Source organism: Gossypium raimondii, chromosome 13 (assembly GCF_025698545.1).
Source record: "Gossypium raimondii isolate GPD5lz chromosome 13, ASM2569854v1, whole genome shotgun sequence".
Classification (NCBI taxonomy): Eukaryota; Viridiplantae; Streptophyta; class Magnoliopsida; order Malvales; family Malvaceae; genus Gossypium; species Gossypium raimondii.
Genome location: NC_068577.1, coordinates 35,111,030 through 35,255,208, shown reverse-complemented (window position 1 = coordinate 35,255,208; position 144,179 = coordinate 35,111,030). Strand labels below are relative to the sequence as shown.

The 144,179-nt window shown below is 33.0% G+C and overlaps 4 protein-coding genes, 1 long non-coding RNA gene, 1 other non-coding gene and 1 pseudogene across 18 annotated transcripts; 3 read left to right on the top strand and 4 right to left on the bottom strand.

Annotated features, from left to right (window-relative positions):
- Positions 1-25,371: 25,371 nt before the first annotated feature.
- LOC128036089 (uncharacterized) lies at positions 25,372-31,536 on the bottom strand. The gene is made up of 5 exons (XR_008192955.1): positions 31,457-31,536; positions 27,014-27,078; positions 26,811-26,877; positions 26,579-26,710; positions 25,372-25,807 (listed from the first exon to the last, which is right to left on the bottom strand). It is a non-coding gene; the product is annotated as an uncharacterized LOC128036089 (long non-coding RNA).
- Positions 31,537-43,577: 12,041 nt separating this feature from the next.
- Positions 43,578-44,526, bottom strand: LOC105784043 (transcription factor bHLH149). Its single transcript, XM_012609810.2, has one exon. The coding sequence runs from the start codon at positions 44,327-44,329 to the stop codon at positions 43,730-43,732; it is 600 nt and encodes a 199-aa protein (XP_012465264.1). The 5' UTR covers positions 44,330-44,526; the 3' UTR covers positions 43,578-43,729.
- A 4,750-nt stretch (positions 44,527-49,276) lies between these two features.
- On the bottom strand, positions 49,277-67,640 carry LOC105782599 (protein SUPPRESSOR OF QUENCHING 1, chloroplastic). 3 transcript variants are annotated; one of them, XM_052626157.1, is made up of 29 exons: positions 67,508-67,640; positions 67,037-67,424; positions 66,662-66,762; positions 66,477-66,533; positions 66,301-66,395; positions 66,070-66,169; positions 65,759-65,817; positions 65,386-65,501; positions 64,891-65,023; positions 64,442-64,529; positions 64,186-64,264; positions 63,708-63,768; positions 63,492-63,567; positions 62,980-63,090; positions 61,905-62,000; positions 61,366-61,488; positions 60,290-60,487; positions 59,831-59,935; positions 59,620-59,684; positions 53,515-53,608; positions 53,131-53,288; positions 52,892-52,941; positions 52,661-52,782; positions 52,401-52,508; positions 51,583-51,675; positions 51,422-51,458; positions 50,622-50,869; positions 50,321-50,470; positions 49,277-49,686 (listed from the first exon to the last, which is right to left on the bottom strand). In XM_052626157.1, exons 2-29 carry the CDS (start codon positions 67,380-67,382, stop codon positions 49,525-49,527), a joined length of 3,231 nt encoding a protein of 1,076 aa, XP_052482117.1. In that variant the 5' UTR covers positions 67,383-67,424; positions 67,508-67,640; the 3' UTR covers positions 49,277-49,524. The 3 variants fall into 3 exon arrangements, 2 of the variants coding, with proteins under 2 accessions (XP_052482117.1, XP_052482118.1); XM_052626158.1 differs by lacking the exon at positions 49,277-49,686 and having other exon boundaries at positions 50,559-50,869; positions 67,037-67,631; XR_001129853.2 differs by lacking the exons at positions 49,277-49,686; positions 50,321-50,470 and having other exon boundaries at positions 50,676-50,869; positions 51,549-51,675; positions 67,037-67,631.
- A 5,400-nt stretch (positions 67,641-73,040) lies between these two features.
- On the bottom strand, positions 73,041-77,278 carry LOC105783820 (uncharacterized). 11 transcript variants are annotated; one of them, XM_052626931.1, is made up of 7 exons: positions 77,113-77,257; positions 76,896-76,980; positions 76,622-76,723; positions 75,914-76,016; positions 74,220-74,283; positions 73,983-74,028; positions 73,041-73,259 (listed from the first exon to the last, which is right to left on the bottom strand). In XM_052626931.1, exons 4-7 carry the CDS (start codon positions 75,986-75,988, stop codon positions 73,142-73,144), a joined length of 303 nt encoding a protein of 100 aa, XP_052482891.1. In that variant the 5' UTR covers positions 75,989-76,016; positions 76,622-76,723; positions 76,896-76,980; positions 77,113-77,257; the 3' UTR covers positions 73,041-73,141. The 11 variants fall into 11 exon arrangements, 5 of the variants coding, with proteins under 5 accessions (XP_052482891.1, XP_052482893.1, XP_052482890.1 ...); XM_052626933.1 differs by adding an exon at positions 75,226-75,302 and having other exon boundaries at positions 76,896-77,244; XR_008192983.1 differs by lacking the exon at positions 73,983-74,028 and adding an exon at positions 75,226-75,302 and having other exon boundaries at positions 74,029-74,283; positions 76,896-77,278.
- A 6,549-nt stretch (positions 77,279-83,827) lies between these two features.
- LOC105781552 (uncharacterized) lies at positions 83,828-84,504 on the top strand. The gene is made up of 2 exons (XM_012606082.1): positions 83,828-83,860; positions 83,944-84,504. Exons 1-2 carry the CDS (start codon positions 83,828-83,830, stop codon positions 84,502-84,504), a joined length of 594 nt encoding a protein of 197 aa, XP_012461536.1.
- Positions 84,505-122,095: 37,591 nt separating this feature from the next.
- LOC105781551 (putative pectinesterase 52) lies at positions 122,096-123,548 on the top strand (annotated as a pseudogene).
- Positions 123,549-140,452: 16,904 nt separating this feature from the next.
- LOC128036489 (small nucleolar RNA R71) lies at positions 140,453-140,559 on the top strand. Its single transcript, XR_008193284.1, has one exon. It is a non-coding gene; the product is annotated as a small nucleolar RNA R71 (small nucleolar RNA).
- Positions 140,560-144,179: the final 3,620 nt, after the last annotated feature.

Here is a 144,179-nt window from a genome sequence, read left to right as displayed (position 1 = left end):
CATGAGGGTTTTCGCATACGTACCAACTTACATTCAAAACTTTTTTTATTCACCAAAATAGATTTGCACAAATTCACAGATTTTACACAAGGCAAATCAAGAGAATAACAACTCACGCTTCCTTTCTTAGTTCGTGGCAATCCTAGAATAAAATCCATGGATAAGTCTACCCATGGTGAAATAGGAATCGGCAAAGGAGTGTAAAGGCCATGAGGCATTACCTTAGATTTTGCTTGTTTACATTTGATGCACTTAGAACATACCTTTTCGACATCCTTCTTCATATGTAGCCAATGGAAGTGTTCTATCCCACGTAAAGGTGGTAAACCTTTAGGGGACTCACTAAAAACATCCACATAATCCTGCAAAAGACATTGAAACACACTAGGCAAATATCCATTACTGTTAGATAGAGATAAATAGTTTTGCCTAAACCTCACAAGGATACAAGGCTGTTTATTGAGTAGGGCTCTCCGCACATCTTTTTTTGTTGCAATCAATTTTTTCTCTCTAGTTTTGCCACTTGCGGATTCACTCACCTTTGGGCCATTTAAATTTTGACTTTTTTCACTACTAGCCTCTTTTCTCTCTGTCTTTTTTATTTTTCCTTTCTCCCTCACCCCCTCACAAAATTTCATCATTTTTAATTGATCTTTATATACATCATTGGGATTTAAAGGAGCAAGAGTGAATTTTCGGCCTTTAAACACAAGAGAGTATCTATTGAGCTTGCCTTGGTGTGTAACATCACGATCAAATTGCCAAGGCCGTCCAAGGAGCAAGTGTGCCACATGCATTGGGACCACATCACACCATACCTCATCCTCGTAATTCCCGAGCTTAAAAGTGATCAAGGACTGTTTTGTAACCTTAACTTCTGAGCATTCATTAAGCCACTGAAGGTGATACGGCTTAGGGTGCTCGATACAAGGTAACTTTAAGGAATCCACCAAATAACTGCTAACTACATTTGAACAACTCCCACTATCAATCATAAGTGAACATAAGTTACCTTTTATAAAACACCTAGAATGGAAAATATTGGTCCTTTGGTTATCACAATCGTCTCCCACTTGGATGTTAAGGGTGCGGCGGAGCATCTTATTATTATTATTTTTTTTGGACTACCTGCAAAACAAACACTCAACACTCAAAAAGAAAAATTAGCAAACCTCACCGTTAATCACTCAAAAAGAAAAATTCAAATTCTCAATGAGGTAGAATTCAATCTTGTGAGTTCTTTATCGGAGTTTATATCAACCAATTAGAGAGTGTGAACCAAACTACCAAAGAATCCTAATTTGCACTAGGATGCCAAAAACTGACGAGACACCAATTGATTTGTGTTGCACCAAGGAAGGATTGTGCACACGTTTAAATCCTACTAACACAAGAAACAAGAAGGTGTTAGATATTGTAAAGGAAGAATAAAAAGCAAACAAATGAAAACCTACAGCTAAGAATCAATAAAAATTGTTGAAAACAGAAAACCCGAAAAACTACGGAGTAACTTGACAACTTCGTTCGAGGTGTTCCCGATCTCAAAAAATCACGAAATTAAATCTGGAATGTCTTCAAATATTTAATTTTTGATCTGGAAAATTTGGGCACCAAATTCAACCCGCTGAATATTTTTTTAATTTTTTATTGGATTTCGTCTTTTTTCAATTTTTTGACATTTTCGACTTATTTTTTTGCGGGAAATATTTTTTTATATTCAATAACAGTGCCACAAATATGTATGTAAAATTTCAGATCAATCAGAAAATGTTTACCCCTCAAATGAATTTTTTTTCGAAAATTTTTCTGGGTAAAACTGCTGTTTGTAATTTAAAAAATAGAGATCAGTTTAGAAATCAACCAAGAACACCTAAAACGCCCAAAATCTGATACCAAATGATACGGGGGTTGCGTGTGGACCAAGATCGAGTCGTCAAGTCACGGGAAACTCCTACGAAAACCCTAAACGAGTAGATCTAAAAATCAAAACAAAGAATAAGATTAAAACGAATCAGATCTGAAATTAAAAATCCTCAAATGAGCAAAGAATCAAATTGAGAATAGAAATAAGTGTTAATAAGGGTTCTTGAAACCCTAAAAGAGATTGCGATTCTGCCCAATTGAACACCCAGATAGTTTTCCCCAAATTTCGGCAATCTAATTTCTCCCAAAAAGAGTATGGATGAATCAGCAAGAACCCTAGAAATTGGGGATTTTTGGGTTAATTCATTAAGATAGAAAAAGGCTGAAAACACAATAAGAACAGAAAATAAATTAGATAAAGATTCAGCACAAGCAGAAATAAAGAAAGAATTGACAGCAAGAAATTAAAAGATAAGTCCTAAGAAGCCTTAAAATCCCGAAAGATCTCACAACTCCCTTCAAACGGCTCTAATCTCCCCTCCAGAGAATATCAATGGCAAGAAGAAGGCTGAAGAAGGCTCCCACAATCAAAATATTGTTAAAACAACATCTAAAGAAAACTCAAGAGAGAATTCTTGGGGAAAAACTCAAAGAGAATTCTGCACTTAAACAAATCTGATATTTTTGATATATTTGAGAAGTTATTTACAAGGTGGCCAGCCATGCCTTTAAATAGGCCTTATAACTAGTCCTAATCTAATTAGAAAACTAAAATAAAAAAACTACTAATTATTTTAATATAGAAATTCGGCCAAGGGTCTTTTATTTGGGACTCTTGGACTGAATATTTACATAAAAATTTAAATTAAGTAAAAAATAAATAAATAAATAAATAAAAATAAAACTTTACAAATTGGGCAACTTTGACAATTTGGCCTAATTTTCAACTAAGTATGGTTTGACTTCTTGGTTGGGCTTGGAATCCTCTTATTGGGCCTTGCCTTCAAGAACTTGGGTTGGGCCTCTGTGACTCGTATCAGGGATGTTATATTTAGTGGTATAAAATCTTAGATTTAGTTGGTTCTAGGACAAAATCAAGCATGAGAGTAACATATAAGCGCGCATGCCAATTACGAGTTAAAGGTGATGCGATCCCAAGTAGTTTATGGTAAACCTTTTGAAGGTGAATGATGTTCAATACACAATGGTAACCTTGAGATACAGTAAAAGACATCTTTGTGCTAGCAAGCTTATGACTAACTTTTGTAGAATAATGAAAGGAGCTTATGAAATTTGCTATGTGTGATCAATTTGGAAATGTGGATGAGATTTATGGTAAGTAGAGGCTTCACTAATAATTTCTTTTATATTTATCTCTAAACTAGAATATGAATTAGAGTATGAAAAAAGTTTAAGAATTGTGAATAATGATGAATTAATACTAAGACTTTGGTATTTGGAGTGAATTATCGAAAACTCAAACATGTATATAAACTATTTGAAACAAGTGAAGTAACCCTTGAAATTTTCAAGACTTGCAAATGGAAAGGACATTCTTGATAAGTTTATGTAGCTAACTCTTAAGACCTTGTGACTTATGTTGAATAAATTTAATAATTGGTTTTTTGTACACGCATTTTGGTTATGGCTGTGAGAATAGATTTTGAGTTTGGAAAGTGTTGTAAATTGTTGCATATGTGTAATGGTTTGTGAACTTTTAAAAGTTATGGTTAGAATAAAATTCAAACTCCTAACATATATGTGGAACTGTTCACGAATGCCAAAATATGTGAAAAGAACAATATAGGATATTACTTTAAGGTTGAGTTAACCTCAAGGTTATGGATGTTTATAAATACATGAACTCAGATCTCTAATGGTTACCTTGAGGCTCTACTGGTGCTACAGAGTCCTAAAGGGTAGGATCAGGAGACATCGCTTCAGTTTAAAACCAAATATGGATCTCAAAATTCATCTAAATATTCATTGAGCTTGATGTCTTCGGGTGGTCAACCCGATTCTTAGGAAGGATCTTGAAGATTGTAATGAGGAATGTGTAAGCAACCAAAGATAGTAACCATGATATGCTTTCTAAATATCATAGACCTAAAGATAAATACGAAATATTAATGAAAGGTTTGGCTCTGCATAAGGATTCAGGAATGCGAATTAGCATTAGAAATTAACAGGTACACAAACACTTAATTTGGATTTAAATTTGTAAAATTTGATTTGTATTTCATGCTATTTATATGTTTTTAATCAAGCTCTATTTCATGTTTTATTTTTATTGTGTTTATGGCTTGTATCATATGTTTAAATGAGGTTTGAAATTGGTTTATAAAGCTTTGAAACATATAGAAATGATATGGACATGTTTAGGCATGACTATGAAGTGTTTTTGGGATGTTCAATAGGTGACACCGCGACCTCGGTGCGACCACATTATGACCTCACATTTCTCATGTTGGGACATTGCCAACCAACAAGTGTCGTCGTGACCTCAAGCCTTGTTTCAACCCTATACATCGCATTGTCCCTTTGCACTATTTTTGCACATTTTGACTCCCCAAGGCTCATTTTTTTTTACCTCAAACACATCCAATCACCTACAAAATGATTCTATATGATTTTAAATTGTTTCTAGAGCCCTAAAATTATTTTGATTAAATTTCTATGATTTTTTTAAAAAAATTTAAAGCTCAAAATTTTAATTAACTTTGAGATTTCATTCCGTCTAAAGTGCTCAATTACCAATTCTCACTTGTACTATATGTCGAGACGGGTGAGGAAGTGTTATAGTAATTATACTCGTATATTTGGGTTAGGGAATATGTATTGTAATAGTATAAGAAAAAAAGATCAAATGACAATGGATTTTTATATAAAAATGTGAAAACTCAAAATATTAAAATACTTAAATGACCAATATACCTTTTGATAAATTAATTTTCTTGTAGAAATAAAAAATAAAAAAATCAAATGACCAATGTACGCTTTATTATATAATTTTAAAATGTAATATTGACAAATATAATAAAATGCTTACATCACCAATATACCATTAAAACTTATTTGAGTTTAAAAATTGTCAAAGGTGAACTTGTATTTCCTATTTTATTATAATTATTAGAATGTATTTGTAAAATATATATTGCCTTCTTTTTTTTTGGAAAAGACAAAACCTAAAAAGATTACATAAAAATAAAACTAAATCTCCAAGGGGGAACTTCAAATACTTGAAGACCTTCTCTTCTCTCTTCAATTAGTTTGACTACTCCATCATATGTCAAATGAACCAATGTCCTATCTTAGATAAAACTTGGTGAATTCTTCTGATCAAAGATGACTCACAATCATTACCAGCTTGGACTTGAATTGCTAAGACTGCCTCCATGCTATTAGTATTTGAATTGTCTTTATTAGAATATATATTATCTTTCTTATGACATATTGTAATATTCAATATAAAAAATGTGAAATAAATTTGGCCAATAATATTCAACTTAAATTTGTCAATAATATTTGTAACACCTTAAAATTGGGGTTAGAAGAATTAAGATTTGTGGGGTGAATCAATGGTTTCGGATAGAATTTTATGCTTTTCTTTGCATCTTAGAGACAAAGAATGAGCTTGCTGGTTCAATGGTAAGGCTTTAGCTTACTCAAAGGACCCGTGTTTGAATCATGTTTGTGAGCAAAGTAGAAATTATTTTATTTTTGGCTTTAACTCTGAAGAATTTGATGGGTTATGATTTTATTAAAATTTATTTATGTTATTTTTTATTTTAATAATTTTATTTTAGAAAATCTATTTTCCCAAAAATAATAGTTTTAACAATTTTCCATTTCCTTTTTGTCACGTAAGCCTTTCTCTTTTTCTTTGGCAAGTTTAAATTTTTTTTATTCTTTTGCCATTGCATCTTCTTCTTTCAACATGGTCCGTGTTCTTTGATTCTTCTTATTCGTTCGTTTACGTTCTTGCTTGTCAAGGTTTTGAAGCGGGTAAGTATGGTCTTTGGGTTCCTTTTTGGATCATTTTTTCTTTTTCCTTCGTTCTTTTCTTTTGTACGATTGATTCCTTTATAAGATTAGTATGTTTGTGTAAACAAGATTTAGATTGGTTTGTGGAACTGCTTTGGTTGACTTTTGGTGCTTGGAATCACGTTTTAAGGTGTGTATTCTGAACTATCTGAATTAGGGGTAAGATTGTAGTTGAATTTGGGGTTTTACATCAGTTTTAAGAGTGGTTTTTTACCACACGATCGTGTGTCATACATGGGCGGACCACACGACTGTGTGCCACTAGAAATTTGGTTATTTTGGTGTCACATGGTCTGGGGTGGGTCACATGGGCTGGCCACACGGCCGTGTGACCCCTCTTAGGAAAATTGACAGTGACTTATACAGTTGGTGCACACGGGCTTATGTCTTGGCCACATGGCTGTGCCTCCTTTTCATCTAAATTTGACAGTGAGCTACACAACCTGCTCACACGGGCAAGACCCTCCGTCACACGGTCTAAACCCCTCAACACGGCCTGCCCACATAGCCATGTGGCCCTATTTTTATAGCTTTTACACCTTTTTGCAAGTAGTTTCGTTTTGATCCCCGAGTGATCCCTAACTTGTTTAAGCCTCTATAAAAGTGGTTAGGACACTAATTCTGTTTATGGAAGGTTTATTTAGGGGCATGTTACCACTCAAATGGGAATAAGTATATGCATTTAAAAGATCTAATTTATTGTTCACATGAGTGCACGTTGTTGTGTTATATTGAATCTGAAGTATGTAAATGTTTGGATGTGATAATTGGAAATTGTGTATTTTGTTGTTCTGTTATTTTGTATCAGACTATGAGTATGTCCTATTTTGTATATCTGTATTGATTGTGTTATCTACATTTGCATCTGAGTTTGGGATTTGAATAAGAAGTGAAGGAAGTTTGATTTGGCAGTTTAACTGTGCTATTCGATTTGGCAGTAAAATTGTAATAATTCAAGTGGCAAATAACCACTTAACAGTGTGATTTAGTTGGATGGGTCCACCATAACCCTAAATTGATGTGTAAAGGATAAAAAGGTCTAGTAAACCCTATTTGGTGTGATTAGACGGACGGAGATGGTGTGTAGTGGTTGGATAGGTAGCATCATTACATTCGTTTTGGCATTCAAGAGTGTATTGCATATACGTCTGATTTTGTTTTTTGCATACTGATTCGTTTATTCAATGTGTACGGATATTGTGAATGATTTAAGATTTCTGTTCTGTTTGAACGGTTGTTAACACCACTTATTTAACATTTGTCATGGAATCATATTGAGCTTTCGTAACTCACTCCCTTAGTTTTCTTTCTTTTAACTAAATTGAGTGGATAGGTCTCGAATTCAGCAAATCGGAGGATCTCAAATTTTTCCATTTTGGTTTGACTTAACTAAGTTTCTATAGTATTTTTATTTGGTTTAGTTGGTTTTGTAAACAAGTTTAAGTAAACTGAAGTATGGGATTTTCGATTTAAGTTAACTTAGTTGTTTTCGTGCTTTGAAATTTGATTTAAAGTATGTTGGTTACTTGGAAAATTTGACAGTTTTCAGTATTTGTTTAAAATTTCAACTGACTATAAATGGGTCGTACTCTTACGTTGTATTACTTCAAAATTAAGATTACTAAGTCCATTTTGGTTTCAAAGCTAGCACATAAGTATTTTTATCTGATTATAAGATAATTGAATGACATTCTATTTTGAGCTATCTCGACAGCCAATGTGGCCTCCAGAATCTAGTCGAAACTTTTAGACCAAATTTTGAGTTGTTATATTTAGTGGTATCAGAGCTAGGTTTGCAAAAGCTTAGCTTGTGCTTTAACGTGTCTGCCTGCATGAATTTGAAAAGGGGTATTATGACCAAAGCATACCGCAGTGTTTTGAAACTATTTTCTTTGAACAAAATGTCTGAGACTCCGATGCTGACCCGTGTGAAACTCTGAGACTATAAGATTTAAATGTTTATCATTGATTCTTTTTCCTATTTTGAAATGATAAACACGTTAAGATTATAGGCGATGACTGTCATGTAATCTGGTGATGAGCAAAAATGTGAGGATCAGCCTAGTGGGACTTTACATGAGTCCTATACTTCTCCGGGATGTGTATCTGCTCATGAGACGGAGGTCACTATAACTACGCCGACTACTGGTGGCGGTAACTTGAGGGTTGGTGTGCATATGCTAATCGAGTCAGTGTTGGGAGTTTTGGACAAAGTCTTCGAGACTATGTTGGAGAGGAACAAGGAAGTGGAGAAGGGAAAGTATGTGGAGTGTAAAGGTAAAGGAAAAGGAAAGGGTAAGGTTCATAATAAGAGAGGTCATAGTTCTCCTAGTTTGGAGCCACGATCTATGAAGCGAGTTAGGTCTCAACAAAACTTTGGGAAAGATAGCGCAGGAGGTTCTAGTAGTGGCACGGATGTGCCTGTATGTGGGTATTGTAAGAAGCGCCATCTGGGAAAATGTAGGAAAAAGGCTGAGGCGTGTTTTAGATATGGGTCCACGGTGCATCGGATTAAATATTGCCCTTGCCGACCACCTGGTCAGAAGCAAGCCTTGAAGAAAACTCGAACTTGGGTATCTGGAACCAGCGACGAGTCAGGTATTATTGCAGGTTATTTTTATTGGAGTTTTGCTTCGTTTGGTCATGGTTTGGTTTTTGTTTGATTGGTTGAAACAATGCGTATGTGAATTGGTGTGCTTTTGCGATTAAGTGTGTAGCTTATGTGTGTGAGGTTCTGGGTTCAAATCCACTTCTTTAAGAAGCAAATTATTTTGGTCCAGTGGTTAAGAGTTGTGCTTATGTGTGAAGGTGAATTCGATCTGTAAGACTGTTCATTGTATTAATTTAAGATTAAGTATTGTTTGCTAGTGCATTTTAGATTAGAGTGCGCAGCGAAAGTGTGGTAGCAAATTGTGCGAGTTAGTGATTGTCGAGTTAGTAGGAAATTTCGGGAATGAATTTTTTTTAAGGAGGGGGGAGTTGTAACACCCTGAAATTGGGGTTAGAAGAATTAAGGTTTATGGGGTGAATCAGTGGTTTCAGATAAACTTTTACGTTTTTATTTACGTCTTAGGGACAAAGAATGAGCTTATTGGTTCGGTGATAAGGTTTCAGCTTACTCAAATGACCAGTGTTCAAATCATGTTTGTGAGCAAAGTAGAAATTATATTATTTTTGGCTTTAACTCGAAAGAATCTGATGGGTTATGATTTTATTAAATTTTATTTATGTTGTTTTTTATTTTTAATAATTTTGGTTTAGAAAAACTATTTTCCCAAAAAATAATAGTTTTCACTTTTTTCCCTTTCCTTTTTGTCACATAAGCCTTTCTCTTTTTCTCTGCCAAGTTTAAATTTTTTAATTTTTTGCCAATGCATCTTCTTTCTTTCAACATATTTCGTGTGATTTATTTTTCTTATTTGTCTGTTTACGTTCTTGCTAGTTAAGGTTTTGAAGCGGGTAAGTATGGTCTTTGTGTTCATTTTTGGATCATTTTTCTTTTTCCTTTGTTCTTTTCTTTGGTACAGTTGATTCCCTTATAAGATTAGTGTTTTTGTGTTAACAAGTTTCAGATTGGTTTGTGGAAGTGCTTCAAACCACTTCAGATTAGGGGTGAGATTGTAGTCGAATTTTGGGTTTTATAATAGTTTTTAGGGTGAATTTTGGGCTACACGGGCGGTCCACATGGCCATGTGACCCCTGTTAGGAAAATTGACAATGAGTTATACGGTTGGTGCACACGGGCATTTGCCTTAGCCACATGGTCGTGTCTCCTCTACATCTAAATTTGACAGTAAGCTACACGGCCTACTCACATGGGTGTGACCTTCAGTCACATGGAAGTGTCCTCAGTCACACGGGCGTGTGCCTTGTCACACAGCCTGGACCCCTCCACACGGCTTGCCTATACAGCCGTGTGGCCCTATTTTTGTAGCTTTTGCACCTTTTTTCAAATCATTCTGTTTTGATCCTCGAGTGATCCCTAACTTGTTTAAGCATCTATAAAAGTGGTTAGGACACTAATTCTATTTGTGGAAGGTTTATTTAGGGGCGTGTCAACCCTCGAACGGGAATAAGTATATGTATTTATAAGATCTAATTTATTGTTCGCATAAGTGTGTGTTTTTGTGTTATACTGAATTTGAAGTATGTAAATGTCTAGACGTGATAATTGGAAATTTTTTATGTTGTTCTTATGTTATTTTGTATTCGACTACGAGTATGTTTGATTTTGTATACCCGTATTGATTCTGTTATCTGGAAATGGTTGCAACTAATTCTAAATATCTATGTTGATTCTGTTATCTGCATTTGCATTTGAGTTTTGGGTATGAATATGAAGTGAAGGAAGTTTGATTTGACAGTTTAACTAAGCAATTCGATTTGGCGGTAAAACCACAATAATTCGAGAGTTTAATGACCACATAAAAGTGTCATTTGGCATTCAAGAGTGTATTGCATATATGTCAATTGTGTTATTTGCGTACTGATTCATTTATTCAATGTGTATTGATATCATGAATGATTCAAGATTTATGTTGTGTATGGACGGTTGTTGACACCGCATATTTACATTTGTCTTAGAATCACACTAAGCTTTCATAGTTCACTCCCTTATTTTTCTTTCTTTCAAGTAAACCGAGTGGATAAGTCTCGGACTTAGCGAATCGGAGGATCTAAGGGTTTTCCTTTCTGGTTTTACTCAAATAAGTTTCTATAGAATTTTGATCTGGTTTAGTTGGTTTTGTAAATAAGTTTAAGTAAACTGTGGTATGGAATTTTCGGTTTAAGTTAACTTAGTTGTTCACGTGCTTTGACATTTGATTTAAAGTATGTTGGTTACTTGGAAAATTTGACAGTTTTCAATGTTAGTTTGAAATTTCAACTGACTATAAATGGGTCATACTTTTACGTCGTATTACTTTAAAACTAAGATTACTAAATCCATTTTGGTTTCAAAGCTAGTACATAGTTATTTTTATCTGCTTATAAGATAACTGAATGACATTCTGTTTTGAGCTATCTCGATGGCCAATGTGGCCTCCAGATTCTAGTCGAAACTTTTAGATCGAATTTTGGGGAGTTACAATGTTTACCTTACATATACAAAAAAAAAATACAATTATAAAGAAGTTGAGAATTAAATCACCTACTTTACATATTTTTTTAAAAGTTAATAATAAATACATTACTTTATATATTTTATAATAAGACAAAAGAAAATGCTCATTATCAAAGATATTATATGATACTATAGAAATAGAGACCAAAGAATTATTTGCTACTAATGAAATAGAAGCCAAAAACTAATATTCAATTATATGTTGAATAATTAAGTATGAATTTAGGCCAAAAAAATTAAAATAACTTAAGCATTATAAAATAAATACAATTCAACTTAATCTTTATGTTAAAGTCTTTGTATACAAAAATTACATGTCGGTTTTGCCAAAGTCAAAATGAACTCATCAATCATGAAACAGATCATCAAACAAGAAAAAAATATTGCAAGTGAAAAGGAATGGTTTTATAGCTTCTACGAGAACACTTGGGACTACTTAATGGTTGCACAAGTTGGGAGGAACAAGGATTCCATCACTTTAGAATTATTTTTGGGTTGAACCTATTTCAAAATATTGTGCATAAGATGAACACTAAAATTGATAAATAGTAACCAATAATTAATCCTGAAAATGAGATTACAAAACAAAAAAATGATATAACACATGAAATCGGTACCCCAAAGAAACATATCTAAACTCCATATTCAAAAAATTAATGAGACACAACTAAAATAACACATATTAAAAAAACAAAATCAATATGAATTGTGATTGTATAAAAATGATAAAAATCGGAGAATGACAAAAAAGAAATTAATTTTTCTATAGGAGAATGACAAATCAAATTTTTCCACTTGAAAATTTTCAAATTCAACTAAAAATGATAAAAATCTGGAGGAAAAATCTGATTTGTCATTTTTCTATTGGAAAGGGATAAAGTTGATGTTGAATCGCAGTTTCATAGAATCCTTTCTCGCCACCTCACGTAGTCACATGCAACAAAAAAATACAATTACCACATCAAAACCTTCAATAACCCACCTCCCCATGAGAAGATTAGCTTATAATTGTCTTTTCAATCAGCAATGAAAATCACACAAGTTCCAGAACAATGTACATTGATCAATGATTCAAAAAATTAGTATTACATAATGTATATGAATTACATGATAATTAATAACATCATTAAAACAAACAAACTTAAAAGAAAAAACTCACAGTTTAGTGCTTCCTCAACCGAAAATGTAACGACCCAAAAAATCGTGGGCACCAGAAAAGTGTGTTATCAGGCATTCGTCTTAGTAAATTGAGTTCGAAAATAATTATTAGAAATATTTACGAGAATAGTTCTGTGTTTAATTAGGTTTTAGATAGGTGAATTTAGCTTAATTAAGAGTAATTAGCAAAAAGGAATAAAATACAATAGAAGTGAAAGTTTAATTATAGATTACGAGAAAAGCTAAAGGGACTAAAAAGGCAATTATGCCATTCTTTATAGTTGAGGCGGTATACGTATAAAAAATATCAAAGATTTTATGATTAAAATATATATAAATATGTTTACTTAATAAATAAGATTATATTGTATTATATTATATTATATTATATTATATTATATTATATTATATTATATTATATTATATTATATTATATTATATTATATTATATTATATTATATTATAGGTAAAGAAACATAAGAAACATAATGAAATTGATACGAAACAGAGAAGAAATAGGGAGAAAGAAAGAAAGAAAAGAAAAGAAGAAATTTAGGGTTTTCAAGGTTCAATTTCAAATTGGTAAGTCAAATTAAGTCATTTTCTTGTAATTTTTGAGTTTTATGAAACTAGAACAAAATATTATTAAGTATGTGCTGAAATTTTGGAAGATATTAGATTTTAGACATTAAATTTTATTAAATAAAAGTGTGAATTGGGGATTGAATTAATATAATTTCTAATTAGAAGTGGGGATAGAATAAATTGTGAAGTAAGCTATAAGTTTTATGCTTTAGAGACTAAATTGAGGAAAATTCGAAATTATGAAAATATAATAAAAATTAGATAGTTAAATGTGAGTTTGAAAAGAAATTGAGTAGCAAAAGGGTATGAATTGAGAAATAAAAATATATAGGTTTACTTAGGATTCAAATTGGAATTAAAGTAAAAGTTAGATAAAAATTTCAGCAATTAAATTGTGTTGTGCTAATGATTGTGAAATTATTTTAATTGTTTGTAGCTAATATCGAGCCTGAAGCATCGGCCTAAAAAGGAAAAGAAAAGATCGTCGAGGATTAAATCCGAAGAGAATTCTAGTTTGTATCACTATAATTCAAACTTTCTCATTATTATGTGTTTAATTTACTAATTATGTGTGGTAAGTATTTTAAGGTAAGTGTTTAGTAAAATGATAAATTATGATTGAGTATTGAAATTGAGACTGATACTAAACTGAATTATGGAATACTGAATATTGTTTTCAGTATTTAATTAAATTGTGAAGTTACTGAATATTGTTATGTGTATTGCATTGAACTGTGAAATTACTGAAGTAATGAATTACTGCAATATTGTGAAACTAATTGAAATAAGGAATTATAATTGATACTGAACTAAGATGAAAATTGTATTGAAAAGTGAATTAAATACCTTATTAACTAATCAGGCTAGCTGGATATAGTTGCCATGCCATAGGATATGGAAGAGTATGGGTTTTTGTCGGCTTTATTGATCAGGCATTTATATGCCAACTACTGTTACTGTTATTGATTCGACACTTTGTGTGTCGAATCGTTATCAATTATCGTTATAGATTCAACACTTTTGTGTTGAATCTCATATCTTATTACTACTCATTCGATTCTTGATCGGTACTATATACCGTTTTAGGCACAATGTGCCGTACTGGTGTGTTTGGGTTGGAATCCGTGTATCCGCTGAGTCCAAGTCAATTTAATAGGGGCAAATGAAATAAATTTACTAATAAAACTAAATTTGAATGATATGACATATGTGAAAGGTGAGAATTGAAATAAAGAAATAAGAATGGTATATATATAATCAAATGATAATATAAAAGATTGAATTGTTCATTAGGTGATGATAATTGTAATGTAAAAGTATGTGTTTGTGATTTAATGTATTTAAATATAAATTGAATTATTGTGATACCACTGAGTATATGCATACTCAGCGTACGGTTGTTTCCATGCGCAGGTTGTAGAGGTCAAGTACTAAACCAACATCCAAAGCAAGACCCGACTTCAGCAAACTTTTGGTGATGTATATTTTCTTTTGGTAATGTGGCATGTACATAGGATGTATATAAAGGTTATTATGTTTTGAATATAAATGGTTTAAAATGTTAGTAGTACAAGTCTAAGAATTATAAATAAAAAAGTTTATTCGTTTCAATTTAATTAGTACATTGATAAATTTAAATTGATATTATCTTGAATTGGTTGAATTGGTTATGTTTGGAAATGGATACGATTTTAATTGAAGAGGATTTTATGTGAAAATAAGCAGAGGTGCTGTCGAAAAAAAAATCGGAGTACTTGAACGAGTCTCATTTCACTTTTAATACATGTTTTGGGCTTCGAGATTTCATTATAAAGACATAGTTATTCAATTATACTATGAATGTCATTTTATTTATGAATTATTTGTAAGTTGTCTGATATGTTACGTAATGCCTCGTAACCCTATTCTGGCAACGGTTCAGGGTTAGGGGTGTTACAATTATTGGTATCAAAGCTAAGGTTTAACCGATTCTCAGACTAAATCAAGCTCGTAAATGAGTTTAGAAATACATGCCACATTAAAGTCGAAACTAAGTCAGGGTTTTGGATGCTAATATATTTATTTGATTTTGTTTTATAGATAAAATGTCAGATGAAAGAATGTATGAAGTTGAACAGGAAATGTATACTGGAAGTCGAGACTTTGAAGAAACTGAATCTGCTACACCTAGTGTGAATCCGTTAGATAATCAACCTCCTAACGTAACAAGAGAAAGAGATGACTCACAATTGTTAAGAACTATAGCCGATGCATTACAGCGTGTAGCGGGATCTGTACCTACTACTACATCAGTACCAACTGTCAGACGGGCCCCGATTAAAGAGCTACAGAAATATGGTGCCACGGAGTTTTTGGGATTAAAAGGAATTGATTCGTCCACTGCAAAAAATTGGATGCAATAATAAAAAGAGTTTTACAACAATTACATTGCACTCTTTGAGAGAATCTGATATGTGCTGTATCACTGTTACAAGGAGAAGCGTATCTCTGGTGGGAATCTGTGGTTAGGCATTTGCCGGATGATCAGGTAACCTAGGACTTGTTTCAAAAAAAATTTAAGAAGAAATATATTGGGGAAATGTACATTGAAGAGAAAAAGCAAGATTTTTTAGTGCTGAAACAGGGTAATATGTCAGTACTGGATTATAAGCGAGAGTTCTTTAGACTGAGCAGGTATGCTTCAGAATATGTTCCAACCGAGGCTGATAGTTGTAAACGATTTCTACGGGGACTGCGAGATGAAATCAAGATTCAATTGGTAAGTATCAGCCTTACTGAACTTGTTGATCTGGTTGAGCGAGCAAAAATGATAGAACAAGTATTGGGCCTAGATAAAAAGTCAGAAATGGGTAAATCAGCTGGGAAACGCATGGGAATTACCAGTTCTAGTCCATTACCAAATAGATCCAGAGAATCAAGAAGTGGTTAGAGATCAAGCTTTCGGTCTGATAGGGGTGACAGAAGTAGAGGAAAACAGATTACTGTTTCCACCAGTAGTGTAAAAGCTCTGCCCCGGGAAAGTGAAAATCTTGAATGCGATTATTATGGGAAAAGACATTTTGGTGAATGCTGGAAGAAAATTGAAGGATGTTTCAGCTGTGGCTCTACTAAACACTCTGTTAAAGATTGTACGAAAACTCAGAGTAGTACACTTGCCACATCTCAGAGATCGGTATCGACTGTCAGAGGTAGAGGAACGTCCAGAGGAGGTTCTGCTTTGAGGAGAGGAGGAGCTGGTAGAGGCAGTGATATAGCTACACAACAATCTGAAGCCAGAGCTCCAGCTAGAGCTTATGTATTCAGAACCCGAGAAGAAGGCAATGCTCACAATATGGTGACAGGTATATTTTTACTGTATTCTGAGCCTGTTTATACTTTGATTGATCCTAGATCTTCACACTCATATATTAATTCAAAATTAGTAGAGTCGGGGAAATTAAAAACAGAAATGTCTAAAGTCTTAATAGAAGTATTAAGTCCATTGGGGCAAACAATATTAGTTAATCAGGTGTGCTCGAAATGCCTGCTAATAATTTATGATAAAACTTTTCCAGTGGATTTATTAATAATGCCTTTTGGGGATTTTGATATTATACTGGGTATGGACTGGTTAGCAGAACATGGGGTAATTTTGGATTGTTATAAAAAGAAATTCAGTGTTCAGACTGAAGATGGTGATAGTGTTGAGGTAAATGGAATTCGTACAAGTGGGATAGCTCGAATCATATCACCAATTAAAGTTAATAAGTTGCTTCATCAGGGTTGTACAGCATATCTGGCATATGTTATTAATTCTGATTCAGTCAGAAGTCGGTGTAGTCAAATTAGGACTGTATGTGAATTTCCAGATGTATTCCCTGAAGAACTGCCAGGAATACCACCTAACAAAGAGGTTGAATTTGCTATAGAAGTGTATCCGGGTACAGCACCAATCTCTATACCTCCGTACCGAATGTCACCCACTAAAGTGAAAGAGTTGAAGGTGCAGTTACAGGATTTACTAGATTGTGGGTTTATTAGACCGAGTATTTCACCTTGGGGAGCTCTGGTATTGTTTGTTAAGAAGAAAGACGGGTTAATACGGCTATGTATTGATTATCGACAGTTGAACAAGGTAACAATCAAGAATAAATATACATTACCTCAGATTGACGATTTATTTGACCATCTGAAAGGAGCTTCAGTATTTTTGAAGATTGACTTAAGGTCTGGGTATTATCAGTTAAAAGTAAAGGAAAATGATATACCGAAGACAGCTTTCCGTACGAGGTATGGTCATTATGAATTCTTGGTAATGCCATTTGGATTAACTAATGCTCCAACTACTTTTATGGATCTCATGAATCGTATCTTCCAGTCGTATTTAGATCGATTCGTGGTAGTCTTCATTGATGATATACTGGTCTATTCAAAGACAAAGGCAAAACATGAACAACATCTTAGAATAGTGCTTTACGGGAGAAACAGTTGTATGGAAAGCTCAGTAAATGTGAATTTTGGTTATCAGAGGTTGTATTTTTGGGACATGTGCTATCGGCGGATGGAATCAGAGTTGATCCGAAGAATATTGAAGCAATTATTTGTGGAAAGCACAGAAGAATGTATCATAGGTACGTTGTTTCCTTGGTTTGGCTGGGTATTATAGAAGATTTCTAAATGGATTTTCGAAGATAGCTTTGTCGATGACTAAGTTACTACAGAAAAATGTTCCTTTTATCTGGGATGATCAGTGCCAGAGAAGTTTTGAAACATTGAAGTAAATGTTAACCGAGGCACTAGTTCTGACATTACCAAAATCGGGTAAGGATTTTGTAGTGTACAGTGATGCTTCTTTAAATGGTCTGGACTGTGTTCTGATGTAGGACGAGAAGGTAATAGCCTATGCATCTCGACAATTGAAACCACATGAGCGTAACTATCCGACTCATGATTTGGAGCTAGCAACTATAATTTTTGCATTAAATATTTGGAGGCATTATCTTTATGGTGAAAAATGTTATATATACCGATCATAAAAGTCTCAAATACCTTCTGTCCCAAAAGACTATGATCGTTCATAGATTATCATCTGGGAAAGGCAAATGTGGTAGCTGATGCACTAAGTAGAAAAGCTGCAATAGAATTAAGAGCAATGTTTGCACGGCTCAGTATCAGTGATAATGGAAGTCTTTTGGCCGAGTTGAGAGTAAAGCCGGTAATGTTTGATCAAATCAGATTAGCACAGTTGAAAGATGATAGGTTGTTGAAAAAGAGAAAGATGGTACAGAATGGCCCAGTAGAAAATTTTAGTGTTGATGATCATGATTGTTTGAGAAAATTTTAGTGTTGATGATCATGATTGTTTGAGATTTTGAAATCAAATTTGTATTCCAACTACTTCTAAGCTTAAAGAGTTGATTCTTTGAGAAGCACACGATAGCCCTTTCGCATTGGACCCTGGTGGAATGAAAATGTATCAGAATTTACGAGAACTATATTGGTGAGCAGGAATGAAAAGGAATATAGTCGAATATGATGGTAAATGTTTGACATGTCAATGGATAAAAGTAGAACATCAGGTACCGATAGGTCTACTTCAACCTATTAGTATTCTGGAATGGAAATGGGATCGTATCACAATAGATTTTGTTACAGGATTACCGTTGTCAACAAGTAAGAAGAATGCCATTTGGGTGATAGTTGATAGACTTACCAAGTCAGCACACTTCATAGCAGTCAGAACCAATTGTTCATTGCAGAAATTAGCTGAAGTATATATCCAGGAGATTGTGAGATTGCATGGTATTCTGATATCGATATTCTCAGATCAGGATCCTTGGTTCACATCGAGATTTTAGAGGCAATTACATGAATCATTGGGTACACGGTTTAATTTTAGTACTGCATTTCATCCGCAAATCGACGAGCAGTTAGAGCGGGTAATTCAAATACTAGAAGATATGCTTCGGGCTTGTATTATCAAATTTGAATCAGGTTGGGAACGTTATTTTCCATTAGCTAAATTTGTTTACAATAATAGTTTTCAATCAAGTATTCAAATGGCCCCGTATGAAGCATTATATGGTCAAAAATGTAGACCGCCAGTATGTTGTACAGAATTAAAAGAAAGAAAAGTGATTGGGCCGAAATTGATTCAAGAGACAGAGGAAACAGTTAAAAAGATTAAAGATAGACTAAAAGCCGCCTTCGACAGACAGAAATCTTACGCGGATTTGAAACAACGAGACATTGAATATTTCGTTGGTGATAAAGTATTCCTTAAAGTATCATCTTGGAAGAAAGTTTTAAGATATGGCCAAAAGGGTAAATTAAGTCCACGTTTTATTGGGTCATATGAGATTGTGGAGAGAGTTGGACCAGTTGCTTATCGATTGGCTTTACCTCCGGAATTACAAAATATTCATGATGTTTTTCATGTTTCCATGTTACGAAAATATCGATCAGATCCATCTCATATTATTTCTACTGAAAACATTGAGATTAGACCGGATTTGTCATATGAAGAAGAACCAGTTCAAATACTAGCTCGAGAAGTGAAAGAATTAAGAAGCAAATGGGTCCCACTGGTAAAAGTACTGTGGAGAAGCCATAGTGTGGAAGAAGCCATATGGGAACTGGAGGAAACTATGAGATCACAGTATCCTCACTTATTTTCAAGTAAAATTTCGAGGACGAATTTTTTTTAAAGGGGGAGAAATGTAAAGACCCAAAAATCTGTGGGCACCAGAAAAGTGTGTTATCGTGTCTCTGTCTTAGTAAATTGAGTTCGAAAATAATTATTAGACATATTTACAAGAATAGTTGTGTGTTTAATTAGGTTTTAGATAGGTGAATTTAGCTTAATTAAGAGTAATTAGCAAAAAGGATTAAATTACAATAGAAGTGAAAGTTTAATTATAGATTAAATAAAAGCTAAAGGGACTAAAAAGGAAATTATGCCATTCTTTACAGTTGAGGCGGTATACGTATAAAAAATCAAAGATTTTTATGATTAAAATATATATAAATATGTTTACTTAATAAATAAGATTATATTATATTATATTATACTATATTATATTATATAAATAGGTAAAGAAACATAAGAAATAGAATGAAATTGAAACGAAACAGAGAAGAAACAGGGAGAAAGAAAGAAAGAAAAAAAGGAAGAAATTTAGGGTTTTAAGGTTCAATTTCAAATCGGTAAGTCAAATTAAGTGCTTTTCTTGTAATTTTGAGTTTTATGAAACTATAATAAAATATTATTAAGTATGTGCTGAAATTTTGGGAGATATTAGATTTTAGACATTAAATTTTATTGAATAAAAGTGTGAATTGGGGATTGAATTAATATAATTTCTAATTAGAAGTGGGAGATAGAATAAATTGTGAAGTAAGCTATAAGTTTTATGCTTTAGAGACTAAATTGAGGAAAATTCGAAATTATGAAAATATGATAAAAATTAGATAGTTAAATGTGAATTTGAAAAGAAATTGAGTAGCAAAAGGGTATGAATTGAGAAAGAAAAATATATAGGTTTACTTAGGATTCAAATTGGAATTAAAGTAAAAGTTAGATAAAAAATTCAGCAATTAAATTGTGTTGTGCTAATGATTTTGAAATTATTTTAATTGTTTGTAGCTAATATCAAGCCTGAAGCATCGACCCAAAAAGGAAAAGAAAAGATCGTCGAGGATTAAATCCGAAGAGAATTCTGGTTTGTATCACTATAATTCAAACTTTATCATTATTATGTGTTTAATTTACTAATTATGTGTGGTAAGTATTTTAAGGTAAGTGTTTAGTAAAATGATAAATTATGATTGGGTATTCAAATCGAGACTGGTACTGAACCGAATTATGGAATATTGAATATTCTTTTGAGTACTGAATTGAATTGTGAAGTTACTGAATATTGTTATGTGTATTGCATTGAACTGTGAAATTACTGAAGTAATGAATTACTGCAATACTGTGAAATTGATTGAAATAAGGAATTATAATTGATACTGAACTAAGATGGAAATTGTATTGAAAAGTGAATTAAATACCCTATTCACTAGTCGGGCTAGTCGGATATAGTTGGCATGCCATAGGATATGGAAGAGTATGGGTTTTTGCCTGCTTACTGATCAGGCATTTAGATGCTGACTACTGTTACTATTACCGATTCGACACTTTGTGTATCGAATACTGTTACCGTTACTATGACAGATTCAGCACTTTGTGTGTTGAATTCTGTTACTGTTACTGTTATTGTTACTGCTACCGTTACTGATTACTGATCAGGTACTATGTACCATTTTAGGCACAATGTGCCGCACCGGTGTGTTTGGGTTGGAATCTGTGTATCCGCTGAGTCCAAGTCATGTTAATAGGGGCAAATGAAATAAATTTACTGATAAAAGTAAATTTGAATGATATGACAGTTGTGAAATGTGAGAATTGAAATAAAGAAATAAGAATGGTATATATATAATCAAATGATAATATAAAGGATTGAATTGTTCATTAAGTGATGATAATTGTAATGTGAAAGTATGTGTTTGTGATTTAATGTATTTAAATATAAATTGAATTATAGTGATACCACAGAGTATATGCATACTCAAGGTACGGTTGTTTCCGTGCGCAGGTTGTAGAAATCAAGTACTGAACCAGCATCCAAAGCCAGACCCGACTTCAGCAAACTTTTGGTGATGTATATTTTCTTTTGGTAATATGGCATGTACATAGGATGTATATAAATGTTATTATGTTTTAAATATAAATGGTTAAAAATGTTAGTAGTACAAGTCTAAGAATTATAATCAAAGAAGTTTATTCGTTTCAATTTAATTAGTACATTGATAAATTTAAATTGATTATTGAATTGGTTGAATTGGTTATGTTTGGAAATATATACTGTTTTAATTGCAGGGGGGTTTATGTGAAAATAAGCAGAGGTGCTGTTGAAAAAAAAATTCCGGAGTACCTTAACAAGCCTCATTTCACTTTTAATACATGTTTTGGGCTTCGAGAGTTCATTATAAGGACTTAGATTTTCAATTATACTATGAATGTCATTTTATTTATGAATTATTTGTAAGTTGTCTGATATGTTCGGTAATGCCTCGTAACCCTGTTCTGGCGACGGTTCAGGGTTAGGGGGTGTTACAAAAACATTCTTAAAATATTATTGTAAAAATTAACATTGAAATAATTTTGATGATTCAAGCCGATGAAACTCACCATAATCTTGTGTTTTTTTACCCAGAAATATTTTTGCAAATACTTTGAATTTAATTTCCAAAATTACTTGTGTAGAAAGAAATAGTTAACTAAAAATAATAAAAAAATATTGTTAATGCGAACTACTAGTGCAAAGACAATTTGCTTAGGCTGCTTATTTCTTTTTCAACTTTTCTTCTTTGTAATACAAGGAACTCAATAGCAGCTATTACAGATGAAAACTATGAAAGTAAACCCACACTACGGATAGTTTTTTTTAAAAAAAAAAAAGCTATTACAGATGATATTGAATAGCTCATTTAGAGCCCTAACCTCTAATTGGCTATTCAAGATTTGCAGGCAATACTCATGTGGAATGGTCCATTTGGTGATGAAATTTGAACCAAACAACTGCAATGTTTACAATAGAATAAAGCTTGATTTGGTTGAACCAAACATATTGTAACTTCTTAATAATAATGGTACCGATTACCCAAGACAAATTGATTATATAAAGTCTTATATAGAGCTGGTCATATAGGTATCAATGACCAGGACTTTGTATATCCTATTCATTTTTTCTATAACTAAGTTCTTCAAAATGTCATTATCAACTTTATACTTGTTGTAATTCGTTATCAATATTAGGGATGTAAACAACGGTCGGGTAGCGAAATAGCGGTCGCTATATAGCGGTAGCGGTGCTGTCCAAAACGCTATTGCTGAAAATAGCAGTGTGAAGCGAAATCACACCAATAGCAGTGGATCGCGGTCCCAATTCAACGGATAACGGCAATAACGGGCCGATATTCCCGTCATTGTTCCATTACAGTAAAATTAAAAAAATTCAACTACTTTAAAAAAAATCAACCGAAATATAATGAGACAAAAGGGAATATATTCTTCACCTGCAAAATCAGATAATTTTCAAAAAAAAAGAAAAAGAAGTCCAAAATCAATAGAAAAAAGCAATCCAAAAGCAATAGTAAAATATGAAATTCCCATATTTCACTGTCCTAACTCCAAACCGAACAAAATCACAACACAATCTCAAAATTCTCTAAAATAAAATCTCACTTGCACTTTCAGAAATTCATAATTTTCAAGTAAGTACCTGAATTTTTTTTGTCTTGATTCTTTCTTCTTTTTGTTGTAACATGCAAATATTGTTGTAACATGGAGTGTGCCCAAGAAGCAATTGATAAAGATAAGAGTGAAGGAAGGGTATTAGTGTCTTGAATCTGCAAAGATGTTCTTTGGGTTAGGGATGAAAAATCATTATGGAGAAGGGGAAAGGTTTTGGAGGAATCTAGATTACTGCTTCCCACTTTCTATATCCAACAACCAACTTCTAAAAGTCCCTCCAACCATCCTACAACTAAAATACATACTTCAATAACAATCTGGCTGTATGCAGCTTTTTCCTCACTATATAGTATATTCATTCAAAAGAATACAATTTATCTAACCCTAAATTAATTTTAGCAAAAAATTATAACGAATATTACCACTGAAGCTTTGCATTTAAAAAACCTATAAAATGCACATAGCGATTTCTTTAGCCCCAATCACAAATATTACGATTTATACAGTAGCTTAGTCTGCCTTTAAGGTTTCTTTTCTCTAATAAAAAATTTCAGCTATATTTAAAAAAAGGGAAGGGGGTTGAGGCTTAGGGCTTAGGGCTTAGGGCTTGGGGGATTTTGGGAACTTTTTATTTTTATTTTTTGGGTTTTGGGTGATCGGGTAATAATGGGTTATTGTGTGTTGTTCTTTAAAAAATAAATAAATTATGGATTATGCAATAATTTTAATATTTTAATGTTAGTGATGTTTAATTTTTTTTTGTATTATATTGTTGATAATATAAGTAATATGAGTTTCTTATATTTCTAAATATAATTTTATGTTTCTTGTATATAAATAAAAATAAAGCTCCCGACTAAAGGATTATAGGGTGCACCAAGTAATGATATAGGTTGGCACTTTAGAACTCCAGAGCCAAATACGAAAGGAAATGTCATATGTAAACTTTGTGGTAAAGTTGTGAAAGGAGGAATAACACGATTTAAAGAGCACATTGCTCATAAAACCGGCAATGTTCCTCATATGTGGTACTTTATTATTATTTTTAAATGTTATTGTAAATTTATCAATAAAGATCATATAAAATTGAGAATAATATGAAGTAAGAATTATTTTTATTTTATTAACAGCTGTCATTAGAGAAGGTATGATGAATATATTGAAAGAAAGCAACACAAAGAAAATAGACAAAAAAAGGAGAATAGGTGAATTCTTATCCCAATTAAAAGGAGAGGAGGATGAACACGAGTAATTCATTGATGAGGTTTCTGCTATAAGACGAGCAACTCGAGAAAGTATCCAATCACAACACGAGTGGTATAGAAGGGAAGAATTCAGACGCGGTACTAGTGGTTGGAGTAACATTTATGAAGAAAGGTGATCTTCTCATGGATCAGCTAGAAAATATCATTGAGAAAGAACAAGTAAATACATCCCAAGTGAGTCTGAGTTTACCTTAAGGGGAGCTATACCTCAATTGGCTAGAAGCAAAAGTTTAAAGCAACCAAAGATCAGTGACTCGCTTTTAAAGACTTTACGCAGGAAGATAGGTGAAGTGGTATCTAAATTTTTAATATATGTACGACTTCGATTTCAATTAGCAAGCTCTCCATGGTTGTATAACTTAATTCAATTGTCAATAGAAGTTGGACAAGGTGCAAAGCTCCCAACACCTTATCAGGTTTCAGATGTGCATTTGGAGTCAGAGTATCAACGAGTTCGTGATTGGGTAAATGGACTAAAAACTCACTAAAAAGAATTGGGTGCAACTCTAATGTGTAATGGTTGGACCAACAATTTGAATCAGATGCACATCATTAATCTTCTTGTTTATTGCAGTAAAGGAACCAATTTTTTGAAATCGGTGGATGTCTCAAGTGTTCGTAGTAGAGATGTTGAATTCTACTACAATTTGTTAGATTCAGTTGTAGAAGAAATTGGAGAAAGTTACATTGTCCAAATAGTGACTGATTATGAGGCAGCAATGTAAGCCGTTGGAAAAAAATTAGTGTTGAAAAGAAAGCATCTATATTGGACCTCATGTGCAGCTCATTGTTTAGATTTATGCCTTGAAGATATTGGGAAAAAGCCCAGTGTAGCAAAAGTATTAAATGAGGCAACGAAAGTTCCTTGCTTTATATACAATCACATTTGGATTGTTTATTTGATGAAGAAGTATAAACAAGGGAAGAAAATACTTCGACCCGCTCTTACTCTATTTGCAACTTATTTCATTCAACTTGAAGAGATAACAAGGCAAAAGCAAGGTCTGAGAGAAATGTTGAAACACCCAAAACCTGGCCTGGACGTTATGGTCGAATCTGAAGATGTCACATGATAGTGTGTTTGAAAACTGATGCTCATGTTAAAATAACCGTAACTTTGCTTAAAACATTTTTCGTTTAGATCTCGTCGTTGTCTTTTATTAATCCTAAATAGGGATTTTCTATTTAGTCGTTAGTTTGCAAAATATTGCACGTTGCGGTAGCTTTTTAAAACAGTTTGCATATTTGTGCATATTTTGTTAAAACCTTTGATTGGTTTTAAAAACTTGATTATCCCTACTACTAACAGTTGTAAGTCCAAAAAAAATAAAAACCCCAATTTAAAAGTAAAAATCCAAAGAGGCCATTACTACAGTAAAACACCCCCAAAATAAAAGCAAAATTATTATTAGGTACTAAGTTGAATAAAATAGGTTGTGTGGCCACCGCTGAGTCCTCCGTCACACCGAACCACCTATGTCTGGGGATTACCTGTACAGATTAAATAGAAGGGGTGAGTTTACGTAAACTCAGTGTGTAATTCCCCATGCAAACAAACTGACAATAACGGATAATCTCAGTTTGGGCTAAGCCCATTTCAATATCAATAAGGATTAGGGCCTTGGCCCATCATAGTACAGTAACAATGACAGTTATGCAGTTATAAAATCCTACCCAACCAGCCTCTACACTCTATCTCCGTCCAACCCTATACTCCATGTGGGGATATAATCAACCCACCCAACTCTACACTGTAAGTAGTACCGAATGCGGCATTAGACAGTAGTTGTAGCTAAGCTGCCAGTAAGTTAAGCTAAAAGTCTTTCAGTACACTTCCTCTAATCAATATCAATCACCAACCCAATGCAATGCATCATATAATCATGTCATGGTATCATGCATAATTAGAATAGTATATACATCATGCTCAACATACAGGCATTCATATCTATCTCATATGGCATACAACAATCTTTCAATCATTTCAGTCAATTAGGGGGTCTAGGTAACCCTACTGTCCCTATAGTAGGTTCACAGTCGACTTGGGCGACCCGTGCAACCTTAGCAGTCAAATAGTAAAAATGGGCCCACAGGCCCATATTGCATGCCAAACGTGTGGGCCCACACAACCAAAAATGGCCTTGGCCATGTGGATCACACAGCCTGGCCCAATAATCCCACACAGCCCAACTCGATCCGGCCCATGAATCGCTCACGGCCAGCCTCGTCGATCACACACCCATGTTCGATCACACGACCTACCACTTGGGTGACAGCATCCCGATGTGGCATCGACAATCACTTCTTTTCAGCTTTTCACCGGTTTCTGTTTCCAAGTTGTGTTTACACACCTGATTCCGATTCTTTGCAAAAGCACTCCTAAACACCCAAGACCTATCAATTGACCAGTATAACACTGTATTATACACCTCAATCAACAACCAATTAACTGAAATCGAAAATCATACTTCTAACACCTTAACAGAACTCTTACCTTACGAATACCGGAAGTTTCCCTCTATAATTTGGCACCAGCACAGCCCTTCGCTCCAGAATTTTGGCTGTCATCACAATTAACAAAGATTCTCCAATTACCAACTTAAAAATCGAATATTAAAACACCCTTATTAGTCGTAAAATAATAATTTAATCAAGACCCCAATACCGATGGCGGTTCAATAAGCATGATCCACTTACCAACGACAGCTTTGTCCTTAACTCTCCAACCTCAGCAGCAACACAAACCGTTCACTGCCTTTCGCCTGCCATAAGTAACAACAATCTCCTTAGTCACTAACCAAGAATTAATTAACAAAAGGCAAAAACACTACTTACCAAACGCACAAAAGCAAAACAGAGAAAACAAGTTACGACACGTAAAAGAGTTTAGAGAAAGACTAGATTAATAAATAGGCCAAAGCAATAGAAGAAGGAAGTTTTTCAGCAAGCAGTCGACAACAAATAAAAGGAGAAGAAAATAAAAACCAGAAGAGCAAATCAGCAGCAGTGAAGTAGAAAACGAACAGCAGAGAAAATGGATTCAAAATGTCAAAAAAAAGTAGAAAGGCCGAAATTTGGGAAAAGTATGAGAAGCTGAAATTTGAAAAAAAGATAACAAGAAAATAAAAATAAAATCCCATAATCTCCTCCTAAAAACCGGCCACCACTTTTCTCAACAACCGAATTTGAAAACCACTCAAACACTTCAGTGCTTCGGCTAAACCAAAACACTTACACGCACAAGCAGCAAAATAAGTCCTTTATTTGCACAAAGACTCAAACTCCAGACCTCCTGCCCATTTGCACTCCACTTAGTCACCAAACCAGCAAGCCCATTCTAACATATTTCACCAAAATTTATTTATAAGCCTACTGATTAGAGATAGGGGTTTATTCATTTAAAAACAAAAATTTGCCCAAGCTAAGACTTGAACTTGGGACCTCTCAAACACTCTCCAGAGTACTTAACCACTAAAGCAAACATATATTTGTGTCACAAACACACAAAAATAAATATAAGAGATTTTTGGGGCGTTACAAATGTTTAATTCAAAGGTCAATATTTTATAATTAGTTAATATAATTACTTAAATATAACAACCTTTAATGGTTTTATTAGTTCCAAATAATTTAAATTATATTATTTTAAAATTTTTCTTGTGAATATATAGGAATTTAAATGATCAAAATAAGGACAGCAAAAGTCAGGGCCTGCTTTTGAAACCAAAAAAATTGTTTTGGGAAAAGATTTTTGGAAAAAAGCCAACGACCTCATAAAAGTTTACGAGCCCCTAGTAAAAGTATTGAGACTTCTGGATGGTGATGAAAAACCAACAATGGGCTTTATTTATAAGGCTGTTCATAGAGCTAAGTGAGCAATTCAACAAGATTGTTAATATTTCACCGAGTACAAAAAGATTATTGACAATAGATGGAATTTTATGCATTCCGACTTCCATTTAGCTGGTAAGATAAAATGTTTTATATAATTAAGAACTATTTTTATATTTTATTATTTTAAGCTTTAGATTATTATTATTTGATGATATTCTTATAAATTATGCTTAGGTTATTTTCTCAATCCTCAATTTCAATTTGGGGTGGAGCATTCGATAATGTACTAATAGAAACATTAAAAGGTACAAGATCACTAATTAAAAGATTAGAACCTTCTCTTGACACTCAAGTCGAATGATTAATCAAGTTATATTTAAGTTCTATTATTTGTAACTTAGTTACGTAATTTGAAATATAATTTTTTTATTTTTACTCTATCTTTTATTTATGCAATTGTTACTATTTAGAGATAAACATAAGACATCCGATACTCCACAAGCACAAAGAGCTTGGAAGCAAATGAATCTGGGTAAATAGTTAATTAAATTATTTAATTTAATTTATATTATTCAATTATATTGTATATTTTAAAGTTATTTTGAAATTTAAATAATATTATGCAGCTGAGTGGTGGATAATATACGGCACATGTTCCTAAGTTATAAAAATAGGCAATTAAAGTGCTTAGTCAAACAACTTCTTCATCAAATTGCAAACGAAATTGGAGCACATTTAGTTATATTCACACCAAGGCAAGAAATAGGTTGAAGTATAAAAAACTTGAGAAACTAGTATTTACCTATTATAATATGAGGCTTCAAATAAGGCATCAAAAAATAATAAGCATTGATGATATAAATGCTAGTTTTAATTCTATCAACCTTGATCATATATTTGAATATGTTGATCCACTATCAAAATGGCTTCATGAGAAAGAGAATCCATTGTTAGATGGTGAAAATGTTAGTGTGTTGCCTCTGGATACCTCTGATGATGAAATGAATGTTGATCAATCTCAACAACAAAATTTGTCTCATTCAAGTTCTAGTGCATCACCAAGTCAGAGTGGTGATGGACTCGATGATGGTGGTTTAAGTCCAATTGATGACGATGATGGACATAGTAGTGATAGAGGTGAAATTAGGTCTTCTAGTCGGTATGGAGGAGAATATGGGGTCGGTACCACTAGTGGACATTTCCGTGATAGATCAGAATTTGATGGAAATATGTTTCCTGAACCTAGGAGAGATAGAAGTGAACCTAGAGCTCCATCAAAACGAAAAAGCAAGAAGCATACTTTTATAGGCTCTTCATCTAGTAGGAGATCGGGTTCTTATAACCTTGGGTATAGTAATTCATCTACTAGCACTCAAGGTTTTTATCCACCAGAGCAACCTTCATATTTTCAACCTTCACATAGTTATCCACAACCATATGGTTATTATCCACCATTTTCTAATTATGGTGTGCCATACCAGCCTCACATGCATCCTCTACCACCAATGTATCACCCACCTCCACCTCTCATGTATCCTCATCAAATATATCCTCCATATCAATTATATGAAAAGCAAAGTGAAAATGTTACTTTTTTTGGATACATTTTTGGACAAAGGCTAAGAGAATCAAGTCAAGAACGCTCTGAAAGTGAAGGTGAAGGATCTGATCCTCCTCATCATTCTACTAATTGGTGAAAACTAAATCATTCCATTATCACTATTCGTAAGGTATGTTTTTTTAAAGAAAACTTTTAATAATGTTTTTAATTTTAATTATATTAAAATATTTAAAATATATCTTTAGATAAATGAATAGAGTATATTTTATGAAAAGATAATTAAGAATCGAAGCATGTTAAACTATATATGAAAGTAGAATGAGAGTGAGAATAAGTGGTAGGAAATAGGAATAATTAATGAGAATCTATACGTTATCTATTCCTTTTTCCTTTTGCAAAGATAGAATGTTTTGATATCTTCACCATCTTCAAAACTGCAAGAAATATTGAAGACCTCTCTCATGTATGAATTTTCAATTATTTTATCTATAAAACTTTCAAACTTATTAAATATGATGAATGTTTAATATTTCCTATTTTTTACTTTGTTATTAGTTAATATAATATTCTTAGAAAATTCGCAAATAAATATAAGAATAATTAATGGTTATAAAAATTGTGTTCTCATATTAATAAAAGTTCATAATTGTTAGAAAACACTCTAAAAATCATTAAAACTGACTTTTTATAATTATAATTATAATTATTATGTTTTATAATAAGTTGTGCGAATTTTAAAAAAATTCACTACCGCAATACCCGCAGTGGCCGCAATAGTATATGTTATATCCGCAACCACGATAAACGCAATGCGACCGAAAACATGGCTGCAACCGCAATTTGAATCCCTGGTCAATATGCTTCAACATTTAACATATATAATTAGATTGAAGAAACCATGTCTATTTGTAGTGCACCACATTTGATAAATTTGAAAAAATCAAACATATTCAGAACTCAATAGCAGTTGTTTCATTACATACTTGCAGAGGAAAAACAAAATCATCATAAGTAGAATGTTGTAAAACTCATGTGGAACAAACCAATTTTCTCAAAGTTCTTCAAACAAGGCCTCATACTTGGGAAGCTAGTATCCGACACCTTCGTTTATTTTTATGTGCAAAATAGTTTTAAGAATTGAACTTAAATCATCCATTAAGTTTTTTGAAATCTGAAACTCTTGGAATGTTTTTGGAACCAATGTTTGAATGGTGATGTTGGTGGAGAAATATAGAAACCTTAGTCTACATTAAGCAAATCTGAAGAACTCTAATCCAATTACAATCATACATTAGAACCCAAGATGCTTAATAAGTCCAGGAAAGAAACAAGATTGATATGATGTCATCATGAACTTTACCTGCTACAATTTAACACAAAAGTAGTAATTATATTCTTCAACCTTTTCAGCATATCTGTGATAGATATAATATTACACATTCAACTCAAGATTGGTAGGGTAACTACATCTAAATTTCAAAAATTTGATATGCATGTTAATTACCTTATTCAAATAATTAATTAATATGTCTATTTAATCAATTGTAATAAACAAAAGAAAAAGCTAGATCACCAAGACAAGTAATTAGAGGGGCTGAATGGACAAAGAATATGTATTTATCCAAGGGATGATTATCTGATTTGTTTTTGATCTAATCCACACATTGAATTGAAGGTCATATATATAGGATAGCTTAAGCAAAGAAAAATAGATTAAAACATACAAATGAGCCTTGGGTGGTTACCTTGAAAGATTACGAAACAGATGAAGAGAATGGTGATGATCATTGCAAAAACACTAGCATGTGATGAAGATGCCTTATCAACTCTCTTTTTCTCTAATTTCTTTCTTCTATCATTCCTTGTATGCCTTCACCTTGAAAGTTCCGAAATTTCTCTAACCAATTTTATATCAGCTTCACTTAATGATCGGCCACCCCTAGGAGGCCGCGGTGGTTTTGGAGGCTTCTTACTTCCCATGCGTCTCTTTTCCTGATCCCTTAATACCCCTTACCCTCGCATCATTTTCTACGTTAATCATTGTCACACCTCTCCTGAAATAAAAGAAGAATACCTATTTTGGGTAATTGTAGTAAGCTTATTCAGATCCATCCCTGGTTGTGGAAGATTATTATGTGTAAATCATCATTATAACTTGCGGAAGGTGTGGTGTGGTGGGGTCACCACTTTCCAAATCAACATTTCATTCAATTCTCTTAAATTCACGATGGCACACTGCATAATATATTATGTCTTTAATCTTATGCAATTCATTTCCCCTTTATTATACTATTTATCGGTTTCAACCAAATGGTCTCTAGGACTTTGTGGGCCTTTTGGCAGGATCCAAAAATCACTTAGTTTTGTATGTTCATTCCTACCACAAATATTATAGTCTTATATCGGTGAAATACATGGATTTAGTTGTATATTAAATTATTTTATTTTTATAAATGTTACGAATAATATTAAAAACAACTGAAAATCATTTTTATACATTTAGCAATCAAGTATATCTAACTCTATATATAAATGTGAACCTCATATTAATTACTAAAATCAACGTTATAAATATCTTTAAAATTATTAAAACTAACATATTTATTCTATCTAAATATGTAAATTATTATTTTATTTAAAATTAAATCAATTAACATTTAAAAATAGTGTTTACATGACAATAAAATACTTCAAATTAATAAAATTTAAATATGAAAATTTTTATTTTATATAAATAAAATTGATAAATTTTCTTCATTTATGTTAAAAATAAAATAAACTAATTTAATCAAAATATAATTCGTGATAATTAATTACTAATTTTCTTTATTTAACCATTTTTATAATATAGATAATAGAATGTGATGATTTTATCCATTCATTCTTTATTTAAGAAAGTTAATTATATATTATAATTAAGTTAAGTTAATTACATTTAATTAAATCTATTAATCTAAGTATATATATATATGATAAGTTAGTGGGAGAGAGATGAAAATCATCATCTTCCCTTGATGTTGTCGTCCAAGGCTTGAAGAAAAGAAAAAAAAAAGGATCTTCATTTCGGTTTAAAATTTCACAAGGTGATTAAGTTTTTTTTTTTTTTTTTTACAAATTTCTCATTATTTAACCTTAGTTTAACCAGCCCATTTAACACCCCTCACCTGCCCTGATTGTCGAACCCGAGTTATAGGATGTTATAACAGTCAAAGGAACCGTTGCATGCAAAACTAAATTAAAAAATTCAAATAAACAAGCAATTATTACATATATCATGCATCATAAACAAAATTGATTCTAAATCGAGCTTATGAAAGCTCTAAAATTAACCCCGATAATGAATAGGGATCAAATTGCAACATTTTCAAAAGATAAAAGTACTCATGCAAAATAAGGGTCACACGACCGTGTGCCCAGACCGTGTAACTCTCTAAAGTCATGTGGATCAACACTAAAATTTCATTCACAGTCACACGATCGCGTGGCTGGGCCGTGCAACAAACTAAGGCCGTGTGAAATATAGTTTACCAAATTTACAGTACTCACACGGGCGTATGGTCAACCCATGTGACAAATGGGAACAGTGTGATTCTAGAGCTTCTTATTTTCTAGTTGACATACGGCCATGTCACCAGACCGTCTGTGACTTATGGCCATGTGGACAAGTCATGTAGTACAAAATATGTCATTTGATGCCTACTTCATGCCAAACTAATCAATAACCTATTTGAAGTCCCAAACTAATCAAGCAAACCACATTCAAAGTTGGCCATTCACTTGCCACAAACTTAACTCACAAAATGCTATCTACTCACGTATATATATACACCTTGCCAAAACATCCATAATCAATATCATCATTAGGCTAAGTTCATGAGCATTCGAAATATCTTAAATGAAATTCCAAACCTATATACATGCCATATAACTGAGTCTAGAACAATTAAAAGTCTACCGAAATTGTATGAACTACAGAAATAGAAAATGAAACAGAATAAACATTTATATGCTTAGTAAGTTCAAAGAATTTAAACATTAGCTCACCTCATTATATAAATAAACAAACGAATTAGCTAACTATGTATCATTCTTGTTTTCACAGTTCATAAATATAAGGTGAGTATAATACGTAGAATCCAAATAAAAATATCAATTAAATTTATCAACGTATACATCATTTACAACAATTGAATCATTTATAGCCATTTCTATGCACAACACATATATACCATCATTCACATATACTTTTAATTATATCGTTAAGCCCGATGAACTTAATTAACAGATTCAGATACACGGGTAACCACCAAAACACACCTAGTTGCTCATTCGAGCTATATCTCCAAAACACGCCTAAGCACATAAGTGATTAGCCTGTTGGTTACACATCCCTCCAAAACACGCCTAGATCTTCGTAGAGATAATCAGTAACAGTGGTCTCCGTAGAGACAAACTCGGTAATCCGCAACAAATGTTGGATTCCAATAACAATCATTTTATCTGTATATGAGTGCATTCAGTATCATTTCTTTTACATAACTCGTACAACATGTGAATAACCTTTCTAGCATGTCAATTTTATCCTATCCTATCATCCATCTGGCATAATTTACACAACAGTATCATTTATTGCAATTCAGCCTATTCCTCACCTTTTTTTTGCCAATTCGTATACAAATTCAAAATATATTCAATTAACATAAATATACAATTCAATCATAAAATATCAATTATATATATTACATCAAATGAACTTACCTGGAAAAATGGTATTAAATGAGGTGTCGGAGACTAGTCTACAATTTTTCCTTTTCTTTGATTATCTACTAGTTGGTTCAATTCTTGACTTATACGATAATTCATTCCAAATTATCGTTCTAAATACCTTATGATGGTTTATTTAACGCATAAGATATCTTATTAACACCTTTCACAATTTCCTTAAAGTTTTGCAATTTATTAAATTTAGTCCCAAAATTGAAACAACCATAACTTTAACATTTAAGTTTTATTTTCAAACTATTTTAAATTACACCCTTCTATAGCCCTTCAAATTCAATAATTATAGAAATTTCAAGCCAAATCCAATTAGTTTTAATTTATTCCTTAAACTCAAAACTAACAAATATGACTTTACAAATTAGTCATTAGTTCATCTCTAAGCTTATAAAGTAGCATATTAACACCAAAAGCTTAAAAACTTCATCAATGGTAACATTTTAAAACTTTAACAGTTTTACAATTTAATACCCAAGTTAGCTAGATTAAGCTACAACGATCTCAAAAACATAAACTTCACTAAAAACGAACCTCAATTATACCTACATGCAAGAAGAAGAACTTGGTCGAACCTAGGAGCTTAAAAAACAGTGTATTGGTGTTTTTATTTTTGTTTCCCGATGAAAAAGATGAATGGAACAAACATTTGTTTCTTTTTTCCTTTTGTTTTTATGTTTTTAATTCATTTTTAACTTTAAGTGAGGGTATAAAGTACTCATCCAACCCCACACACCAATAAGTGAGCGTACGTCACTTTACAGAATTAGCACAGTCAAGCTGCCAAATACAATATGCGGTAAACTGCCAGATTTAGATGTATGTGGCTAAGCCACCAGATAAGGCAAATAAATTAAACTGTCAACACTTCCTCTACCATATCATAACCCAACCCAATGGAAATAATCATACGGACAGATAAACAGAATACAGAAATAGTCATGCTTTTCAAAATTATCAATACATATATCATACATATAACTCACATACCGAGCATATCAACATGTACCACATTTTGAGTCTTACTTAAACAAAATGGACCTCACAAAATCCCTAATTACGAATTACAGATTAGTTCAGCCCTAAATCAAAATTGTTAGAAAAATAGGCCACACACTCGTGTGACCCACACAGCCCAAATGTCTAACCCGTGTGTCCCACACGGCCTACCTAAATTACCCATGTAATCGTACACACCCTTGTGCACCCACACAGCCTAACACACAGCCGTGTGGTGCACACGGTCTGCCACACGGCTGTGTGACAAACTATATATTCGAATTTACTTGATATTTTTCTAGATTTTCTAGATTTCTCATGGTGGTTTCGAGTTAGAAACACACACCTGAATATTTTCTAATGCGAAACCAATGTTGTAAATACCTGAACCTAAAATCGACATTTAAAACATTCAATTTGTAACAATTTCCTCAAAATTAAATATTTATCACAACCACAATCTCCAACCATTAAACCTAAGCTCACCAATTAACTTCAAATCCAGTATCAATTACTTACCCAAAACGAATCAACAACTTCCACAGAAAACTAATTTGTCGGAAGATCGTTAATTTTAAAATTCCGACCTAAATCTAGAGGATTTCACAATTAATACAACCCCATCACACAAATAAACACCTATTCCATCCTCAAACCTTCCATAACTTAATACAAAACACTTACGCGTATTGATTAAAAGATTAACGACACGACGAAACTTAGAATAGTAGGAGTGGAGGGGATTAACATGGTAAAATTAATAAGAGAAAGATATGGAAAGAAGAAAGGAAAAATTGAAGCAAAAAGAACAACAGAAAAGGAAAAAGAATGTGAAAAAGAAAAGCTTGAGGGGCGGCACGGTAGTCAAAATTTTAGGGAAAAATTTTTAGATAAACGCAACAATAAAATTTTAAAAACAAAATAACTTACCCACTATCACAACTACCTATAAAATCACATCCTTAGTAAGCCAACCCTACCCAAACTCTTCCACCCAAACAACAACAACCAAAAGCAAAAATAGCATCATTTTTTCACACAAAGATTTGAACACAAGACCAAAGGGTAAGCTAACACCTTACTACTGAACCAGTAGGCTCATTCTTAACACAAGTTGAACGAAAATATAATTTAAGTCAAATGTACAAAGATAAGGATAGGAACAAAAATAGCAAAATTTCCAAGAGTGAGATTTGAATCCATGACCTCAAATACAAATCCAAAGCACTTAACCACTAAAGCAATCACTTAACAAAATTTAACAAATCAAAACTCAAATTTTGGGGCACTACACTAGTTATTTTACTAGGGTTGTCATCCCTTATACTTAATATGAGGGGTTTGGAGTCTCTTCTGTAATCGGTCCAATTATATGTGCTTCTTGGACTTTTAACCCAACACTTTATAATTTAATCCAACTCAATACTTATTTTTCTATGTCCTAAAATAAGTATTATTTATTAAATTAATTTAAATAAATTATTTTTCCAATTAAATAATTTTCTCAACACAATTCTAATTCCATTAAAATCAAGGCAACTTTACCACAAAAGAATTTATGAGAAAATATATTTAATTTTTACATTCAACGGATTCACAATAACCAATTAATTTAATTTACTTTTTGAACTTCAATTAATTAAATAAAATTTGAAAACTTCAATTAATTCTCAAGTGATTTCCATACTTAGTAAGAAACCACATTCATTTTCGAATGTAACTCATTTTTCTAACTTTGTCATTTCTATTCATTTATGTTTATTTGATTCAACATGCAATTCATTTTTTGTTTCAACGAGCTAGTGGAGGGACCTATTGGACATGTGTAATTAGGGCTCAAATGATTTATAATTAAGTTTCAGCTTTTCACCTATTAATTATAAACTCATTTAGTCATGAAGTCATTCCACTATAATATCATGACTAAGCTCTCCATAATAACATACCATTTCGAAAGCTACTTAATCAGTACTCATCCAATGACCTTGTCATAGATGTGTTACCCTCATAAGATATCCTTAATCTCTTTGGGATAAATTCGTTCTTCCAATATGATCCTATTTTATATCATGGTAACCATTACATTTTCCTTCATGAAACGTCAATTACTATCAAATAATAATTAAGTCATTCATCATAAAGACAAACAACTCGTGGCCACATTTTACTTTTCATCTATGATGTAATGCCAATGAGAAGATATCATTTACCCATTTATTGGGCTATGAACTCCACTGTTGTGAATGATGCTACATACTCAACGCACCAGCTTTCAATTCTTTATCTATTTGAACTCAATCTTTTACTTACATCAAAGTATACGAGTCAAGCATGCATAGTCCATCATCCACTCAATATTAATGTATGTTATACTATGAATATCACAAGTGAATAAATCCATAAACGGGTTTAGGATCTATTCAACTTGGTCCAATTCGATGTATTGTTAGTCCATTCAGTCACATCTATGTCTCTAACTTCTAGAAGTCATCCGCTTCGATACTTAAGACAAAACATCTCCCAATTGGAGTTGATAGATGGCATATTAGTATTTTAATCGATTTGCTCATTTTTTATTAGACTAAGGACATGTTTAGGTTTGTCTACTTGTATAAGTTGTCTTTCTGTATTACAATCCGATCACGTAATACCACTTAATATTAATTAAACATTAGACAACCAATGAGCTAATATTTGCTTCTTTTTTATTTTCATGCAAAAACCACGTGAGGACATTATACAAAGGATATTAATGTAATTCATGAATAATTTTATTAACCAATCTGTTAGAAAAAAATTACAAGTGTATATAGATGAAAATACTACTCTTAGGGCGCCAAATCCAACACTTTCATGTAATACCAATGAGAGGATATACTTACCCATGTCTTAGGCTATGAACTTCACTATTGTGAATGATGCTACATACTGCAAAAGTCGCATACCCAACGCACCAACTTTCGATTCCTTATCTATTTGAACTCAAGCTTTTACTTATATCAAAGTATACGAGTCACACATACATAATCCATCATCTACTCAGGTTAAGATATGTCACACTATGAGCGTCACAAGTGAATAAATCCATAAATGGATTCAGGATATATTATACTTGGGTCATGTCCGATGTATTGTCGATCTAGTCAGTCACATCTATGTATCTATCTTCTAGAAGTCATCCGGTCTGATGCCCAAGACAAAGCATCTTCCCAATTGGACTTTGATCTTTCAATCAGTTTACTCATTTCTAATTAGACTAATGACATGTTTAGGTTCATCTACTAATATAAATTGTATTTTCGTATTATGATCTGACCATGTAATACCGCTTAGTATTAGTTAAACATTAGATAACCAATGAGCTAATATTTGCTTCCATTTTGCTTTGCATGCAAAAACTATTGAGTACAATATACAAAGTGTATTAATGCAATTCATGAATGATTTTATTAAACCAATTTATTTGAAAAATTACAAGTATACAAACGAATATACTATACTTAGGGCACCAAATCCAATGATATTACAATTATTTCTTTTAGATGACCAATTGAATAGTTTACCTTAGGCAGATTGTTTATTATCAACTTTTTTTCAGTAACATACTTTAATCACGAATTATAAAAAGTAACTCCATCATCATGCATATCTTGTTAATTTTGAATTTGTCTCATTTTAATTTGTTCTAAAAAGCATATATACACGTAATTAAGTTCATGGTGTATTGATATAAGAAATTATTAAAATGAAGTGTTGATTCACATTAAATAATCTTAAATTTAATGTCTTGATATAAATTTTTTTCTTATTAAAAAAAAAGCATAAAGACACGAAATGCGGGTTGATTTATAGAGAAGAACTTCACTTTGAATCCATAGTTTGGGATTAATTTAAGCATAGGAATGTAGCTACATGTATCCATCATGCTTTAGGCACTTACTTTCTGATTGCTAGAGCTAAATGGAGAGAGACCAAAATGAAAGGGTTTACTTGTATGGTAACATTCAGTCATAAATCAAATTAAAATTTGGAAGGATGATGATATGTATTCCACCATCCATACATGTATATATATCCCAAGTTGTTCTTTACTTAATCAACTAATCTATTCATTGTCTGAATTAAATATTTCTTTGGTGAAATATGTTTATGGTACAAAATATACAATTCACTAACCCACTATTAAAGGATAATATGTTGGGCCAACGTAGTCATGAATTCAAAAGGACTCTTGGTCCAACCCTAGCCCAAAATGTGCATTTTGCAAAGGTTTACCCTACCTCCACCTGCCAGAATAGAGACGGCTCTTATCGTAAAGGGGCAGTGAATGCGTGAAGAAGGGGTTTGCAAAAGTTGAAGGGTCGTAATCCAAGACACCAAGGATCCACGTGTGGGAAATGTCGCTAAGATGTTGAGAGGGTCAACCTTCTTTTGTTTTTTGTCACTAGATAAGGAGTCATTCATAATTAAGGACATTGTGTGCCTATGAATGAGGCCACGACTGCACCACCATCACTACCACACCACACCACCGTCCTTTTTTTAACTCCACATGTGGCCAAAACTGCCAATCAACCCTCCTGTTTGTTTGACATACATTTTGTCCTCTTCCTCCTCCGCCCTTACCCCTATCTCTGTGTCCCCTCTTTGTTGGGGCCTCCCCCTCTATATCCTTATGGCGGTTGGCCCTTTTGACAACTCAAAAGCGATTCCTTGTTTCCTCCTTTACTGCTTTCCATTAATTCAAAATCAACTAAATAATCTCATTTGCGGGATGCAAAGGGTGTTAATCCAACCGCAATGTGACGATTTAATTTATGAGAAATAGTAATGACTTTGTGTTGTGTTGCTGGAGAATAATGCAAAAGGGCGAAGAAGAATATACGGTGGTTGATCCAATGAAAGAGGTGACACATGGCGTGATCATATAATAAGATAGGGAAATGTGGCAATGCCACGCTGGAAGGCATACGTGTCACAACTTACATCAAGAGAAAACAACAAGTCGAGATAATGAAATTTCCTTGCCCACCACCGCCACCACCTGCTCACCTGACCTTCTTCTGCCCTTTGTTTCTTTCTTTGTTTCTTTTGCAGCACCTCTTTTCTTTCATTCATTCATCTATCCATCCATATCTTCTATATTTATTATTCGCCATCTCCTATTAACAACGTTTTCAGGTCAATGTCTTCTTCATTTTTAGTAAAATTTATGACAAACAAACCTAGCTTTTATTAGTATTAATATATATATTTTTTTAAAAATTAAATTGATGTTGTTTAAGTAAAAGATTCAGGTTTAATTATGATCATCAAAATGAATAATAATTTTTATAGGGTCGATCAGGGGTTTGGCCCAAAAATAATATAATTGCTGGATAATTCTTTTAAATATTTTAACATTATAAGTTCATATGGTGGCACAATTACATTTTAACTTAAAATTTTATATAATTCAATTATGATGGTTGTAGTAAAAAAATTTCTGACATCAACCTTGTTTAGGTTATGATTTCAACATGAAACATTAATTCCAATTTAGTGTTGGAATTCAATAGGGGTAGAGGCCAGGCCATTGATGGGGTGGAGGTGTTAAAAGGCAAAATACAATGAGATGATTTAAATTTTATATATATAGTAGGGTAGGCAAATAAATAGTGGCATTAAGTAGGTGACCAAGATGAAGTAAAGAAAAGAGTTGGAAGAAAAATGGTCATAAATTCTTCTAACATCCACTGTTTTAAGAAACACAAGAATTCACAACAATAAATCAACAACAGCTTGAATTGAAGCAACCCCCAAAAAAAAAAAAACAGATGAAGCCAACATGATCTCCTTGGAGAAACTGAAAACAAGTGTAATGGAGAAAACAAGTAACAAGTTTAGGTTGGGGGGGGGTATTTATCCCAAAATGTAGTGAATAGAAATTCACCTGAATAAAGGTGACGTTGGAGAAAGTCCCATCTTTTCCTTGCAGTACAAGGCGAAAGAAGGGACGAGACGACAAGACAGCATTTTTGTTTTGCAAAAGACTGGTAGTTTGCAGTCCATATATATATGGTAATGTAAATTACACATGCGTGCGTTGCCTGACTCTCATTTACCCCCCCCCCCCGCCCCTTCTCTCTCTATATATATTTGTTTTAAATCTAAGCAAAATTTAATTCAAACATAAGTGGATATGATTCAACGTGTGTTAGTCTTGCTATTGGCGTGGTTTAAACATGAAATATAAATACTGCTTTGAATTTGTTTTTATGTATGGTAGTTGATAAAGTCTCTCAAAGGGTTTTTTGTTGGGGGTTAAAAATGTAGAAAAGATGAGAATGATTGAAGTGAGTGGCGCCGATTACTTGAGGTAATTGTATAAGACACATGTTAGTTGGAGAAGAAAAAGTAGAATGGGGGCATGTTTTTTGTTTGGTTGCGTTCACATTGTTTTTGTTTAACGAAGGCACATGGTTGCATGTGAAAATAGGGTGAATTAGGCAATGCATGAGCCTATGAATCCAAAATAATAATATTAATTGTTGGAGAAAAAGAAATATAGAAAAACACACCCCACAAAAGAACAAGCGCATGTGGTCCTTGATTGCTAATATATATATAAAATTTGCAAAATGGGGCATGCCCAAAACTTCTATTGACCAGCAAGCATCCCACATGTCCCAATCCCAAAATCAGACAGCTTGGCTTTCATGTTACCACACGTGTTAGCCCTTAAATGTGAAAAAGAGATTCCTCCTTTGAGTCATCATCCCTTCCTCCATTGGTGGGGTATATATCACCCCTCCATCCCATCGCAACCTTATTTCTTTCACTCCATTTTCGCTATTTCTTTTGAAAATGTCAATTTTATATAAAAAATTATTTTATTTCTTCCTTTAATTTTTCTTTTTTAATTTTTAATTTTTCTTTTTTATTAAATCATCTTAAAATTAATAGAAAAATTAATATTCTTTTAATTTTGCTGACTAATCATACACGTATATTACCATGTGAACGAAAATTGACATGTCAACATTTAATTATTTTTTAAAATTTTAAAAACTATACAAACTACTTTTAAAAATAAGAAATCATTAAAATTATTAAAATATATATTAAAATTTTTAAAATTAAATATTAACGTGTCATCTAAGTGCCAAGCCACATATATGTCACACAGAAAAACTAACAAACATTAAATTTTTGAGGTGATATAATAAATAAAATAAAATTATTTTTTTATTAAACTAAAAGAGCCAAAATAAACCTTTCGAAATTCCTTCTCAAAAAAAAAAGTGACCGGTGAATAGAGGAAAAATTTACGTTTCAAAAAAGATTTAATTAAATTCAATTTGGAATTTAATGGGTGCATTATAGTAAAGAATCATAGGAAATAAAGATCCTATATCATAAATGGGCATGTGAATTTTGAAGGGGTTAAAGAGAGGGGGCACATGCAAGCCATTTGAAGGGTGGGTGCACTTCAAAATGTAATAGGGCCATGGAGGCACATGTGCTGCGACTGCCAAGGGCTACTTAATCAAGGGCACATGTTGTGAGCCTGAATTTGCTCATAAAAACCCCCCATTACGCCTATCCTATACAAATTTATTACACTATGATTTTTAAAAAAAAAAAATACATACATTAAAATTCAAAATTTAAGAATCAAATTAGGGTTTCTATAGCTTGCAAATATATCTCACTTAGGTGACACAATCTTTGTCGCAAACTGGAAAATTGGACTGACCCTTTTGCCGACACAACAATGGTGTTTCTTTGGTTCCACTCCAACTAATTAAACCAACAAATGAGTGTGAAAGAAGTGATTAGTTAGGTTACAAGGTTGAAAATGACTTGCATTTTGTTTTCAACTCTTATTGAGTAAATAATCAAAATCACAAATCTTGTACCATGCAGAATTCAAATCTTATTTATTTTGTGGTGTTTTTCAAACTTTCCTAAATTTGTAAATTTTAATTAAGTTGATAAATGCCACTAATAATAAGCTTTTACATTATTATTATTATTCTACCCAAAAAGAAATAGCTGGCATTGGCATGTTCTAATCAATTAATTAAATGATGCTTAACAAACCGAAAATAAATAAATAAATAAAATAAAATAAAATAAACAAAAGTGGAGCTCAAAAAGAAAGAAAAAGTCATGTATACACAATAAAATACAGCAACTTAAAAATCTCACTGATAAACAGTTTCCAAAAAAAATAATAATTATTAATAATAAACACCTTTTCAAGAGTTGACATTAGAGGGAAGGCGATCAGCCGGCGGCTGCGGTCCACCGCCAGTTCCGCCGCAGAGAAACTCGGTAATAGCCGTCATGGCTCGAACTTGCATCTCTAGGGCCGCTATGTAATCGCTAGTTTCTTCTATAAGGTTGGAGAAGGATAGTTTCAGGCAACCGGGGACGAGACGTCCCAAAACCTTCAACTTCCGCTCAACAGCCGTCGTTTTCCTCCTCTCTCTGTAAATATCGGGCTTCCTCAACCTGTTATTAGTAGGGAGCTTGGCTTTCTTATGTTTGGTCACCTTGCGAGCGGTGAGAATGGCTCTGCTCCAACGCGTGGTGCCCCTGGCCAAGCCGGCGAGAACCCTGTCAGCCGTTTCGTGGACTTCCCTGGAGGCGGAGGTACGACGAGAACGACGGAGAGCCTGGAAGAGCTTGGAGGAGTAGATGTGTTGGTCTCGTTGGGTCCGCCATCGCTTAATTCTTTGGGTGCGTTGATTGGAAGGACAAGAGGAAGGGGTTTGAAGGGTTATCCTGGGTTTCTTGGGCTTGAACTGAAGAGAGGCGTCAGGGGCAGGTTCGAGATTGGGTGTGAAGGAAGCCATGGAAAGTTGGGAATAATTGCAGAAAGGAGATGGAGATGGAAGAAAGGGGTTGGAAAGAAAGATATAGGTTATGTTAATGGTTTGGGATATGAGTTGAGAAACAGAGAGAGGGGCTTCCAATCACTTTATAAAAGCCATGCCCTTTCATTTCTCTCATTCACCAACTAATAAAAAAACAACACGCGGGTTCCAGCTTCTGTGCTGCGCTGTCTCTCTTTCTTCTTCTTATTATTATTATTTAATTTCTCTATAATCATACTTTTTTTACTTTTTTAAAATAAACACTCCATGGCAGTGTACTGGATCCTTTTTTTGAGTATATACAGTGAATGTTACAGAAATGTCAATGATTTTCAATACAATTCCATTTATTAAAATTTATTTTCATTACTATATTTTTATATAGAATTTAAATACTTTATCTTAATAATATTTGTTATTTTTATTTTATTTAAGAATATAATTGATTTTATAAAAAAAAGACTAATTTATTATGAAGGGTTACTATTATAAAAAAGGTTGATTGTGGTTGAAAAATTTTAATGCCCACGGAGTTGTAAAATTTAAATTTGAAAATGTGTTATATCATGTCAAGTAAGTTACTGATTTGGTGGTACATAAATTTTGTTCACTTGATATCTTGATTTAAAGTTAGAATTTAAACAATTCAATCCTTTCCTTTTATAAAAAGAATACTATTATAACATAAAGAATAATTTATATAAATTTATACTTGAAATAAGAATGATAATTAAGAAAATTATTTTTAGAATAAGTAAAAAATATTTTCCAAGTTGAAAACAAATCATATGAGTAATTAAAATTACCATGTGAAATTAATTTTATTGCTAACTTATGTAGTAAGATATGTTAAAAATAATACCCTTACCAAATAAAAGTATTACTACTTGAATTCAAATATAAATACAATTATATTATTTAAAATTTGAAAATAGAAGGAATAAACGAATTCAAATATTTGAATCTCTTATTAAAAGAAGTAACGTGAATGTTATTATCCGTAAAACTAAAGTGAATTTGGATCATGAATATCCAATAATTAATATCTACACCCATTTCAAATCCGATATGTATGTAGTATTTTGAATATTCAAATCCACAATACTTTTGGGACGGTGATCTGTGATATGCATGGACCTTTGTTGGGGGTCTCGAGACAGCTACCAACAGCAGGAAGTGCAACGGTTGCTGAAGCATTGGCCATACGCGAGGCTCTATCTTGGCTCAAAACGTCTAGTTTCGACAAAGTTCTCGTGAAGTATGATTGCGTCAAGGTGATTTATGCTTTGAATTCGAATAAGTTGCGTAGCTCTAATGTGGTTGGCTTCTGTCACATTTTCAACATCTTTATTTTTATTGGATTCATGGGAGTGGTCATTATTTAGCAGGGGCAACTTTATTCCAAGCAAACATTATTTTTGATATTATACCATCCTTTTTGAATTTTTACACTTTTTGCTGATGTAAATAGTATCCATAAGAAGGTGGAGTGTTAAGCATGAGTGTATGAAAAAAAGCCTATTAACTCGAGTTTAGTGATGTCATTTCTCTCCATTTTAATTATTTTTATTATATCAATTAATATCATTATTCTTTTCCTTAAAAAATATTCGTAAATATCTAAATCCACCCTACCCATTATTTTCATTCCCAACATTTCTAATCAAAAATCAAATAAAATAACTTTTCTTTACCTAAAATGTGATGAAAATAAAAGTAGAGTGATGGAACATCAACTCACTGATTATATATTGTCCAAAGAAACAAGAGTCAAAACTGAATTGGAATGCTAAAGTATGAGTTAGTTGGTCAACATCATGAATTCAATAAATTAAATTATCATGGGATTGAAAATGCAATGTAAATAGGAATACCTCCATCTACCCAATTATTTGCTTGTGATTTTATGACTATGCCTCAACATTTTTCTTTACCTTCCCTCTAAACTCTACCTACTTCCGCCAAAATATATTTACTTTTCAACAACAAATTTCTTAAGCTTTTTCTTATTTTTTTTAAATTATAAATTTCAATACAATTTCATACATCACTACTGACATAATTATTAATACAATTTTCTATATTAATTTATAGAAGACACGGATTTCTCTTATTAGACATCAAAAGAAAAATAAAAGCTTGGTGTTGAATAAGATAAAAGAATGATCAACATCTTAACCTTTAGCATATTTTATTGTAATTAGAATTTAGCAATGATTTTAAGTTAGGGCTAGAAAGTAACAAAAGAAAAAGAAGAAAAAGAATGAATAGCAACAAGAGGCTAAATCAGAAAAAGAAGGATAGGTTTTTTAAATTAGCAATAGCCATTATCTTTAAGATAGCATGTTATTTCAATCATCTTAACTTAATTCCTAAGATAAATAATTAATGAGTAATTTGGTGAAGCAAAAATGAAATATAAAATATTTGTTGGGCAGCTCAAAGCTCAACACAAATTAATTTTAGGAACAAATGTAGTATTCTAAATTGAAATGGAAGAGAATAAGGGTGAGTTTGGATGGACGGTGCGTTTATTTGCAGTTAGTGTAAAAACAACGGTGGCCGTAAGATTAGATACTGTAGCGATACTGTAGAGTGAGACAAAAAGTAAGCTAAACGCACCGCGCCCAATCGCCCCATCCAAACCCACCCTAAGTATGATACATAACCTTAGGTGTTGCCTTGCTCCCTCTTTCCTTATCTTTTTCATATACATGCTCCCCCTATTCTTTCTCATTTTCTAATAAAATCAACATTTTATTGAAAAAAAAAAAAGGAATTTAACCATGTTTTTTCTAAATTTCTTTTAAAATTTATCACAAATCCTGTATTTTTTTGAAATATGGGAATTTAGTCCATATACTTTTATTTCATGAAATTTAGTCCATTTACTTTTCAAATTTTAACATTTAGGTTTAACTGTTAACACTACTATTTTTTTTGCTAAATTCAAGTTAATTACAAAGCTATTTTTTAATCACATGACTACCAAGTGAGTAATTTTTTATTTTAAAATGGCATAGCAACAAATTTAATAAAAAATTTAACAAGATTAACAATTGGGCTGAATTTTGAAATCGAAAATTAGAGGAACTAAATTTCATGAAAAGAAATATAGAGACTATATTCCTAATTTTCGAAAAGTACAAGTACTTATAGCATATTTTAATCTTTTTTTGTTACCCAACTATTTAATTATCTTTTTTGCTTACCAGTTAGCTAATGTTAAAACAAGCATTCAAAATGTAAGACAGTTGGGTAACATTTTATAACTTTTTATAGTTGAGAAACAAAAAAAACATAATTGAGTTACTGTTAATGTAATTTATCCAAAATAAATAAAAATATTAAATTTGGTTTATTTTGGCAAATATAATTAAGAAAAAGGGAAGGAAGAAACGTGCAAGTGAAATGGGTTTTGGTTTTTTTGTGGGGCTAAATGCAATTTGTTTTTATTCTCAGCAATGATTAGTGGGTGATGCAAGAATAAAATTATAAAAGAAAAAAAAGATGGAGAAAAAGAGAAGGCATGTGGTTGTTTTCATGCCACTTTATTATTTTATTGATGAGAAAAACAAAATTCAAAATTGATGAATATTATTTTATTTTGGGGGCTTTGCTTGGCTCACATTTCATTTGCTTCCGGCCACATCTGCTCACAACGCAGTCTATAATCCCTTACCCCTTCCTCTTCCATTTAAAGCTTTTGTCTAATTCTATTTTAAATTATGGGATCAAATAAAAAGACTGCAATATTCTTGTGAGGTAAATTATTGAACTTGTTTCCCATATAGCTACCTTATGATCAGGTTTCTAATGCATGCCCACTTTATTTCACAGCAAAGTATGTTATAAGTTAAAAAGTGACAAAAACTTTTGGGTTGTTGCTGGCTGCTGTAATAATATTATTTATATTCAACCATTCTTTTTGGATAATTTTGATTTTTATTATATAGTAATAAAAAGATAAACAAAAGAATGAATAGTTTCTGTATTTAATCTTTTAAGAGGTGTTTTGTGCTTCATAAGATTTAAATGATGGAGAAAAATGGAAGAATAAGTTAATAGTTGGTTTGGTTGGATGAGAGAGGAGTGCAGCAGAAATTATATTATTGGTTGGAAAACAGAGAAAAAATCTTCAAGAGAATCAGGAGAGGACCATCACCATTATACCACTTGCCAGACGCCCTGCCTCCTCCTGTGAGACAACCCCCTCATTCAAAAGGAAAAAAACTGAGTTTTATATTTTTACTTCCATTTAAAATCGAACAAGGGTGAAATCTTTAATCTCAGAGATGATGTTAATAAAAATGGATTTATTATTCTTACATCTTGATGTAATCATAATTAAAGAAAATAAAAAAATAAAGGTTATGGCTGTTGCTAGTAATGAAACATATTTGATTGACCATTTCTTATCCATTTTCTTTTTGTTTTCCTTTAGGCCACATTTCAGTGTCGTCCAGCAATTAACAAGAATATTTTAATTAGAGAAATAAATTAAAAACCCGTGATATGATAATAAGACAAGAGGCAACAGTGACAAGGTTAGGTTTTGTACCATTGCTCCTTCATCCTTATCTCTAACATGGGTTTTGGATTTATTAAATAACACACCCATTTTTATATTTGTTCTACCTCCCTCCTCCTCTTGTTTTGGGTTTGATTAATTTGCTGTTTATAATAAGATAAATAAGAATGCAGCTTAAATTAGTCAAGACAAAAAGGTAGGTACGGTAATTTACATTTGCATAATTAGAGCTTTTAATTTAATAGGATTATATGGTGGCATTCAACCAATCCCAAAATCATAAATCACACCGCCATGATTTGACCAATTTAATACAAGTTTGCACTGCACAACTTTCTCCCTGCCTTGCTCACCAATCCATCCTTTATATATATTTTTGAAAAACACAATCATGGTAATAGCAACATTTTTTAATATTAGAAAAATGAAATCATAAGAAGGCAACTCTGCTGCCACCTCAAAAGGGAGCATAACATAAATTAATAGTATGCTCATATCATCAGGGAGATGATATTGTTTGTTCTCTTGTACAACGCCATGTATTGCTAATTATCCATGCATCAAGTACAAGTATATTGGTACGAATACAACAAAAAGAAAAACAAAGGAAGAATTTACATATACACATATTTATAGGAGCATCTTAGGGGGCAATTAACTGTAAGCTGTTTGTTGATGCTTTGGGCTTCACATCATACACAAGTTTGATATCTGCAGGCTTAGCTTGTTGATCTTCCTCTTGGAAGGGTACCTCAAATAACAGTGATTGGTACAAGCACACTTCATCTTCTTTGCAATAGTACACCTGCAAGGTCAAGTACCAAAGAATATATTTGATTTTCATAGTTTTTCCATGATTTAATCTTTAATGTAATCTACAAAATCCTGGCAGACATGGAATAGCTAATAACCATTTAGACATCAACAACACATATATAACTATCCTGCCTGCCTGTTCTTTTGGTTCGACCGGCTATGCTCTTTGGCATCAAAAGAATGTGTGGGGAAAGAAGGGGTAGGGAAAGAGAAAGAAGATATAAATTTCCATTTTTCCTACAGTTATTGAGCTTGATTTTCATAGGCTACCTAATAAAAGCTTCCAACTACGATAGCTGAGTTCGGCCATGAGTAACCCCTTTTGCTTAAAGGCTTTGCACTAAGCTTTGATGTCAATTGCTTTCATTGTGAGGATCAATAAACTTATAAGAATGCCCTACCCTACTGCATTGATACGCAAAAAATAATTGAAAAGCCCCGCAAACCCACTGGCTATGTGCTGCCGCTATATGATATGCTAGCAGTCACAAGCAGTTATTGAACATGCTTCTGGTGGTGCCTAAGTCTAAGCATTCAAAGGCACACGAGTTGTACTGATAAACAAACACGGGTCTACATATCCTAAAACTGTAAAAATTCTATGCTTTCATCATGTGGAGTACCTTGCAATTAATCATCCCTGTAAAAGCCGAAGAAGTGGATCTTCTGAAATGAAGTTTAGCGGATCCCTCTGGACTAAGCTTTCCATCCAAGGGATCAATAGACACAGCATTTTCAGGTTCTATATCAACAGTGAACTTACTCTGTGCTTCCTGCAATTAGTATTAGGTGTCAAAAACATCTAGGAATATTCTTAGATGACAACAGGACTATTTTAACATGACAAAGATAGGGTTAGACCCGTCGGTGAGTCATGTGTGCATCACTTTGGTGTGATTATGGGGGAAGGACAGATGAAGAAACCTTGGAGAAATGATACTCTTCAGGTAAAGAGATCTTAAGATACAAGTTCCCCTCACTGGATGAACCGCCATTAACAACTATGGTCTGTGTGTCAGCTGATGATCGCTTCCTAAGGCGTCTCAAAGATTTGGATTTTGGTGTAGGAGGCTGAACTCCTTTCAGTTCTAAAGTAAGGATTTCAGCATTTTCCTTGTTCAAATCTAGATATCTGATCAGACTGTTGTTTGTATCAGCAATAATTAGTCTTCCTACAAATCAATTGAGAAACACATTCAATACATGATTAACTTAAAAGTAGAAGATAATAATGGTTATATGATGAAATGTTATCTATTCCAATAAGAATACACGTTTTTAGCTAGAACAAAAATTATGTCAAGCAATCGGCAAACTTGTCAGGCAAGTTCCTCTCCTTTTGCTGTAGAATCTTGGTTCAACTAATTGTACTGCATTAATATATCTAACAAATATGCTATAAAATAATTTTTTATTCTTCTTGTAATAATTCATCTAGTTCTAACACTTTGTTCTAGTATTAAAGGGGATTGCTTCAAGCAATCAGGAAATGAGCACTTGACACTGAATTCCAGGACTAAATCATGCTGTGGGATCACCATATACAAAGTTCTTTAATAACTCACTCCATGGGATGTACAGCTCAACCCTAGAACTAAATAAACATTATGGAGGTTACCTCTGTAAAGAAAGACATCTTTCAGAATTCCTGTGTGTGTAATGAAGTTTCATGTAAATGGTAATAAGGTTAAAAAGATAAGTTATATGAAGGAAAAGAGTATAACCATTTTCTGCTTCAATGATCCCTGATGGTTCAGAAAGCTGCAAAGACCATAATAAATCTGTTAAAATGATGCTATTTCCGATTAAAAGTGTGTAGAAAATTTCAAACATAACTTGCGACTGCATAACCTCTTCAATACGGTTACTTGTTAGCAGTTCTAACCTGAGCAGCAAGGGCCTTTCCATCCTTGAAACCAGCTTTGCCTGTCCCTGCCAGTGTTGTAACTCTTTTACTAGCTGGATCTAGCTTCTTGATCTGAAATTTCAAAACCATATGAAAGATAAACCGCAATTAATTTAGCCTGAAACAATTCCAGCCAGTTATCAAGTCAAAAATTTAAACGAAGTGGTAATTTGAACGTTGAGATGCAGTGCATACTGAAGTTTGTTTCTAAAAGTAAATGTACTCGTTACATTTGAACCACACCAAATGTTTCTTTCAGGGTTTAAAGTTCTATGCAAAGAGAAACCAAGTCCTCGATATTTAGCAGTTACAAATCCATAGCTTCTTAAATTTAGAAAGCCAGGGTTGAATAATATAATGAGCTTCACCATCTAATCAACAAGGTTCTTAATTCTAGAATACTGCACATGTTCCATACATACTGAGAGTATGTATTTGAGGAATAAAAAGGACCTTAATAATTAATCCACAAGGAAAAGGAGCTTTGGTTGCAGGAAAGCTTTGCATGTATTACTCAAACAAGTGAAGCACCACTCCTCTCACTAATCTTTAAATTGTACAAGTATGCAGAGCATTTTTGTAGCCTTTAAAAGGAATGTGAAGTTTTAAATGCTTCTTTCAAAAAAGGAAGAACAAAGTTTTAAATGCTAAATTGATTAGCCTAAGTTGACACTTGATTTCAACAGTGGTTCTTTAACTCTAGAAAAATGACCTATAATCATTATTTATATGTTGTAAATAACAAGGAGTTCAATCTTGATCTTACCATACATGTAAGAGTAAATGCAGGGATGTACCTTGTGGTTATAACTGTCTGCTATATAAATCTGACCATCCTTTGCACATAAGACACCCAAGGGATGCTGAAGAAGTACATCAGACCCTACACCATCATGGTCTCCAAACTGCAAAGGGCAGTATGCATTGCAATGACTATCGGCATAACATAATGCCTCGCCAAAATTTTACTAACTATAAACCTTAAATCTAATTTACTTTTTCATGTACTGCTTATCTGCTCTGTGTAATCTTTTAACAAAATTTTAAACTACAATACCCTGAACAAATTTTCAGAGAAAACTGGGTCACCACCAGCTAGCAGTCTTGATCCTCCTGTTTTCAGATCAAGAGCTCGAATGGAGCTACTCTCACTATCAGCAACATATGCCTCCATCAGATCTGAAAAGAAACATTTAAGTAAATGTTCCTTGAAATGATAAAAGAGCATCTAAAACATTTTAAGAAGGTTAAAGAAAAATGAAAATTATCAAGGTATTCCAAATATTACCAGGAGACACTGATATTCCAGAAGGTTGTGCAAAAGATGTGTTTGTAGAGCTACCTCAATGACAAGAAAATAAACATGTTAATGACAAATACATGCAGGTATCTGATATGTACATTTGTATAATATGAATGAAATGACATTATATGCTAGGCAATTTGAGAAAGTAGATAAACACAGTAAGACGGAAAACATGAAAAATTAAGTAGCAGCTGCTTCAAGTATCAGTATTTTGGCCTTACCTTGATCCATTTAAGTTTCTTTCATATCCATTACCACTAAATGCCCTAGTAAACCCATCTTGTATGCTATGCTCCCAAATTTGGTGCTGGCCAGCCATTGCAATGTAGACCTTCTCATTGACAGGGTCAAAGCAGACATCCCAGGGAGAGTTAAGGAGCTGAAAGGAGATGGGTTCAAGTCTTTACTTGAAAGGAAAGAGAAAGTTGAGGAGATTTAACATGCGGTTAAATATTTATACATGCATCATGGAGAAGATTAGCATTATGTAAATAATATGATAAGAAAACATTTCACTTATCCAACTTGAAGGACATGAATAGTGTAGACAAGCAATCATATCAATCCATTTTAAAGTTCTGAAAGTCAAGGCATTGTTGTTTTGCCTGAGAGGCTCCCTTTCCGCCTCCTGTGTAGTCAGAACCTTTTGTCCCATTTCCAGCAAGAGTTCGCACCTTCTCATTAACAAAATCAATTTCCCTACAATAACATTCATAAAACCGAAATAATGGATTAGTGTACAAATAGGAATCTTGGGGGAAAGAGAAACCCTGAAACAGTAAAGTAGTAATTCTTTTAAATATCTTGTACACAAGAAGTACCCTGGACTTGTCTTGATGAAATAATGCACATTGTTCGCATACAATTAGAAAAAGATAGTCACCATTCTTTCACTATCTCAATAACAGAAAATAGAAACTTGTCGGGCTTTCAAACAGTCAAATGTTAGCGTTCAAAATACGAAAGAGAAAACTATCAAGAGAGAAGAAGATGAGAGAAAACACAGATAGAAATTTGAGGAAGAAAACTTGTACCATATTAATTTCATGTGTTGTTGGTTACAACGGAAATGCTTAAAAGGAAAGAGAAAAGAAAACCGTTTGAAAGTTGGTTACTGCCAGACTGTCCGTTATTGGCTTAACTCAAAAATGCCCTATTTCAATAAAAATCTTATACGCTCCATTTTCATTAAAATGCTACGCACCGTTTTTTATTTCATCTTTTAACTCATAACAACTACCCCCTCCCTGTCGAGATCCTTGTCCTCAAGGATCAAACTGAGGATATTTGCTTCGCAATTGCTTTAGAGGTTCCCAGGTAGTGTTCTCCGGAAAAGAATCAGCCCATTCTACTAGAACTTTAGTGATTGCATGATGTCCTTTTTTTACCACATGTCGATCAAGAATTCGAACAGGTTCTTTGGCCCAGGCACCATTGTTGTCAACTACAGGTAGACTGTCTTGGGTAGGAGCTGTTCCCACATGCTCTTGAGTAGTGACACATGAAAAGTAGGGTGTACCTTTGACCCAAGAGGGAGATGCAACCTGTATGCTACCTTCCCTACCCAAGCTTCCACTGGAAATGGTCCAAAATACTTTGGGATAGTTTCTGGTTCCATCTTTTCTTGACTGAGTGTTGCCCATAAGGTTGTAACCTTAGGTAGACTAAATCCCCCAAGTTGAACTGCCTTTCACTCTTGTGCTTATCTGCCTGATGTTTCATTCTATCTTGAGCTCGCTTAAGATGATACTGCAGCATTTTTCTAGCAACTTTCCTCTGTTGCAGGCTCTTATCAACCATGACTATTGGAGAGGCACCAACAAAGTAAGGGTTATGGTGTGGAGGAGGTTGGCCATAGAGCACCTCATATGGTGAGCTATGGATGGTTGAGTGATGGGTTGAATTATACCACCACTCTGCCAAAGGTAACCACTGAAGCCAGTCACCAGGATGCTCTCCTGACATGCAGCAAAGATACCCCTGCAGACATCTGTTTAATTCCTCTGTCTGCCTATCTAACTCAGGGTGATAGGCTATTGACAAGTGCACTTTAGTCCCCACCCTCTTGAATAAGTCCTAAAAAAAATTGCTAACAAAAATTTTGTCCCTATCTGAAATGATTGAGTCAGGCAACCCATGCAAGTTTGAGCCACTGTTACCACTATGTAAGGGTGAGCTAGAGCCAGAAAATGCCCAAATTTTGTGAGCCTATCGACTACTACCAGTATTACAATTTTGCCTTTGGATTTAGGGAGCCCCTTTATGAAGTCCATGCTAATTGAAGACCATGCCCTGTCTAGAATTGGCAATGGTTGTAATAAACCTAGTTTGGCCACAGTCTCAGACTTGCATTTCTGACATGTAGAACATTCCCTGGTCCAAAGCTTCACATCTTTAGTCATGCCTTTCTAGTAGATGATTGAAGCCATGCGATTTCTGGTGGCATGTACACTCGAGTGTCCCCCGATTGCACTCGCATGAAAATGTTAAAATAGGGCCCTCCTAAGATCCCCATCACTGCCTACAAAAATCTTTCCCTTTCTCCTAAAAAATCTTCCATCCAGGTGTATTTGGAAGATGGTGCAAATTGGTTCTTGACCTCTTCATAGAGTTTCTGAAGCTTGCAGTTTGATTGGTAACACCAGTCATTTTCCAAACCTGAGCAGTTTTAATAGAGTTGTTTCTCGAAAGGGCATCAGCTGCAGCATTGCTCGACCTTTTCCTATAAATAACTTCATAGTCATAACCCAACATTTTTACAACCCACCTTTGCTGAAATGGTGTGATAGCTTATTGGTTTGATAAAAACCTCAAGCTTTGATGATCAGTTCGAATCTTGAAGTGTCTCCCCACTAGATATACATGCCATCTTCTCACTACCATAAACACAGCTAACATCTCTTTCTCATATATCGACAATGCTTGATGTCCAACCCCCAACCCATTGCTAAAAAATGCTATTGGTTTGCCTTGTTGCTGGAAAATAGCTCCTACACCAAAGCCAAAGGCATCAGTGTCCATGCAGAATTCCAGTTGAAAGTCAGGCAAGGTCAACATAGGTGCTGAACATAGAGCATCTTTCAGCTGCTAAAATGCAAGGGTAGCTTGATTGTCCCATTGCCAAGCATTTTTTTTAAGAAGATTGGTGAGGGGTCTAGCCAAAAATCCATAATATCTGATGAATTGCTTGTAACATCCAGTGAAGCCTAAAAAACTCCTCAATTCCTTAATACATGAGGGTGTAGGCCAATTGGCAACACAGGCCACTTTCCTTTTGTCCATGGCTATAGTCCCTCGTGCTATCACATGACCTAGATACTCAACTTGTTCAGTTCCAAACGAACATTTGCTTTGCTTGACAAAGAGTGTGTGTTGCCTTAGGATTTGGAAAACCACCCTAAGGTGCTCTATGTGTTCATCCCAGCTTGCTGAAAATACTAATATGTCATAAAAAAAAACCAACATTGTTTTTCTCAAAAAGGGCTTAAAGATAGCATTCATGAGTGCTTGAAAACTTGATGGAGCATTAGTGAGCCTAAAGGGCATTAAGAAGAACTCATAATGCCCTTCATGAGTTCTAATGGCAATTTTGTGGATATCAACATCATTCATCCTTATTTGGTGATGTCCTAACCTGAGGTCCAATTTGGAGAAAACCCTTGTATGACTTAGCTCATCCAACAACTCCTCGATAATAGGAATGAGAAATTTATCTTTTATGGTTAGCTGGTTGAGTTGTCTGTAGTCTACACAGAGCCTCCAACTGCCATATTTATTTTTAACCATAACTATGGGTGAAGCAAAAAAGCTGGTACTGTCTCTGATCACACCAGTGTGCAGCATTTCCTAAATAATCTTTTCTATTTCAGCCTTCTGAATCGTGGGGTATCTGTAGGGTTGTATTTTGATCACAACAGTCTCGTCCTTAAAGGGGATTTTGTGGTCCTGGAGTCTTGTTGGAGGCAGGCCTACAGGGATCCCAAAGATGTCAGAGAAATCCTCTAAGAGTGTTTGCCTACATGAAGCTGAGGGTCATTTGCTTGTATGGACAATTGAGCAGCTGAAGTCATCAGCACTGTGCAGGGGCATAAAAGCTGATCAGTAGTGGAAAAAGATCTTGAAGACTGAGCTACTGACATGACATGTATGCTACCAGGAAGAATACCCTACAAGGTGCAATATTTTTCACCGAAATCAAACTGCATAGTTAATGACCCAAAATTCCAGGGGATGGGTCCTAGTGAGAGTAGCCACTGTATTCCAAGGACCAAATCACACCCTTTCAGAGGTAACAACATAAAATCAGTCACAAACTGGAAACCCTAAGTCTCCCACTTAACTTTCCTACATGTTCCTCTAGTCATTAAGCACCTACCATCTGCTACAGTTACTTTTAACTATTCCTGGCATTCTACAGGAAAAGGTAGTTTACTTACCAGCCTTGTATCCAAAAAGTTATGGGTACTACCCGAATACACTAACACAATGGCTTTGGTATTCCCCACAAGAGCTTCAAACCTCATTGTGTGGAGACCTTGTGACCCTTTCATAACATGCAGCGGTATCATAGGCTCCTGTTGTTTGTCTTTCGTGGGATGATCCTCTACCTAGTCAGAACATTCTTGGAAATCCTCTCCTTCTCCATTAGAATGAGATTCCAACAACACCTGGTATAACTGCCCTTTGACACATTTGTGACTAACATGGTACTTGGCTCCGCACAAAAAACGTAACCCTTTTTGTTTCCTTTCAGTCATTAAAGCTGGGTTGATTCCTTTAGAGGATGCTCTGGGGCCATTAGTTCTACTAGAAGACCCTGCAGTAATAGTGACAAAAGCTCTAGATGTAACTAGTGAAATAGCTCTACTTGGAGCAACACTTTATTTAACATTCGAACTAGACCAAAACCCCCTCCCAGGGGAAGTGTTCAAAATATCCTCCACTTGATTGGCTAAATGAACAGCATCAACTAAGGTTTGAAGCTTAAATAGCCATAAATATTTTCTAACATCATGTTTCAAATTACTAATGAAAATACTTAAAGCATGTTGTTCAGATAGATCTATCTGGTTCAACAACCTTACAAAAAAATCATGTAAATGCTCCATAGAATCTTGTTGCTTAAGGGTTACCAGTTTTGACATGGGGTCTCTGAACTTCCTTGAGCCAAAACGTTCTCGCAAACTGATGGCATATCCTGGTCAATCTAGCATATGCAACCCTCCATGATTTTGGGCATGAAAGTGATGCCAGTCAAGAGCTCAACCCTCCAAGTTCAACATTACAATACGAACTCTGTCATTCTCAGGAACTGCTTCTGCTTCAAAAAGTTGCTCCAACTTAGACCACCTAGCTCTGTAGGCAATCCCATCAAAACGAGGGCACCCTGCTCTATAACTCTTCTCTTGGGACCCTCCTTCTTGTGTAGGAACTGCTAGGGGTAGAGGAGCTTCAAGGGGTTCTTTTGGAAGGAAACCTGGGGGTGGTCTTCCCAAAACGCTCTTTCCTCGGTCTTGAACAATAGCATGAGTTGGCACAGCAAGATTACCAAAATATTGCGTAAACAAACCGTGAAGTTCAGAGCAGAGATGTTGAAGTTTAGATCTAATTTCTCTTGAAAACTCATCTTTAAATCCCTACAGTCGATTTTCCAGTTTTGCGTCGAACTTAACATCCAACTGGGAAAGCTATGCTTAAATCTTTTCCACCTCTTGCTGCAACACATGAACCTCCTTTTGTACGTGGGTAGTTACTCCTTCACCGACCATTGTGATCGGAAAGCTTTGATACCTTTGTTAGTGTTCAAAATACGAAAAAGAAAACTATTGAGAGAGAAAAAGATGAGAGAAAACACAGAGAGAAGAGAGAGAAATTTGAGGAAGACTTGTATTGTATTTAGGGGTGTTCATTCAGTTAACCGACCCGAAATAACATTAATCGAATTAACTGACCTTTCAAAATCTTTAACCGTTAACCGAACCGAAATTTTTTTGGTTAATTCGGTTAACCGACCGAATTAACCGAAAATTATATATTTTTTATTTTTGGTTAAAAATTACCCGAATTAACCGAATTAACCGAATTACCTAAATTAACCGAATTAACCGAATTACCCGAATTAACCGAATTGAAATTACTTTTAGACTTTTAGACTTTAGTTTTAGTTTTAGGTTTAGAATTTTATTTTTATTTATTAAATTATTTGTAATTTTTATGATTGGGTTGGGTAATTGGGTTAGGTTGAATACTTGGGTTTAGATTGGGTTTAGGTGAATAGTGAGCCTATTTATATATTATAATTTTATTTATTAATTTTTTCGGTTAAACCGAAAAAATTCGGTTAACCGACCGGTTTCGAACCGAATTAACCGTTAATTGAAAAATAAAAAATAATTAACCGACCCCCGACCGAAAAAATTCGATTAACCGAATTCGGTCGATTAACCGAATTTTTTCAGTTTTACCCGAATTTTGCACACCCCTAATTGTATTCATTTCATGCCTTGCTGGTTACAGCTAAAATGCTTAAAAGGAAAGAGAAAAGAAAACCGTTTGAAAGTTGGTTATTGCCAGACTGTCTGTTATTGGATTAGCTCAAAAACGCCCTGTTTCAATATAACTTCTTATACAGTCCGTTTTTATTAAAATGCTTGCACCGTTTTTTATTTCATTTTTTAACTCGTAACATCAAATCATAGCAAGTTGCATACCTCAAAGCATGATTTTCAGTATCTGCAACATAAAGAAGATTCTTCTTTGCATTGTAAGCCAGGCCCTATAGAAGTATAATGACATATGTTTAACAAAGATAAGGCAATAAAACCACAAGGAAAGGAAAAAGAAAAAAAATAAAAATAATTATATATATGTAGTCAACGCTAAAAAATTGTCAATGACCATCGCAGTAAATTAACTAATCACCTGAGGGCGATTAAATGTAGCATCATCAAAGGAACCATCACGTAAGTCCTCTTCTCCTGTGCTTCCAATTTGGACAATGAAGTTCCCATCTAAATCAGTCACCACCTGAAATCATGGTCCACATGCCACCATTTAATAAGGTAAGAAAAGACTCAAAATAATTGGATGGCCCCAATAATGCAATTGTTACCAATAACTAACATTCTCTTATGACTAAAAAAAGAATCTCTTTACCTTTATGGAGTACAAGTCAAAAGAAACTAATAAAACTTTGCAACATATGGATATGCTAATATTACTCTTTCTAACATCAAGCACTTTTTCCATAGATGGCTCTTACTTTTGGAGATGTGCACAGGTGTCATGTGCTGGGCATGCATGTGAATGAACACTTTTCCAGGAACCTGAGTGCAAGTCAATTTGCATGTCATATCAATGAGTGAGAGATAGAAAACCTACTATGCGGTTATGGTTACTATCTGAAATGAAGAGCCGGTTGTTAAGAATATCTATCGCCAGCTTGCCAGGAAACTTTAAAGGAGATGTAAGCATGCGAGGATCATTGTCTTTTTCCAGGTTCAGTGGAATTGGTTTGTTGTCCAACAACTTCTTTTGATCATAAAAAAGAAGAGCTGCTTCCACTAAATAATCAAGATCCTTACAAGGAAAAAAAATAAAAACATATTAGCTCCATTCTTGTTTATATACAAACGGGTGAAGTAAGTTTAGTGTTTGTATTGCAACTTTGTAACCACAATTACAATAATGCTATTTTATTGCCAAAACCTGACTCCAACTTGATGTGAAAAAGTCATCCTAATGCAGTTGAGAAAGCATTGCCATGAATTCAGACATCCAGTAAAATATGAACCGCAGTCATCCAATTTCGTACAAGACTACGTGATTTATGGTTAAAGCTTTCATATTAAATGAGTATGGTTTAGAAATGAGAATTGACTAAACAGTAAAGATTTAATTATAAGAACGGCAGATTCCTCTAATACAACAATGAGCTCACACCAGTAGTTTTGAGTCCTCTCTAATTCTATCTCTTTGCCCCCCAATAATCAATTCATACCTTAAGCGACAGAGCAAGTCTTGATTAAGTCATATGCTTTGGAATTATCAAAAGCACTCTTTAATGAAGATACATAATTGATGACAAGTATAACACATTAACAGATTATTGAAATTATGCGACACAAATACAAAATGTTTTTAGAATGACCCTGTAATCAATGGTTCACCGTTATTCACTGAGTTCCGTAGTGCTAACTTAAATTGTGCCTTTCAAGAAGCATTTTAAAATCCAGAAGTTGAGAAACTATATCATTCAGTTTTGAAGTCCTTTTGACAAAGTGCTTAAGTTTGTAATTCTGCATTGTTATTTCATCAAAGGATCAAATCACATGGATGGATATGCACAAGTGTTACATTTCTATTGTATGCTGATTAATGCTATGAATATACTTCATTTATTTGAAAGGAAAACTGTGATGCAACATATTTCAGTAAGAAAAATGTGTCGTCGTTACCTTTCTGTGGCCTTCACCTGCTATTTGTGCTAACAGCTTACCGTTGGGTCCAACAATGGCAAATGTAGGCCAAGAATTTACACCTAACTCTCGCCATAAATACATATCTCCATCATTGACAACCTAAATAATAGAACTCATATGGTAAGCTTCAAGAGAGAGAGAGAGAGAGGGAGAGAGAGAGAAATAGCAGACGATTTATTCAAAAAGATTATTAGTGGATGGACAAAATTATATATATGATATTAATTAGATATCAGGAAAAAGAGGAAAAAAATTCTAGGCTTACTCATAGTAGTTATATCTTTGAACAAATAACTGTCTTGTAGTTCATATTATTTATATAAAAATGTATATATTTAGTCATGACTCATGACATGGCTATTTCCAGTTAAAAGAAATCAGTTCTTATATTCAGGTTGAATTACAGACTTGGTTTTACCAAGAAACTACCTACCTGATATTTAGTTCTATGATACCAAAGTACATTGAAAAAGTTTAGGATTCAGCTTAATGAACAACCCAAGTATTCAACTTACAGGATGTGTGATGCCATAGCGCAATACTGCATTACGGATGGCCCCTAAATCCTTCTCATTATCAAACTTTGCCGAATGCACTCCAACAACCGTGAACTGTAGAAATACCCACACAAAAAACAATCTGATACAGGAATACAGTTAAAGATAGGGATGGCAATGAAGCACGATGGGGGCAGATAGTGCTAAATCCACTACTGCTCCATAATTGGCAAGCTTTGCTCCACCACTTGCCTCGCTCCACTGTAGATATATAATCTTGAAAACCACTACCACCTCCATGGATGTTGGATGCATCCATCCCCGGCCCACTCCACTCCACTTCAATTTAATTTTTGCTAGTTATCTTTAATTTTTTCAATCTTTTTAAAATCAAGTAAATATTTAAACATAATCCTTCAAAAAATTATTTAAACATAAAATACATGATTTTTTTCTATATTACATTATTACATTTTTACCCTTTTAATAGTTTATATATACAAGGATAGAATGGTAATTTTATATAGTGGAGCAGGTCGAGGCGGGGCAAACAATTACCAAAACCGCTCCATACCCACTATTCAAAAGAAAAAATCCACCCCGCCCTGCCTTGCATCCACTTTTCAAACAAAAAATCCACTCTATTTTGTCATCCCTAGTTAAAGATTAGCATCCACTGATAACTCGGAAACTAATTACAATCAGTATATCAGTATCAAGTAGTTAGATTGCATGCAGTATGTGTGTCCTTGTCTTTTCCCTACTGTGGCTCAAATCTTGATACTCTTATTTTTACCACAAATGTTTTACATAGATATTGAATTACCACTAATCCCAATTACATAGGGTTCACCTTAGAGAACCTTTGTTCACCTGCAATTTTCCCTAATCCCATAATGTCAATCATCAATCTAACTCCTCCAGAACCATGTGTTTGCCGTTTTCTTTCAAGTTCCAAGTGCACATGCATTAATTGTGGGCAAAACTAACCCAAAAAAGCAACTTGGAAATTGATAAGAAAATATCACAATGGAAATTATAAAAGAGAAAATAGATGAAACATATTGCATCTAATGAGAAGATAAGATCTTACAGGCTTAGCTTTGTATTTCTTCTCCAAAAAGTCTAGATCTGGTAAAACATGCATGCAATTTATACAGCAATAGGTCCAGAAGTCCAGCAAAACTACTTTTCCTTGCAAATCCTGCTCAAAACGTATTAAATCATAGGAATGAGGTTATAGTTCTCACATTGACGTATGTTATTCCAAGCCATGAGTAAAAATTTGTGCTAAACTGATGATTTTTCTATTAGCTGAGCCAGTCCTGATATCCGAAATGGAACTAAATACAGATGATGTATTTTCTTGAAATTAGCCACAACCATATTAGTTTTGAATATTGCATACCTTTCACGATTAATAGCCATTTTAGTTTCAATACTGGTTAATAATAAGCCAATGCTGAGATTCCATAACTTGAAAGCTTGCAGTAAACTGATATTGCTTTCACCTTAAACATTTCAGTTTAAGCATGAAACTCTTGACATACATTAAAGCCTACATAACATGTACATCTATAGTTGGAAAGTGTCCTAAGAATTTACCCTTTGAAACTGAAGTGGTGCTGTATTGAGCCAGTCAAGCTTTGCTGGAAATTCTGGCACTTTTGGAGCAGTTCCCCTTAAAAAGTGAAAGAAGATATATTTAAACAGATTAAGCATAAAATATACGAAAGACGTTTAAAGAAAAGAGGATGAATAAAAATGAATGACATAAATGATAAGGATGCATTATTAACAGTGGAGAAAGAAACTTCTTACCTGGATTCCAGATCAGATATATAGTTCACAAATTGTTGAATCCTTGCAGAACGCGATTCATCTATAACCAATCAAATGGCAGTTAGTTTGAGACTATGGATTAAAAATAACTTGAGAAAATTAGATCTTCATAGCAATTAACGTCTTGTTAACTAAAATCAATTGGTTAAGTGGCGGGCCCAATTTGAACAAAAGACCACAAGAAACCCTAGACTTAAAATATGTGAGATATCACCACATAACAACATTATCCTCACATGTAGCTGAACGAAGGCCTACACATAGACAACCTCACATGGGGTAACAACAAATGTAAGATAATGCCACATAACACTTATCATATAGAACATATGATACCCCGAGAAACCTAAGATTTAACGCTTCTCATATAGACATATTGAGCAAATATAAAACTAGAAGCACAAGAATATGACACAAGCACTAAAAAGAATTCCTTGACAATTAACACATACTTTACCTTCAGAGGGACCAAAAAATGGGTTCTTGGCTGCAAACAACATATTCCAAATAGCTTTCGGTGATGCATATTGCATTGCCTGTGAGAAAAGTCAGAGCCATTGCACACACATATATCATACAATAACGAAAAAAAAAACAAACACAAGGATTGTAATGCCATTCCTAGGCAGTCATATGGTTATAATGCTTGCAGTCTACAACAATTTCAACAAGATGCAGTTTCCAGCATCCTTGTTCAACTAAGTCAGTTATACCTTCCAGTTTGAAACAGCAAAGTAGAGACAAGATAAAGCAATGCCCAAACTTCCATATCTCAATATGTCTCGCCTAGAACCCTGCAACCTGTCCATAAATTATTTCTGCAACCTCAAGATGAAGTAGTTTCATTAACTCCTATGCTTATGATAACAGAAATTCGGTGATAACATTTTATGCTGATGGCTGAAACTTTTCTTGTATGTTAAAAATTGTAAGCTAATTACAGACATTACATGGCTTGAGTTGAATGCTTACTAGATATTGAAGAGGCACCCAAAATTGATAAAGAAAATATTTTCATCTATAAAGCAATATACATCTTAAAGCTGCATGCCGAGATTTTAAGCAAACTAAAAGAACTTGAGGAGGAAGAAAATTTTAAAATCTTAATTGATAAGAGACAATGTAAGTTCAGAGTTTTGAACACATATAGGTCATATCTTACCCCTGAAGGGAGAAGACCTCATTGCTAGGAACATCCACACCAGGGGTTGATCCATTTCGAGTTCTTTCATTGAGAATTCTTGATGGATTTTGTTCAGTAACTTGCAGAAACTGCATATCCTGCACCATCTCATCTGCAATGATATTTATTTATTAGAACTTTATATGCCAAAATCTACATGCCTTAGTGATCAATCAGGAAAAGAATGGCTTCAGGGATACCCAATGCCGCTTAGTTTAAAGGTGATTGTTTTTCTCATTATTTCATCAAATTCAAGATCAAAATTTAGTAGTATTAGCTTGTTGGTGCACAAGGATGGACTTTGTCAATAGAATTGAAAATTTTCCACTACATAGGATACCAATTACAACAGCGAATGTATCATGTGCTTCCATAAAAAAACAAAAAGAATGCTAAAAAGCATCATCATTTTACAATGTTGATGGTACAAAATGACATTTGCAGCATATTCTCAGGACTACAGACTATAACCACCTGAGCCACCACTGAGAATATCATCAAGTGAAACACTTCCAATATCATTTCTGATAATTGATGGACCAGCAGGTTTTAGAGTCTCTTCTGTCAATGTAGTTGTCACAGCTATGCATCTGCAGGCAATGGAGAATGATTAGAATTACTATAAAGTTACTCCATTTCTGTATGATGAGAGAAGCAAATGGTTGACAAGCACAACCTAAACATTAATCTATATGTTAAGAAAAGGGAAAAGCAGATGATTTTGATACAACATATTAATCATGTAAGCAAATCATATTCTTCCCCCAAGTTGAAAGTGTGAAAAGAAAATAAAGAAGGAAGTAAAAAGCAAAGTAAATAGAAACAAACATGAATATAGATCATATACCTCATTTTTGCTGCATTAGCAGCCTGTACTCCAGCCAAAGCATCTTCAATAACAATACACTGGCAAATTTAGGTAGATGTCATATTTCTCAGCAGAAGAATTACAATGGAACTTTAGGAAACAAAGAATTTTAACAACAGAAGCTCTGCAGGATTATTGTAACAAGAATATAAAATTCTCCAAGCAAGTCATAAAGCTATCAAAGTTCAGCTAACAGACAGTGGTACGCCACCCACGAGAGAAATGGGAAGTATGATAGGTGCATGAAACATGACAGTTGCAACTGGTAGAGGGGAGAGAACTAGATATACCTCATCAGGGGAAACGTCTAATATCTTTGATGCAGCTAAGAAAATATCTGGAGCAGGTTTCAGATTCTCAAAAGCATCTGCTGACACAATAGCATCGAACCTGATATATAAAGGCTAGAACCATAATAAGAACAAGAAAAAAAAAACAGATTGATGCTGCAAAGCTAAAAATGAAAATATACAACCAATATATTCATCCAAACAACTATATTAGGTTGGCAGTTGGCTTACATTGATAATGGCAATCCAGCAGCAGCTAAGTTAGCATCAACCTTGACACGATCAGCACTGGATGCAACAGCAACTTTTAGGCCTTTGTTTTTACACTGTCACACAGAATATTCCATCATATGATCATAAACCTGAGGTGACATCATTATCTCACTAGTGACAATTGGCTTCCGTACCTCATTAATGAGCTCAAAAGCACCTGGAAATCCTATTCCAGAATTAGGTTTTGCATACTACAAGAAGGAAAGAACTTTTTGTGTGAAAATTTGTTCACTGAAAAACACTAAAAATGGGCATTGTATGATAGTCCTTTCATAAGAAGAAAGAATAACTCTCCATATAAAAACTAAGTGCTGATTACCTTATCAAGATATATCTCAAAGAATCTCTTTTTTGCTGCCTCAGTGTTAAATTCTTTAACACCCTTAACAGAAGCAACGCCTCCTAAAAAGTTTGCTTCACCTGGTATATCAGTAAAGTAGAAATATGCAGGTAAAGTTAACAGCTCTTCATGACATCAAAATTAATTAACAATAAATCAGAAGAACTATTTGTCGCAGATTTACATATTTACGAAGGACTCTTTGAAACACATTTACTTCTTAATCAGCACCATACAATTAATCACCTACATTCCTCAAAATTCTTACTTTTCCGAATCACTCAAATTTATGGAAGACTATCCATAACAGGAGAAACTTAAAATAAATATCAAGGGATCAAACTAAAATTTTACCCATTCCAGTGAAAGGAGCAAAGTCCTCCGCAGTGACTTGGACACCCATCTCTGCAAAAACATCAACAGCAGCCTTTCTAGAAGGGTTCTCACTATTGCACAACACTCCATCCATGTCAAAAAGTACAGCAGACACCTTGCCCCATTCTTGTTTACTAGTTTCTTTCACATTCTTTTCTTCCACCTTAACACATGCCTTTACCACCATTTTCCTTGTAAAAACTCTGCACTTGGATCTCCATTGAAAGAAGGAGGTTGCTGTTGATATGGGTTTGGGTGATGAGAAGAAGGAGAGCTTTGTTGGGTGAGACAGAGCAGTTGGAGTTGACAATAGTCTCACGGCCATAGCACAAACTCAGTTTTCTGTTTGAGTGGCGGTAACTGGTTCCTGGAAAGGAGATTTTCAGGATTAAATTGTTTGGGTTTTTTTTTTTGGTGGACTATATCATCCTTGATGTAATTAAAACAGACCTTTGAATTGTTGGGCTATTTGTCCTTGCAGTGCACTGAAAATGGTTGGATGGTGTTTATACTATAAGTAGTGGTGGAGATGAAGACTTCGTCTTCTGCTGATTTTTCATTTGGCTGGCAATAATTGGTGCTTTATCCGTTTTGGTGCATTTGTATGGGTCTTAGTGACATTAAACTAGAGACAGGGCCCACTGAAAATAGATAATGATAATTGGATTAAAATTTGTAAATACTCCATATTTATTATTTAATATTTATGAAAACACGACGGCTACGAGCCATGTTTCCTCACCATCAATATAAGAGAAAAAATTATATGAAATTGTGATTCCACGCCATTCCTATCTCTTTCTAATAGGAGAATGACAAATTAAATTTTTGTTCTTGATTTTTAATTTTTTTTTCTTTTAATATAATATAAAAAAGATAATTGTTGTTTACCTTGAGGTTTTAAATATTATTTTTAAAATACAATAAATTGATTTTTAAAAAATTGAGATGAAAGATATTATAAAAACAAAATTTTGTCTCGATGTTCCATCAGTAAGCTTATACAAAAAAAATCTTAAACAAATTTTACATGGATAAATCATATTCATTGAATACATCAATAGTTGTAAAATCACTAGATGGGAATAAAGATTGACGAATAATTTTTGGTCATGAAGTATCATATTTAAGAGTTAGACTTATAGGGGCATTTAATGTATCCTGCAAACAACGTAGGGCATTAATGTATCTTGCAAACAACGCACGACTTGATATAACATTCATAGTGAACTTGTTAGCAAAATTTAATTCTTCTCAAACACAGAGACATTGTAATGGAATTAAATATATATTTAGATCTCTCAGAGGAACCATCCATATGGAATTATTTTATCCAAGTGGAAGTCGAATTATTCTTTCTTTTTTCTACTCTTCTCTTTTGTTCTTTTATAATTATATTAGTTTATAATATTTATGAAATTATTAAAAATAATTTATATTTATTTCAAATAATATTTTTATTAATAAAATAATATATCACAATATTTTATTTTTATTTCTTTATGGCTTAATAATATATCATTTGGTACCAGAGTTTGACACTTTTTTTGTAACTCCCCCATACCTGACCCGATCGTCGGGTCAAGATATTGAAATGCTACATTTGTTGTTGAAGCAACGATAATTAAATTCAATTCATTTCATCAACTCATTCAAGTTATTGGGGTCATTAAACATTTCTAATATAATTCAAACACATGCCTAAATTTTATACGAGCTTCTAATAGCTCTTTTAATAGTCAAAGATTGACTAGGTACTAAATTATAAAATTTATAAAATTTAAGACTGACATCGCAATGTCGAGGGTTCCACATTGCAACGTCACATACTGACTTATGTCGTCGGGACATGGTAATCTTGATGTTGTGACGTGCACTCTATTTTTAAAATTTTCCATTTCTTCAGATTTCATCACCTATAACCCTATTCAAATATCAAATCTCTACCAATTCAATCAACATACCATTCATATAAGTTCAATTCCAATCTCAAGAACACATAATTCATTATAAACTGATTCAAATAAGGCTAAGTTTATAATGTTAGCAAAGAGTTTCAAGTTCTACAATTAAGTCCAACAAAAAGCTTATATTCACAAATTAACTTTACCTATGTACATGTCATAGTTGATGTCGATCCTCTACTTTAGCACTTCAAGTCTAATCTTTACCTACGTATTGGAAAGTAATGTGTTCTTGTGACAACTTGTAAGTATTACAAGAATTAAACTTTCTATTTAAGATTTAGCTAACATTAGAATATGTATAATTTCATAAAACTAATACTAATAAATAAGAATCATTTCTCAAGACGTGAATCACATACCGGATCCATTGACAATATTCTCTTACCATATTTCATTGATATAGCCCATTGTAGACTAAACATAACATATAGGATATACGAAACAATCACAGTATTGCACCAAAGTGCCACTTTTCATCGCATTGAAGTTCCACTTTTCATTTACACGCATAGAATTCCTAATGGTATGCCATTCATATCTTATTAGTTCTCATTTCGTCTATATGGGCTTTTATACAATTATTCCTTTATATACACTTCACCAAATGAAAATCACTTAAACTTACACTTTTGACAATTTAGTTCTTATTATCATGAAATTCACTATACTTTGTAATTCAACCACACTTTCATTTTTCACACTTTCATTTATTCTTTACACTTCATTCACAATCCAATTTATCAAATTTTCAGTTCTCATAACAAATTTGTACATTATACTATTTATTAAGATTTACGCACATAATATTACCATATTTTAATTAAGTTAACTAATTTAACATAATCTATATCTAAATTAAAATTAAATCAAAGTAAAATTCTTGAAGTAATTACAACCAAGTTTGGATGAAATCTTTTTTCTTTCTTTACTCCTTGACTATTGCCTTTCCTTTTCTCCATCAATCCTTCACTTTTCTTCTCTTTTCTTTATTTCCATATTAAAACATATAACATTTACTTGTTAGAATCATAATCAAATAACATATCTATGCTATTTAAATGAAACTAATATGAATTTCATGAAGAAACTTACCATTCTTACCTTAATCACTTGTAATCAAATCCTAATTTTTATTTTCGCTCTCCTCCAAGACAACTATTGATGCTCTTTTCATGAAATCAAGGTGGCTAACAAGCTTTTCTAATGATTTTACTAAGGATTCATGAAAGAAATTGGAGGAATTAAGCTTCAAAATGGTGGAGAGAACTTATTTGTAATAAAAGCAAAAGTTGATATGGTGTAATATTTAAGGTGGCATGAAGATAGAGATGACATGGATGATTTTTCATCATCTTTCTATAATATTCTATAAAATATATACTTAATTTATTAATTAAAATAACAAATAATTAAATATTCCAACAAATTAGATTTTTCACAATTTAGCCCTTAATCATTAAGCTTTTCATAATTATCTAATTTAATTAACTATTAATTAGTCCTTCAACTTTCCTATAATGCCATTCATGAATCATACTTTATTTTTCATCATCTTTCTGTAATATTCTATAAAATATATACTTAATTTATTAATTAAAATAAATAATAAATAAATATTCCAACCAAATAGATATTTCACAATTGAGTCCTTAATCATTAAGCTTTTCATAATTATCTAATTTAAGTAACTATTAATTAGTCCTTCAACTTTCCCTATAATGCTATTCACGAATCATAAATTATTTTGATAAAATTTCACTTCTAGCCCTTCCTCATTTTTCCTTCAATTCAATGCAATTACTTCAAATTTTTAAATTTCTTATTTTTCCCCAATACTTTTTATTCTCTTACAATTTAGTCAATACCCTAGATTTATTTCTCTTGTTTCAAGAGTATTTTTAATTTCCTTTTGGCTCTAACAACTTTCTACATTAACACTCAAAAATTCCTATTTTATCTATTTTAAAATTCTCAAGTATACCTAACCCAACTTTGTATTTTTCTAATTCAATAGTAAATTAGGGTTATTACATTTTGTAATGTAGTATTGTATTGACAAAAGTTATAACAATGATAATCTTTTAGTGTTTAATTCGGTTTTTGCACTAATTTGATGAAATTTAATTGCTAATATTATTAGTTATGGATTTTCATGATTTTGTTAATAGAACATATTTATCGTTAATTGCAAAATTGTTTAATTTTGCATCTTATTTGTCAAATACAATCGATTTAATGTGATTTAATTCGAGCTTTAGGGTCAATTTAATGAAAGTTAATTGCTAATATTATTAACGATAATAATTTTTTATCAAATCAACTCTAAAACTTGAATTAAGCATTAAAAATGTAACATTGTTAGTTTCAGATATGAAAATGTATAATTTTGTCAAATACAAATATCATATTAGAACATAAAAGAACACAAGTAGCACATTAAAAAAATGTCAAACTTGATACCAAATTATATATTAAACCTTTTATTATTTATGTAATTACTTATTATTTATTTAAATAGTAATTTACATAAATTTAAGTATTGAAGCTATGTCTTTTACGCAAGACAGATTTATTTAGTTGAGTTTATTTTTACTTTATTCTTTCATTTAATTTTTAAATTCTTGTTATTTAAATTTCCTTTTTTTAGTGAATTATAAGAATATGGCAAAAGCTTGAAACAATAGGTGCGGCTAGAGTGACTTGAACCCAAGCCACACCTGAGATGGTGAACATCCTGATCATCAGGCCATCACACGGGGTTCTAAATTTTCTTTATCTTAGGATCCTTTGCTCTCACATCTCTTTAAGTGTGATATAATGGTTGAATATCAATTTTTACTTTATCTAAAACCTATTTACTTATTTTATTTGATTAAATGGAATAAGTCATCCATTTAGGCATAATTCGATGAGTCCACACATATGTTTAGTTCATTGTAATATGTTATTATATGTTGGGCTGTTTAGCCCTCTATTTTAAAAAAACACTGAATGCTCATCCATTGCTCCCACCTTTGAGTTGCAATTCAACCCATTAGGAATAAAAAATATATAACTTGCCATTATTGTCCTTTATTCAATATATTCTTCAATCTTTTCTGGCTTGAGAATAATTTCTTCAATCTTTTTCAACAAACAAATCCCTAATTCTCTCTCTCATTCCATTTGAGTCTCATCAATGTAACACCAACAAATCCCTTTCTGAAAAAAGTTTGGTTTCTCTTGCAAAGCTGCAATTTTTCTTCTTCGTCTCTTTCTTTAATGTTTCTCGTAAGTCTTATTCTCTTTTAGACTCTTCACTACACCAAAACAGGCTTTTAGCGGTGCTTTTTTAGGCCTTTAGCGGCGCTTTTTTAGGCCTTTAGCGGCGCTTTGAGAAACGCCACAAAAAATGCCGCTAAAGACCAAGACCTTTAGCGGCGCTTTTCCCACAAACGCCGCTAAAGACCATGACCTTTAGCGGCGCTTTTCCCACAAACGCCGCTAAATACTATAACCTTTAGCGGCGCTTTTCCCACAAACGCTGCTAAAAACCATGACATTTAGCAGCACTTTTTCCAAAAACGCCGCTAAAGACCATGACCATTAGCGGCGCTTTTCCAACAAACGCTGCTATTGACCATGACCTTTAGTGACACTTTTCCCTCAAACGCCGCCATAGACTATGACCTTTAGCGGCGCTTTTCTCACAAACGCCGCTAAAAACATAATCTTTAAAAAAATAATTTTAATCAAATAATATTTATTTTTATGATAAATATTATATTATGTTTTATTTTTTAAATTTGAACTTTAAATATACTTTTTAAGGATAAATAAAAAATATCATTTAAATTAATTTTTCTATGAAAATTGTAACTTTAAAACTAAATATTAAAATTAATGAATTTAGTTTTAGAATTTAAAATAATAAATTAATAACACAATTAAAATCCAAAAGTTAGAACTCAAGTTGTCGTAAATATAAAAGTAAAAATAAAAATTTAGAATCAAAACTAAAATAAACAATGGAAAGATAGTAACGAAAAATTAAACACCACACATAAAATTTATCAAACTAGTTGAGAAATACATGGTGCAGCCATGCAGTATAAAACAAGAACAATTTGTTACAAAATTATAAAACATGATAAAAAAAAGAACAGGTAGCAGACAAGCTATTTGTTACTTTTTGTTTTGCTTCCAAGGCTTCCTCAGCTGCCTTCATCTTGGCAACAGAATCATCTTCATCATCCCTGCTTAAGAAAACAAAGAACCTATTGTTAAACAATTTAGAACTTGAAAAAGAAAAGAACCATCTTCATCATCCATGCTCACACAATAGACAAGGTATTTTTACAATACGATCTAACTGGTATCTTGGAAAATGAACAAGGGCAAATGCAATTAGGAGATGATACAAGCAACATTGAAATACAAGAGTCGTCGTCAATAATTTTTTCTGACAAAAGCCACATAACCAAGTATTCATTTCTAAATAAACTAATAATATTTGTTCTAATGTTGATACATACAGGATTATCAACAATGAGTACAAATGTTTAGCAAAGCCTAAGTGTCAGTAACTAGGTGCACACATGTGATCAAAGTATATCCATACTAAAAAGTTTTAATTGAGCTGCATCATTAGTATATTTTACATTCATTGTATGCAGATGTGAGTGTTTTGTAGTACAATATAGTGATATATTGCTTTTTTTATATCAACATGATATATTGTTTATTATATTTAAATGCTTAACGCACCGTTATCCTTCCTGGTTTTGTTATAACAGGGAAAAATCCACTCCTTTAATTCACAAACCAGATATCAAAGCTTATGTCAACATATAAAAAGAAAAATGATATACAGGTTTTAAAATGTCTGCTCCCTAAACATAAAACAAATTATCACACTAAGCTAGCTCCAATGCCATTAAAACAATTAGAAACAATACAATAAATGTCAATGCAATTACCTTCCACCATACAGTAAAAAGCTAAGTGCCGCAGACAGTGACACACCTGCACATATACAGTGAGGATCAAATATCCATTCATTATTGAAATCGTTAATTCCTTCATAATTTGCCACTCCCCCTATTGCTGTTTTCTACTCTCTTTTTTTGCAGGGTGCACGATGACCCGTTTTTGAAATCGTTAATTCCTTCATAATTTGTCAATCATTCAGCGGATAGGATGATACTGGGTAATACCTCGTTTTGGTGGCAACTTCCTCAAAATGAAAAGGACTAAGGATGAAGGTAATATTTCCACCAACTGCCCATCAAAAGAAAACAAACCAACCAACAAAATTCATTTAAAATGTTCACTTTCCATATCTATAAGCAAGGCATGAAGTTCATGTCCCACGCTTAGGACTTATAATAATAGATATATTCAGTCTTAGATTGTTGAGAGAAAACCAAGTTTGACATCCTACTTAGATTGTTTTATTTGGTTATTTTGTGAAGTCGAAACTACTCGGTAGATAGTATATACCAACTTAGCCTATGTGATTAGTGTCTATATTAAAGTCGCAGATAAATAGCATTTGATTGACATGATATATATATATAGGAGAAGAATTGACACTCAAGGATAACATCAGATTGTAATATTAAGTAAAAATAATAAAAGCCATATGTATTAAACTAAAGATTATATTCAGAAAAAAAGCATACAATTCAAAAATAAAACAAGAATCATATTTAGAATCCACCATGATAAATCTATTTTCTATGATAATAGGCAAAGAAGTATATGTTCTTTAATTTAATTAGTAAAAATTAAAAAACTTAATACATGGAAGCAGATGTAACTCACAATTATCAGTGAAACTATTATTAAACCTTAAGTTCAAGGAATAGGTTGCAATCAGGATAAAAGTTGGGTGATGGTGGTCTATTTGACCCAGTATACAACATCTGGTCATAACAATATATGATGTTAAACCCGTTTTATATTTGACGGCAAAAATAGTCATCACTGCACTTAAAAGCTTCTTTGATGTAAAAATCTGATGGTAAAGACTTATAAATTGCTTGTCAAACTTGCAGTTTCTTGAAATATGAATTTCTAGTTAAGTAAAAGAAGCATGCAACAATCATTTAATTTTTATATGGCAATAAGATGAGTTAAGAAACTTCCACACTGTATTTGAACATGAGTATCTAACTTAATAGCAATAAGCAACATAAAACAACCATTCATCAAACTTACAGGTAACATATTAAGTTTAGAATTGGATGGTTCAAAACATCAAGGTCAGCACCTTTGTCAAATGCATTAAAGCACATCTACACAAAAAAATAACAATAGAGCTCAAATTACATAAGTTTGGACAAATGATCAATGATTGATCAATTAGATAAATGATCTAAACCAACTAGCAGCTAAAGGGTTCAAGTTGAATACTTCCATTTTTTAACAAAAATGCTATAAACATTATATGCAACTAAAGTTTCGCAAAGATCAAATAAAACAAGCTTATAGCTTTCTCAAGAGAAATACAAAGGGTTAGTAAAGCCAGAAAAGAAAACATTATATGCAACAATCAAATTGTTGGACTCAAAACCACAACTGCATTAACGTAAATATATACTTCTTGCAACTTCTTACGCCGTCCTTTGGACTCTACAGGGAAACGCTGCAACATTAAGAAAAGGCTGCAATGATTGGATATGTTATTATATAGCTTTCCCATGCTCACACAATAGACAAGGTATTTTTACAACACGATCTAACTGGTATCTTAGAAAATGAACAAGGGCAAATGCAATTAGGAGATGATACAAGCAAAATTGAACTACAAGGGCAAATTTGTTAGATGAGACATTGCAGTTTTGTATGTCAATACTCAAGATTGGAGTAACACATATGTCCAGGGTTGAAAAGAGTTGAAAACGACCTTAGCTTGGGCTGTTTTTTTGGAAAAAAATCCTCTGCATGCCCCTTCACCGTACATCTCTTTGTGCCCACCCATGATCTTTTGAACACGTGTCTAAGTTAACCTTTGAAGTGAAAAGTTTTGATGCGTGAACTTGTGAGAAGAAGAATGAAAAATGATAAACAGGTTGAAGGAAAAAAAATGGTTTTTTCATCTGAGTATATTGGGTAATCTGGAACTTGCAAACGCTTCCTCCATGCTATTATAACTGCATGTTTCTACTGCTTATCGAGTTTCTTATAGGGTTTTTTAGAACCCACTCCAAATTCGGAGCACAACCCATGCCCATATAAAGTGAATCTCAAGAACAGATGGGTCTGGTTGGGTTTATAAAGTGAATCTCAAAATAGGACAAACCATGCATGGCTGTTAAACGCGTGACGAAAGTGGTTTTTAGATCTAATTCAACATGGCAATATCATTAAAAATGTTGATGTTTTGCGGTGGCGATGAGTTTAGGTTTCTAGTTTATGAATACATGGAAAACAATAGTTTACAATGGTAATTGCCGCCGCTTAGGGGTTGGCTTATTTGCACCACGATTGTCAACTATCTATCATGTACAGGGATGTGAAGAGTAACAATATATGCTGTGATCTGCTGTATTAACACAACAAATCACATTGAACTAAACATTGAAAATCTATTAAGAACACCAAAAAGACTTACCTGCAAAGAACATTTTAGATAGAATGACTAAAACTGGGATATAACCCGCAATAGGCAGCCTTCTTGTTGGCCATCATTGTCGCTTTCTACATCCCAAAGCCCCTGGAATACACAGCAACTTCAAGCACATATTAGAAACATTTCAACTGAGCTAAAAGTGTGTAAAAAAAAAAACAGATTATGCACAAAACAAGGAATATTTTAGAACAACGAAAACAAAACTAAAAGTTAAAAAGGATAAGCTCTTAAAAGTTAAATAAAAGTTGCACATTACCCCCATCCAAGCCGATTAAATTATGCTTAAGCTCTGATTGACGAATGTATTCAAAAGTAATACACAAAAAATAAGGGGCGAGAGCCTAATATACAAGTATTGTAGGAATCAACATAAAGAAAATAGCACATTGAAAAAAAAAACGTAAACATCTTGAGAAAGAGAACATGAAGAACAGGAACACAAGAAAGAGAAAGAGAGAAAGGAAAAAACTAACAATATGATCCATATGGCCATGAGAAATAAAAAGGAAATCTTGAGAAAGGGAACGTTGTGGCCATGAGTTGAAGCTTTTTGGTTTTTTTTCTTGTGGGAAATTAGGGATTTTAGGGGGGAAAGTTGGGGATTTCAGGCAGGAGTGAATTTTATAAAATAGCATAATTTTTTTTTTTGGCGTTTTTTATAAAAACGCCGCTTTTGCTTATCTTTTGTGATGTTTTTTATAAAAATGCCGTTTTTGCTTATCTTTTGCCGTAAAAAATTATTTTATTTGGAATAAAACGATACTGTTTTGTTATGCTAAAATGGCGCTATTTTTTAAAGTAAAATTATTTTTGTGGCGTTTTTTATAAAAACGTCGCTATTGCTTACATTTTGCGATGTTTTTCATAAAAACGCCGCAAAAAATTATTTCATTTCGAATAAAACGACACTATTTTGCTATGCTAAAAATATTTTATTTTGTCTCATTAAAATTATTAGTCAAGTAATTTTATAAAACATTTATTATTATTTTTATAAATTGAATTTTTATAAAAAAATCAAGTACTCTCAAAATAAATATCGATATTTTAATAAGAAAAAATGATTAAATGGCTGTAATTAATTATTAAGTTAAAATTATCTAGTGTAAGCAATTAATCTCTCACATATCAAATTTCTATTAAAGATTGAGGCGTTAATCATGATTTTATATTATTCATTTCGATCTAGTCTCCATTTTATTAGAGATATTTCTTCCTAACTAAAATATAATTATTTTGCTAGATGTTCGATGTGGAATGATTTTAGTTTTTGTATTTTATTTTATTTGTTACAATTTGGTCCTATATATCCAAAATAGATAATTACCTACCCGTATCAATTTGTTACATTTTTATTAATTTTTTAAATCTAATATTTAAATATATCAAATGGTTTAGATTAAATATTTTTTAGTCATAAACACCGCTAATGTTACATTTTCCGGCGTTTACAGAAGAAACGCCACTAATAAATTAAATTCTTGTAATGAAACGACACCGTTTTGAAAAATTCTAATACATATTAGCGGCGTTTTTGCTATAAACGCCATAAAGCTCAGATATTTTATAATTTTTATATTCAATTATTGTATATTGCATATCAATTTTAAATTAATAATCTTTACAATTTATTGTTATCTCTTTTAAAATTATATAAGAACTTATTTAAGATATAAATTAAAAAATACTAATTAATCTAAACCATAAACCCTAACCTGACCCTGACCCCGAATCTCTAAACCCTAAATCACCAACTCCCAAACCCCAAACCACTAACCCCTAAACCTTATTTAATATATAAATTAAAAACACTAATTAATCTAAATCCTAAACCCTAACCCTAACCCTAACCTGACCCCGAATCCCTAACCCCTAAACATTATTTAATATATAAATTAAAATACACTAATTAATCTAAACCCTGAATCTTAGCCTGACACCGAATGCATAAACCCTAAATCCTCAACTCTTAACCTCTAACCCCTAACCCCTAACCCATAAACCTTAAATCACAACCCTTAAATCAGAATCCCTAATCCCTAATCCCTAATTCCATAATCTATAAACCTTAAAATTGTAACTCTTAAACCGACCCTAAATCCTAACCATATATATACTATAAACCATATATATTAAACCCTAAACTATAATGATAATTAAATTAAATATTTTAAAATTAATACTATCGTATCTTTTACAATTATATTTGAAATTATTTAATATATAAATTAAAAATCAATCAATTATGTACCCAAAAATTTTAAAATTATTTAAAATAATAGTATTTTAATTTCTCCATTTTTAACAAATATTTTTCTATTTTTTTATTTCAAATTATTTCTACGTGTCATTATTTTAAATTTATCCATTTTTAACAAATATTAAATTAAAAATAAATTGATTTTTAATTAATATAAATAAACAAATTAAATAGTAAATAGACAGATAAAATGTTTTTGCGGCGCTTTTTCAAAAACGCCACGAAAGCCCCGACCATTAGAGGCGCTTATTGGAAAACGCCGCTAAAGCCCCAAGCATTAGCGGCGCTGTTCTAGAATCGCCGCTAAAGATCTGAGCATTAGCGGCGCTTTTCTAAAAACGCCGCTAAAGATCTGAGCATTAGCGGCGCTTTTCAAAAAACGCCGCTAAAGCCCCGAAAGGTGGGCTTAGGTTTTTTGTGGCGTTTTTTCAAAAAACGCCGCTAATGCTCATTTTTAGCGGCACTTGTTTGAAAGCACCGCTAATGCTCGATCTTTAGTGGCGTTTTACCTAATGCGCCGCTAATGCTCGATTTTTAACGGCGTTTTTTGTACAAACGCCACTAAAAGTGCCGCTAAAAGCCTGCTTTGCTATAGTGCTTACACTCTATTTGTTTTAGTTGCTTGAATTTGCTTTGATTTTCTCTTAGCTCAAAATAGTTATTTATTCAAAATTTATTGGCTTTTTACTTAAACTTATTTATCTTCTTTGGTTTATAACTTTTTATATTGCTTGAAAGAGTGATAAATGGGTGTAAAATTTCTGGCTTTTTTTAGAACTTTATACAAATATAAAATGATAATAATATAGGAAAATACAAATTTAGGTTTTGTTATGTATTGAAAATACAAATTTTGGTTTTGTTATGTATTGTTGATTTTTTTCTATTTCTAATATAGGTGTTTCTTCCTTTATTGCAATTATATTTGGTTAAGGTTTTGTGTTTTCTCTGTAGGATTTCTATTTTGAACAATTGTTGTATGATTTTTCTTTATCTAATTCTCTAATTTATGTTTTTCAAGAAAAAAATGTAGGCCGAGTACCTTATAGATGCAGGGCACAAGTACGACTTCTTTAAGAAAATATATAGTGTGTGCTCCATCAACCTTTTGGGCAATAGATTTAAAATATTATCACAAGAAATCAAGTTAAGATTAAAAATACCTTAGTTAAGAGGGAAACATAAAAACTAGATCTTGAAAACACCAACTTAATCTTATATAATGAACTAGACCTAACTTATTAGATTTCATATGTATTCTTTGATGATGCATGTAAATTCCATGTTGTTTGGATTCATCATTATTTTTAGAGTATCCATGTCCAACATCTTTTTTTTAGTATTAAAGTCCGACATTCACTCCAAATGATCCTCCAAATCCAAGAAAAAACTTAAAAAGTTTAGTATACTCATATTAGTACATGCTTGTATTCTACGGTCACACCTAAATCTGACTCACACCCAATGATCCTCCAAATACATTAAAAAACATAGAAAGAATAACCATACTTGTGTCAAATACATGCTTGTATCTGAATGATTTAGCATTTCCCTTCTATGTTATTTTGGGATTTAAGTGAGATCATACGTTGGATTAGAGTCTAATTTTTTCCTTTTACTTAATTGCCTTCAAATAATTTTGTTCTTTAATTTTTTTACACTCCATATTAGAAAAGAATTATATATAAAGAAACCCTTCGTTTATGATTTTTATCCATGAAATAAATTCTTATTTCTAAAATAGAAAGATATAAATATTGAAAGGTGAGAGACTTAGCAGATTATTATCATTATTATATATTTAAAGTGCATACAAAGACAAATTACATAAACATATGATACATGGAAATATTTATAGCCTTGCTTCTTTCTCTCTCTCTCTCTCCATTGTATTTGTCTTATTGTTTCTCTTTTTAATGTACTTCCCCAACCACACAATAAAGTATGTAGTTTTTCAAATAAATAGTAGTACACTCTTTCAACTGCATTTTTAACTACACCATAGTTATATTCATTCATTTTGTAGATACCATGTTTTTATTTTTTATTTTTAAGGAGGGTAAAAACTATTGTATAGCAATCAATCTAAAAAAAGATAAACCAGTAACATCATCATGCAGCACATTCAAAGCAAAATCAGGAGGTTGGGAGCAAGAGTAAAAGTTAATAACCATTCCTTCTACAACCTTTGATTTAGTTCTTATGTTCGTTAAATTTGATTAGTGGGCCAAACAAATTGTCTTAATTTGCATAGAAGTCAAAATGTAACAAAAAAACTTGTGGTTGTTGTAACGTGCAAAGTACATGTGTTAGGGTATAAACCAAAGACAGATACAAATTTCAATTGTGTGTTTGAATTACTTATGAGAGTTATTTTCGATACCTTTTTCTCTTTTACCTTTTCTTAATTAATAACTAGACCAATCATTAAACTTCCCTTTGATTGTTGCTAACTTTACTCTCAAGCATGTGCGTTATGATTTAAAAATGTGTAATGATGAACTATTTTGCAGTAATGGATCGATTGTCATTGATAACCAAAGCTGAGAAATGCTAAAGAACCGTGGTTGTATTGACAGTATGGTTAAAGATGTGTACTATATTGAGTTGGTTCTTGGCTATGTTAATATCACAGTGCGCTATTAGAAGTTATAAACCAAGAGTTAGGTCATACGTATTAGATTTTTATGCTCAAAGCGATAATGTGAAGTGACTTGTACATGTTAGTGATAAGACATGTATTGAACAAATTAGGATGAATAGCTTTTTTTTTTAAAATTATGTAAGATGTTACAAAATTTAGGAGGATTAAAATTAATAAGGAATATGCTTGTGGATGAGTAAGTGGTAATGTTCTTGTTTATTGTTTCTTATCACCTTAAAAGCTGAGTTATCAAACACCATTTTAATAGGTCCGGAGAAACTATCTTATTAAGTAAATAGCCATAATATATATTTGTATATGATGGTGGGCGGTTTTAACTTACGCTATTTAGTATTTTACTTATGAAATATGTTAGAAAAGAAATTAAGTTAAAGAATAAAATAATAATAATAATAATAATAATAATAATAATAATAATAATAATAGGTGAGTCATATAGTTAGTGGAGAAAAGAAAGAAAAAGGGGAGAGTAGTTAAAAATTGTTTCTTGTCAAAAAGAAGAAAGGAAAAAGGAAGAAGGGAAAAGGGTTCATTCGACCATGGAGCTTGAGTTGCATGCTTAAATTGGTAAGTAATAATTGATTGTTTTGACATGAAAATTATATTTTTTGTGTTTTAATGTTATGAATTAGTTTGCCCATCTTGAGATTTTGTGAAAGAATAAAAGTGATGGAAGTTATCCTGGATGAGAAATTCAAAGTTTTGGTGATACTTGTTGAATATTAAAGTTTTTTGGAGTGATAATTAGAGTATAAATATTTGTAATGTGGGCAAATTGTGTGGTGATTTTGTTGGTATTAACTCCTAGAGACTTAAATGTTGTAAATTCAAAGTGACATAGTTTAAATGGTTAATTTTATAAAGATTGGACTGTTTTGGGTGGATTATATTTAGATGGAATTCTTTTTAGTTGGATATGAAATGTAATGAAGATGTGATTAAGTTAAATATAGATGTTAATGATTGAATGTGGTTAAATTCTATGTTTTGTGTTGGGGATCAAATTGAACAAGTGATTAAATGTTGGGATAATTTTATAATAAATAGTAGAATAATGTGAACATATAAGTGTAATTATTAAATTGATGGAATATAATTAATTGAATGAAATTATGAACTTTGATTAAGGAACGAATCAATCAGACGTGAATCATGAAAAAAAAAAGTAACATAGAGTAGCCATCGGCCTCACTATTACAACTATTTTATTAAGATAAGTTTGTGGACTCGAACTTAATTTTATTTCTAATTACTATTTAAATTAAGTAATGCTAAATTAGCTCTTGGTATAAAATGTATGCATATTATTGGATTAATGTAAGAAAAATAAATGAGGAATTTGTGGAAGTAAATAATTGTATAATCGTTGATATATTCGACTAGCGCCGGGCGCAAATCTTTGTCAGCTTGTTTGACTAGTGCTGGGCACACAACCGTCGGTTTATCCGACTAGCGTTGGGCGCAATTACCGTTGGTTTATCCAACTAGAGCTGGGCTCAAAATTATTATTATTGTCGGTATACCCGACTAGTTTCATGGGTTGCGCATGGGAGCCCGTAATACTTTGGCCCTTTTGGAGGAACGCTACTATTGGCCTCACATGGATGATGATGTGGAAACTTATGTGAAAACTTGTCTAGTTTGCCAACAAGACATGGTCGAGTTAAAGACCCCAGTCGGTTTGTTTCAACCCTTGCCCATTTTGGAATGACCATGGGAGAGTTTATCCATGGATTTTATTGTTAGTTGCCTAAGTCTAATGGGTTTGTGAGTATTCTTGTTGTGGTGGACAGGTTTTTGAAGTACGTGACGTTTATTCTGGCCACCAAGGAATGCCCGCTGAGGAGGCAGCTCGTTTATTCTTTAGAGACGTGGTGAAATATTGGGGAGTGCCACTGTCTATTGTCAACGATCGAGATGGGTGATTTACAGGTCGGTTCTGGACGGAGTTGTTCAAGTCAGTGGGCTCAAATTTGAACTTTTCCACGAGCATGCATCCGCAAACCGATGGGCAAACCAGACGAGTAATTGCATTGTTGGATACATATCTGCGACACTATGTGCGTGCCACACAAATGGATTGGCCAAAGTTATTGGATGTGGCTCAATTCTCATATAACTTGCAGCGAAGTGGGGCAACGAATCAAAGTCCGTTCGAGATAGTGACGGGCCAACAGCCACTCACATTCCAACACTATTGTGACCAGTTATATAGGACCAAATCCGGTAGCTTATCGATTTGTGAAGGATTAGCAAGAAAAGAATGACTCGGCTAGAGCTTGTTTACACAAGGCAAGTAAGTGCAACAAGAAGTGGGCCGATCAGAACCAAAGAGATGTGCAATTTCAAGTGGGTGGCTCAGTCCTTGCCAAACTACAGTTGATTTTGCAATATACGGGCTTGTACAAGGGGCTCGTGCGAAGGTATGAGGGGCCATTTAAAGTTGTGAAGAGAGTAGGCAAGGTGGCCTACAAGCTTGAGTTGCCAGCAAAACTTAAAGTCCACCTAGTGTTCCATGTAAGCATGCTTAAGCCATTTCATGGGGACCAAGAAGATCCGAAACGAGCACCAATGGGGGTAAAGGTCTCTTACGACCGTAAAGTTGAAACCATTGAGGTAGATCGTGTGATTAGACGAATGTACCATCGACCGCGGCATGAATACTTAGTTCGATGGAAGGGGCTTCTTGATAGCGAAGCAAGTTGGGAACCTGCTAAGGCATTGTGGCAGTTTCAAGGAAAGATTGACCAGTTATATGAGAAAGATACGATGGGGGCATCGATAGAACAAGTGGGGGAGAATTTCATTGGTTGTGCATGGGAGCCAACAACCATGACGAACTCGTACGACCCTTCGCATTCAAGAGAGGTCATTTGGCCCAATTGGACTGGTCCATTGCTTGGAGAAATTAAAAGCCCATCTTTGGAGCTTGGCAAATAAGGAAAGTGATCTTCCAAAGATATGCTTGGCAAATATGGAAGATGATCTTCCGAGATATGTATTAAATGTAATCTTTAAAAGATACGATTATGTAATATTAGAGATTTGATATTTAGATAGCTTTTAATTGTTGCCATAGATGCACTTTGATTTAGACCGTTGATTTTGGAGAGCCTCAGCTATAAATAGAGGACTCTCTGCTCATTGTACAGTATTGAGTTGTAAATAGAATTTTGAGAGCATTTACTCAAACTTTTCTCTCAAGTGTTCCTGCTTTCTGTGGCTTTTATTCATCTTTCAAGGTTCGTTCTTATTTTGTTCTTCTACTGTTCTTCGTTGGTGCCTTAGGGGAATTCTACTGAATCCTCAATTGTTGCAAGTTAAGGCTGACTTAGGCGTTTTTGAGTAAAGAATCTGCCTAGGGCCGCATGGATAGCGTGGGAAAAATCTAAGTCCGTGACACTAGCACTGGGTGCAAATCTTGTTGGTTTATCCAAGTAGAGCTGGGCTCATATTCAATACTGTTGGTTAATCCGACTAGCACTGGACACAACTTCTTCTGCGGTTTATCGCTAGGCACCGGGTGCCACATCGCTAATAGATCTAACAATAAGGTTACTTGAATTATAGAAAGGACTAAAATCTTATTTGGTTAAGTTATAATTTCATATTAATATTGATTGTTCATGTGTTTAACTAATAAATGGAACCTATTAATGGTAAATTGATTTATATGTTGCAGGTTAGATAAATAGTAGAATCAGACTAGGCATCCCGCAAGAATCTCGTACTCAAAGTTGGTGACGTTTCCTTTTGTGTTTTTGACATGTACTTAGGATGCAAATTTAATGATAATGTCCTTTTTGTTTAGTAAGCTCTAGGGTATATGATTTTGTATGTGTAAATAATTGTAAATACATGTTTAAAGTCTTATGCTATATTGAAAGTAATGTTGCTTAAATGAATTGGTCATTTTGGTGATTTATCTAGGTTGTTTATTTGATAGATAAAGTAAAACTAATTCTTGCCACTTGGGTTGTGAATTAGATAGGAATGATACATGTAGGTTGTGCATTTAGCAAATTCAATGGTTGTATGTGATGTTACATGTTTTAAGCTTGATTTTTGGTTGGTTTGAATGCCTATTATATCATGTTCATATGCATATTGTTGAGTTTAGGTTGATATCAATTTGGGTGAGAAATATGGCTTGGAAAATGACCTATTTTTGTCCACACGGACAAAGACATGGGCGTGTGTTTCAGTCGCGTGTGACACACGGCGGTGTGTCCCCTGTAACTTTTAATGAAAGCAAGTTAGTAGTCTCAGACGGCCTAGCACACAGACGTGTGACTTAACCTGTGACATAAGTCAGTATACCCTCCAGTTTTCACATGGCCTAGCTCACGGGTGTGTGGCTTGGCCGTGTGTCACAAGTCAGTATGCCCATCATTTTTCACACAGCCTAGCACATGGACGTGTGGCTTGGCCATGTGACCCAAGTCAGTAAGCTCACTAGTTTGGACATGGCCTAATACATGGGCTGGGACACGGGCGTGTGTCTCCATTTCGAATGTCCACACGGCCTGAGACACGAACGTGTCTCTTGATCGTGTGAGACACACGACCTGGCCACACGGGTGTGTAACCTCTGTACATTTGAAAAATTTCTATGTTTTCTAAAAAATTCTTTAAGTACCCGGTTTAATCCCGTCTTGTTTTAATGTTTATTTTGGGCCTCGAGGGCTTGAATAAGGGACAAAATGTATGAGTTTGATTTGGTTTTGACTTGAATATTATATGATATGAATGCTTGAAATTATGTCTGTTAGATTGGTAATCTCTTTAACCCTATTTCGACATGGGTTTGGGGTGTTACACTTTCGTCGATGGATGAATTCTTCGAGATGCAATTACTAGGAGGCATGGACTTTAAGTTCCTCATGATAAAGTTTTAACATATAAAAATTTGAATTAATTTTTTAGATCTTTTCAATTATATGTTTTTAAATGTATATTCTTTTAAATATAGGTTATTACTACCTAGTAGATGCTGGATACACAAATTGCGAAGGATTTCTTACACCTTTTAGGGGTTAAAGGTACCATTTGAATAAATGGCACCAAGGTCACCAACCAAGCACTCAAGAAGAATTTTTTAATATGAAACATGCAATAGCACAATATTATTGAAAGGTGTTTTGCATTGTTAAAACTTAGATGGAACATACTTAAAGTCCATCATTTTATCTTGTGAAGGTGCATAATTGGATTATTATTGCTTGTTGCTTGCTTCATAATTTTTATTTGAAAGGAGATGAATTTAGATCTTATCGAAGATAATTTGAGAGAAGTTATAGATAATAACATAATTGGGGAAGATACTTCTAATGTAATCAATATTCATCCAAGTGATGCATGGTCAAATTGGGGGATGGAATTAGCACATCAAATGTTTAATGAATGGCAAGCATCTAGAAATTGGACATGTTGTAAAGGTTGTATTTTCTTTTTGTATGTAAAAGTTTGCAAGTTTATTAAGATTTTTATTTTTATTTTTTCTCTTGATATTAGATTGTTTATCCATTTTGTTCTTTTGTTATGCTTACATTTTTAATTGATGAACTTTGTATTGTCTTGAGATCTTAGTTGTACTTGAGATAAAACAAAATTGTTGATTGAAAATGTACTTTAATTGTAATTAATACAAAAGGATTAAAAAATTGTGTCAATTAAAATAGCGAACTAAATTACTTTGATACAAAAGATAAAATTAGCAAGGGCATGATGCATGGTAAAATTTTGCTTTAGATGACCCACACATATTTTAACAATCTTTACATATTAATTAGCTTTGGTTCATGGAAATCATGCATGACAACTTCCAATTCTTATTTTTATAACCAACTAACATCCAAAATTATATATTAATGATTTTATATTTTATTTTCTATGAAAAATTATTAATGAATATATCCATCGTTTTAAGTTTCTACATTTTATAAAAAATTATTAAAAGGGTATATTTGTCATTTGAGCATTTTTCTTCCTTATGCTATTACAGTCTCTATTCCACTAAACCAATTTTTTCCTTATGCTATTTCAGTCTCTATTCCACTAAACCAAACATATGAATTCTTTTATAATATCTATTCTATTCCATCCAACCAAACTAATGTTATGATTTTTCTATTCCAGTACAACTTATTTCATTATTACAAAATAACTATTCTATTACAGCTCTATTCTATTAAGTGAACCAAACATGGTGTAAGTGTCACGGGCCACGATTCAAAGTCTGTGACCAAAGCACAAAGAGTGTCCCATGTAGGCCTACATATTAAATGGGGATCATTTGATTCACTTGAACTGGCCCGATTCGAAAAATAAGTGACAAAGCCCGTCTACTTGAAGCCATTGTGGCCTAGTGAAACACATTTGATAAATTAAGGCTACCTTGTTAAATAGGGAAAGTAATCCTAGAAGATTTGTAATTTGATAAGATTTGATTTTGTAATATTAGGCATTATGTAAATCCCTTAATTGTATATAGGCTTTGATCTCGTTTGTCGATGTAACTCATTCTGTACTGTCGATTTTGAGAGAGCTCAACTATAAATAGAGAACCTCCCTTTCATTTGTAATGAATCCATTGAATTCCATTCTTTGGTAATGAATACTAAATTGAGAGAATTTATTCAAACACCTTGTATGCATTGCTTTTTTGTGGCTATTATGCTATTTCGAGTTTCTTTTGTCTTTGAGATTGCTTTCGCTATATTTTGGTGCCTTAGAGGAATTCTGTGAGAATCCTCACTTTGCAAGAGTTAGGCTAACTTAGGCGCTTTTGAAGTGAAGGAATTGCCTACGGCTACACAAATTGCGAAACGAAAGTTCTAGCCCTGATAGTGGGTATCCGAGCCAAGGTTCGAAGGCATTGTTGAGATGAGAAAGGAGAATATGAGCAGAATGTCCAGATAGAGATCCGTGGAAGGTCCATGAAAAATAGCAAATCGAGGGATATGCTATTGACTTTGGAAATTCGTGTGGTCCATCTCGAGGAATCTGTAACACCCCTAACTTGTTTTCGTCATCAGAACAGGGTTACGGAGCATTACCATGAAAACATAACTTAAAAAATTCCTCTTCAAACATTTCATTAACCATAGTATAATTCATTCATACACATGCATATTGTCCCTTATTTGAGCCCTTGAGGCCTTAGAAACACTTTAGAAACAATTCGGGACTAAATTAGAAACATTTGAAACATTAAGAAAAAAGATAGAAAATTTTATACTGCAGGGATCACAAAAAAGATAGAAAATTTCATACTGCAGGGGTCACATGGCCGTGTGGACATTCGAAATAAGGACACACAGCTGTGTTCTAACCCGTGCCCATGCCCGTGTAACTTTCTGACTTGGGTCACACGGCCAAGCCACACGTCCGTGTGCCAGGCCGTGTAACACTCGAAATGTTCTCACACGCCCGTGTGTTAGGCCGTGTGTTAGGCCGTGTAACTTCCAAAAAGCAACCTTTAAAACCTACAAGGGACACATGACCAGGTCGCATGGCCAAAATCAAGCCATTTCCTTCACCCACCTTAAACATGCACCTAAATAACATTTGCACACTTGACGAATGCATCAAAACATGTTTAAACATACATAAAATGACCAATTTAATATGGTCAAATTCCATTCAACCAATATGCCATTTAGGCACCTCAAATGCAAACATACAATTTGCCTAAACATATACATGTACTTAACACATTTCATTCATCAACCCTTAATTCATTTTCCATCTCAAAACTCATCATAAATTGACCACATTTATACCATTACAAATAATTCATATCTACCTCAAAGTATAACTCCACTTAGTCTCATATAAACATACCAAATATGGTCATTCCAAACATACCTAAACATGTGCATATTTAGTTATACCATATTAGAATCATACCATATCAAAAAAACCTTACCATTTGGAAAATTTCTCACATGCATCAAAACCATCTAAATAAAACAAATTTAGTCATTTCCAAATGGTTCCAACAACCAACATATAGACAAACCATATTTCAATCAGCACATCTATTCAAAACATTTCCAAAGCATACCATAACTTGATCATATTCAGGTCAATTCATTACCTACCACTTTGGCCACTCAAACATGCATTAACCCATTGTCAAAATGACACACATCAATAAGGCATCCAAAGTACGAAGGCTACATCAACCAAAATGACATATACATGCCAAACTCATCAACTATTATAAACCATAAGTCATCTATACATGCCATTATAACCTTGATCAAAACACCAGAATCTACCAATTTAATCTCTGGATACTGTGATAGGTCTCCGACGAGCTTCCAAACTGATCGAGCTTTCGATAATCTATAAAGTAAGAGGAAGAGAACTACGTAAGCAATGAATGCTTAGTAAGCTTGTAGAACATGAAATATAACTTATCATTTGAATACTATAATACATAGATTAACACCAATACTTTAAACCTGGTATAAACCAATTAAACACCATTCAACTCAAATTTGAGTATATTCATCAACATCACATATGCTTTTCATATATAACATATTGGGATTTATAAGTCGTAATACATAATCATCAACCTTTTCATAAGATTATGAATCATTCTATTTACTTATTTTCACTTCAATTTTGAATGCTTAGCTTAAGCCTAAACAACATTATCATTTCACGAATTAGTGTATTTATCCATGATATAGGTAAATTCTTTTGTGGCATAAATAGACTTCTTACATATAAGTACATCATTTATCACATCAAATATAACATCATAATACATCTCAATTATGAACTTATCGTTTCATTCCCTTTACTTACCCATTTCATATGCATAGTAAAAGCATAAGCATAAATGTCAGTCATAACCACAAGCTTGGTACAAGCCTAAGCACATCAACAACACATATTAGTTTATTTAGACATAATTCATATGAATTTAACATGGATAACCATTATACTTGAGCATTTAATTGGATTTATCATCCATCATAACATAACATGCTTTTCATGTATCTCACCATTTCAATGCACTTCATATATACATGTCTTGGTTCATATTGAACACATACCTTTCCTTTCCTTTTTCATGCCCGTTGAACCGTTTAAAATATCATCAGATACGAGGGATAGCACGCACAGTGTGCTAAAAATATAACCATAACCTTCCCTTTCTTTTACATCGTTGCTCACATGAGCTGTGAAATGAGTCTGCTCACACGAGTTGTGAAATGGGCTTGCTCACATGAGCCATGGGTCGAAATGTAAGTTACACGATGCTGCTCACATGAGTTGTGGAGTATCCGCAACACATGCTGGTCCTCCACCATCGGTAGGACATTCAAGACCAGCACCCAAAATATGGAAACCCTAATGACATGTCATTTGTATCCTATGAATTCCTAAGGGTCAATTGGGGCTCGATAATCGTCGTACGTCGTTGGATTTCCATCGTTTCATGACATGATAAATTGCACAATAACATATATATATTGAATCATTGACATTAAAACAACACATTAATAATAAATTTAATCAATATTTAAGTGATTATAGTTCATGCGAACTTACCTAGCTAAAATGCAGAAATATCAAAGTACATGGGCTTTTTGGTAATTTTCCATTCTTATCGATTTTTCACTCAATCTTGATCTAAATTAATAATTTCATTCAATTTATTAATTTAGATAGTAAAAAAATTATTTTATGCAATTTACTCATTTTTGAAATTTTTACAAAATTTCCCTTAACATTTTACTTTTATTCAATTTAGCCCTGAGCCTAAAACATGCAATTTAACCATTTTTATTGCAAATTCATATCAGCCGAGTACTCATGGCACCCAATACAACCCAAATTTGTAATAATTTCACATCAAATCCTTGTATTTTTACTATTTCAACAATTTAGTCCCTAATCAGTAAATTCATCAAAATTAATCCATAAAATACTTTTAAATATCAACCAACATTTCAAATTTATCATATAACATCTAAAATCACAAATATTTATCAATGAAAACATTCAATATCTTTAACAGTTTCAAAATCGAAGGTACGGGATAATTGGACCTAGTTGCAATGATATCAAAAACCTAAAAAGTATTAAAAATAGGGCCAAAATGACATACCATGCTAGCTTTGTAGCTTGCTGAAACTTTAAGCTTAAAAATGGATTCTTTCTCCAGTAACATTAGGTGAAGAAGAAATGTAAAAGATGATGAAAGATTTTGGTTTATTTAATTTTAAGTTTAATTGACTAATTACCATTTTACCCTTAAAAACTCAACCAAATCTCACCAAATGGCAAGCCATGTTCATCCAATATCCTTTAAATTGGTTGAATTACTACTTTAGGCCCTTATTTCATGCTTTTATATCCATTAGATACAAATAATGCTATAGCCATTAAATTTTACATCTTTATAATTTAGTCATTTCCAATTAATTAATCACTTAAACATCAAAATTTCTTGGCGAAACTTTAATACAACCTTAATAACACTCCATGAATATTTATAAAAATATTTAAGGCTTAGTTTATAGAAAAGAGGTCTCGATACCTCATTTTCTAAAATCACTTGACTTTAAGGTCTTACCACTTGAACTTAATTAATCAATCGAATATCATAAATTATCAAATCAAAAACCTTTTTAAAACCATAATTGAATTGTCAGACTATCCCGAGGATCTGAGGATCGGGTTTGGAATGAGATAATCGTAATTTGAAATTTGTAATAAAAATTTTAAAACTTAAATTTTGAAAACTTAAAAATTTGGAGAAACTTTGAAACTTTGGAGAAACAAGTTTTGATTTTTGAAATGGGTATTTCGAGTTCTGTTTTTCATTCTGAATCCGATAGCCTTTTATAGAGGGTTATTATCTCTTTATATCATTTGAAGCGGGAAATTTTCCCTTTCATCATTACATTTGAGACTTTAATTAAAACTTTTCAGAGAATATATTCTCTGATTACAAAAATACAAATTACAGAGAATATTTACTATTCATGCATCTTTTCTTGCAGGGGAATATTTACTGTTTTCATCAGAGAATATTTCCTGTTCACTTGTCTCATCTTGCAGGGAATATTTCGTCAGAGAATATTTCCTGTTCACTTGTCTTTTCTTGCATCATTTTTTCTTGGTCATGGTGATGGTTACTGAAGTGGTATCATCTGCAAGATCCACCGTCTTGATTGAGGATGCTGAAGATTTCTCATCTTCGGATTCGGAATCCAATGAGCTGAGCATTTTAGCCATGAGTTTTTTGTATTCCTTTTTGGTCTTGGCTTGAGCTAACATTGCACTAGCTGTCGACTTTGCTTGAAGGAATTTTACTGTGGTTTGATCCGGGGCTACGGACTTACATAATCTTGGATTCTTGTTGAAAAAAGTATTCAAATATTTTGAATCATATTTTTCATCATTAAATTTGTCCCACCATTTAGTCCTGTAGTTCTGAACTAGTAATGGAATTCCAGTATATTGATCTTGCTCATAAGAATAATTCCATGAATCAATCCAAGAAATGCACATTTTTGAGAAAAAAATGGATTGTCCTGTAAATGTGTTTTTGGTCTGGTTCAGGTTGAAATTTATCAAAGAATTTGGGCCATAAGTTTTGAATTTTTTCTAGTAGTATCCCAAAGGATGATGCTCCATACCAATTCCACCATTCTTGGAACTAATTTGGGAATTTGAATTGGGTGCCGTATTTGAAATATATGAGCCAAGAGTGTCTCATGTGTTGGTTGTTCATTAAGAAGGCATTGTACCATGCCATTTGGTAATCCCAATATGTAAAATACAGGTAGTGGTCTATTTTGGTGGTAAATTTGGCTGGGAATTTCTTTGGAGAATTTGGGTTTTCACTCTAATCTCTTGGTCGAAGAATTTTTAGTATTTGGGCTGTTGAATGGGTAATAGAATTTGGATCTTTTGGGTCTGTGTAATGTTTGAACAATACTGATCCAGTTTGAACCAGTATGTTTTCATAATACTGTTGGGGTTTTTTGAGAATCCAATGGTTTGAAATGCCATCCATTGAAAAGTTCTTTTGTAAGTATATGTGGAGGTTTTTCTGAAAATTCTTCCTCCATAACAAGAAGTTTTTCAAAATATTTGTATGGAAAATATTATGAAGATTTTTGTGTAGCAGTCTGTGAAGACACTGTTATCTCTTTTGGAAAAACATCTTGGAGAGAAGTCTCTTTTAAAACATTTTTGAGAAATTTTGGTTTGTGTAAAACAATCTCTTTATTTTTTGAAATCTTTGCTGCTTCAGTAGCAATTTGTTTTAGAGGAGTTTCCTCTTTCATTTGTGAAAAGGCCAATGCTACTTCCGGGGATTGAGAAATGGACTTAATCCATTTTTTGATTTGAGAACCAATTTCATTTGGATCTTGTGCATCTTGAATTATAGTATTTTTGGAGGATTTTGACGATGATGATGATGATTTCTCATTTTCTTCTTCATGGCAAATTTCATGCCATGACTTAATTAGTTTTGAGGAAATTTGGGTTTTGGATGAGTCTCCTATTTTTCTTTTTCCTTTGTCTCGGAGTTTGGGTGGCATTGTTGAACAAACTCTCTGGTGAGAAAATCAGGCAAAGAATTAGTTTCTCCTTTAATGTATTCAATATCAAAATCAAATATGCTGAAAATTGCTTGCCATCTTGCAAAAATCTGTTTTGAGGTAATATTTTGAACATCATTTTGTAAAACTTCTTTTGCTGATTTACAATAGATTCGTAAAAGAAATTTTTGATTTAATAAATCACTTTGGAATTTTGTGATGCACAAAATAATTGATAAAATTTATTTTTAATAGTACTATAATTTTGCTGAGTAGGATTTCAATGTCCGGAAGTAAACTGGACTATTTGCTCTTTTCCTCCTTTAACTTGTTTTAGGATCCACCGTATCCTATTTCAGAAGCATCTGTTTCTACAATCTTTGAGGCATTTGGATCGGCTAAATATAAACAAGGAAGCTTAGTGATTTGTTTTTTGATGTGGGTGACAATATCGGTGTGGTTATTTGTTTAAGGTTGTGGATTCTTTTTGAGCCTATCATATAACGGTTTACATAATTTGCTAAGAACTAGATAAAAGTCTATGACATAATTGAGGCTTCCTAAGAATCTTTGTAACTGGACTTTATCAAGGATTTGGTCTAGGAATTTGCTAGCAAACTCTATAGACTGTTCTATTGGGGTAATGGTTCCTTGGGTAATGTAATGACCTAAAAACCTTACTTTGGTTTGGAACAAACTTATCTTGGATTTAGAAACTACTAAACCATTATTTTTTATGACTTTTATAAATATCGATAAATGTTTGAACTGTTTTTCTAAATTTTCTGAAAATACTAATACATCATCGATGTATACTATTGTGAATTGAGAATATTGGTAAAAAAATATCATTCATTATTCTTTGAAACTCAGATGGAGCTTTTTTTAACCCAAAATGCATTACATTCCTTTCATATTGTCCAAATGGTACAGTAAATGCCGTTTTATATCTTTCTTCTTTTTTTATTTGGATTTGCCAAAATCCAAATTTCATGTCAAATTTTGAGAAAATATTTGCATTACAAAGTTTCTGTAGCAAATCTTTCTTATTTTGGTATTGGGTATCTAATCCATTTTATGTCTTGATTGAGAGGTTTTTAATTAATTACTGGCGTTCCTCTTTCGAGTTCTGCATTTTTTATTACATAGAATGTTGAACAACTCCAAGGAGAACTGCTTTTCCTAATTAAATTTTTATTAAGAATGTCTTGTATTTCTTTTTTACAAAATTCTTCCATTTTTTTGTTCATTTGTATGGGTCTTACTTTTGTGGGTATTTGTCTTTCATCAAAATTGTTTTCATATGGTAATGTTACTTCGTGTTTTTTCCTATTCCAAAAGGCATTAGGAATGTCAGAACAAATTGTTGATTCTATTTCTTCTTTGATTTGATTTATCCTTTTTTGTACTTCTCTTTTCCTAATTGTTCATCAATTTTTTAAAAATATTTCTTCTTTTAGAAAAGAGATTTGCTTCATTTATGATTAATTAAATTATTAATTTGCCCATTATGGATGGATAAAGATTTTAATAAGTTGAGATTTCTTATTTTTGGTTTTTCTACAAAAGGAAATTCTACTTTAGTGTTTAAAATTATGGTGGAGATAGAATTATTTGTTACTTTATATGGTTTGAGTAAGGATATAATGGGGTTCCTAATATGACATCTTGGGTAATATCTTTTACCATTAAAAACATGTTTGATATTTTATACCTTTGTTAGATATTTTTGCATTGGGAATTTTGTAAGTAATATTTAGTTTTTTACCATTTGCAGCTTTAAGAGATTTTGATATTTTGTTATAATACTTTGTTGGAATTATCCCTTCTCTAATGCAGTTTTGGTCCGCTCCCGTGTTAAAAAGGGCTATTGTTTCTAATTGAAATTCATTGTTTATGACAATATTTATTTTTATTAAATATCTTTGAATAGATACTCCAGTTAGAACCATCATATATTCCTGTGTATTTTCTTGAGTTCGAGTTCGATTTAATGAACTTTTTTAGAGGTTTCGTGTTTTAAGGTATGTATTTGTTCTTTCATTTCTTGTTGTTGTATTTTAAGTTGAGAAAGTTCTAATTTAATTTGTTTTATTTCCAACTGTAATTCAGAATTTGTAATTTGTCTTGGTTTTATTTTTCATATTTATTAAATATTAAATATTGTATAATATACATTTGTGATTGACTAGAAATAATTTCTTTTTCTTTTTCGGTTTATCTTTTAATGAGGATTTTAATTTCAAAAGGTATTCTCTTTTAAGTTCGGGTCTTGAATTTTATTAATAACGTCAATCATAAATTCTTGATCTTTGGTTAACATATTAATTGAGGGTTCATTTTCATCACCGTAAGACGGGATGTTGTATATAATTCGTCTATTTGTAATTCATCTGTTGATAGATGTATCATTTTCGAAGAAGTTGTTTCTAATAGAATCTCATTTAATTTTTATTCTATTTCTTCATCTAGATTTAAATTATTGATTTTTCTTTTAATTTTACAATATTTTGAGATACGTCTTAGTTTTCCACATCTATAACATTTTATTGTTTTATCAATTTTGTTTTCTATTTTTGTTGTTTCTTTCTTTTCTGTACTTTCTATATTTGGGTTTTTATAATATTCTAAAATATTCTTTTTCTTATTTTTCAGTTTTACAGGGCAGCACGCTTTTGAAGAAGAAGGTTCATTCCTAATGTCAAATTGGTGGCAGAATGATCCTAATTCCTTTCTACATTAATATCTTTCTTTCTTAAGTTGTGTTTTTGTAGTTTTAAATCTTGACAAATTTTTAATCCTTCTTTTTGGGTGAAACTAATTAGTTCACCATATGTAAGCTTTTCATATGGAATACTACCTCTGTAATTTTCTCTTATTTGATTTCTAACTTTTCTCCTAATAAAATGGGAAGTCCTGCTAGAAACTTTTCTTTCCAAAATGGTTGTTGGTTATCAGATCTTTACATAACTCTAGTCATAAAGACATCTTTATACCATTTAAAATCGATTAATTTTTTGCATTTTAAATTTGATAATAGTTCTGAATTTCTATCTTTAAGATGAGAAGGATCTCCTATAAAGTGTTTAGAAATTGAGAAATTAAAGTTGCTACTGCATCTTGGATTTCTCTTCCTTGTTCATCAAAAATAATTCTTCCTTGGTCATCCTTTTTTATTTCTTTTAAAATTTCTTCCTGTTGGGTTTTAGTGAGTGCATGATCCCACCATCCTTTTAATTGACCAGTAAATCCAGCAACTAAAAGATTAGCTATAGCATGATCACTGATTAATCCATTTTGATTTTGGGTTTTATAAACATTTGAAACCATTGTCACTTGTTATAATAAACTAAGAATATTGTATTCAGACATTCCATCTATATTCCATTCATAAATTGTATTAGCATTGTATTTATTCTGGAAAACAAGTTTTTCTTTTATGTTAAGATTAGGTGTAGTGGTTTTTGGATAATATAATCTTTTTGGTTCTTTCCAAGCTATCTTATTAATTTGTTGTTCATCTGACTGGTCAGATTGGGATGATTGGTGTAATTTATTTACTGAATGTTGGTCTTGTATTGGGGTATTAAGGACAATTAATCTAGTCTTGTAACTTTCCAAAGCATCAAGTCTATGTTGGATTTCTGTTAAGAAATCATTTTGGGATTTTTGGAAAGGTTTTGGGATCTCATAAGGTGTGAATATTGGTTCTTTAGAACTTTTTTTGGTTATCTCTTTTACTGGTTCTTTCCTGATCGGTTGACTTTCCACCAAATTCTCAATGTAATCTAATTGTTTTCCTATTGTATGAAGATTGATATTTGTATAATTGTTTTGTTCTACTATCATTTTAATATCTTTTGATGAGATTTGTTCTCTTGCATTAGGAGCTCTCATTCTTAAAGGATTTGCTTTTATTCTAGTATTTTTGTGAAGATATTGTACCTCCATTAAAGGGGGATGTTGAGATTCAACTTCTCCTTTATTAGTCTACCATCTAGTATTATGTTTTATTGTATTAATGATTCTGAATAATATTCTTCAAACTATTCAAAGAATTTTATATGAATTTTATGGGTATTCATAAATTCATAGTATTCTTAAAGAATGTTTTCTTTTTATCATTATAATTTTTAAATTAAGCTTCTCTTTTTTGCTTATTTTTGTTGGAATAGAAGTGCTTTCTACACCATTCTTTGTTTATTTCAAAAGTTTTTTCTAAAACAAATATTTCTGAATTTTCTCCTTGTCTTGCATTATTAGTCATTGATGAATATGTTGGTGACATATTAGGTGAATTTTGGGGACTCTCTTCCTGTCTGGCATAGATAGGTTGAGCTATATTTGAGGAATTATCTATTCCTTGTAAATTGGTTCTAAATGTTGTTGGGATAGAAGAGACAGAGGCTTTAGCTATCTTAAAATCTACTGTTTGTGTTTCTGGATTTGACTCTTCTTCTAAATTTAACCTCCTAAAAGTTGTGCTGGTACTTCCTATTTCAAAGGAATAACTTGGAGGCATTCTTGGTGACCTGTTGAATTTTAATTCAACTGTGCCATCTTGGTGCTGAGAGATTTCTCTTAATGAAGTGTTTCTTATGGGAGTTGGTGCCATAAGGTCTGTAGCACCCTCAAGTTTCCACTTATCAGGAAGGTTTATCTCATGCCATTGTATTGTTCTTGGGATTGTGGTATGAGATCTTGTGGCATCTGTCTCTATTAAGAGGGTTTCTCCTTTTGGGTTTTAGAGTAAAGCCTTGGTATTAACAACATAATATATAGCTTTGAAATGGAGTCTATAGACTAATGTTAATACTTCTGTACCAGGAAGCATTTTGTAGTTATAGGTATGTATTTTGAGGGTCAAAGATTGTAAAATATTTTTGTTAGTCAAAGATACCATAAAATTTGGATAACAATTAAAATGTATCGGGCCTGTACATAAGCTTGTTTCTATAGTTTCTAATAATGAGTCATTAAACATAATATGTCTTTGGTCTCTTAAGACAACTAAAATTGAGGTATTTTTAGTGGCTTCAACACAAAGAGGTTTGACACCAACCTGAAGTAGTCCAAAATGGACATATTTGTATTTTTGTTCTTTGAGTTTATTAATGACGACTATCTAAGAATTGGATTGTTTCATATTCTTTTTGAATAGGTAAACTCCTTTCTTTTGTTTTTTATAACGTAACTGAAAAAAACATTTAAATTTTCAAAAGTTGTTTTCTTGTAGACTTGGTTTGTTGGAACTCTTGGAAGAGTCCAATTATCAAATCTTTGGGAAATATTTTCATAATGTTCTTCTTGTTCATTAACAGTGTTGTTTAGGTTTGGTCAGATTCTTGGGATTGATTGGAAACAAAGCTTGCAGAAGAATTGGTTCTTCTAAGGAAAGGAAACATTCTTTATTTTCTTATTTCCTACAGGGGGTTTTACTATCTAGATTTCTGGATTATTAAAGTTGCGCACAGGGATACTTTGTCATTGACATGCCTAACCCATGGCTAACTGGACAGTGTATCAATTCTCAACAAAATAATAATACATTAATGAAGACAGTTAAACTAGAACTCGAAAATATTTAAAACAAATTGAATATTTTCAAAACCCTAAAACCCTAAACCCTAAACCAGAAATATTAGTAATTAAATTATAACTTCTTTTAATTAAACAGTTTAGTGAGTAAAAATGTAGTGTAATGGGAGGTTTGAACTTTTTCTTCATGTTCATATAGGAAAAGACACCATTGAAGCCTTTTGATACCAGCAAAATATTTACAAACTTACTCATCGGATTTGTGGCCCCGAAACCACTGTTTTCGATACCACTAAAAAACGGGCTGTTAAAGAATCTATGGGTGAAGTGAAGGAAGCACTTAAGGTAGTGGAGACACGCATTGATGAGTTAGACTAGATGAAAGAGCAGTTTAAGGGATATGTAGTAGAGGCCCTTAGTTCTAATATGGATGCAATGGAAGCACTCAATACTATTGGGGGTCAGCTGGCGAAAAAAATGATGCTATTGAAGTTGGGATGATATCAAGCTATGAAGGAAGAGAATGAAGCCATAGTGATGACTTTGAACACAAAATTTGAGGAGCTCGAGGGAGAGCTTACTGTGTGCAGAGCTGTTTTGGGTAAAGAGGTGTTGAGTGCAACACTAAACCAAGAGATTGATATCCCTGAACTAGAGAAGTTTAAGGGGGTAAGGTCCATGAGGGAAGTAAACAACTTCTTGTGAGAGATGGAGCAATACTTTTAGTGTCGTGGGTATTAAGGACGATGATGCTAAGGTAAATACTTTTGCTCGATATTTTACTAGTTTTGCTCTTCTTTGGTGGAGTCATAGGTCCATATATGAAAAGCGTGGTTAGGCTGCAATTGGAAATTGGGTGGAATTTTAGAATAAGTTCGAGGAGTAGTTTTACCCTCAAAATGTCGAGAAGGAGGCTCAGGCTAAGGTGCATCAGTTTTCGCAGAAAGGCACAATTCAAGAGTATGTGAAGGATTTTAGTAAACTAATGCTCCAAATCACGTATTTGAGTGAGAAGGAAGCATTCTTCTTTTGATAGATGGGCTGAAGTCATGGGTTAAATAAGAATTGAAACGTCGAGGGGTCTAAGAATTTTCGAAAGCCATGATCGTGGTAGAATCTTTAACTGAGCTTGTTTTGAGGAAAGACAAGTTTGAGTCTTCCAAGCCTAGAGGGAAGGGTAGTGATGGGGAAGATGAAGATGGACCGGGTTAGTTTAGCGAGGTAATATTAGCCATAGTGATAATGGGAAACCATAAAATAGGAAGAGGAAACCTAACAAGCTATGGGAAAAAGAAAAAGAGGCCATTGAAATGCTTCCTTTGTGGTGATCAACATATGGTAAAGAGCTACCCAAAAAGATCCGTGTTTTCAACCATTAAAGGGGATGATTTGCGAGAAAAAGTGCCTAGAAGGCTTGGTTCAATCGTGTATGGTGTCAAAGCTAAAAAGGGAAAAGAGAGGAGAAAAAGCCAATGGAGTGCTTCTTTTGTAGTGTTCCGTATAGGATGTGGGACTATCCTGAGCGATCTAAGTTATCCATGATCAGTAAGGGAGAGAAAGCAGAGCCGAATGAGAATAAGACTTCAAAGCTTGGGTCAATGATATTTAATCTTGTGAAGAGGAATAGCAGGAACGTAGGTTGATGTTTGTGGAAATCAACATCACAGGCTAGAGAAAGAATGCTTTTGTTGATACGGAAGCATCAGACTTATTCATATCGGAGAAAGTAGTGGGTGATCTGTCGTAATTTGATACGTCAAATTAGGCTCTGCAATACACTTGAGGAGCTTATTCTTGAGCAATTTAAGTATTTTTATATGGTTTTTATCGATTTTAGTTTCAAGTGTTAATAAATATTTTTGTTTAGTTTTACACTCTTTTGTGACCTGAATTGGCAAATGCCATGGGAAACCTAACATTGTGATTGAGTGTTGTAGGGAGTCAATGGTGGCCCGAACATGAAGAAAATATCACCTTGAAGGAGGGTATCGCGATGTTGAAGCATAGTAGTTGTGCTACCCCTGACAGTGTTGAAATGAGGAAAATTGAGGCCATCTACAGTGGTATTGTGATACCAGGACCTCCCCAAACCCATAATTTCAAGATTGTTGTGGGTATCGCGATAGCACTGACTGATGTGCGAAAAATTGTAGGGGCAATTTTATGTCCAACAAGCTTAAGTATATTTTTTTTCATTTAAGGGCATAATGGTCAATGTTAGGTTAAATGTTAGTAGGCTATAAATACAACTTTATAAGCTTTTGATTTCAAATTTTTGTGGCTGAACAACTCTCCTTAGGTTTTCATAGTATAGTTTAGGTTTTCTTTTCCTTTCCTTTCCTTTTCATTTGTAGATTAGATTTTCTCTTTTCTTTTTAGAGTAGATTTTCTTTTTGTTGTTTTATTTCTTTCTTCTTGTTGAAGATTGAAGACTATGTAAAAGGGAGAAAATCAGACTATGTAAAAGGGAGAAAATCAAACTCTTAGGCTTCATTGGATTCCAATCAATTAAATGAGCATTTTCTGAAACTCTTCACCTTTATTTTATGCCTGAGATGTGTTTGATGAAATGCTTGTTTGTAATTTAAGTTTGGTTATGTGCTAAATTTGTTGATGGTTGGTTGATTAGTTATTTGTTAGTTTAAGTTGATGTTTATGCCTGATTAATTGATTGTTCGATTATATCGAAATGCTTAATACGCTAGAATTGACGCCTCTAGTGGATAATCTAGATAAACGAGACCAAGAGGAGAGTTTATCCTTAGATAGTTCGATATAATTGTGTCGAATAGTGAGACTGAGAGGAGATCTATATGCCTAGGTGAAATAGAGAGGAAAGTCTAGGTGGCATTTTTTAGTTTACGATGAGATCGAGAGGAGATTCCTAGCTAATTGTGGCAATCACTATAACCGGTATAGATTTTTTAGCTTAGTTAGAGATTATCGACTCAATCAACCATCGTTTTATCATTTAAATTTTCTGAAACAAAAAGGAAGAAAATTAGATTAGTTAGTTTAGTTGTCTTGGGAAACGTGCCCATATTGTAGTAAACATGTAATTGTTTTCTATGTATTTGAATGATGAATGAATAAATAACGTTAATTTCACATTTCACTATTATGTATTTTATTTTTGTCTTTCATGTTTTGCATGCATAGCGAAATTGTGACAAACAAATATTAGCTCATTGATTGTCTAAGATCAAATTGATGATAAGTGGCATTGTAAAAACGTTTACATTGCGAGAAAGATAACTTACTTCAGTATATAATCCAAACGAGTCCGTAATCTAGTAAAAGAATCAAAGTAAGCATTTCATTCAAATACTTAAAAGGATTATTATGTCATCTACAATTCCAATTGGGAAGTTGGCTAGTCTTGTCTATTGGGAGTAGTTGACTCCACGGGTAAATACATAGATGTATTTATTGGAAGAATGATACATTAGACTAGACCCAAGATGAATTAATTCTTAATTCATTTGTGAATTAATTCACTTGTGACATTCATGGTGTGATTTACATAAATCTTGAGTTAGTCATTGACCATGCGTATGTAACTCATGTGCTTTGATATATGTGGAGGCTTATGCTTTGAAGATGATCGAACCCATAGCTGGTATGTTGGATATATGACTTGTGTATGGCATGGCTTTACTAGCAACAATGGAATTCAAAGCTTGATTAAAGAGTTAACGATATCCCTTCAGTGCATTATGTGGACTAATAAATATGAAACGTGACCACAAGTTGCATGTTGTCGAATAAATAATTTATCATAGTCATTTGTTGACAGTGATCATATTAATCATTAATAAGACACAATGGTGACAATGATATAAAATAGGATTGCATTGAGTGAACAAATTTAACTCAAATGAATCAAGGATATCATATGAGGGTAACACACACATGATGAGGTCATTGGACAAAGCAGTTGGATGAATTGCTTTTGTAAAGAGTATACAATAAGTAGTTTTCAATCATGGTACTTTTTGTGGACTGAATCTATGGTTAAGTAAATTGTGAATTATCGGAATGATGCTTCTGAACATAATTGCAATTACTAGAGCCTAATTGTATATGCTCGATTGGTCCCTCCGCTAGCTCAACAAAAGCTTGATCAAACTGCATTTGAATCAAAAGAAAATTATACAACTTTTGAAATAATTTAATTGATTCGATTTATTCGAAGTGGAATTAAATTAAGCAGTCGTGAGAATTATTCAACTAGAAAATTTGATTAAATAATTTTCTTAAAAAAATAATTTGGAAAATCTTAGTGATTTTTGGTAAAAGTATTTTTGATCAAATAAAATTAAATTAATCAAATTAATTAAAATTAATATAATATTTTTAGAAATTAATTTTCAGGTCAGACAATTGATCCAATGGGTAATTGAACTTGAAAGTTGGACCTAAGATCAAAAATTGGGCTCGTGAATCGAAAACCAAGACCAAGATTGAAAAACTAGTTGAACCAAGCTTGGTATGTGAAACCTGGTTGGCGATCCAATCGGTGGTGGGATTGGACTGGTCGGGCTGTCATTGGTCGGGACTAGGGGTGAGTGTTTGATCAAATCGAATCAAATGATTTTTTTTAGGTTAATCGAGTTGACGAGTCATACTTTATCATCTTAACTCGATTTAAAATTTTCTCGAATCGAGTCGAGTGAGATGTAATTCAAATCGAATTGAATATATTTGTTTGAGTTAAATGAAAAAGATGAGTTTGGGTGCTTGTAGCCTCTGCCACCCACCGTAATCAAATTTACCCATCGTAATCAAATTTGTATTAACTTTCGTCCCCTCATAATTTATTTATTAATCTTTTATATATGGGTTAGCTTGTTTTATTTCTTAGTTGCTTCAATTATCTTTTGAATCTTGTCATTATGTATTTTGAAATTAAAACTATATTAAATACAAAAAATTATTTTTTAATAAAAGTTATTTTAAAGATAAAAGTTGAAATTGATACCAACAAAATTTTTAACATGAATATTTTATGGCATCATCAATAATTTAATTTGAACAAAAATTGATAAAGACTCAACATGATTAAACAATTTAATAATATAAATAGTGCAAAATGTGAAATTTAATTTAATAATATAAATAGTAGACATAAGTTTGAAAAAAAAGTTTTGAGGGAACAGGAGAAAGTAAAAGTTTTGGGGGAAAGCAAAAGGAAAAAAGTTTTGGGGGTTTAGGGAAGTAAAATTTTTGGAGGGAATGTAAAGGTTTTGAGGCGGTTGGGGGGAAGGGAAGTAAAAGAGTTTGGTATTTGGTTTATTCAAATTATTCGAATTCGAAAATTCAACTCGATTCAAACTTGAAATTCGAAAAAAAAATTAAGGTTATTCGATTAACTCTATTAATTCGATTCGAATAATTCAGAATTCAAACTTTTTTTTTTATTTTTTCGAGTTGAATTGAATTTTGCTCACCCCTAGCCCTGATCGAACCGATAACAATCGAACTGGCTCGAAGTGTCAAGAGGGTGTCTCACCTGCGATGGCACTACGGGAGATGCCGGTGCTGGCAGTGACGACGACATTCCGGTGACTAGCGGGTGGTCCTTCGGCGGTTGAGCAATGGAAAAATCACACTCCTACTGGAACTCTACCGGATAATTTGATATCAAATTAACTATTCCAAATATAATATTATTTTGATAGTTTTAAAATTAAATACTTATCTTAATAGTTTTTTATTAATTTAATATTAATGTGATTACCTTAATATTAAATTAAATTTAATAGTTATCTTGTAGATAAGTATTATATTAATTTAATAGATTTAATATTAAATTTAATCTAATATTTTATTTTGATAAATATTATATTTTTTTATACAAAAGAAGGATTAAACCGAAACAAAGTAAAATGAGGTCATTCTACATCAAATAGATCATCATGCAGAGATTGATGGACTTCATCCTAGGTTGCATGAATATAAACTTGCCCAAAGGTCTTGAGAATGCCATTTTTTTTGCAAACCATTCACTATCTTGTTGCCCTCTCTAAAAACATGTATTATGTGAATTTTCCAATCACGTTGGAGAAGCTCCTTAATGTTACGGATCATAGGTGAACCATTCTGCTCTTTTCAATTTTCTTGAATTGCATGAATGGCTTCCTTACTGTCTGCCTCAAGAATCACTTTCTTGAGGCCTAGACTCCACTCTTTGGAGACCATCAAGCATACCCTAGAGTTCAAGCATGAACACCAAGCAACTCCTAATATTTCTTGTGAAGCCTGCAATCCGTACTCCAACCTGATCATGGAACACAACACCATCAATATTCACCTTTCTCCATCCATCATCTGGTGGTTTTCATCTTATGACTTTACGAGAATAAACATTTATGCGTCTCAATGTCAGGTCCGTTCCATGGCTTGCCCTAAGAGAATTGTCTCTTATGCAACAAATTTTCACCAAAATACTTTCGACTTCCATAAACTTGACATTAAATATATAATTATTTCTCGTAATCCAAAGCTGCCAACAGATACTACCAAACAGTGTTAATCACCCGCTAGGCACATAAGCAAAATATTCAAGATTAGAGAGATTTTTTACAAACGAATTTTCCAAATTGAGACTGAAAAATCCATGTACCATTTCCAGCTTTATAACAGAAAGCCATGTTGCCACAGTTGGGGTACAAAACCACAACACATGGTTAGTATTTTTGAATGAGCTTTCACAAACCATGCAGCTTACACCAGCAGCCATTTGTCTTCTCACTCTATTTTCATTGGTTAGAATTCTATCTAAAAAAGCTTGTCCAAAATTTTAATCATAGTTGAACTCTCTAAACTCTCCCTATATAAAGAGAGCTTTGGGTCATTATTTTTCACACACTTGAACTGAAGAGAAAGTTGTAGAGAGAAAATTCTCTAAAAGAAATTATTTTAGAAATTTTGTAAAGATATTTTTCATATTTACAACTTGACCCAAAAAATTTAGAGAAATTGCAAAACTACCCTACTGGTAATTGTGTGAAAAATGTTCTGATTTGAAGTGAGCCCATGCTCGGTAAACGGGAGCTTGAGGATAGCGGAGAAGACTACTCGGTCAAAGCGTTCATCCTGGACGAATCGAAAAAGTACAGTTTTGATTAAGTGTTTATTTCTTTAGATAACATAACTAAGTTCTAGTTTGGAAATTTTTTCCTTAAACTTATTTTTCGCTACGTTTTCCAAACTCGATTTCCAACAATTGATACCAGAGCCAAGTTGTGCTCTATCTATAAGTATAAACATGTAATCAAAATAGATTTCTTTTCTTCTTAAATGATTTGATTACATAGAAAGTGACATTCTTTAGATCTTATGCATGTTTTGAGTTATATATGAGAACGGATGTGATATCATATATTTGTTATATAATTTTTATTTTTTGCCAATGTTGTGGTTTTTAGGAAATAGATCGTGGACTATCATATCCACAGACTGCTTTTATAAATTCATAAAATTCTTGTGAGCCGAAAACGGACATAGGGCATGGGACTTAGATGTAATTTTTCCAAAAGGTGCCCATGACAAGTAGAAGATGGAGCAATGGCGGTTGAAGACCTAATGAACTCCTTATTGTGAAAAATTGTGTGTTTTTTTAAAATTTATTTTTTAGAAATAAAACCATGAAAACCTTAGTGACAATTTATTTTATCTATCCATCTCCTTATATATCTCTTTTATAATTGTTTATAATATTTATATTATGTTATATTATAAGTTTGATATATATATGTATGAGATAGATCCATAGTTGATTGATTAAAAAATAAAAAGTATGGTAATGAGAAAATAGATGTGTTGTATTATTCCATTCACTTCTTTAACTTATTCGATTGATGTGAGAAGTGTGGTAATGAGAAGGTGAATGTCTAGTATTGGCTATGGCAAGGAAATACTTGGTTTTTAAGTGGTCAAATATGACTCACCTCCCTTTCCTAGGACACTACCTGATGCATGATTCACATTCACTTCTTCGGTTTTTCCCTTAAAATTGAAATCATGTAGAATCAAAAAATTTTTTGATTTATTGATTCTTGTGAATAAGTGAATGTGAATATTATAAAATTGTCATAGCATGTCATGCATAAATTGAAAGCATGTCATATAGATTAGGTAAGAATGCCACTAGGACTTTTTTATGATCATTTTTGAAATTTGGGATAAAAACCTTGTATGTTTTTAAAATATTGAGGGGGAGAAGGTCCTCAAACAAGACCTACATCTTCCATTGATTATCCTTAAGTGATAGCATGATAAAGTTTCGAGTCGGTTTCTACCCTAGTCTCACCCCCAGGTAAACTTTATCATATGGGTTCATTGGGTGAGATTTCCTTTTAAGGACAACTAGTCATGCATGACTCTCAGTGAGATTTTCCCAAGATGACTCAGAAATGAAAGGATGTTCATGATGGGTGTCGAGTCAATGGTTACACACTCAAGATCATCTCTTATTAAATAGTTTACGAAGAAATGATATTTAAGCTAGAGATGATGGTCAAACGTTAAATAGTTATTGGTTCGTGTGGAGTTTTGAGAATTAAGATTTATGAACTGATTGGATGTAATCGATGTTCGTGCTAGTTAATCATAGGACCCCAAGGTAACATGATTGATGAGGGGTGAGAATGATAATAGCAATGGAAATTTTTTTTCAAGGTTTTAATACAAGACGCATGCATCATACTGCATTCTTGATATTTTACTGAAATGAAAATATTTGCTTAATACAAAGATAGTAATTAGTGAATCATTATTGTTTTTCAGTGCAAATATGTCTCATACTCCTCTTATTAGTATTCTTACTGAGAATAAATTGAATGCGGATAACTTTCGAGATTGGAAAAAAAACTTGCTGATACTTCTGAGTTGTGAGAAACACAAATTCGTCCTTGACGAACCTTGCCCACCTAAAGCTCAGCCCAAAGTGAGAAATCACTGGAAAGATTCTGAATCGATTGCTTGATTTTATATGTTAGCGAGCATGGGTAGTGTACTGCAAAAGCAACACGAGAATTTTCATACTACTAAAGAAATCATGAAAAATTTGGAGGATTTTCTTGAAGGCCAAGTCGTATTGGCTCGGCAATCCACTATTACAAATTTGATAAAATCTCAATAGAAACCCGGCACTTCGATTAAAGAACATATGCTTAAGCTTATGGGATTCTTTGTAGAAGTAGAGGATAATGGGGTTGAATTAGATGTGAACACTGAAATTGAAATAATGCTCAAATCCTTGACCAAGGGGTTCGTTGGCTTTAGTGTTGCTTACAAATTGGGGAACAAGTAAGCCAATTTAGGAGAAACCTGAGGCAAACTTAGCTGTGGGCTCCTCATGTTTTAAGGGGAATAAAAAAGCTAAGGGAAAGAAGAAACCAACTAAGTCTTTAGTTCCATCTCGTGTGGATAGAAAGAAGACTAAGAAGCCAAAAGATCTTAAGAAGATCAAATGTTTCTTCTACAATAGGAAAGGGCACTTGATATCAAATTGCAAAGAGTATTTGGATTATCTAGCCGAAAAGGGAAAAGACATGGAACTCTTTGCGCTTGAAGCTTGCTTAGTGGAAGAATTAATTTAATACTAAGTTATTAATTCTAAAGCACTAGATATGTGTGTGTTTCTTTAGAGGGGTTCAACGAAATGTGATGTATGTGTGACAGGAGCCTCTCGTTATGGACTAGAGATGATAGCTATGTTTCAGCCGAAGGAGTAAGAGAAGTTATGTTGCATTTTGATAATTTTTGGAAGATTGTTTTAAGTTAAGTCTTTTATGCACCTCATTTTACGAGAATTTTAAGTTCTGTAGCAGGTTTATTTAATTACAGTTATTCTGTGACATTCAATAAAGAGATTGCTATTCACGTAAATCATTCTTTAATCTATAATGGATGAATGAAAAACAATCTCTACTTTATAAAACCAAATAACTACTCGATGCTTCAAACTGAAATGGTGAATAAGAAGCTTAAAACTTCTCACTCTAATGAGGGGTACCTATAACACTGAAGACTTGGTCATATTAACCAAGAAAAAATCACTAGACTCATGAAATATGATCACTTAAGTATGCTTAAGGAAGTTAGTCTTCCATAATGTAATATCCCAAAAATCGGGGGTTAGGAGAATCGGGTTTGTAAATCGAGAAAGAGTGGTCATGCCCTAATTTTTGAGATTTTTCCATCTTTTTTAGGGAATAAATGAGGTATTGGTTTGTTGGATAAATGTTTGTGAAACGTTCCTTGAAACCTAAGTTCAAATCCTTTCTTTCTCATCGTTTTTATTATTTTGCTAATTTTACATCAAACCCTAGTATGTGGCATGCCTTGTTTTAAAATAAATATTACAAAATTATTTCAAGAATGAGGAAATAGCCCAGTGATTAAAAGAAATATGAGAAAGCATGAAAATTAAAATGAGGTCCCAAGTTCGAATCCTTTCCCTTGCAAAATAATTAAAATTTTCAAAATCTCTTATTATTTTTTGAATGAGTGTGCTGTCCATAACCTTATAAACCTAAGTATAAATATTATTTGTGCACAAAATGATCAGCTTTTAATTTTAATTTTTCCACCCTAGCCATCCCTCTCATCCTCTCCTCCTCATTGTTTCTTTCTTCTTTTATTGTTACTACCGCCTATAGCTTTGATTTATCATCTTTTTATTTTCTTTTTGCCACAAGATTTTGCATCATCTCCTCCACCACCTTGATGCCATTCTTCCCTAAAATATTCAGCCCTAAATCTGAAATCTTGAACCTCCAAGATCGATTCCTATCATTTCCAAGAAGTGCCATTGCCGCCCTTATCATCTAGCTTGTGTAAGATCTCCTTTTCTCTCAATTTCTTGATAGATCTTGTCAAATAAAAACATAAATTTCTAGATATGGAATTTGGGGGATTTTTAAATATTTAATGGGTATTTTTCTATCTTTTTAATTGATCTCAAAAGTGGTTTCAAATCAGCCTCAATTTGGTCACCGTTAGTGGCAGTATGCGCACCTATGGGTAAGAGAGGGGGCTATTTTTCTTTAATTTCTTCCCATATTTTCCAGAATTATTTTAGGTTCTTGAACCCCTCCTAATCAGCCTTTAATTATGTGTTAATTAGAAAAAATCGATCTTGATCAATCGGCAATACATATCTAGCAATTTGAGAAGCGTAAGTATGGTTAATTGTAAACTAGTGAATAGTTTCGGTTTAGATATTAGGAAAATTTGTTAATTGATCAAATAAGGAATTTTTAATCATAGATTGGCTACTGATTTTTCAGTGGTTAAATGTTTTAGGTGCCGACTTAAACGCCTAAATCAGTAGTACAACTGAAAGACGTTCGTGCGTAGGATTCACTTCAAATTAGTTTAAGAAATCTAACTAGTTTGGATTCGAAAAAATAGTTGTAATTGTGACGATTGAATTGAACCCATAAGTGGGTGTTTAGGGGCTATTTAAGAGGTGTATTGATTGAGTTTTATATTGATTTTTAATGTAGGTTAATTTTAAACTTATTGGAGAAAGCACAAGATTTACAAGTGTGTTGCCAAAGAGCGTAAAATAAGGTGTGGGTCCTAACTCAAGAACTTGATTGATTATAAAGATTTTATTGATAAAATTGATGATTTAGTTTTTTTTATTGGGCTTGGCTAAATAGCTAAGTAATTAAGTTTGCGAGTGGCCGAACCAGGTACGTTTCAATACGTAATTATTTGACATGTTAGCAAAGTTGCTAAATTAATTGAATGATTGCATGTTTGATATTTTTGTGAATGGTTAGTTAATGTGATGTATGATTCGTTTTTTGTATAGCATGATTTTGAATGAAAATAAGGCTTATGCATAATAGATTGGTTTGAGGAATTCTTATGTAATGTTTGAAAGACTACTATACATGCACACAGAAAAGTTTGTAAGTACACATGAAATTGTGATTTGTTAAATGATACCACCTTAATGGTAAATTGAAAGTTGGATCAAGGATCCTATTCACTAAAAGTATTTGATAATTCGAAGGCATGTTGAACATGCCAATAAATCGTGAAAATATTGAATAATAACTATGTATGAGATTGTATGACATATTGCATGTGCATTTGGGTGAACTATTATTGTGGTTGACGAAGGAGTTCCGTGGAGTGCCGACGACATATTAAGTTCGCATTTTATTTGTAGTCAGTGCACTGCACCTGGAGTATTGAGGAGATTGATGATTTTATCACATTATTCATTGTTCGATAGATTTTCTGCATTTATGATTATTCGGTGGTTTTACCATATCGAGCTTTGCTCATATTGTTGGAGTTTGTTAGATGGGTTTTGGGGAACTTGTGGTGTATAGTGGATGGTTGGGGTAGGAACCTTTTTGCATTGCATCATGCTCACGACATACTCAAATTTTATTGGTTTATGCTACGTATTATATTGGGTTGTATTGAATGATATCAAAACTAATGATTGTTACTCGAATGAATGATGACCCATGCTCATACACCGTTTGACATCGATTTGGTAAAGACTATGTAATGATATAAAATTCCAATGATGGTTCTGTGTTCTTTTGTTAATGCTAATATGTTTCACTGTATTTGATATTTATGTTTGTTTAAATAACTGTTCGACTCACACTGGATTTTCATAAGCTTACCCTCATAGTGTTTAACTTTTCAATTAAACCTCGAAACTAGGATCAAACCCATCATACGGAGAATCACCTTGGACCTCAGACTATTTTTAATTAGTATTTTTAAGTCTCTATTGCCTTTGGTTTGTAATTTTTAATTATTTCTAGTTTTTGGCTTTGTAACTTTTCATGTGAGGATTTTTGCATGGATGGATTACTTAAGCATAACAACCGAAAAATGCATGATATCTGGCTTAAGTAATATTTGACATTGTTCCCTAATTTCTACTGCATTGTAAAGAAACTATTTTTGAAAAACAAATCGATAAGGCAACTAGATTTCCAAAATGACATGAATAATAGTTTTTCAGCTACATTAGTTAACATTATGTTTTTTCAAAGTAAAGTGACGAACAAACAATTTTTCTAAAACAATACTATCAATAATAAAGTGAATCTTAAGTACAGATGACCTAATAAATGAATGTTTTTAAACTAACTCAAAGTATAACTACGGATTTTTTTTCTCTCAAATGAGTTTATTTAAGGTTTTCAAAAGTAACGTAAGTGAACTTAGCCATTTCGATGACTATTGTAGCCTTCTTAATCTAGCCATAACGTCTAGGCTAGGTTAGGGAGGTTACACATGATTTGCATCTTGCTTGAAAGGTAAAATGACTTAAAGGTCTTTTAATGCGAAAGGTACAAGGGCCAACCTACCCTTAGAACTTGTGCACACTGATGTTTGCTGTTCCAGGAGCATTAGTGCTTGAAGAGGTTACATTTATTACGTGACTTTCATCGACGATTATTCTCGATATGGATATGTGTATCTAATGCACCGCAAAAGCAAAACATTTCATAAATTTTAAGGGTTGCGTGCGAAAGTGGAAAAGAAAATAAATTTATCTGTAAAGAATCTTCGATCTAATCAAGGTGGGATTTTATCCCAATTGGCTATGCCAGGCACTGCACAACAGGATGACATAGCTGAGAGAAGGAAAAAAGACCTTGCTTCACATGGTTCGTTTAATGTTAAGCTATTCACAACTCCCTACTTTCTTTTAGGATATGTAATACAAATGACTTGTTATATTCTGAATGATGTGCCAACTAAGTCTGTTTGTACAACAACTTATGAACTATGACATGAAAAGAAAACCACTCTAAATCACTTTAGAATATGGGGTTATCCAACACACATTTTGGATAAGGATTCAAAGAAGTTGGATGCAAGGACAAAATTGTGCATGTTTGTAGGATATCCGAAAGGAACAAATGGAGGATTATTCTACAATTTGAATGATAATACGATTAAAATTTCTACTTATGCTACTTTCCTTGACAAAAGCTACATGGATAACTTTAAGCCTTGAAGTAAAGTGGTACTCAAGGAACTTTCGAGAGTTGTAGAACAATCACTAAGTTCAATTATCAAAAAAGTTGTGGAAAGACCTACAAACGATCAACAACATAAGGGAATCTGTCGTAGTGGGAGAGTTTTTAAGAAACTGAACTTTTTCATCTACGATGGTAATATTTATAATACGAAAGCTAATCATGAGGATGATGATCCACTCACTTAAGAGGAGGCCATGTAGGACGTTGATTCCATGCTCTGGAAACAGGCCATGGATGCTAGGCTGGATCATATGAAATCTAATACGATGTGGGAACTTTTAGACTTATCAGTTAGGATTGAACCCATAGTGTTGGAAAATTGGGTTTGGAAAATGCAACGAAAAATAAGTTTAAGGGAAAAATCAGAGTTTTAAAAAATTTTCCAACCATAAACCACACTTCGAAAATAATAATCTATAGTAAAAAAATTGAATAAATACTTATTAAAAATTATTAATGTTAAAAAAAAGTCCGAGCTACATTATTCATTCACATACCGAATCCAGTTCTAGTCTCGATCATTACCTGAGAAGTTAAGACTAGAGGGTGAGCTTAAAATAGCTCAGTGTGAGTCGATATCAACATAGCCAATCAAAAATTCATTATAGTATGGTACATGGCATATTTCAATAAACATAGAAATATTTCATGAGCATGATGTAATGCTGAAAGGTTCCTACCCATCCATTCGCTACACACCACGAATTCCCCAGAACTCATTTGCCAAACACCAAATAATGTGAGCCAAAGCTCGATGTGGATAAACCACCAGTATAGTAGTGTAGATAAACTGCCAGTGAATATGCAGACTATTTTCCAATATCGTGGACAAGCTACTAGTAACGATAAATGCAGTTAAACTGCCACTAGTGTGGACAAGCCACTAGTAGTGCAAACAACTTTCCAAAAATACGATAAAATCGCCAATCTCCTTGGTACTCTCGGTGTAGTGCACTAACAATAACATTACAGACTTTAACTACCGTCGGTACTCCACGGAACTCCTCCGTCAACCATAATAACCCACCCCATGCATATGTAATACGACATACATTCATTGAGCAAAATCATGCTTTTAGTTCGGTTTCAGTACAATAGCATGTTTTACATGCTTACAGTGACATATTTAGTTATGTAACATCCTGAATTTTTTATTTTAAGTTGACAAAATTATGTTAAGAAAGGAGTAATTAGCCTAGTGGTTAAGGGGTAGTGTAATATTGTGGACAAGCCACCAGTAATAGTAAATACAATTAAGTTGCCATTAGTGTGGACAAGCTGCCAATAATGCAATAAAACCAATCTCCTCGATACTCCTGGTGCAATTAACTTTAACTACTGTATGTACTCCACGTAACTCCTCTGTCAACCACAATAACCCACCCCATGCATATGCAATATGACATACAATCATTGAGTAAAATAATGATTTTAGTTCCGTTTCAATACAATGGTATGTGTTACATGATTATGGTAACATATTCAGTTTAATGGCATGATTAACATGTTGGATCTAGTGCCTTGAGTGTAGTATATTCGTTTGTAAACTTGTAATTTTTTTGAACAGATTGGTTAATAAAACAAATTCATTGATTACATTAATATACTTTATGCAATTGTCCTCACATGGTTTTTGCATGCAAAGCAAAATGGAAGCAAATATTGCTCGTTGGTTGTCTAATTGTTTAACTAATACTAAGCGGTATTACGTGTTCAGATTGTAGTACAGAAATATAACTTGTATTAGTAGATGAACCTAAACATGTCCTTAGTCTAATCGGAAATGAGCAAAACAATTAAAAGACTAATATGTCATCTATCAAGTCCAATTGGGAGATGCCTTGTCTTGGGCATTGGAGCGAATGACTCCTAGATGATAAAGACATAGATGTGGCTGACTGGACTGATAATATATCGAACAAGACCCAAGCAGAATAGATCCTAAATCATTTTATGGATTTATTCACTTGTGACGTTCATAGTGTGACATACCTAAATCCTAAGTGGATGGCGAATTATGTATGCGTGACTCGTACACTTTGATGTAAGTAAAAGCCTGAGTTCAAATAGATAAGAAACCAAAAGCTGGTGCGTTGGGTGTACAACTTTTGTAGTATGTAGTGTCATTCAAAATTGTGGAATTCATAGCCAAAAATATGGGTAAATGATATCCTCTCATTGGCATTACAGGGATGAAAAAGTATTATATATATATATAATAGATTTTATTTTGGGAAAAAGAAAATTGAATCGGGTTGGATCACATTATAGAATACTGGGTCAAAAAGGCTCTGGAAGTACTTGTAATTGGACTTGATGTTAAAGAGGCCCAAAAACCCTTTATGGATATGAAGGGGGCGACAACCCTAGTAAGAATACTAGGGTGTGTCATCCACCTAGTTCTATTCTAAGTAGGATGTTTTTCTATTTGAAATAAACCACTACAACTTAACAATGGTTCTACCTTCTCTTCCTATAAATAGATGACACCGGTAGAACTATTAACACAACTTTGAAAGATTGTTATTCTGCCGAAAAATAGAGGGAATTTATTCTCAGCTGTTACATATATTTTTCCAAAATAACAATTCTACCGGTTACTATTAAGAAGAGAAAATTTTCGTTTTCACCCCAAAGGAGAGAACTTTTTCTAGTTTTATGTTTTGGTTCAATTGGTTCGAGCCCACACTTGAAGCAATTCGCAGTATGAGAATAGAAGAGAAGATCGCTTGGTTGAAAGCTGGGAACAACAAATGTCTGCGAAGCCAAAAACACAGGTACGAGTTCAGTTAAGGTTATTGTTATAAATATCACAAACCGGGTCGATTTTCAAAATTTTAATTTTTTGTTAGGTAAGAAAACTATTTTCAAACCGGGATTTTTTTTCCATCATAACATGTTTACGGTAATAGTTTCAGTATATGGATTGCAAGCTATCAATCAATCGATACAATGACATCGCAATCAAACATAATATGCAATCAAACAATTGCTCTGTAATATCCTGAAAATTACTATTGTAATATCCCGAAAATTACTACACTAAGAAAGTAGGTATCCCTGATAGTAAAATAAGGAAATAAAGTTACAAAAAGGGAAATTTTGAGTTATGGCAACATTGGGAATTATATTATGACATATTAATTCAACAAATGATTAAATCGCAAAAGTGAGAAAAATTTATTTGCCCAAGAGTAAATAATCGAAATTTGAAGGGTTAAAGTGTAAATATGAAAAAGTTAAAGGACCAATAGTGTAAATATTTTAAGGGTGGAATAATCTAGAAACTAAGGAAAATGAATGAATTAGGACCAAATTGAAAAGGTGAAGAATTTTGAGGGACTAAATCACAATTTTACCAAATTAGGTGATGACTCCAGGATGAAATTTTTACAGATTATGAAGGGCAAAGTGGTCAATTAGAAGTGAGAGAAATCTAGAAGGCAATGATGATGTTGGTGATATTTTAGATTAATTAATTAAATAAATATTAGTTTATTAATATTTTAATTTGATTTTTAAATGATATTTTATTATTTTATTATTATTCTATTTAGTATATATATGGAAGGAAAGATGAAGAATCTTCATCTTCTTCCCATGCATCCAACGTATGAAGAGAAAAGAAAGAAAGAAACTTTCTTTTCTTTACAATTTGGTCCTTTCACAAAAAATTCACCACTTTCACTTAGAAATCAAAAGAATTTTCATATCCATCAAGAGAGAAAGATAACAAGAAGACTATGGGGAGCTAGAACACCAAGTTATATTCAAGAAATAGAAGCTGGAGGAGAAAGAAAATCAAGTTAAAGATTGAAATTAATAGGACAAGGTAAGAACATCAAGATTTCAATATATTTTTAAGTTTGTTATTATTGAAAAGCATGGAAATGATGTTATAGTAGAGTATTCCTAAATAAATTCTTATGTTCTTGATATATTAGTGAAGGAAATAAGAGAAAGTGATGGAAAATATTATAGAGAAAATGAATAAGGAAGTTATAAACTTAGTAATCAACATCTTGCACTAAAACAGTTTTGGACAGTAGTAGTAGGCTAACTTTGAAAATCACCATAAATTATGGAAATCGAATTAGAGAATGAAAAAATATGAAATTAAATTTTATTAAGCCTAGTTTCTCATAGAAGAAACGGTGTAAGTTATGGAATTGTAAATCATGAGATATAATAAATTATGTGAGACAATGTTAGAATGAATTCGGGTTCTCTCATTTTGAATTTGGAAAATTATAAAAAATTGGAGAAAAATAATTATGGGCTTAAATTTATATGTTTAAAATCCTTAATGAGTCTATTTTCAATAAAAATAAACGGGAACATCATTCAATTCTGTACCAGGAGATAATTATTTTTTAGTGAAGAAGGGTCGGAGCTGCCAGACAGCAGAATAGGGATGACTTTAAAGAATAAAATATACTTATTGGATAAACAAAAAATTCTAAAAATTTTATAGTAAGAATATATGTGAGTATAGTTTTAGATAAAATTTACGGATCTCAATTTAGAGTTACATAGCTCAAGATATAAATAATTTTGTGACAATGACTCAAGTGGACAACTTTGAATGAACAAATAAATAAATAGTGAAATTATAGATAATGTTACATATAAGCATGTTATATACATTAGGGATGTGGAATGGAGAGGAGGAGGAGGAAAATATATGATTATTCAACTAGCATGAGTTTTCATTAAAATGGCTAATTTGCATGTTTTAGGTTCAAGGACTAAATTGAATAAAAGTAATATTTTAAGGGTAAATTTGTAAAATGTCAAAAGTGACCAAATTGCATGAAATGAATTGTTTTATTATTTAAATTAATAAATTGAATGAAATATTAATTTATATCAAGATTGGATGGAAATTCGAGGAAAATAGAAAATTACCAAAATGTCCCTGAATTTTGGTATTTCTGCAATTTAGCCTGGTAAGTTCGTGTAACTTGAATTATATTCTTAGATGATTGAAATATATATCGGATTGAGAAATTGGTTTGGATTGTGAACATGAGAAATTGTGAGTTGAATGAAATGGAAATGAAGCTTTGAATTACATGAGTAAATATCGGGTCTCGTAGGCCCTATTTGTTATGAATATAATATTTCGAGGATATGTTGTAAAGAATTATAAAAGCACGTTAATAATTTAAAAGTTTTAATTGGGATGAAATTTTGCAACTCGGTTTAATACGTATGCAAATGTATGTCTTCTAGTAATGCCTTGTACTCTATTCTGGCGTCGAATACGGGTAAGGGGTGTTACAATGTGACATCGCCAGATTCGGTCATAATGTTTAGACCGGGTTTGGGGTGTTACAGTCTCAATGAGTCGCATGCTATATAAGCACTCAATAAATAATGACAACTCATATCATGTCATTACAGAGTATATGAATATCAAGCATGGAATCAGTTAATTAGACATGCCAATTTTGCGTTCATGCAAATTTAGTAAGGCTCATCACTTGGTCAATTGTAAATAACGTACCTTGTTCAGCACCATTCAATATGCTTATTTGGCCACTCAGCCACATCTGACCAGCAAGCAATATTTACCAATTCAACTTATATTTTAGTGTATTGCAAACAATTATTTAAAATTAGGACCCACACCTTAATTTGCAACTCGCAACACTATGCCATAAAAATCTACACTTTCGCACCTTAAACCTTAAATGACTGTTGATCCAAAAACAACATTAAAACATTAATTTTACACTCAAGACTAGCCTTGAAACACTCTGAAGGTTTTGACCGAAACAATATTTGAATAACAAATTTTCATATTCTCAAAAAAGATCAATCTTACACTGAAACAACGCCTAGCGAGAGTGCAATTAGATTTTGATTTTACTGCTGGTCTGGGATGTTATGATTAGCACCTATGATCAATTTTATAAAAAATAGTAATTAAACATTACTAAAAATCCTTAGAAATATCCAGCCAAAAGAACATCTTTCAGCGAAAATAATACGGCACTAGCTTTCGCTAAATTATGCACTTACGCTACCTGTTAGCTACTTTCGTATCGTCGAACAAATGGAAAGGATTTCACCTAAAAAAATACACGATTAAAACCAGATTTGATGAGACGAGTGACAATATTTTACTAGATGGAAAAAGGCAGAAAAAGTGATAAAACAATAGTCCCCAAAGTGGTGTTTAAGGGGTAGCACACCATCATGGACGACACAAAGAGGGGTTGCTTAGAGATGGCACAAAGAAGAGCTTAAGAGGATGATTAAGGATTGTTTTAAGTCTAAAAACTAAAGGAAAAGGGGCTGGAAGAAACAAGTTATATCAGTTTATTAAGGGTACAAATCATCAGCTAGAAGAGAGGTTTTAAGGAATGGCAAACACCCCCAATGACGACAATTTAAGGGCTATCTTGGGCAATCTTTAGGGAACATATAGGGCTAAAAAGGAGGCTATTTTTGAACAAAAAAATAGCATCAAAATTCCAGAAATAAATAAATAATATACGAATGCAAAAAGGAAGTGAAAATGAGAAAATAAACATCACCTACACAAGGAGGAGAGTGGGCAACAATGGGTATTTCTTTGTGGTGGCAATGAAGGCTATTTTCGTGTGATAAAAATAGAAAAAAAGAAGGCTAGAAAATTAATGGAAAACTAGTAGAAAGAACGTGAAGAAAATGAACAAAAAACCACCACCAATGGAGGAGAAGTGGACTACAAAGAGGGTGTAAAAGACTAGGGTTTGGAAGCTCAAGAGAGAAGAGAAAGGAAAAAATAAATTGGGAGAGAAGGAAGATGAGGAAGCAACAAAAAGAGAACAATGAAGCTGTATAGAAAATTAAAAAAATGACATTTAACCTTAAGGGTACTAAGTTGGACAGTAATACAATAGGAGTAAGGAGAAAAATTTGCATAAAAATTCAATAATATGGAATAAAAGGGATTCGAACTCGAGTCTTAAATACTACTGCACTCTCTCTTTATCTTCTCTTAACCATTGGGATAAAAATTTGGGATGTTACATGAGGCAATAGGACTCTCAAGGGGGATCGAGTGTGATGGTGGAGCAAAGGTGAAGCTCATTTCAGGGCAACAATAGTTGACATTATTAAACAACTCATTAATAACTACAACCGCTATTGTGCCAACTCGAGTTTTACCTCTACTCCTTCGAAACATCCGCTCTCCCCTTGAGAGTCCTCTTGCATCTAACTTGATCCCAAGCTTCAGATAAGAAGGAAGGTTAAAGATATTGCCTTCAATGGAAATGAAGAAAAAAATTATGTTTATTATACTACAAAGCCCCTTTGTTTTTCCATATGATAATGACCTCAATCTTATGTATGGTGTTTATAAGCCACCATGTCTCAGTATCTCTAAAGCTTGAACTTGTGACTGCATAACCACTGTCAACTGGCTCTCAAGTTATACTCCAACCTGTGATATCATAATAGTTGTTGATTAGGACCTTTACATACACTTCAACTCGTGACCATATAAATCATCGTCACCTTCGAACCTGACTTCATAGGATGAGCTTCTAAGGTAATGGTCCCATCCCGACACGACATATGAAACATGTGTGTCTCCAAGCATTATCACATCCCCGACAACTCAAACCTACCTTTAAGCTTTCACAGTGTATACCTCAAATCCCAGAACAGTTAAAAACCTTAAACCTATAAAAGCCCTAAACTCGTAAAAACCTTAAAATCTAAAAAACATAAACCCTAAAGTACCAAAAACTATAAACTCCAAAAAACCCTAAAACCCCAAACCTTAAAAACCATAACCCTAAAAAAACCTAAAGAAAAAAATCAGCCAAGGAGAGAGAAAGGAAAGCTCGTCCAATTGGGTGTGCTTTCTTGCCAACTGTACTGGACGCGCTTTTACACACTCTCTTAAAAAACGACCTATTTCCTTAATTTTTAAAAAAAATATTTTAAAAATATTTTTTTCGGTAGTTTTGGCTAATTTAACCGTAATATAACGTCAAAATTTAACTATAATTTGGAAACTTGTTTGGAGAAAACATATCACAATAACATTATTCTTTATCAATAGTAAATTTAGATTTCTTTTATTGGTTGAATTTGTAGAGTCATTATATAGTAACTGAAAATCCATGTTCATTGTTTGCTCTAAATTGTTAAAAGCAAAAAGAATCTGGCTAGAATTGAAATCTACTATAAATAGACTTACACTAATTAATAACTCTTCCATAGGATATCAACTGCGTTTATATCCCATGCAATGTATACCCTTCTTTTGTCAATTTTTTGTTATATAATATATATTGCACCCACACACACACACACACACAGAGTTTTGAAGAACTCAAAGCCATAGCTAGTCACCACTGAAACAAAATGCAACATAAAGTACCATTCCTTCTCATGTTGTTAACCCTTTCTTTGAGGATCTCCATAGCTAATGCTGATGAATGCACTGGAAATGGTGGCTCTAAATTTGGATACCCCATTGTTGTAGACAAGTCTGGTGGTGGAAATTTTACTCGGTTCAATCTGCCATTGATTCTATTCCTCAAGAAAATCATCAATGGGTCAAAGTTCAAATTAATCCCGATGTCTACATGTAATTTCTTTTCTTTTTGTAACATTTACTAATATTTTTCATCAATTCAATAACACTAGCTTATTATAGGGAGAAGGTAACTATTCCAAAACAGAAGCCTTGTATTTTTCTTGAAGGACAAGATAAAAGTGTGCAACCATTACCTTTGACGCTCATAATAGAACAGATGAAAGTGCAACTTTCACCTCCATGGTGGACAATATAGTTGCAAAGGGTATCACTTTCAAGGTCAAGCTTCAATCTATGTTTATGCTTCTCTTTTTTTTTGTTAAATATTATTTCATGTTCTGTAAGTTTTTTGATATACCGAATTCAACGATTATGTATGTATATGTAACTAGTTGTGATTAATAACTGTTAGTTTCTACTGCAGAACTCCTATAACCATCCGTTGCTACTAAAACATGCGTTGAGTGAAAGAAAAGTTCTTGGCGTATTATAAGCAGTTGCAGCAAAAATTTTAGGAGACAAATCTGCATTTTTCAAGTGTGGTTTTTTGGGGTTGCAAGATACGTTGTGGGATGCATCAGGCCGCCATTACTTCGCCAAGTGCCATATTGAAGCTGCAGCTGACTTTATCTTTGGTAGTGGCCAGTCTATCTATCATGTAACTAATGAAAAAGAAGAAAAAAATCATCTAACTTATGCCAATATATGTGTGGACATCGGCAATGAAAACATGTTTTGTTATGGGTTTTTTTCCAGGCTTGTAAGATAAATGTTACTGCTGGTGCACTTTCTTCACAATATCCATATGGTTATATAACAGCTCAGGGCCAAGGATCATCAGATGATACAAGTGGGTTTGTGTTTAAAGGAGGAACTCTGTTTGGAAATGTGCGTCCTTATCTAGGATGAGCCTATGGACCTTACTCTAGAGTGATATTTCAATAAACAACAATGAATGCAGATGTGGTCCCTCAAGGCTGGGATGCTTGGAAATTCCCTGGAAAGGAGTATGTTCTTAATTGATTTCATTTTTAAAACCCAAAATTTTGTGTCTTGAATTTGATATTGATTGATTAATGTGTCCTTGGTCTGAAAGAGAATTTTATGTATGCTGAGGTGAACTGCAAGGGACCAGGATTTATCACTTCCAACCGTGTTACATAGGAAAAGAAGCTTACTCCATCTCAACTTCAAAAATTTTCACTATCCTATTTCATAGACCAAGATGGATGGATTTCCAAATTGCCAATGCAATTACCAGGATTTGATTCCACCTAGAGAAGTTTCCAATTGTAAATTTTTCCATTTTTTTCCTCCTAGTGCAATTCATTTAGTGATCGCAAGTAAGATCACATTTTTGAAAGTGTAAGTGGATAACTTATCCAAATAAATAAAATACATGGTTATAATAATATCTATGATTCCTAATAAAACATACATACTATATCTAAGTTGTAAAGACCCAAAAGCCAATGGTATTCGAAATTATGGTTTTGGGATCTCGTTTCAGTAAACTGAGCCTGTAAATATTAAATATGTATATTTATGGACTTAGTATAGATGAATTGGAATTCGGCTAAGAAATTTGACCAAAATTGTGGTTAATTATGGCCCAGGGACTAAATTGTAAAGCCTAATCACTATAGATTTTTAATTGGTATATGAATTGGGGACTTAAATTGCAATTAACCAAAGGTCCAAAATAGAAATTAGACCATATTCAAATAAGATTTAGTGGACGACACGATGATATTATATTAAATAGGTAAAATTAAGGTTAATCATATTTTAAGCATAATTAACTAAAATTAATTAAACATTAACCCATGTATAAAATGTGAATTTGGTGGAAAGAAAGAGAAAACAAAGCCATCTTTCTTCTTCACCTAAATCGATCACCATTGCTGAACTAAGAAACCTTCCAAGATTGAAACATTTGACCAAATATTGGTAAGTTCATTTAGGTCATTTTCTTGTAATTTTTGTAGATTTGAAATCATGGGAGCTTGATTTAGCTAGTCCATGTGCCAATTTGTAAAACTATTAAAGCTTTGAAAAAGTTTTCATAGTTGAGAATTGAATGATTTAGGTGTTAAATTGTTAGAAATTAAGCTTAGTATATGAAAAGGACTAAATTATAAAACTTAATTGTTAGTTTCGTACATTAGGAAAAAAATTGAATAAAATGAAAAACTGTCAAGAATGGTTGGTAGGGATAGAAAATAGAGGTTCCCTAATGGATTTTGGTGAAATCGGATTCTAATCTAAGGCCCTTAATTGAAAGTTATGTTTGTCTAAGTTTTAGGGACTAAATTGAATAAATTACAAAATATGTATGAATTTGAAATTGAATGTGATTTGATATGGAGTTTGATATTGTATTATTATTGAGTTATTATTCATAGCTAAAGACGACACAGGATCATCGAGAGGGAAAGGAAAGGAGGGTGCGACGGCAAGTGATGTGAGCTTTCAGTTTGTATTTTTATGATTCGAGATCAATTTAATTATTGCATATTCATGTTAAATTAAGTGATTTATTAATGAGGTGAGTATAAAATGGTTGTATGAATCAAATAGTGGTGATTGACATGGTATATCGAGATAGATGACTAAATTGAATAAATTAGAAAGTAACATAATTTAATTGATATGTGATATTTTGTATGAAATTGAGTTGAAATATATTATATGCTGTATTGAAATGGTGAATTGATGATGAATTAAGAATGATGGAATTTGAATTGAACCATGTAATGAAATTGGAAATTGGTTACCGTATTAATTGTACGGGTTTATACTCCAGTTTAGTCCATGATGCACTTACATGCTAGTATATTCGACCCTATTCATTCGATGATGCACTTACATGCCAGTATATATTGCTTCTGTAACCTCTCTAACTCAACCTAGACGTTATAGCTAGATTGAGAAAGCTACATTAGCCACCGAAATGGCTAAGCTAACTTACGTTACTTTTGAAGACTTTAAATAAACTCATTTTAGATAAAAACTGTATTTGCACTTTGAGTTAGTTCAAAAGAGTCCACTTATTAGATAATCTATACTTAAGACTTATTTTATTATTGATAGTGATGTTTAAGAAAAAAATATCGTTTGCTTGTTACTCTTCTTTGTAAAAACTCGATGTTAAACTAATGCAGCAAAAAACCATTTTTCAAGTCATTTTGGAAACTTAGTTGCCTTATCGATTTTTTTTTCAAAAACGATTCATTTACAATGCAGCGAAAATTAGGGAACAATGTCAAATTTTACTTTAGCCCGATATCATGCATTTTTTTGGTTATTATGCTTGAGTAATCCATGCATGCAAAAGTATCCAAAAGAAAATTTACCAAGACACAGACCAGAAATAATTAAAAATTACAAGCCAAAACCAAAAAAGAGTTAATAATACTTATTAAGAATAGTTTGAGATCCAAGGTGATTCTCCGAATGCCGAGTCTGGTCCTAATTTCGAGGTTTACCTAAAAATTTAAACACTATTGAGGGGTAAGCTTATGAAAGATCAGTGTGAGTGGAACAGTTATTTAAATATACATAAATATCGAATACAGTGAAACATATTAGCTTTAACAAAAGAATATAGAACCATCATTGGAATTTCATATCATTATATTGCCATTATGAAGTTGATGTCAAATGGTGTATGAACATGGGTCATCATTCATTCGAGTAACAATCATTAATTTCGATACCATTCAATACAACACAATACAATACGTAGCATAAACCAATAACATTAGAATATGTCGTGAGCATGATGCAATGCAAAAAGGTTCCTACCCATACCATCCGCTACACACCACGAGTTCCCTAAAACCCGTTATCCGAACTCCAAATCATTATGGGCTTAAGCTCTTTGTGGTTAAAATCACCTATAACAATATGCTAAAAATTGCCAATAATGATACAAACAAGCTACCAGTAAAAAAATGATAAATCACCGTTCCCTTCGGTACTCCAGGTGCAGTGCACAGACTACGTATAAATGCAGACTTAATATGCCGCTGGTATTCCACGAAACTCCTCCGTCATCCACAAAATATCCCATCCCAATGCGTATGCAATATTTCATACAAACTCATACATAGCCGTACTTCAATACTTTTCACATTTAATTGACATGTTTAACGTGTCTTTAATAATCAAATACTTTCAGTAAATGGAAATAGTGTTCCAACTTTCAAATTACCATTATGATGGTGTCTATCAATATCATTCAATTTCACATACTTTACAAATTTCATTGTGCATGTATGGCAACCTTTTCAATATACATCATAGCAAACATATTATGCAATTATATCATGCATAAACTCAATACATCAGCAGCTCATGCTATTCAAACAAACAATCTCATACCACATAACACAATCATGCATCACAATTCCAATCACATAGTCACACTGTCAAACTAGAAACATTGTTAACACATTAATCTTTTAGGGCTTGAAACGTACCTGGTTTGGCCACTTACAAAAATAATTATTTGGATATTAAGCCAACCAAACCAACAAGCTAATTCATCAAATATAACATGATCATTATCAATTTCAAACAAGCTTATGAGTTTAGGACCCACACCTTATTTTTTGCTTTCTCACAGCACACTAGTGAATCTTCCAATTTTCTTAATAAACCTTAAAACAAACCTCAGTCAAAAATTAGTATAAATTTCATCAATTCATCTCTTAACCAGACCTTAAACACTCACTTATGGGTTCCAACCAATCGTCAAAATTACTACTATTTTATGAATCCAAACTAGTTAGATTTCTTACACTATTTTGTTGTGAATCGTGTGTGCGAATGTCTTTAGGCTTTATGGTTGATTTGGGGTGTTTCGGTCAGCACCTAACACAATTACATACTAGAAAATTTGTAGTTAATATTGATTAAAATCCCTCATTTAATCCATCCATAACCTTTTCCCAACAACTTTGTCGAAACAACAAACTAGTTTATAATTAATCGCACTTACACTTCCCAAATTGTGATATCCGAATGGCTTTGATCAAAAAAGTCTTTCCCTAATTAACATGTGATTAAATGTTGATTAGGAGGGTTCAAGAACTCAAATTAATGTTGGAAAAAGATGGGTAAGAACCAAGAAACAAAACAACACCCTTTTTTGCAAATAGGCGCACGCACCACCACCCACGGTGGCCAAATTCAGGGCTAATTTAAAAAAGATTTAAAGATCCATTAAAAATCTAGAAAAATAAATTTAAAATATTTAAAATTCCCCCAAATTATAGATCAAGAATTTTAGGTTTTTAATTGGCAAAATTAATCAACAAATTGAAGAAAGAAGAGATCTTACACAAGTTAGTTAAGAGAAACGACAATGACACTTTCTTGGCAGTGTTCGGGATTGATCTTGGAGTTCAAGATTTCAGATTTGGGGCTGATTTTAATGAGAAAAATACCAGAAAGATTGTGGAGAAAATGTTAACAAATTTTGAGACAAAAAGAAAAAGAAAGAGATGGTAAAATTAGGTGTAGACGACGACAACAATGGAGGAAGAAAGAAAAAAATAAAGATCAAGGTGGAGAGGAGAGGGGAGGAAAGTCTAGGATGAGTAAAAATAGAAGAAAGACTGGTTATTTTGTGTAAAATTAACATTTATACCTAGGGTTACAAAGGTATGGATGGCACACACATTAAAAACAAGGGATTTTGTAAAAAAAATAGTTATTTTGCATGGGAAAGGATTCAAACTTGGAACCTCAATTTAATTTTCATGCTTTTGCATTTATCAATTAACCACTAGACTATTTCCTTACTTTTGAATAGTTTTGCAATATTTATTTTAAAAACAGGGCGTTTCACATACTAGAGTTTGAGGCAAAATTAGCAAAATAATAAAAATGGTGAGAGAGAAGGGTTTTGAACTTTAGTTTCAAGGAACATTTCACTAAAACATATCCAACAAACTAATACCTCATTTACTCCTGGAAATGCATATATAATCTAAAAAATTAGGGCATGACCACTCTCTCTCGATTCCCAAACCCGACTCTACAAAATGTACCTCCCTAACCCGGCCTAAACATTATGACTAGATTGAGAAGGCTACATTAGCCACCGAAATGGCTAAGCTAATGTACGTTACTTTTGAAGACTTTAAAGAAACTGATTTTAGAGAAAAAATGTATTTGCACTTTGAGTTAGTTCAAAAGAGTTCATTTATTAGATAATATATACTTAAGACTCATTTTGTTATTGATAGTGTTGTTTAAGAAAAAAATCATTTGCTTGTCACTCTTCTTTGTAAAAACTTGGTGTTAAACTAATGCAGTGGAAAATCCATTTTTCAATTCATTTTGGAAACTTAGTAGCCTTATCGATTTTTTTTCAAAAGTGGTTCATTTACAATGTGGAACGATGAAAATATGTAAGTATACACAATCGCAACAAGTAATAAAGTGACAAGTAAATGTCGAGTTATCGTACCTACAGGGACTCAAAAACTTTGGTGATGGGAAAAATATTTTGTTTTGAAGAAGTGATTTAAGAACTAAAAATTAACTAAGTAATAAAAATAAAAAGTAAAAATTCCAAAGCATGATTCCAAAAAGAGAATTTTTAATCAATATGACATAATTGTGCTAGATCGATTACATCCCTTAACTTAGAATTACTAAACCCATGTTCATGTTGTTACGAATATTTTAGGACAACTTGATAATTTGTTAACTACTGCAAATCCATACGTACTAAATTAACCAATCTCTTGAACATTTTTCAATGCCAATTCAAACAATTAATCAATCTTCATAAGTACATATAAGATTAAGTGAGGTAACAATATATTTGTAACACCCTAAACCCGGCCTAGGAGTTATGGCTGAATCTGGCGATGTTACATTGAGGTGTTTAGCGAAAATTGAACTCGTTGGTAAAAATTCGTTTCTAGGTTTAAAAACTCCTTTATTATTGTTTAACAAATCATCTAGTAAAAAATGTTTACCTTGTTATTTGCTATTGTTATAAAAGGTTGATCTAAAATCGCGGAAGCTTTTGAAAAATCTAATGTTTAAATTTCGTGTCTTTGAAAACAGTAATTATTTTGAAAATTCGTCTTTTGCTAAACTAGCAGTTTAATATAAGTAAGCAAAAGCCCAATTAAAAATTTAAACAAACATAAATGGCCTTATTACATAAACAAAACCCAACGCAAACTTTAAATTTAAATAAAAGCAAGTGTAGAACAGCTGCAGTTGTGTGGCCACCTCAAGTCCCTCACAAGACCGACCGCCTTACAACCGGGATTACATGCAGTTAAACAGATGGGTGAGTTTATGAAAACTCAGTGTGTAATCCCCTAATAAGCAAACAGTCAATTAAACAGTAGGTAAATGCAGTTTGGGCTGAGCAGATTCTGATATGATCCGATTCGGTGTGGGCCTAAGCTCTTTCCCGTAATAGTAAACGATTGGGCTTGAGCCCATCACAATGCCAGTAATCAGTAGGGCCTTTGCCCAATTCTAGTAATAGTATCAGTGGGGCCTTGGCCCATAACAGTAACAAATATCAGTCATACAGTGAACTGTATGTAATATCATTAATCGATGCAGTAACAGTACAAAATCATTAATCAGTGCAGATATGCAGTTAGAAATCCTACCTAATCCAGCCTCTACACACCACTCCGTCCTGCCAAACACACTATGTGGGGATAAAATCGACCAATCCAACTAGACACAACAAAATTAGCACTGGTTGCGGCACTAAATAGTATTGCAGCAAAGTTGCCAGTAAAATAAACGACATATAGCCATCAGTAGGTCCACAAATGCGTCTTGGCGACCATTGGCAACCTTATCAAGACAAAGACACTTCCTTCAAATATAACAACCCATCCCCATGCAATATATTGTGACATAATATCATACGTGTATGCAAAATGTCATGCTCAATCATAGTCATACATATCATAGAGCAAATCAGTCATACATAAGGCCATAACAGTCATTTCATCTCCTAGCGGTATAACAATCATTTTACCCTATAGGGGTATTTCGATTATTTTACCTTATGGGGGTATTTCGATCATTCTACCTTATGGGGTTATTTCGATCATTTTACACTATAGGGGTATTTCGGTCATTTTATCTTATGGGGGTATTTCAGTCATTTTATCTTATGGGGGTATTTCAGTCATTTTATCCTATGGGGGTATTTCTGTCATTCTACCTTGTGGGGTTATTTTGGTCATTTTACCCTATGGGGGTATTTCAGTCATTTTACCCTATGGAAGTATTTCAGTCATTTTACCCTATAAGGGTATTTCGGTCCTTTTACCCTATGAGGGTATTTCGGGCGTTCTACCCTATGGGGGTATTTCGGTTATTTTACCCTATGGGGTTATTTTGGCTATTTTACCCTATGAGGGTATTTGGTCATTCTACCCTATGGGGGGTATTTCGGCCATTTTACCCTACGGGGGTATTTCGGTCATTTTACCCTATGAGAGTATTTTGGTCATTTTACCCTATGGGGGTATTTTGGTCATTTATTGACCTCTCGAAAGGTCTGCAGTCGCCTCGAGCGACTCAGGTAATCTAAATGGTCATAATAGTGTAAATAGGTCCAAGGCCCATTACTCGGCCCAGGTGGGCCAACACGCTCGTGCAGCCCGTTCAGCCCAGATTTCGCCACGGCTATGAGATCTACATAGCCCAGTCCAATATTTGCCACAAATCTTAGATTTCATCCTTGTGGGGCCCACGAGCCCATTGAGCCCACACGGCCCATTTCGGCCCATTACGGCCTAAGCCCATGAAAATGCTCATGGAGGCCCTTACAGTCTATCACCCATGATTTGCAGGTTTGGCTTACCACACGAGCGATCGCACGCTCGTGTGGTCTCAAACGCCGTATTTCGGCTTTTCGGCTTTTGTCGTTCTATAGTTACAATGAGGTGGTTACACACCTGATGCGATTTGCGGATTCCCTTTGTTCCGAACACTCTTTTTCCAAAATCAATGATCATCGCACCCTTGGTTCCCAGGCAATGTGCCAATCAATCTCGACCACCACCAGTTAGGAATGGAAGCAATGTAGGTTGGAGAAAGCAGTTCAAACTCCATTTAGCAGTATTTCAATCCAACTCTCCAAATATCCCTCTTCAATCTCCTCAAATCTCTCCAAATATCCCTCTTCAATTCTCTCTATGACCAGTTCAAACTCCATTCAGCAGTATTTCAATCCAACTCTACCACCCACATGAATTAGGTAGCAAAATAAATACTCTCTTTTTGATGCACCACCACTCGAACCTTAGACCCTATGTACACTCCACACGCCCCTTACCACTAGACCAACAACTCTTTTAGATCATATTTTAACCACAATAATTTAAGAACCTACTATCTAGATCCAATGATTTTATTCACTTAAAATTAAAATTTTGCATAAGCCAAGGCTTGAACCCCTGACTTCTCAGACACTTCCAAACACTCCTAAATCCCTTAACCACTAAAGCAGACATTCATTTATATCACTTCCTTGCATAACTAAATATTTATGTGCAGTCTCCTAACTGTTCCCTTGTTCAAAACCTATTTCTTCTAGGCCCAAAATTCGGGGTGTTACAATATTTCTATATTGAAATAGTTTAATCATAATAACCGTTTAATACCATCACTAATTTAACCTTCAACTACCATAGAAGATTAAACATGCAACAATTAAATATTGTGCCAATTAATTATAATTTTAATATGTTTAATAATTAATTAATTCTTTACCTTACATTTTATAATGCAAGTATAACATAATCATGGTTTTATTTAATTGAACAACTTACCAAGGCCTATAACAACACAAACATGATTTTAATAATTCAAGTGGACAAAATGAAATCAGTCTAACATGAATTAATTTAATTCATTTTAATTAGAATAAGAACAACAACAACAAAAATTCATATTCATGATCACAACATAAACATGAAAATTAAAGAGAAGGGAACTAGGAAGCAAATCCAATATTTCTCTGAAGCTAGATTTGTGCTCTCCTCTTCTTCTTTGCTCGTTGTGTTGAGCTGAGGCCTCCATAAAAAATTGAATGATGCTATTCCAAGGTGGAAAAATGTTCTTTTTTAAGAGGAAAATTAGCAAGGGAAATGGGAAATTAAGGAATGGAATGGAAGAGAGAAAAGCAAGTGAAAGAGGGAGATGTGTGGGAAATGAAGGGTGTGTTCAATGAGGAAGGGAAGAAGGTTACTTATAGGTGGGAATGGCTGATAAAAATAGCAAATAAATAGCAGCAGCCACTCCTCTTCCCTTGGCCAGCCACATATGGTGCAAGTTTGAATGACTCAAACTTGTTATTTTAAGCTAGGGGCAAAAGTTTGAAGGCATGAAAAGCGGAGGGGTTTGAATAGGATTTTAAGGAAACTTCAAGGACTATTTTGAGGGTGTGAAAATAAGCTAAAATTAGCTGATTGGGTCAGCTTTATGGATGGTTTGGGCTGCCCCATTTGCTAAGTGGATTAGTCTTCTTTACTTAGCACAATTGTGCCTCTTTTCATTTTTAGGCTTATAATTAATTTTTAAACCAATTAATTTTGGATCAAAATTAATTATAAAATAGTTTTAATACATATTTTTGGACTGTCCATGGTTAGAAAATATTATTAGCCTTGCTCTTGATCACTTGATGCACAACATTGCCCCAACAGTTCAAGCCCCTCGAGGTGTCTGTCGAGCCAATTTTCACCCTTTGTACAAAACTATCGAAAATAAATCAAATTTGTGTAAATTTATTATAAAAATAATTAAAATTCAATATGTTAATAATTTAAGTGCAAATTAATTATTTTATAATTAAAATATGAATTTTGACAAAAATTACTACGAAACTGCATGAATTAGGGATGAAAATGTGCTGAAAAAGTCTATATATTATTGTGTTCCACACTCCCAAACTTAATTCATTTCTCGTCCTGAGTAATGTCCAAATTGTAAAAGAATTTCTCTAATTCACCTTTGAAACACTTCTTTAGAATTCCTCCTATAATTATGAGTTTAGTATAATTATGCTGAGGAACATGAATTTTGAGATTATGCAACTCAAGTATACATATTATTCAAATTAATCTCAATTGTCATTCTGATAGCAAGAAAAGACTAATATTTTCTCAATAAAGATATCTTAAATTTCTACCAATTAATTTTTATCCCCTCATTTAAGACTAAACCACAATCACTAAGTTTAATTTATGTCTTCATATGTTGAACATAACAATCTCTCTCCACTAATGTAGGCAGCACAGAAATTTGAATCAATAGCTCTTTTAAATAGGTTGTAACGTGGCTAGACTAGGGGTAGGTAAGAGAGATAAATTTAAGCTAAAAATCCTAGACTTAGCTTGTATCGAACCTTTGGAATAAATTCCTTCAATTTCACCAACTCATTTTGCATTTTGAGTACACATCCTCTTTGTACATCTATTTCTTTTAAGTAGATATGCTCTTTGTTTTCTTTTTTTATCTTTGTTTCGAGCATATTACTATATTTACTTATAAAATTTTTTGAGCAATTTTGGTACTTCTTCTCAACTCCCCCAAAATTATTTTTAGAAAATACTTTAGATCGACTGAGTCTAGTGTTTGGGACAATTTAGAAATAAATATGAAAGAAGTGATGGCTTAATATTACAATGGTTCAAAAAAAAAAAATTAGGCCATATAGTCTCGAAGTTGGGTTTCAAGGGATAAATGTTCATTAAGTTTGGCTTTGAAAGGCTCAAACAGTCCAAAAAAATGTTTGCCTAAGTCATTTTCAAATTTCCATGCTTCTTAGGATTTTGCTTCAAGAAATTACTAAGTCAATTCTAGAGACTTTGTAACACCCTAATACCCAGCTTAGGAGTTTAGACCGAATATCAGAGATCACATTGATCACCGAAGTGATTGTGGGAACTTTCAGTTTAACAAACTGAAAAAATATTACAGTATTTAAGTTCCATAAAAACTCTTAGATATAAAATCCTGGTATTACAAAAACCTCAGTCCAAATAATGCTTATATGTATTTAATACAAAAGTTTATACCACAGTTTTCAAAACAATACTTAAACTAATTATTTAAAATGCGTAACTTCGAGAACTCCAAGATCTTGAGTCCAAGATCGTAATTGAAATGTACCGAAAGGGAAACACTAAGGGTGAGTACGACGAGCTCAGTGTGAGTTCGAGACATGACTAACAACAAAATTATAGACTAAAATTCCAAATAGCAGCACAATAATGAAACGTACTTACAGTGATATATAGAACCAGAAGGTATACACGAAACCAACATCCCAAACGAACGTACTCAAGCAAAGCACTTATCATCACACTCAGTGTTACAAAATGTCATTACATGCAAGAACAATCACGAATGATAAGTCAAACAGACAAAATGCAAACAAACAAAATTACACCCAATCACTTAATCCGATGCTTATGAATGCAGTCAAGTAGTGAAAACCCACCCATCCAGCCAAAACACCTATCCATCCCCTAATCACACCCTAATAGAGCGTTTAAGCTCATCCAAGCAAAAACACCACATAGGACCTCAAAAGGCCCATCCAACCCTACACACTATGTATGTGGATTAAGCCACTTAGATAATTGTATGAAACAAAGCTGATGTATATTTAGTATAGTGCATTGTGGTAAATCACTGTACAGATATGTTGCAGCTAAACTGCCAAATAAATGCAAAAATGCTGATGTAGATACAGTACAGTGCATTGCCGTAAACCGCTGTACAGATATGTTACAAGTTAACTGCCAGGTCAGATTAGAATCAGTCCTCCTTTTCTTCATAGCTGAACCTCAAATCATGATGCAAATGCAACAATGCACATCAAGCACGAATAATCACACAAACACAGAAGGTCGTAAATAGTCAGACAAATACAAATTTCCATGTGATTACAAAAATACACTCTTTGGAATCAGACACACAGAATCAGAGTATAGAATCAGAATGCTCTTACACACGCAAACTTAATGTCAAATTTCTTCATAGCTATCAGACACGGTTTCATTTTGCAGAGCACATTACAAACAAAAACTATCAAATAGAAAGTTTAGCACCACGCTTATAGTTAATCTGACGACTCTAAGCCGTATCATAGTCCTTAATACTTATATAGAGGCCACAACAACCGTTGGACGGTATAAGAAATAGAATAGATAAGTTATGCTATAGAATAAAATTTACGAAATAGGGCCACACGGCCGTGTGCTCTGGCCGAGTGGAAGTGTCTAGGCCATGTGGGGGTCAACATGCCCATGTGGAGAGGCACACGCCTGTGTGAAAGGAGGCACACGATTGTGTGGCTAATGCACATGCCCGTGTGACCTAGGAACATAGCCATGTGATCTGGCCGTGTAACTCTCTGTCCGTTTGTGCTAAAATAGGGTAAAGGCAGACACGGTCATGAGAGGGTCTCACACGCTCGTGTGCCCACCAGGCACAGTCGTGTGTCCAAAGCATACGCCCGTGTAGGATCCCTAAATCCCCAAATTAGCCACACAGTTGTGTGACCAGGCCGTGTGGCATCAAAATACATAACCTTAATTCCCAAACACACACGCCCGTGTGAGGAAAGGACACGACCATGTGAAAGTCCACTAAAATCCCCAAATCAGCCACACGACCGTGTGGCTAGGCTGTTTGGCACCAAATTTTTCTTGGAAACCCTAATTCCTAATTCCACACGGTCGTGTGAACTAGCACACGCCCATGTGGCTAGCTGTGTGGTTACGAAACCACCCAAAAACAGCTTAAAATAAAGTTTTTCGGTCACTAAATTGACCCCCAATCAAGGCATTTCAGAAACGAACCATAATACACCAATTTCAATGAAATTTTAAGCCGATGCAAGCCTCAATTACCCAACTACCGATTCACACAAAAAGGGTTACCGAATTCCAAAGCAATCTGGTACCGAGTCACACAGTCGAAACACTCAGATTATGTCAATTTCATAGAATCAACTCAGTATTTCAAAAATGAAGAAGAAGAGTTTAGAACCCATACCGAATTCGCGATTTAAGCACCCACAAAGAACTCGAATACCACACCTCTCCAACCAATGCTTTTGCCGATGAAGGAGTGACCAAGTGACGAACAAGAAACGCAAATCAAGCAACGCATATAACACAGAATTGATGGTAGGAGAACAAAAATTACTTTAGAAGCCAAAGGCTAAGTTTGAATTTTAGGAAAAAAATAATGAACAGACAGAGAAAAGAGGGAAGAGTGATACGAGCCAAGGAGGTGACACTCAAGGGGTTGTTTTTCCTAGTGGTCCAATCACTCGAAGCAATGCACGACAATTAAAATCAAAGATGAATGCTTTTGTCCAAGACATTGTTGCTACAAATTTAATTCATCATGTTCGTGACATTGACAAATACGGGAATGCAGTTCACTAGACCAATCTTGGAATAGTGAAAGCCCATAAATTGGTGGATTAATCTTTTATGTATCTTATTATTATTTACTTAATTCTCATTGGTTGGGACACATCACTTATGAGTTAAGTAATTTTATTGGTTAGGTTATTATTTATTTATTTTCTTAGATAATTTTAAAGAGTTTTATTAGGATTCAATTACTCTTGTAATTTTCCTATAAATAGGCTTGCTTTCTACACATTGAGGGGGTGGAATAAAAAAGAGAGTATTTTGTTTTCTTCCAATTTTGTGTGAGGCAATTTTTTTTGAGAGTAGAGTGATTCTTCTCTTGCTATTTAGTTTGGAGTTTGTTACTTTCGAGGGTATTTCAGAGTTACAAATATTCAAATTTCTTTCCCGTTCATCGGTGTTTCTAGAGGTGCTTCTTCTAGGGGTTTCGTAGGGAGCTGTTCAATCATTGGCGTTTTTGGTTACAAGTTAACCAAGGGTTCCATAGGGCAAATCTATCCTTTTTTTTCTTTTATTATTATTATTTAACTAATTTTATTTATTCTCGTTTTATTTCTAATTTGTGTTTCTCTTGTGTCTAGATCCGAGATTCCGCATCAGTTGGTATCATGAGATTGTGTAAAGATTTTTTTTGGCTTCTCCATATAAAAATAAAAATAAATAAAATAAGTATTTTAAACCTAAAAACAAAACAAAAAACTAAAATTATTTCCTCAAATCACACGTATGAGGACTTGAACCCAGAACCCCAAGGAAAACTAACACACAACCAACCACCAGACCAGCAGGCCCATTCTGACACTAGAACATGAAAGCAAACTCAAATGCCCAATCTAGCCACTGACCCTACCTGCAAATCTCAAAACTTCTAACCCCAAATCTGAGGTGTTATAGACTTAAAATTTCATGCATGTCTAGCTCTCCTAAAGTCATAAAACTTGTATGGTATGATTTACAAACTTTATTAAAAATAACATTTATGTCATAGTTTAGCTAACATAGTAATTATTAAGAATAATAGAACTTTATTTATACTGAAGTTTAGCATAATTAACAAAAATTCAAATTATTGAACAAATTATAACTTAATCATAATTATGAGAAAAATGTATCCGAAAAAAGAAAAACAATTTCAATTTTGGGTCCCCCTACTTAAGATGAACAATGTCCCCATTGTTAAAAACAATAGAGATAATGAAAATATAGAAGTAAATAGATACTGTACACCAGGTAGGACCTAAGGAAAAGGAGGTGAGTCAAGTTTGACTGCTTAAATACCAAGCTTTTCCAAAGAAAATACAATCCTTGACATGTACATATCTATTGCCACACTTCTTATTTTGCAATTTGTTCAATTTTATTGATGATTTCCACCTTTTATTTTATTATGCGAGAAATAAATTCCTAAAATAGCTTAAAACTAAAAACTTAAAATATCCTAAAAAGTAAAATAAAGTAAAGACAAGATCCCCCTTTTTATTTATTGTTAGTCCCCTCTGAATATGATCGCCTCATTCCTTCCTCGACATTGGAGTCCATGGTTCGAGTATAAAGTCTAGAAATTCAAGCACAAAGACAAACGGGTTATGAAATATATATTTTTTAAATTCATCTCTGATTGGGTCATCCTGTATTTTTGAGTATCTCTAGTAAGCTTATTCCTGCAACTGCATGTGTTGTAACATAGCCATTATATCAAACAGTTCACTCCGTGAAATGGTGCTAGATGAAGGGACTTTCAGCATCGGACTGTTCACTCCGTAAAATATATATGTTAAGGGTGGTTTTAGTTTCGGGCAGGTGGTTGAGTGGCTGATGGTAAGGTTTAAAGTTGAAGGGGTGGCAGTTTTAAGGATAGTTTAGGTACGGTAGTTGGTGACTTTGGATGAAGGTGTTCGGGGTGGTGATTTAGGGAGTTAAGGGCTGTGACATTAAGGGGTTAAGTTAGATGCACTATTAGGCTACTTGGGAGTGGTGGTGGAGCAAGGTAAGCGCTATAGGTTTGTACAGAAAAGGGTTGAATATTTCCCTTGCTAGCAGTGTTTTAAACTCAATGACAACTCATTTTTGGATCCTAAGCTCCTGTACTGAAAGTAAACTAAAAAAAAAGAAATTAGTGCTTGGGTTAAAAGTTAACCCTTTATTTAACAAAACAAATACTTAAATTCGTCGGGCTACTTAGAAAAATATTTTTCAAAAAATTACTTAAATAGTCCCACTTAAGTCCCAATCTCCTAGACATAATTTTAATTAATGAAATGACCCATATAAAATTTTACCTAAGTCTACCTTTTTATTCAAATGTGAAAAAAAATTAAAAATATAAAATAACGATAGAGAAAGTGAAGGGAACTCCCTCCATTTTATTCAGGATCGTCATTGACCATGGTGGTGTCAAATGGTCATTTGTCATACCAACCATACCTATCTAGGAAGTAATCATATTCTTTCCTATCAAATCTATCCAACATCTTATTAAGGAAAGAAAACCCAAAATGATCTTTCTTGGTGGCCTTGTTTAACTTCCTTTAATTCCTACAAATCCTCCAACCCATGACTCGAATATATGAAATAATCCATCCAGTACCGTTCTTGTGCCTTTCCAAAACCACAAGTGCCTCTTCTTTTTTATCTTTGGTGAACTCAACTGAAATAATGACAGTAAAGTTGAAGACAGGCCCAAATAGTTATATTTCAAATGAGGAGACAAAATCTTCAAATCCAATTTAACTGGCTCTTCAATCAATGACTTTGGTTGCGTATACTACTGAGATGATAACTCTAATGATTTGAGTGGAACTTCTTGAGTGAATTCCTTCGAATTAGCTTCTAACAAAGCCAAACATCCATTGTCTTCATCATCACTTGGTGAATTCACCAAAAAAATATGTTCTAACGGATCGTCTAAAGAATTGAGCTGCAATTCTGTAGAAGCCAGTGATTCCATATTAGAAATAGCAGAGCAGTCTCCAACTACATCTAGGGATTTAGTAGCAACGAAGTCATTAAAAGTCACCTCCTCATCAAAGATTTCTTTCAATTGAGTATCATTTTGCTACTTCTGGAATTGTTGAGGATATAGGAATGGTGGAATCTCAGCTTTATCTGGACAACTCTTCTGTGGATTCTTTTTTACATCTGAAAAGGGTTTTAGATAACCAGAACTAACTGGTTTAGAGTTTACCTCATTAAGGATCACTGAATTCGACTTCTATAAAATTGAAGTTTCAACACTCAGTTGAACTTCCTCTTTGTCTTGAGCTACAACAGGCTCATCTTAAACCTCAACCACCTTAGGCTCCAATGTCTTTCCACTTGGCAAAGTGACTACTTTGTAATGTTCTTTGCCCAAAATTCTTGGATTTTCTATGTCGCTTGGCCAAATACCTTGGGGTCTGCTTCTAAGCTCATTGGCTAGCTGTCTTACTTGATTTCCTAAATTCTTTAATGTTGTTGCTTGGCTTTGGATTAGTTCAAATGGATACCTCGGTTGCCAAAGAAGGAAATGTGTCTGTTTCATGTACTCTTGCTACTCGTCTTTCTGGGGCTGCTCGGTTGATTGGCCACTAATAGTTATTGATGGTAATTCTTTCAATAATCTCGTAAACATTGTTATAAGACTTAAAAAGAAGGGCTCCATTTTTTGAAGCATATACAATCATTCTAGTATGATTGTTAAGGCCAATATAGAAAGTCTCTATTTAAATGCAGTAAGGAATACCATGATGAGGGTGCTTTCGTAATAACTCCTTGAACTGCTCTCATGCCTCATATAAAGATTCTTCGTCAAGTTGCTGAAATAAAGTGATTTCATTTCGGATCTTGGCGGTCAGAGATGGAGGAAAGTATTTCATTAAGAAACGTTCAACCAACTCTTGCTACGTAGTTATGGAATGGGAGGGTAGAGAGTTCAACCATGCTCATGTTCTATCTCTTAAAGAGTGTGGAAATAATCTCAGTCTCAAGGCATTCTAGGTCACCCTGACTAGTTTCAATGAGTCATTCACTTCTATGAATAGCTGAAGCTGAAGATGTGGATCTTCAATAGACACCCCACTTGTAACACCCCTTACCCGAGACCGTTGCCGGAGTCGAGCATGAGGCATTACTTGACTTAACTTAAAAGTTCGGGGCATAAAAACTTACTTTTAAAAATTATTTTACTGTTCATAATAAGGCTGTCCACCTGTGCAGTAGTCACTAAATCAATTATAAATTGAGCTATGAAACTCAAAATTTAGATCCGTAAATTTTCCCTGAAACTAAACTCGTATATATTTTTACCATAAATTTTTTAGAATTTTTGGTTCAGCAAATTCGTACAGTTTATTAGTTAAAGTTTCCCCTGTTTCACTGATGGCTGTCCTGACCTCTCGTCACTAAATTTCAATAACCTCATTGTACAGACTTCATATAGTGTTCTCACTCATTTCTATAGAATATAGACTCAATAAGGAATCTAGAAATATAAATTAAAACTCATCAATATTTTTGTAAAATTTTTAATGATTTTCCAAAGTCAGAACAGGGGATTCCGGAAACCACTTTGACCTTGTCTAACTAAAATGCAAATATCTCAGAATAAATAATTCCTTTGTCTACACCGTTATTTTTATATGAAAATAGACTCAATAAGATTTAATTATATATCTTATCCACCCTCTAATTCATTTTCTACTATCCTTGGTGATTTTTCAAAATCACGTCACTACTGCTGTCTCAAAACTGATTCACTACAAATTTTTACTTTTTCATGATTTCTTTGCATAATTTATCATCTAGACATTTATAACAACAAACACCTTCATACTTAGCCATTTTAATAACTATTCATCATCAAATATTTACATATCATCTTTTGGTCATATCTTAAGAATATACAATCGAAATGACCAAGTCCCTATACATGCCATAGCTCAAAACATTTATCGTCTTAAAATACCGAGTTGTGGTGGTTGATAGTGTGAACGCTCTCTGATGTCTTCAAGATTCTAACTATGCTTGATAATACTATATGAAAGAAAAAGAAATAAGCATAAAGCTTAGTAAGTTTACAAGTAAATAAATAACAACATTTATCATAAACAATTATATTCATAAATTTTTATTAAGCATTAAGATCTTTACTTTCTTCTATACTTACTCTCTTACTCGTTTACTTACTTGCTTTCTTAACTTACTTCTTCGTTGCTGAAATTTCTTTTCTCAACTGATAACTGAGATACTCTTAATCTTATTAACTCACCTGAACTTGTCTATTAGGCTTTTACCTGAACTTTCATGTAACATCGTCTATTTATTAGCCCGTTGAATCATTTGGAATACTAAGGATACTTGGTCTCCTGTTTGAATATAACATGCCAAAGCTATGTCCCAGACATAGTCTTACATGAGATGTTTCTTGTACTGCTAATGTCATATCCCAGATATGGTCTTACATGAGAGTTCTCATATAGGTGCCTATGCCATGTCCCAGACATGGTCTTACGGAGGACCTCTCATCTTGGTGCCAACGCCATGTCCCAGACATGGTCTTACATGGGATCTCTTTACCCAAATGTCATGACATTTGTATCCAATACATTCCTCATGTTTCAACGAGGCCTTTTAACACTGATTCTCTGTCATCTCATACTTGAGTTAACATTAGATATTTTCATGAAATAAATACATAATTGCTGAAAAATAACAGCATTAATAATAATTATCAAAATATTACATTTATTTACCGTAAACTTACCTCGGTACAAAATATGATCAAATCTAGCACTTTAGTCCTCAACCTTTTTCTTTCCCCGGTCTAACTCCAAATTTTGTTCTTCTTGATCTATAATAGAAAATTTAGCTTATTTAATACTCATATTCATCAAAACAGTCCTTAACTCGAACTTTGACAAAATTATGTTTTTGACCCTAAACTTTTGCATATTTACACTTTTGTCCCAAAGCTCAAAAATTAAACTTCATCCCTTATTCTTATGTTTTATGAAATTATGAACATTTTTTCCTTCTATGGAAACATCAAATTCCCACTCTAACACTTACTTATGAACATTAGGTATTTTTACCGATTTTGTCGTTTTACTCGTTTTCACTTAAAATCACTTAGCAAAAGTTGTTTAACATAATTTAAAGCTTCATATTCTACCATAAAACATCAAAATAAACACATTTCACTTATGGGTATTTTTCCAAATATGAACCCTAGGTTAAATTATTGCTAGAATAAGCTAAATCAAGTTACCGTGACTCTAAAAACGTAAAGAACATTAAAAACGGGGCTAGAAGAGACTTACAATCGAGCTTGGAAGCTTGAAAAACCCTAGCCATGGTTTCCCCTTGTGAAATTCGGCCATGGGGTTGAAGATGGACAAAAATTGGCTTTTAATTTTGTTTTTAATTCATTTTAATAACTAAATGACCAAAATGCCCTTAATGAAAAACTTTGGAAACATGCCTAACCAAGTCCATTTTTGTCTACCAACTTAACCAATGGTCTAATTACCATATAAGGACCTCCAATTTAAAATTTCATAACAATTGGACACCTCTAACATGTAGAACTCAACTTTTACACTTTTTACAATTTAGTCCTTTTGACTAAATTGAGTGCCCAAACGTCAAAAATTTCGAATGAAATTTTCACGAAATCATTTTGTGAAATCGTAGACCATAAAAATATAATAAAATAAAATTTTTTCCTCATTGGATTTGTGGTCCCGAAACCACTGTTCTGACTAGGCCCAAAATTAGGATGTTACACCACTAAATTGACACATATTTTGCAACATTTGGAACATTACTTGCTTTAGTTCAAATTGTGGTGCCTCAATTTTGGGTCTCACAATACTCGGATTGAACTCGTTGAATAGAGGAATTACATATTGTCGAATGACGCAGGTTTTATCATCGACAAAAAAGATCAGATTGTGAGTATTATAAGTGAGTGCTCCTCCTAGATTTTGGTTTTGATTTTCGAAATTCATCTCTTCGGTCCTAACTTGATTCGCTTGTCTTCTCCTTTTTCTGAAATTCCTTTCAATTTTAGGGTCTATAGAGAGTAAGTCAATAATTTGATCAATACTCATAAACACCTGAAACAAACACAACAAAATAAAAAATATTGGAATTAAAATTTAACAGAAAAAATTAGACCAAAATGAAAAATTAACAATTTCACAAATAATTCTTTTTTAAAACAATCCCCAACAACGATGCCAAAACTTGTAACGACAAAAATGTGCAAGTATACACAATCGTAACAAGTAATAAAGTAACAAGTAAATGTCGAGTTATCGTACCCACAGGGACTGTGAAAGAAAAATATTTATGAAATGTAAATCAAACACTTTGGTGATGAGACAAATATTTTGTTTTGAAAAAGTGATTTAAAACTAAAAATTAACTAAGTAATAGAAATAAAAAGTAAAAATTCCAAAGCATG

Coding starts and splice junctions, on each gene's coding strand:
- LOC105781552 (XM_012606082.1), top strand. CDS start 83,828: ATGACTCGGCTAGAGCTTGTTTACACAAGGCAA. Junction 83,861..83,943: donor AGCTTGTTTACACAAGGCAA/GTAAGTGCAACA, acceptor GCCAAACTACAG/TTGATTTTGCAATATACGGG.
- LOC105783820 (XM_052626930.1), bottom strand. CDS start 75,988: ATGGGTGGGCACAAAGAGATGTACGGTGAAGGGGCATGCAGAGGATTT. Junction 74,029..74,219: donor GAAGTTGCCACCAAAACGAG/GTATTACCCAGT, acceptor GTATATGTGCAG/GTGTGTCACTGTCTGCGGCA. Junction 73,260..73,982: donor TTTTTACTGTATGGTGGAAG/GTAATTGCATTG, acceptor TTTCTTAAGCAG/GGATGATGAAGATGATTCTG.
- LOC105782599 (XM_052626157.1), bottom strand. CDS start 67,382: ATGGCCGTGAGACTATTGTCAACTCCAACTGCTCTGTCTCACCCAACA. Junction 62,001..62,979: donor AGAAATACAAAGCTAAGCCT/GTAAGATCTTAT, acceptor GTATTTCTACAG/TTCACGGTTGTTGGAGTGCA. Junction 52,942..53,130: donor AGAAACTTAAATGGATCAAG/GTAAGGCCAAAA, acceptor TCATTGAGGTAG/CTCTACAAACACATCTTTTG.
- LOC105784043 (XM_012609810.2), bottom strand. CDS start 44,329: ATGGCTTCCTTCACACCCAATCTCGAACCTGCCCCTGACGCCTCTCTT.